Source organism: Cervus elaphus, chromosome 20, assembly GCF_910594005.1.
Source record: "Cervus elaphus chromosome 20, mCerEla1.1, whole genome shotgun sequence".
NCBI lineage: Eukaryota > Metazoa > Chordata > Mammalia > Artiodactyla > Cervidae > Cervus > Cervus elaphus.
In genome coordinates, this window is record NC_057834.1 from 55,668,644 (window position 1) to 55,802,165 (window position 133,522).

The window sequence follows — 133,522 nt, forward strand, 5'->3', positions numbered from 1 at the left end:
CGCAGGCAGCAGTGGAGTGAGTGAGAGCAGGCCCCTGGCAGAAGCCGCCACCTTCTGCCCGCCTGACATCCTGCCTCAGCGCCACCTGTACTAGTCCTGCGGCTCCAGAGCGCCGTCTCTGGTTGCCTCCTAACACTGCACCTTGGGCTTACTTCAGGCTGGTTGCCGGGGTTTCTCAGGCTTTTCTGAGAAGCTGCAGAGGATCCGACGAATCATCTCTGGCCAGGCTCTTAGGATTTTAAGCAGAACTCCAGCATCGTGGCTGACCTAAGTCCAGCTGCATCAGCTCAAGGTGGCGCCGGGGCAGGCTTTGGGAGACACAAGGCCTTTCCCTAGAAGTCTGTTGCTTTTTCCCCCATTCAGGCTCATGGTTCCTCCCAGAGTCTTCCCTCCTCCAGAGTTTTCAGGTTTCTTTCAGTAGAACTGAAATAGACATGGACCTTCTTTTAGATGGGAAAATGACGTGAGCCATGTTTCATTTATAATTTATCTTATTATTAAGTTTTTTGTATATGGCACCTTGGTCCAACAAAAGGTTTTCTGCCCGGCACAGAGCTCCCCTGGGAACCCAGGCTGCTCTAGCAGTCTCTGCTTCCTCCACTTTCTTGCTCAGATTTGGTGCTTGGCCTATGTTATTCTTGCGCTGTGTTTTGGTGGTCTTGGTCGCCGCTTTCTTTTCCAGACATGAGTGTAGAACCTCCAGTTGACAATTTGGCAACAGTAAATCGAGGGACAGCTTATACTTGTGAAAGCTTGTTCACTTGCTTACTGATTTACTGAAGCCAGGAGCCTGGGTTTGAATGCCAGCTCTGCCACTTTCTAGCTCAGCAACCTCTGGGGCAAGTTACTTCACACTTCTGAGCCTCAATGGTAATGATAGCATATATTTCATCAGATAACATTGCAAGAGATTAGGTGTATAAAAACATCAACACAGTAGCTGTAGAACAGAAAGTGCTTCACAGGTCCTAGCTGGCTTCTTGGTATTCTATACCTAGTGCTGAGTTTATTACGCCCCTGGTTCACTGAGGTGCTTTCCTATCCATTTGTTTGTCGGTATCCTGAGCACCTAGTAGTGGCCAGGAGCTATGGTACACTGTTGAAAGAAATGAAAAGGGGAGATGCCTGCCCTCCAAGAGCTCACAGGGATTGTATAACCCCAGCCATGGGAGGAGGGATGGTGTCTGCAAAGTTTTCTTCAAAGTTCTGTTTGAGAAGAGGCTGGAAGGAGAAGGGCTTGTTTTCTGGGTGGATGCAAGGGAGAAGGACCTTCCTAGACAGAAAGGAGCAGTATGCAGAGGGGAGAGGAAGTGAGAAAGCACACCCTGAGCCCCCAAGGCCCTTATGGTTTCCCCGGGAACCAGGCAACAGGAGGCTGAAGGGGCTGGGAGACCCCATAGCAGAGTCTGGATGCCATTACGAGGAGTCTGGACTTGATCCTGCAGGCAACACGGAGGCTGTGGAGGGACTCGAGTCTGGGGCTGGGTTAGGCAGCTCAGCGGTGATGAGGCTGGTTCCGTGACTAAGAGTGGCTGTGGGCAGAGGTGGGGAATGGGGGAAGGGGTCCGTTCCTCCTGGCTTCTCTGTCCTCTCCCTGGCTGCTCTTCGATATTTAATCTAGAATGAAAAGGACACTCAGTGCCCCCCTCCTAGGCCAAAATGCTAAGTCACTGTGAAAACCTTTCCCTACCATCCCTCAGCTCAGGCCCCTGAGCAGAGATGAGCTCTATCTACTCAGAAAAAAACAAAGGAAGGGCTTCTTTTATTCACAGAGAGGGAATTCCCCAGGTCTGTGCAGAGGATTCAGGGGACAATTCCTAAGTGGTGAAGTGGCTGAGTTGGCAGCCCCAAGTTTGTCCCCTGCCTCTCCTTTTTCCTGGGGGTTATTCTCCGACAGGCCACCCTGTCCCCACTGCACTGCCCCTGCAACTGGTCCTTGGGCAAACCCTCCTGTCCTTGGTTTCGCAAATTCAGAAGGACTCATCTGGGTCTTAAAGGAGAGGAAATGGGCTGGAACCAAATCACACCAGTCCAGGTTTGCAGCTGTCACATCCACCCCTAAGGGCTCGACCCACTTCTTGTGTGATGGATCCGTGGTTCAGAGACTTTCCCTGGCCTCTACCACCTTCCCCTACCCCAGCTTCTGGCCCACAACCATACAAGGGCCACAACCGTTTTCTTTCTAAACGCAGGAGCTGGCCGCTCTCTGACCAGTCACGACACGGGGCAGAGGTCTGTGCTCTGCTCTGCTATGAGCCAACTCCCTCTGTCCTTGGCCACTCCAGGTAACCCCAGGAGATACCAAGCCCTCCAGGAAAAGTGCTCCTTAGCTATCCCATCACCACAACCAGTTAGCATCTCATCTCTTCCCCAGAGGGTCTTTCTCTTATATAAGGTTATTTGGTGCTACTGGGTGGCCAAGGGCTGAGGGCTGGGGTATCTTTTATTGCAGTGAGTTACCAAGATGCAGCAGACTTCCCAGGTGGCTCAGTGGTAAAGAATCCACCTGCTAAGGCAGGAGACACAGGAGATGTGGGTTTGATCCCTAGAAAAGGAAAAGGCAACCCACTCCAGTATTCTTGCCTGGTAGGCAAAGAGTCGGACACCAGTGAGTGACTAAACGACAACAAACCAAGATTCAACAACTGCTTTATAGTGGACTTACAGAAAGGCTTGTTTTGGGAGCATGCAGCCTCCTAGAAATCGCTCTCTATGACTTCCTCTGAGCAGAGATAAAGAGAGCAGCCGCAGTAGAGACATTCACCATGTTGGAGGTTAGGGCTTCCCGGATAGCTCAGCTCATAAAGAATCCACCTGCAAGGCAGGAGACCCCAGTTCGATTCCTGGGTGGGGAAGATCCACTGGAGAAGGGATAGGCTACCCACTGCAGTATTCTTGGGCTTCCCTGGTGGCTCAGGTGGTAAAGATTCTGCCTGCAGTGCGGGAGACCTGGGTTCGATCCCCAGGATGGGAAGATCCCCTGGAGAAGGGAAAGGCTACCCACCCCAGTACTGTGGCCTGGAGAATTCCTTGGGCTGTATAGTCCATGGGGTGGCAGAGAGTTGGACACGATCGAGTGACTTTCACTTACTTACTTATATTGGAGGTTGGTGACACCGGTCGCATTCCCAAAGTGCAGGGGTGCAGGCACGGCTAATGCTGGGAAATGCTGGGGTGACAGAAATGTTGTTGAAGAGGGCTGCCCCTTATTACCTGGGGTGTTTGCTCAGGGACATGAGGCAAGTCTAGCAGGAATGAGCAAGGCATGTCAGACAGACTTGGCATGCAGCTGGGGTAGGGTATTGATGGATGATACAGAAGCAGAACAACTAAAGACCCTGGCAGACCCCATGCCGAGGCATCTCGCCTGTGCCCCAGTGAGAGGTAAACACCAGTGTTAGTAAACACCAGAACAGCACTCCTGTGATGGTCAAATTTTATTTGTGGCTCTCCATAGATTGGTGCTTAGAGGTAAATATTATAAATCCTTCAATCCGCAGTGTGGACTTAGGTTCAACTGTTCCTTTTGCTGTCTCTCTAAATAACCCTTTTGGGCAGCATGGAGGAACCTCTGAACCAGTGTTAGTTGCTCAGTCGTGTCTGACTCTTTGTGACCCCATGTACTGTAGCCAGCCAGGCTCCTCTCTGCATGGAATTCTCAAGGCAAGAATACTGGAGTGGGTTGCCATTTCTTTTTCCAGGGGATCTTCCCAACCCAGGGATCAAACCCAGGTCTCCTGCATTGCAGGAGGATTCTTTACAATTTGAGCCATCCGGGTGGACTCCAGATCACAATTGCATTTCAAGTGTCTGATTCCCAGGAGTTGAAACCAGGTGAGCGACTTAAGCTTTAGTATTTGGTCTATCAGCCCAAATGGCTAAGACAGTGCACAACATAAGTACAGACAATCCGTAGCTATTTCTGCAGGGTGGGGGCAGGGCTTGGGGCAGGAGGTCTGCCATGTGATTATGTGCACATGCTGCTCTTTCCCTATTTTCTGCGTTGCTGGTCATCCTGTTGTCCCTCAAATAGATTTGATACAGGCTGATGGCTAGAGTGAGTGAGCCCACAGTGTGGGCTGAGAAGGGGAGCTGAGGGTCAGCAGATATGATGCTCATGGGGCTTATGGGAGGTGCTGAAGTTTTGTTCGTCTGAATAGGGAATCTTAGTTTGTCCTTTGGCAAAAGATCTTCAATACAAAGGCTTGCCATGTATTGCCATGTTCAGCCATGCCCAACAGGGTCAACTCGTGTGGCTGAATTCTCCGTATTAACTGTTATATGCTGTCTTAGTCATTTGGGCTGATATACCAAATACTAAAGTCTAAGGGACTTAGAAACAAGAGAAATTTATTTCTCACAGTTCTGAGGTCTCTTTAAGTCCTAGATCAGCATATCGGTAGAACCTGTGTCTGATGAGAGCCTTCTTCCTGGTACATAGATAGTGGAAGGGACGAGAAAGCTCTGTGAGGTCTCTGTCATAAGGACCCTAATCCTATTAATGAGACCTCCACCGTCATGACCTAATAACCTCGCAAAGCCTCCCCCTCCAAATGCCTTGACTTTGAAGGTCAGAATTCAACCTGTGAGTTTGGGGTGACACAGTCAGTCAGTCTATGGCATGTGCTCAGAAGGAGTAAATTCTAAGTTCAAGAACCTGCCACCAGAGGTCAAATTGCCAACATCTGTTGGATCATAGAAAAAGTAAGAGAACTCCAGGAAAACATCTGCTTCATTGACTATGCTAAAGCCTTTGACTATGTGGATCACAACAAACTGCAGAAAATTCTTAAAGAGATGAGAATACCAGACCACCTTACCTGTCTCCTGAGAAACCTGTGTGCAGGTCAAGAAGCAGCAATTAGAACCAGACATGGAACCACAGACTGGTTCAAAAATTGGAAAAGGAGTACATCTGGCTGTATATTGTAACCCTGCCTATTTAACTTCTATGCAGAGTACATCATGCAAAATGTGGGGCTGGATGAATCACAAGCCGGAATCAAGATTGCCAGGAGAAATATCAATAACCTCAGATATGCAGATGACACCACCTTAATGGCAGAAAGTGAAGAGGAACTAAAAAGCCTCTTGATGAAAGTGAAAGAGGAGAGTGAAAAAGTTGGCTTAAAGCTCAACATTCAGAAAACTAAGACCATGGCATCCGGTCCCATTACTTCATGGCAAATAGATGGGAAAAAATGGCAACAGTGACAGATTTTATTTTCTTGGGCTCCAAAATTATTGTGGATGGTGACTGCAACCACAGAATTAAAAGGCATTTGCTCCTTGGAAGAAAAATTATGACAAACCTAGGTAGTATATTAAAAAGCAGAGAAATCACTTTGCCTACAAAGGTCTGTCTAGTCAAAGCTATGGTTTTTCCAGTAGTCATGTACAGATGTGAGAATTGGACCATGAACAAGGCTGAGCACCAAAGAATGGATGATTTGAACTGTAGTGTTGGAGAAAACTCTTGAGAGTCCCTTGGACAACAAGGAGATCAAACAGATCAATCCTAAAGGAAATCAACCTTGAATATTCACTGGAAGTATTGATGCTGAAGCTGAAGCTCCAGTACTTTGATCACCTGATGTGAAGAGCTGACTCACTGGAAAAGACCCTGATGCTGGGAAAGATTGAGGGCAGGAGGAGGAGCAGGGGACGACCGAGGATGAGATGGTCGGATGGCATCGTTGATTCAGTGGACATGAGTTTGAGCAAACTCTGGGAGATAGTGAAGGACAGGAAAGACAGGTGCGTTGCAGTCCATGGGATTGCAAAGAATCAGACACAACTTAGTGACTGAACAACAACAAAACCAGAGTCTACTTCTTTTTCTTCTGTGTGTTCTGTTTGCCTCTGCTAAGTCAGCAGAAAGCCAGAACATTATTACAGTTAGTGTTCCCAGTTCCTTTCCCACTCAGTGTGACATTCTTATCCAGTCCCTTAGTAAATAAATGCTGAGGCTTCTCCATGCTGCGAACATCCCTCCACCCCTTCTTTCCATCTTCTTGCTGAGTGTTTCCTAGCTCTGTGCTTCCTCTTGGCCCATCTCACTTCCTTAAACACCACTGAAGAGCGTTGCTTATCTCGATGGAACTTGGGTAGCCCTGCAGGGGCAGGGGAACTAAGAGCAGCTGCACTTTCGTATTCTGCCACAGAGAACTGTCCTCCCCAGACTTCTGCAAGCTTGGAGATGTGTGGCCCGTGTCAGCCTGTGGTGGAATCTCTCTAAGGAGACTAGGTGACACCAGAGAAGACAGAGAATGGGTGAGTTGTGAGTTCTGGATGGTGGCTGCTACACCTGGACCTCTGGAAGGATGTGTGGCAAGAGCTAGGGGGACTGGCCCACACGGATCTTGTTGGAACACTACTCACCTGGGAGGCTCCTCTTGGAAAACAAGATGCCTGTCAACAGCACTGCTGTGCTCTTGGCCAACGTTACCTATATCACTGTGGAGATTCTCATCGGGCTCTGTGCCATAGTGGGCAATGTGCTGGTCATCTGGGTGGTCAAACTGAACCCTAGCCTGCAGACCACCACCTTCTATTTCATTGTCTCCCTAGCCCTGGCTGACATTGCTGTTGGAGTGCTGGTTATGCCTTTGGCCATTGTCATCAGCCTGGGCGTCACGATCCACTTTTATAGCTGCCTTCTCATGACCTGCTTGCTGATGATCTTCACCCACGCATCCATCATGTCCTTGCTAGCCATTGCTGTGGACCGATACCTGCGGGTCAAGCTCACAGTCAGGTAACTTGCCTAAAGAGCAGTGGTGTCGGGTGGTGATAGAAGTGCCTGGGAAATGGAGCTACAAGTCCAGACCCAAGACTTTTTAAGTGGAAACAAATCCAAATTGGCCTCTGAGCTTGAAAGTGGTTCTTTTCACCATTTGATGTGTGAAGGGTTTGTCAATGACAAGCAGAGACTTGGAAACAAGGAATGAAGGAATCCTCCAATCCCCCCCACCCCACTGATGGAGTACCTGCTCCATATCCCCTGGGGCAGAGGCTAAAGATGATAAAAACTTGATCCATCTTTAATTAGTGAAAAATTGCTCTTGGTTATTAGAAATGATAGAAACATGCTAGATGATAAGATAAGCTGAGAGGAAAAAAAGTGAGAGATAAACTGATGGTTCTGTCCTTTACAAATGTAGGCTATTTTAAAGTTATTGTAATTTTGCTTCCTCTTCCATGATGCGAAGGGGACCAAAAAGTTCTCCATTGCAGAAAGTAGTAGCAATTTTTCGTGTGACCATGTGAACAGAACAGACTGCCGAGTGAATAATCCCCACGTGTCCTGAATTACACTGGTCTCTTGTTGCTCCTCTCTTCTCTTGGGAAAAGAGCATGGTGAGGCAGCTATAGACAACTTTGCATACAAACAAGCATTAGTTCAAATCTCAGACCTTGAGGTCTGATCTTGGGCAAGTTATTTAACTTTCTGTGTCTTAGTTCTTCAGCATAGTGTTGCAATGCTCTGAATTCAGACTGTCCTTCATTCAATTTTAGTTCCACCACTTTTAGCTTCCACAAGTTGCTTGTCTGTTTCATTTTTTTCGCCCATAGAATGAGGATCATAATTGCACCTTCCTGGTAAGGTCAAGTGAGTCAACACACTTAAAGCTCTTAGAAAAATGTCAACAAAGAGTCTGTGCTCAGGAAATGGTAGCTGTCACTACTCTGATGTTCACCATCACCGACAATGAAATGGAGATTGTCATAAAATAGTCCCGGTTTGTCACGAGATTTCATTGAGAGAAAGTCTACTGAGTACACAGCCAGTACTTAATAAAATCCACTTTCTTCTTGTAGTCTGTGTAGAATGTTGTCAGGAAGAACAGGTTAAAGAGAAATGGTGGCTTCTGATTGGGTGAGTCTTTTAAGGTCCTGGAAGAACTTCAACACAACTTTTGCAGCTCCATAGACTCTAACTCAAACACCAAGTGTTTGTAAAGCATAGAGAAGCAGAGACAGACACAGGTAGAGGGGAAGTGTGGGAGAGGCAGAGTCTAAATGATGGATGTCATCATAATGGCCAAAAAAAAAAAAAAAGTGCAGAACACAGCAGGCAAACATGCTTTGAGCAGATTGTTTCTTCTCAGGTAGGTGATCCTAGGAGACTTCAGTAACTCTTACCTCCCAGGAATTGAAGAATTCTTGGGCTGGAAATGGCGCTGTGAGAGGGGCATGCAATCCCCAATTGCCGTGTTGCTGTTCTTTAGCCACTAAGTCATGTCTGACTCTTTTGCAACCCTATGGATCGTAGCCTGCCAGGCTCCTCTATCCACGGGATTCCCCAGGCAAGAATACTGTAGTGGGTTGCCATTTCCTCCTCCAGGGGATCTTCCCAACCCAGAGATGGAACCTGCATTTCCTACATGGCAGGTGAAGTCTTTACCACTGAGCCAGTAGGGAAGCACTTGGCAACATATTCCTGATGTATTGTAGATTGTACTTCTTTAGAAAAGTGCCCAGAGAACTTTGCTGGGTTTTTCTCTGCTCATCTTGTCTTCATATCCAGTAGAGTTTAGTTGAAATCACCATAGAATTCCAACAGTCCAGCTCCATCTCCCCCCCAACCCGTTAGCAATTTCTGCTGTGAACTCACTGACTCTCTTCCATGCAAACAGATACAGGAGAGTCACCACGCAAAGAAGAATATGGTTGGCTCTGGGCCTTTGCTGGCTGGTGTCATTCCTCGTGGGATTGACCCCCATGTTTGGCTGGAACATGAAACTGACAGCGCACAAAAATCTCACCTTCCTACCCTGCCAATTCCGTTCGGTCATGAGGATGGATTACATGGTCTACTTCAGTTTCTTCATTTGGATCCTCATTCCCCTGGTTGTCATGTGTGCCATCTACTTTGATATCTTCTACATCATCCGGAACCGACTCAGTCAGAACTTTTCTGGCTCCAAAGAGACAGGTGCATTTTATGGGCGGGAGTTCAAGACAGCCAAGTCTCTGTTACTGGTTCTTTTCTTGTTTGCTTTGTCCTGGCTGCCTTTGTCCATCATCAACTGCATCATCTACTTTAATGGTGAAGTGCCACCAACTGTGCTGTATTTGGGCATCCTGCTGTCCCACGCTAACTCCATGATGAACCCTATCATCTATGCTTATAAAATAAAGAAGTTCAAGGAAACCTATCTCTTGATCCTCAAAGCCTGTGTGATCTGCCAGCCCTCTAAGTCCATGGACTCAAGCATTGAGCAGACTTCTGAGTAGTTATCCATGAAAGATGGCTGTCCATCTCATTGACCTTCAGATTCGGCATCAACACTTGAGGGCCTTTCCACGTGGGATGGGGCTCTCATGTCTTTGATTCCGTCTACTGATGTGGGAAGCATTTGGCTGGCTGCCTCTAGTTGTACCTTCCCTATGTCCTCTTTCTCTAATTCATTTTTTTTTCATGTCCTTCTTTTCTGGGTATCTGACTTGAGGACAATGCTCCATTGTTACTGCTACATGTCTTCTCCTCTAACAGAAGTTATGGAATCTGAAGCATGCTTCATTGACTTACTGACAAAAGGGGACTGATGGGGCTTGACATGTACATGATGGTGACTCAGTTCTGCTTTACTGTGGAACTAAGCAGAGAACCCTGCTCTCAGCAGTTGCCTGGAAGATGATGGCATGCAAGAATTGAATTGAGTTTAACTTTCTGGATTCAGTTGTAAATGTATTGAGTGAATAAAAGATGATAACTAACTTTTTTAAAACTCTTTGATGAGGGTCAGGGTCACTTGGGGCTGGAAGATCCACCTGTCTGCTCCTGGCATCCAGCCTGCTTGCTACGTGACGCCATGTGACACCTTCTCCTATAAATTCTGTGTAGATTCTAGGATCCTCACCCCTGGCCCCAGCACACTCTGCTCCTTTTTCCTGGGCTGATCAGAGTATTTGTCAGTTTTCTGAACCATTCATCAAGAGTTAGAGAAGAAACAATTCTCTTTTAGACCTGAGTCTTCAATTATTTCCTCTAGTATTTTATTTTAATAGGGATAGTGAGATAGAGGCAAAAAGAGACCCCAGAGAGCTATTAATATTATTTGTTGAGCATGTTCTACATATTTCCCTAGTGGCTCAGACAATAAAGAGTCTGCTTGCAATTCGGGAGACTCGGGTTCGATTCCTGGGTGAGGAAGATCCCCTGGAGAAGGAAATGGCAACCTGCTCCAGTATTCTTGCCTGGAAAATCCCATGGACAGAAGAACCTGGTGGGTTACAGTCTAAGGGGTCACAAAAAGTCAGACACGACTGAGCGCCTAACACTTTCACTTGCTATGTACTATTTTACATGCATTCTCTCTTTTGGTCCTGCTAGTCTTTGAGGTACCATCCTCACTACCATCTCTATTTTGCAGAAGAAAAAACTGAGGTACAGAGAGTTTAAGTAACTTGTCCACAATCACATAATTAATTGAGCACCAGGATTTCAAGGCAGCCCTGATTTATGGGAGAACCCAACATTCTTGCTACCTATCCTTAGACATGCAGCGGGACTTGAAATTTCTACAAAGCCCAAATTCTTAAGTTAACCTTATGTACAATTATCAGAATCACGAGTACAAGCTATGGTTTGTATACTTGAGGACTGCTTTTTTTTTGTTTGTTTGTTTTTTGTTATTTTTGCCTTAGTTGCTGTTTCTTGTTGGGACACCAGACAGGAATAGCATGCTAGTCATGTCATTTGGGGGCTTCCCTGGTGGCTCAGAGGTTAGAGCATCTGCCTGCAATGTGGGAGACCCAGGTTCGATCCCTGGGTCAGGAAGATCCCCTGGAGAAGGAAATGGCAACCCACTCCAGTATTCTTGCCTGGAGAATCCCATGGACAGAGGAGTTTGTTAGGCTACAGTCCACGGAGTAGCAAAGAGTTGGACACGACTGAATGACTTCACTTTCACACGTCATTTGGGGCATTGTGTGTGGCCCTGGAATTTGGAGGTGGCATCTCTGATTAGGCAGTCCAAATTTGCAGCTGTGGACTCTTAGTCCCAAGTCAATACAGTACATATATTAACATGATGAGAACAGCAAGCTGGGGATTTCAGTTAAACCACATCAGAGAGGATAAGTGTACTGAAAATGTGCTTCTTATTAATTCTCAACTAGTCCTGAGAGATTATCCTGACCCTAATCTTAGGCCAGAGCCTGAGAACCATATTTATCTTGTTAACATTTCACTTCAGGGAAATGTTCTTGCATCTCCTTTTGTCAGTCCAAGCAGAATCAGCACTATCTGGGATGTTTAAAATTTGCATGTTCTTTTCTACTAATGCCAAACCCAGTTGGTCACCCCACCCACTCACTTCCTGGTACCATTCACACTCGTATGTTAGAGGAAGAAGACTGGAATGCCCATCCCCATTCCTGAGGGTCCCTGGATATAGAAGGAGACTTTGTTCCTGACAAGCTCCCCAACAAACATTTTGGGGGATCTTTTTTGTTTCAAAAAACCAAGTCTCTGCCACCTCCAATTTTTTCTTAATGGTATCCCTTTGTTTGATTTCAGCCTTTTCCTCCTGAATTAATTTTTATGGTTTAGTGAAAATGCTCCTCCAGGATGAGGCCCTGGGTTTACTCGGGGGTGATGGGTGTTCCTGGCACACTGGTCTGCCAACAACTCACCTTTGCCCAATTTGAGACTTGAGGGACGTGCTGGTTAGCTCTCAGACTCTAACCCAGTTGCTGTAGCAATATTTGACCTATGCCTTTTTTGGAAGACTTGATTTAAAGGAACTGTTTCTCTCAAAAGAAGGCAGCAGTCTGTCTTGAGTCATTTGGTATCATCAGACAAGCTGCAGTTCCTGAGTTTCAGAAAAACTTTTATTTCCCTTTTTCCTCCTCCCCTCCTTCTCTCTCTTCCTTTATGATATTCACTGCTTAGCAAACCCACTGAAGGCTTGTAGGAAGTCATATCTTGGGTGTCAGTGAGAATCTCTTGAGCTCAGGGGCTCTACCAGCCCAGAAGAGGCCTTTTAGTGACATATCTTTGGGCGTGAACTCAAAAAAGATGAAGCAAGACTCACTGGTGAGGAGTTAGCCTAGAGGTAGTGAGAACTACCCTGGTTTCAGGTTTAAAGATTAACGTCACAGGAGTTTCTCTGTCTCCTGGCTTCTCCCTTCAGCTAAACATTGTCAAAGGTGGCTGTTAGGCTTTCATTTTAAAGGAATAAGGTAAAGAGACCACCCAGACAAAATCAAAGTTTGCCTCCCCCTTCTTCTCCACACAGATTCACTGGACCAAAAGTAGATGCTGAGTAGCTGTCTTATTTACCCGATTTTTTAATTTTTATTAACTGTAGAAATAAGTGAAGGCCAACAAAATGAGAACAAATGAAGTCTATTTATTCTGAGCTTTCTAGAGAGGCGAAGTCAGCCACAAAGATTTAGTCACTAGGCCGTGTCTGACTCTTTGTGACCCCATGAACAAGAATGCTAGAGTGGGTAGCTATTCCCTTTTCCAGGGAATCTTCCCAACCCAGGGATCAAATCCAGGTCCCCTGCATTGCAGGCAGATCCCTTAGCATCTGAGCCACCAGGAAACCACTGCCTGTTGCTCTCTGACAGAGTTTGAAAGGCTGGAGAAGAGCGGGATGGTTTTATAGTGGAAGAAAGAAGGCTTCAGGTGTACCCTGACTGGAGACCGTTGGTCTGGGGAGACTGCAGCAGGCTGACTAAAAGTGGGGCATTCTGCGTGGTGAGTTAGGGGGCATACTTCACTTTCTCTAGTTGGTCTTTAGTTGGAAGCAGGACAAATATTAGGGATGCTGTCAGTTATTCATCTAGCCCTGACCATGTGGGGCCAATTGTTACAAGGATTATTGTTTGGCTTTCTGGATTGTTACTTGAAATAATGGTCTGACTTCCGATCCGTCTGGTTTATATTGGGCTGGCTTCCTGGGCCAGTTACTATAGATAAGGGGCTGGTTTCCTGGGCTGGTTGTGGGCCAGATTCTATTTTTATATATGGTTTGGCCATGGTCCACTTGGGCCTTCTGTTTCTTAGAACTAATGCACATTTTCTACAGAAACTCTGCCCTTAGTTACTATAATGGGTATGATGGGAATGAGAAAAGTCGGTTGCATCTTGCCCCGGCCACTCAGTGGACATGGCATATGTAAAGTCTCTTTGTAGTCTCTGAAGTGCTGTACAGTCTTGCAGTCTTGTTACTACTGGGGAAGCATAATCAAGTGATGGACAGGAGTTTTTTCTTTCAGATTTAGCATTAGCTCATGGTGGCTATAGTAGCTGTATGAATTTAAACTTAGCCTTATTTAAGCCTCAGTTTTTCTTATTTTTAAAGTGAGGCTAGTAATATCTGTGTCAATGCTTTGCTTGTTTTCTTGCTTTTTACTTTTTTTTTTGCTTTTTCCTTTTCATTATGAAAAATTTCAAACACACTAGAATAACAAAGGCTTGTATAACTATTATCTTGCTTTAATAATGATTGGCTCACAGTCAACCTTGTTTCATTAATGGCCCCTCCCCACTTGACCTGATTATTTTGAAATTTTGGACATCAAATTATTTCATCTGTCAGCATCTTGGTTTGTATTTTTAAAAGTTATTTTTAAAATGTAGCTTCTTCTTATTACCCATTTACTATCTTATTGACATATCAAATAGAGTGAAAATCAATTCTCTCCCTAAGAGGGAGCAATAGAACTAATTATACCAAATAATAGTCAGAATGCTAAAAGATGCACCTGTTTATTCTCTGAACTCTGAGCCTGTCATTTGCTTTAGAATGTTACTTTTTCATGTTTTGGGTATTTTCCTGATATCTCTGCACAATCTTCTTTGGTTAGCACTTTCTTTGGTTTCACGGTACAAGCTCTGAGCAATTCTGAGTGTTTTACATGTGGTTTTCTCAGAGATAAGGGCCTACTTTTAAAAAAACCCACAATATCAATATTAATTATTGACTGTGATTTAATGAAACACCCCCAAACTTAGAGGCTTAACATGATAATTCTTTATTATCTCTTGTGGTTTTGATGGGTCAGGAATTCAGGACCATCTTGGTTGGGCAGGTCATGCTTGAGGTCTCTCACAAAGTTGCTGGGTCTGCATTCATCTGGAGGTTTGATGGTACTGGAGGATTTACTTTCAAGGTGGGTCGTCCATGTCTAGCAAGCTGGTTCCTTTCCTCATGGCCTTTCCACAGTTCCACTTGAGAGTCCCCACAACGTGGCAGCTGACTTCTGAAAGAAAGAAAGAAAGTGGTGCAACCTCTGAGGTGGAAGTTGCACATCTTTTATGATCTAGCCTTGGAAGCCATATGCCATCACTTCTGCCATATTTTACTGATCACTTGGGCCAGCCCTGATTCAAGCCTGGAGGGAATTACACAGTGGCACGTGCATCAGGAGCCATCTTAGAGGCTGGCTATGACAATGTCATTATCACATCTGGAAAAAAAAGTGTAACAGTGTTTCCTTTTCTTTTATTCTCACTTCTAAAAAACTTATTTTTTAATTGGAGGAAAATTGCTTTACAATGTTGTGTTGGTTTCTGCCATACAGCAATGAAAATCAGCCATAATTATACATATATCACCTTCTTCCTGAGCTTCCCATCCCTCTCCCCACCCCACCTCTCTAGGTCATCACAGACAGCAGGCTGGGCCCCCTGTGTTATATACCAGCTTCTCACCAGACATCTGTTTCACACATGGCAGTGTGTGTATGTTGATGCTACTTTCACCATTCATCCCACTCTTTCCTTCCCCCACTGTGTCCACAACAATAATTTCTTAATATCACCATCTATCCAGTCACTGTCCAACCTTTCTCAATTGTTGGCTTCTGTCAGGATCCAAAATCCAGAATTTTCTTGTATTACTAAGTTCCATATATTATAATTTATTAGTATGTTTCTCTTGCATACATGCTCAATTGCTTCAGTCATGTCTGACTCTTTGCTATCATATGGACTGTAGCCCACCAGGCTCCTCTGTCCATGGGATTCTCCAGGCAAGAATACTGGAGTGGGCTGCTGCGCCCTCCTCCAGAGAGTATGTCTCTCGAGCCCCTTTGAATTTATAGAGTGCTGCTACATTTTGTCCCACTGGCAGTTTAATTATTGACCTCACAAAGGTTTCTTGAGGAATAAATGAGGCAATATAAGCAAAACCCCTCCCATGATGCAGGCCTGCTGCTGGCCCAATGCTGACTTGGTGTGAATAGAGAAAGGCTCTCCTTGCTCAGGAGAGGACATTATTGAAAACCTGGACAATCACCACATCCAACCCTTGATGAGAAGTGCTAGCTCTGGGTATGATACATAAGCATTCAGCTTAAATTCACCTGAGGGTGGTTCCATAATTCAAACTTTAAAAATCAGTAGCCAGACCATATGGGTCCCACATGCAATCAGGGCAAGAATCTATCGCACGGACAGCCTTGATGTGTCCCAAGAAGGCTTTGAAGATGTCTGCAGGCTACAGCCTGGCTATTGATGCCCCAGAACCCACACTTTCACCTGCTCACATGCTCCGGTTGCCAGCATGTCAGCTTCAGGCTCTACCCTCTAGCCACATTCCCTGGATGAGGCTGCAGTGTTCTCCTGGAAGGCAGGATAGCTATGAGTCTCCTTATTGGTCTTCCTTTCAGCTAAATAGGAATTGGGCTTCCAAGAGTGGTGAACAAGACAAGAGGCCTGACCTTGGATGGTACCTGGACCACTCTGCAGGACCGGGCACAGGTGCATAGACGAAGGTGTATCAGTGATGGTTTGGAGTCATGTGCCCTTCTGAGTGTGCCTTGTCTGCCAGAGTGGATGTATCCAGGAGGGACAGCTCCTCTGTGTTTTGGGCTCTACCAGGAAGCCCAGAATTTTGTCTGTAAGTAAGTTTATGTCTGCAAATGGCTTCCCTCTGCTGAAGTGCCTTTGTGCAGTGCACAACAGGGATACCTGTACATGACAGCACTTCTTGGATTAACTGGTTGGTCCTTCTTTTCCCTGGTCTCTCCAAACAGAATAAAAGCATCTTCAACTCAAAGATATCTGTTTCCTTTAAACAGATCCAGGATTCCTAAGGCCCCTGGGTCCATCTGGTCATCCCAGTTGAAGATTCACTTCTTTCCAGTCATGAGGCTCTTCATTCTGCTCTCTTTGACTGTCTTTTCAGGTAAGAAATGGGGAAGGATCATCTCCAGGCCTCCAAGCTTCCCAGAGGTGGTGCATCCTAACCCTAAACTTAGTGCTTTTCCTTTCCTGCCTGGAGTTCCTGCTTATTAGTGCAAGCCACCGAAGGAGCTGGATGGGAAAACAAAAGGTGGTAAAATAATAAATCTTGTCCAAATTAGTCCTTGTTCTTCAATCTGATAAAAGGGTGGTGGGGAATTTGAAGCCCTCAGCTAAAATGAGGGCCCTGTATTCTCAGTGTAAGTTCCCCTTCCCTTTCCCCTCCTTCCTTTGAAAGCATTTGTGCTGATAAATGAGGACTGGACTTCCCACTTTCTGCACACACCTGACCCCAAAGATGAGAAGGTCAGAGGACCAGGCTGGCCCCAGCTCTGCCCTCCTCCAGGCTTGTGATCTCTGAAGTTACTGCACCTCTCTCTGGGTCAGCATCCAGGCTGGTAAACTGATTATCACATGATCTTTCTCATGGGGTCCATATGAGAACAAAATATCATAGCCTGTCAAGTGACATCAAGACACGAGACTGCTTTGTGGGCTGGTCACACCCACTGCAGGCTACTCTGGAGGCAGCACTGAGGGGCCCCAATGTGCATCTGGAAGGCTAAGGGAGGGCTGGGCTCTCTTAGCCATCTCATTTCCTTGGTCAAACACTTCCCCAGCCACCGTCAAGCTGGATGAGGCCTGCATGACTTCCTTTTTAAGCAACATTTTGAGATGACAGAGGTCCCCTCTCTGGTCAGGCACAGAGGAAACGTGAAGTTCTTAGCCCCTGAGGACAGAACAGAACCAGATGCCTCTGTCTTCAGTACTGTACAGCCAGCAGAAGCCTCAAAACTGCCTTACTTTTTCTTTTTCTACATTAAAAAAAATTTTTATTGAAGCATAGTTGATTTGGGGCTTCCCTGGCGGCTCAGCAGTAAAGAATCTGCCTGCAATGCAGGAGCTGCAGGTTCGATCCCTGGGTCGGGAAGATCCCCTGGAGGAGGGCATGGCAACCCACTCCAGTATTCTTGCCTGGAGAATCTCATGGACAGAGGAGCCTGGCGGGCTACAGTCCATGGGGTCGCAAAGAGCTGGACACAACTGAGAAACTAAGTGAACACACACACACACACACACATATATTCCTTTTCAGATTCTTTTTCATTATAGGTTATTACAAGATACTGAATATATAATTCCTTGTGCTATACAATAGGTCTTTGTTGTTTAGCTGTTTATATACAGTAGTGTGTATCTGTTAGTCCCAAACTCCTGATTTTTTCCCCTTTGGTAACTGTAGTGTTTCCTATGTCTATGAGCTTGTTTCTGTCTCAAACCTCCTTACTTTCCTTTCAAGGGTGCCAAGGTGAAGTGGGGCAGCAAGGGGTGAGCTAGGGGCGGAGAATTTACTAACAGTAAGCCTCAGGCTCTTCAACCCTCCCCCCAAGCAACATGAGCGGCCTCCTAAAGTCTTTCAGAGGGGCTTACATATTTTCCCTGCTCTTAGAGCAGGGAAAAATTCTTCTCCAGGTTTGCTGTGTTGGTTTGCTAGGCCTCCTGTAACAAACCCAGACTGTGTGGCTTCAACAACAGACGCTTGTTTCCTAACAGTGATGGAGGCTAGAAGTCCAAGATCAAGGTGTCAGCAGGTTTGGTTTCTCCTGAGATCTCTCTCCTTGGCTTGCAGAGGACCACCTTCTCACTGTCCTCATGGTCATCCCTCTGTTGTCTGTGTCCTGATCTTCTTTTCTATTAGGACACCAGTCAGATTGGATTGGGGCCTATTCTAATGACCCTACTTTAACTTCATTACCTCTTTAAAGGTTCTAAACCCAAACACAGTCACATTCTAAAGTACCGAGTGGGGCTTCCATGGTGGATCAGTGGTTAAGAATCCACCCACCAATACAGGAGACACGGGTTCAGACCCTTATCTGGGAAGGTCCCAAATGCTGTGAAGCAACGAAGCCCGTGGGCCACAACTATTGACCTGTGCTCTAGAGCCTGGGAGCTGAAACCACTGAAGCCTGCGTGCCCCAGAGCCCGTGCTCCACGACAAGAGATGCCGCCGCAGTGAGAAGCCCGAGTACTGCAACTAGAGAGGAGCCCCCGCTCGCTGCAGCTAGAGAAAGTCCACATGCAACAACAAAGACCCAGCACAGCCAAGAATAAATAAATAAGATTTTTTAAAAAAGCACTGGGTGGTTACCACATCAACATATAAATTTTAGGGGAACACTGTTCAACCTCTATCGGTTAGTTGCCAACCCCAAAACAGGCAAAAATCTGCCTCCAATGCTTTCACTAATTTTCCTCCAGGGTACAGGGGCCAAGATGTGTTTAAAAGAACGATGGTGTTTGTCTGTGTGTGTTTTCACAGATGCCATGGTCATGGATGAGAAGGTCAAGGAAAGCTTTGTGCTGGACACAGCTTCCGCCATCTGCAACTACAGCACCCACTATAAGGACCACCCCAAGTACTGGTGCCGAGGCTATTTCCGGGACTACTGCAACATCATTGCCTTCACACCCAACAGCACTGACCGCGTGGCCCTGAGGGACACAGGAAACCAGCTCATTGTCACTGTGTCTTGCCTGACCAAGGAGGATACTGGCTGGTACTGGTGTGGTGTCCAGCGTGACTTTGCCAGAGATGACATGGACTTTACAGAGCTGGTTGTGACCGATGACAGAAGAGCCATCACCAACAGTTTCTGGTCCGGGCAAGGTAAGGAACCTGTTGTGGGTCTAGCTGGGGGTGACTCACGGCAGTTGGTGGGAGCTGGTGAGGTAAATACTCATTGAGCACCAACTCGGTTCTCTGGGTTAACCTGGTCCCTCCATCCATCCAGAGCTGGTGGCTGCTGATGGTGCTAATGATTAACTGGGAGTTTGGGGGAAGAGGAGGGTGCCTGGGCCCCAGGGTGCTCTTAAGAACCTCTCTCCCCTCACAGCCATCTGATTTGGGCGGCTCACTGGTGTGAGAGCTTTGCCTTATGAACTAGAATCTTGAATATTCACTTCTTGAGAAGTGGCTGAGGCTGTAAATAGTGGTCTAGGCACCTGGATGGGCTTCCTGGGTGGCACTAGTGGTAAAGAGCCCGCCTGCCAATGCAGGAGACGTAACAACTGCAGCTTTGATCCCTGGGTCTGGAAGATCCCCTGGAGAAGGGAATGGCAATCCACTCCAGTATTCTTGCCTGGAGGATCCCATGGACAGAGGAGCCGGGTGGGCTCCTCAAAGAGTTGGACATGACTGAAGCGACTTAGCAAGCACACAGGCACCCAGGCAAGCACCCTCAAAAATTGCCCACTTAAATAATTTTATAACATACAGAGATAAATATGGTCCAAGAGGTCAATGCTTTCTTTTAAGGGGTACAGTTTGCTCCTGGAAGCAGCTGGAAGGGCATGGGTGGAGCAGCCTGGAGGGGCGAGTCTGTCTAAGCCAGTATGTTGCTCCTTTGGGCCAGGCAGAAGGAATAGGGGCTCCATTTGCTCCCCAAAGTCCTTCTGTCCAATGTTGAAGACCTCCCTTTATACCAGAAAACCTCTCTCAGGCACATTGCTCTACCTTTTTTTCCTGCCTTCCTCCACCGCCCCCGCCCCCGGCCCTGTGACTTCTCCTTGTTTCCATTTCTAGAAGGGATGTCTTGGGCTTGCTGGTGGCTCAGTGGATAAGAATCTGCCTGCCAATGCAGGAGACACGGGTTCAATCCCTGGTCTAGGAAGATCCTACAAACTGTGGACCTGGAACTGCAGCTACTTAAGCCCACGAACCCTGACACCAGTGTTCTGCAACAAGAGAAGCCACCGCAATGAGAGGCCTATGCACCTCACATAAGAGTAGCCCCCACTCGCCGCAATTAGAGAAAAGCCCTCACAGCAATGAAGACCCAGCACAGCCAAAAATAAATAAATAGATAAAAATTAGAAGGGAAATCTTTCTCTAGCTTCATCAGAGGACAATGCCAGTAGGAAAACATAGCAAAGGGCATAAGGGAGGCTTGGGGAAGCCTCCTCCTGATACTGGAGAGCCTTGTTCACGTTTGACCAGTCAGTAATTTCTTCAGCACTCATCTTACCGAAAGTGTGACATCCTTCGCAGCAACCATATTTCTACTTTGTGTGGCTCTGCTTTTACTTAAGTGTGTAGTCTGTCCTGAGTTTTAGGCTCAGGATGAGAGAAGTCCCACCTAAATGAGCTCCTCAGTTTAAATGAAACACAGACACACACCCCATCCCCTGATGTTCTCATGGGGGCAAGGCGGGTGACCGTGGCGGCCCCTCTCTTACTGGTTTTGATAGGTGTCAGAAACACAATGTGACAATTATGTTACCTACTGATCAGTTTCTTAAGGACAGGACTGGCCCTCTGGTGCCTCTGACGGTCCCCTCCCATAGCTGTCAGCCTCTCTAACCAAGGGCCATGTTTAGTCAACAGAACATTTGTGCACATCTGGAAAAGGCGCCCTTCCTCCCAGTGCATGGAACTCAGTGGCAGGGTATATGGTTTGGCAAACAGTGTATGGGCTGGATTTCAGCCCTTGCTTGTTCCATCCGCCTTCTGCCTTGTGTGGGCTTTCCTGATAGCTCAGTTGGTAAAGAATCTGCCTGCAATGCAAGAGACCCCGGTTCGATTCCTGGGTTGGAAAGATCCGCTGGAGAAGGGATAGGCTACCCACTCCAGTATTCTTGGGCTTCCCTGGTGGCTCAGCTGTAAAAGAATCCACTTGCAATGTGGGAGACTTGGGTTCGATCCCGGGGTTGGGAAGATCTCCTGGAGAAGTGAACAGCTATCCACTCCAGTATTCTGGCCTGGAGAATTCCATGGATTGTATAGTCCATGGGGTTGCAAAGAGTCAGGTGAACTTAACCCAGTATTCACCCAGGGCACTCACTCTCTGGAGACTGAGAGAAGGATGGGCAGGGGTGCAGGGATGCAGAAGGCAACGGAAGGGCCTGAGGTTGGGCCTTATTTGACTCTCAACAAATCCTTTCTGACACAGACCTTTTGGGCAACAAGAACAGAAGCTGCAGGGCTTCCAAGGTTGTCCACAAGGCAGATCACTCCAGGTGAGCAACTTTAGGGGACAAGTGGGCTTCGGGTGGGCAGTAACAACGCAACACGGCAGTGGGTTTGCACCCTCTGCTTTCCAGCTATGTATTGTTTCTCCTCTTGAACTATCCATCTTCAGTGTGACTGTTTGCTTTCTTTCTTATTTTTATTTTTTTTGTTTGCTTTCTTTCAAAAGAAAACAGTTTAGGACTCTTGATTGCAAGCAGCAAAAATGCCCTCTGGCTATTTTGATTAAAGAGGAGATTTCATCATAAGGAGAAAGCAGTGTCTGATGAAATGCAGGGGCAGAGATGTGGCCGCCCTCAGAAATGGGGAGCATCATCAGGATTTCTCTCTCTGTCTTCAATCTGCTTTACTTTTGTGTTTGCTTCTTCTTTCTCCCCACTGCCCTCTTATATTTCACTTTTTTTTTCTTCCCTGGGAGAAGATAATCCACTTGAAGCTGCTGAGTTTATTTTCCCCCTGTTCCCCCAGTCTAAGACCGCATCCTCCCACTTCCAGTCCCACGTTAGTCTCCGAGGAGGGGGCTGGGCCTGGCTTGGTGTCAGACAGCCACCCCAGGTCCCATCATGCGTGATCATGTGTGATCTGGAGGTGATGGGTGCTCTAAAAGAATCTGGTTTCCAGGGGCTGCTGGAACTGGGTGGGGGCAGGGGCTGGGAGAGGGGATGGGTCCCAGGAAAGGGGATCCTGAGCAGAGAACTTAAATGTGGTTTCTTCCAAGAGATACAGATGCTGTCTGTGATTCCTTCCAGGATGTCCATTCTCATCATTTGCATACTGATCACGGGCTTAGGGCTCATCTCCATATTCAGTCGTTTGTCCACAAGGAGGAGAAACCAAAGAAACAGAAGGGGTAGGTGAAGTTTGGGGCAGGGGTGGTGGAAATTGGGGAAAATGAAAGGGGTCAAGGAACAGTTCTCAAATGGGTGAATGTGACCCTCCTCCTATTGCCTGGACCCCTGGATTCCTGTGCAGCCTGCCCACGGGCTGAGGGCAAATCTGCTTCATGGTCACAAAGGCACCCTGAGAGGTGGCAGGGAGCACTGTGGAGGCATGTGCGGGCCAGGGAGGAGGGGGCTGAGACACTGGGGAGCTTCTGGGCACCTGGGCAAGCAGGCATAGAGAGGTGTCCTTGAGAAGAAGGGCTGGGAGTGGTTGGGAGTGGAAAAGGACAAGCCCAAGGGCCTCAGGCCTGGCCTTGAACCACAGGAGGAGCGGCCCTTAAGCTCTGTGCCTCCTTCTTCCCTTGGACGGTTGCAGGTAAAGGCCTAACGAGAAACCAGAAAACCAGCCAAACTTCTGTGAGCCCCACACCGCTGGTAAGTTCCCTCCTCGACTCTTCTATCTTGGGTTCCGTACCCACTGCTCCCTGATCTGTACGGCTCCCTGTTCCTAAATGTAGGAACTGTGTTCAGAAGAGGGTGTGTAGATACGTCCATCTTTCCCATGGGGCCACTTCAGAGAAGCCAGAATCCCCAAGGCCACCATGTGGGGAATCGGCTAACCTCTCAAGTGGACACAGGGCACAGACAGCATCAGACACAAGCACTGCTAGTTGGCTAATAGGTTTTTGTTTGTTTTTGTGCTCAGAAGCCACAGAAATACCTTGGGCAATGGAGAGACTGTGGGCATAACTATAAAACAGACTCCAACCTCCTCTGGGTATGGAAATGTAGAAAACAACATTTTAGAGAATGAGGGAACACAAACGAACCAGAAACATCTGTTAATGAAACACAAGAGTCTACAGCCAGGCCAGTCTGAAACCCAAGGTTTGGTGATAATTTGGCTCCGGGGCCAGAGCAGAAGCCCTAAGAACTCAAAGCAGTGGCTCCCATGGCATTCCTGGATTTTGCCGTCTAAGAGCTGTGGAGGTGTGGGGTGCAGACAAAGAAACATCTTGCTTGGTTTTCCCAAGACCACACCCTTTGGGGGGGCTTCCCAGGGGTCTCAGACAGTAAAGAATCGACCTGCAAGGCAGAAGACCTGGATTGGGAAGATCCCCTGGAGAAGGAAATGGCTCCCCACTCCAGTATTCTTCCTGGAGAATCCCATGGGCGGAGGAGCCTGGGGCTACAGTACAGTTCAGTTCAGTTGCTCTGCTGAGTCCGACTCTTTGCGACCCCATGGACTACAGCACACCAGGCCTCCCTGTCCATCACCAACTCCCAGAATTTACTCAAACTCAGGTCCATTGAGTCAGTGATGCCATCCAACCATCTCATCCTCTGTTGTCCCCTTCTCCTCCCACCTTCAATCTTTCCCAGCATCAGGATCTTTTCCAATGAGTCAGTTCTTCGCATCAGGTGGCCAAAGTATTGGAGTTGGGCTACAGTCCATGGGGTCGAAAAGAGTTGGATATAACCGAGTGACTAAGCACACAACACTCCCTGTGGGACACAATTGGAGCCTAGGTTTTTGCCAAAACCATCTTCACTTCTTTAAGGCATGACCTAGGGCAACTTATTGCCTGTTTACTCCCGTATAAGTTGAGGACCCCATACTCCCCAGGATTTTTTATTCATTCACTCATTCATTCATTCAACAAACAATGACCATACCAGATTCTGGAATACACAGCTGAGTCAAAGAAATAGCATGTGTCTTCATGGAGCTTATAATGTAGAATGGGAGGTAGGCAAACCATCTCAGACACATGCTCACACACACAGATCTGAAATTGTCAACTATAAGTACTCTAAAGGAGAGATGCATGGTGCTGTGAAAGTTGAGGCAACGGCACCCAACCCTAAATCTTATCCAGCAGGGCACTGTACAGCCTGGTTTAGCCGCAGCCAGCTTCCCACACTCAGGCAATGGGAACATGCAGCCTGAATCAGGGTCCCTTCTGGGCTCTGAAGGAGGTCAGCTGCATTCGTGTCACCAGAGCTTGGTGAGAGGTGAACGCAGGCCCCATGCACCAAGCTTTGCTGCTAACTGGTTGATAACCTTTAAATCATGACATCTGATTTTCTCTCTGAAAACAAACTTTGGTGTTGGGCCCCTGTGAAGCCCTTATGACAGAGTTTGCCATTTTTGCTGCAGAAACACCCAGCAGAGGTAGGCAATAAATCTCAATTCAATTCTCCTTTTCTATTTCTAACAAAGTAGACAACTCTTTGAAGTCCCTTCCACGTGTCCTGACTCCAAAGGCAATGGCTCATACTGAACAGATGGGGCTGAAGATTTCTTTTATTAAGCTCATAAATAAAATGATGCTACAATAGAATCACCATGACAGCTGGCCCACGACTTGGGGATGGATTCTGATCTCAGGTGTTCTGAAGGCCCCTCAACCTCGCCAACGATCATTTGCAGATAGGGAAGAACAGAGGCAGTCAGAGGGTTGCTTGGCCACTCCTGAGCAAGGCCACAGTCAGATAACATCTCAAGATCTTAGTTCTCACGCAATCAGCTAGTCAAAAGTGAAGAAGAGGGCCAAATCTCGATCAGGGGGCCAGGAGATCACTTCTGCTGTATTCCTTAGCCAATAAATTTCTGACCCAGTGTTGAATGAACTTCAAGGTGTGACTAACTTCTCTCAGGATATCACTGGGAAAGTATTTCTAGAAAAGTTTGTTTTAAAGTATAATATTCCAGTTTACTTCTGAATTAGTATTCCATGCTGTTCTACCCAAAGAAGGGGGGAGAGGCTACATCAGAGGTTCTCAGAGTCTCTTGGCTCAAAAACTGGGAAACTGCCACCAGTTTGGGAAACTACGGGAAACTGCCACCAGGCTGAATGGACACTGCCTCTCATCAGTAAGAAACCAAAGTGTGATAAGTTAAGAGAAATATTGATTCACATCAGGAAACAAATCGAGATGAGGGCATCAGTAGTTGTGGGTGCAAGCGAGGTGATACTGTCACGAATGCCAGGATTCCCTACCCTCTTAGCTTCCACACACTCTCCCCCTAAAGTGTGTCTCCTGCATTTCAGACCCTGGAATCTCCCACACTGCTTCTGCTGCCCTCATAAAAGCCCTGCTCTTCCAGTCCCTCCTGAGAGGGTTTTGGCCAGTCTCCATGCTCAGGAGACTCAGTGGCGTGAGTCTGGGCAGGCCTGGGATAGGGGGGGTCTATACACATCTGCACGTTTAGGTCCAGGCTCTCACAGAGTCTTTTAGGAACACAGTTCCTTCAGCCCTAAGCTCTCTCTGCATAGCTAGGGAACCCAAAGCTACTCAACAATCAGGCTGATGGGAAGAGCAGGGAGGGGGACCCCACTCCTACCATCCTCTGTATGCCCACTCAGCCAGACCCCTTGCTTCCCCAGTCCCAGATCAAACATCAAAAGTGCTGTGTTTTCCCTCAGCCACTAAACAATCCTAATCCTTCTCCTGTGGCCATGAGTTGAATTTGTACAAAGAAGCCACTAGCCCACCTGTTTTGCAAACAGCAATCCCTCCTTGGCTGGGTGGTTTAGGACATTCTGCTACACAAGGCAAGAGAGCAGACATCCACGACAGATGAAGACATCCATAGACATCTTGGAAGATGCACACTTACTTATCTGGAAACCTATTTCTTTTGGGAATCCTGTAGGATTTGGTTCTGGTTCCACGGTTGGGTCCACAGCCTGTTTTCTTCCCTTACGTACCAAAGACTTATTGAATCTGCAGCCAATTATTTACTCATTTCATCTTTCAGTAAGGCTAGTTGTGTGCCACTTTTCATGATAGGGACACAAAAAAATCAAGACTTTGTAAATGGAGGGTTGTGCTGTTAAAAATAGGAAGTTTCAATAAAACAGGGAAGAGGAATTAATCTGATGTTTCATGTATTGGGTGGCCATAGGACGATGGTTATACATCTTCTTGCAAGCTGTTCATAAGGTACTGGCCCTGAACTGGAAAGCTGATGTGTTTCTAACTTCAGGGTTGGTAGAATTGTTTGAAGTCTGCTCAGAGTTTCAGCTGAAACGAGTCCTCCCCTACCAACACATCCCACAGCCGGCGCGGGGGACAAGGGCATTCCTGGCGCTCTGCTGCCCTCGTGCGGCCGACTGCGCTGTGGCACTGCTATCTCTTCCCAGGACTATTTCCCTAAACCGGCTCTACACAGAGGGAGCCCTTCCTTTATCAACTCTCTCTTCCTCTGTCTTCCCCTCAAAATCCAGCTGTCAGGAGCAGCTTTCCATCTCGAATAGATCATCTAACTTGACCTTTCCAGTTTCTTTGCCACTGTATGGGTTCTGGGACAGCTTGCGGTGGAGGCCAGATGCAAAGAATTTGAAGTCAGAGGACTTAAATTTTGTTCTGCCGCTTACTAGCAGGGAGACACTGGGTAAATTATCTCATCTCTTTGAACTTTAATTTTCTTTCCTTGCTTCTCAAAAATATTACTTAATATATTTTTAAGAGAGGTTTGTGGGTAAAGCTTTCCTCCCCGTGGACTGAGCTCCGTTGGTGGGCACTCCTTAATGAGGGACGCCCAGGCAGAGGCTGAGTGATCTGTCTAATGAGTGAGTCTGGGGGTAGGAACCAGAAGTGACTGCTCTGCCCTTCCCCTTCCTTTTTTTAATCCCTTGGGTGCAGATTTCAAGAGCACACGCTATCTTTCGCAACTCCTGGGGACAGCTGAGCTGCCGTTTGCTTGTGGGGAGGGGCAGGGACTTGCCTTAGTGCATGGAGTTCCGGGTTCTGCAGCTACGGGTTAATGCTTATATTTTCCTATGTTTGTAATAAAGATGCTGCTTTGATCTCTATCTGCCGAATCCTCTTACTTCTCACTTGGTCTAGAATTCAGGTGGGGAATGGGAACACTAGGTATCAGGCTCCCTGAAAATCCTCAACAAGGTAAATGAAGGGCTTCAAAAGTTACAAAAAAGGGTTTTTAAAGGAAAACATACTTCCTCCCATCTCTGCCCCTCACTCCCTCAGTTATCAGGTTCCCCTCCCCAGAAAATAGCAATTACTAAAACCATTAATGATGTTTCTTCCAGAGAGAGACTAAACATACGTAAATACACGTATGAACTCAGTATTCGTGTGTAACTGTGAGCTCAGGCAAGTTGTTTGACCTCCTTGTGCCTCCATTTCTGTACCAAAAATGAGAATAATAACTGCTGCAACCTCTTGGTGTTTTGTGGGGATTCCATGAACACATGCCAAGCACTCAGAATAGTGTTTGAGTATAACAAGCCTCACTTAGTTTTAGTCTATTTGATGAATGCTGCAATTCAAATGACATAGGTGACTTCCACAGGTTTAAGTAGGACACAGTCTTTGAAATAGAATTTAAAATGTTGTTGGCTGTTGCCAAAATGTCTTTCATAGTAGTTGTATCAACTCACTCTCCCACGAGTAGTATATATGTGTTTTAGTTCCCCACAATCTTGTCCAGTTTGTTAGCAAACTTTTTGAATTTTGTGGATCTTACTGATGGAACTTATTATCTAATTATAGTTCTAATTATGATTGATCTTAAATAAAGAGTAAAGTTCAGTATCTCTTCATGTTTGAAGCCATTTATATTTCCGTTTCTGCTAAGAGCCTAACCTTATCCGTTCTTTTACTTTTCTATTGAGTTGTTCATTTTTTCCTTATTGATTTATAGGAACTCATATATATTAAGAAAATCAGCCCTTTGTCTATGAGATGCTCTGCAAGTATTTTTCCAGCTTGCCATTTATCTTTTGAAGGGTACTTTGTAAGTCAAGTTAATCAGTCCTTTCTGTTTTATTGACCATGCGTCATGTATTCAAAGGCATACTTCACTCTGTTGGTTTCAAAGTTCTCTCATATTTACTTCTAGTACTTTTATGATTTTTTTAGTTAAATTTTTGACATATCTGGAATTTTTAAAAATGGAGTAAGATATAGATCTGATCTTATTTTCATCTTCATGACTACCTAATTTTCTCAACACCATTTATGAATAAACTAATTTTCCCTAAATGATTTGATATACCAACTTCATCATACTCTAAATTTCCTCTTGTATTTTTGGTCTATCTCTGGTCTTTCTATTTTATCCCTTTATTTTTTCATTCATAAACCACTGAAGTGAAGTGAAGTGAGTTCGCTCAGTCGTGTCCGACTCTTCGTGACCCCGTGGACTGTAGCCTACCAGGCTCCTCCATCCATGGAATTTTCCAGGCAAGGGTACTGGAGTGGGTTGCCATTTCCTTCTCCAGGGGATCTTCCTGACCCAGGGATAGAACCTGGGTCTCCTGCATTACAGGCAGACGCTTTAGCGTTTGAGCCACCAGGGAAGTTAGCCATTCTTAATAAAACAGTACTTTCAGTTAGCTGTTCAGGTCAGACTTCCCATCTTACTTTTATTTGCTTATTTTTATGAATGGTCTTTCTTGTTTATGGCTTACAAAGAAAATTTAGAATAATCTTACCTAGTAAAAAGTAATCTTATTGATATTTTTACTAGGACCATCTATGGGGTCATCCATTGGAATTTGGCAGGGGAGGGGGCTAACATTTAGATCCATTTTTAGTTCCCCTATACTGTTGCTATGCATATCTCTTATGCTATAGCAAGGAGATGGACATCCTCATTTGAATAGTGCTTTATCCAACAGGGACCTTGTTTTGTGTAGTGCTCTGGGATGTATAGAGTACTTAATGATATCTCATTTATTTTTATACTAGGAGATATGTTATTAGTTCTGTTTTCAAGATGAGGCAACTGAAGCTTCAAAAGTTTAGTATACTTGCCCCAATGAGTGAAGGACGTTAGTTAGTGGTAGAGTTTGGGACTTGTACCCCAATCGATCCTGAGTTAGTTCCAGAGTACTACCACTTTCATTAGGCTTTTCTGGCTGTGGATGAGCTCTGCACCTCTAGAGGAGATGGGGAAAGACACATCCATGATGGAGAAGGAGTCAGCATTGCAGAGTTTGCTTTTATTTGTAATCCAACCTGGATTGTTCATCTGGTTGATTCCTCCCAAGTAGATCAATGATGCCAAGGGAACACTTGGTGCTGTGAGCTCTGTATCACACTTTTTAGAAGGTGACAGGGGAGGTAGTCTCAGCTCTCAATGGTCTAACAGTCTGTTGGTCCAAGTGGGAGGGCCATAGATCTTTTCTCAGGCCAGGAAAAGGCTGACCCTTGGTCTTCAAACTGGTGACTAGCATTGTCCGAGCACACCCAGACAGCTCCAGCTGTGGTTTCATCCGGTCGTAGTCCAAAATTTGTTAAAATGGAAAGTGATGGATGAAGATGGAGCTAAGATAAAAGGAACTGGACTCAAGCCTCACTGGAGAGGCAAGGCGAGTTTGTCCCTTTAACCTGAGCATAGACAACAGGATCCGAGTGTACAGCATTCTGTACACTCTTGGTCAGGTGATCGCTGTTTTCTTTGGGGGCTTTGAAAATCATGCTGGCATAGGTAAGTACCTCCTCCGAGGATGAAAGCTGCCGAGGAGGAAGGAAGAGGAGGAATGAGTCAGTTCGATTTGGAGGAAGGTGTCTCTCAGAAGCAAGTGACATTTAAAAGCAACTTGAAAGCTTGGGTCAGAGAAGACCCAAAGAGATCAGAAGAACCCTTCAGAGAATCAGTTTCCCAGTGTCCAATGGCATCAGGCCTCCACATCCAGGAAACAGAGTGGCTGGCTTACTTTGGCTGGATGATCTGAAGGAGGATCCAGGGTCTGGGGCCTGGAATGACCTGCTGGAAGTGCCAGGAAGAAGAGGAACAAGTCTCACCCATGGGGCCTGGAGGAATTAGAAGCTTCTTTCTTTAATCTTTGGTGAAGGGGCAGGGTAGGGGGGAGGTGCTGGAGGTGGGAAGGGTGGAGGATGAAGAGGGCCGGGAGAGAAGTGAAGGGGTTCAAGTCCTGGATCTGTGGAGAGTGCGGGCTCTGTTTTACTCCCCTCAAAGCTACCTCTGTCCTCAATGGCAGAGAAAGAAGGGCTGTCACAGCTCTTGGAGACTTACATTTTCTGCAGCTCTTTATGATGAGGAAGACAAAGGCCATCAGCAGCAGTGTCAGTATCACCCCAGCAAAAAAGGCTAAGACCAAATATTCTTTGCTGTTGTGGTGAAGAAAGAGAGCAGATGACCCATGGGACTTTATGAAGGCCTTAAGACAAGAGGGTAACCTTTTCCACCTATGGGTAATCCCCTGAAATAGCTTTTACACTGGTTAGTCAACTTGCAATCTCTCCCCCCAGTTTTCAACTTTTGGCTTTCAGGTTCCAGATCCATTTGAGGTGTCAGTAAAAGCTATGGGCTCTATTCCCCCTTAAAAATGTTCATAAGACTGCACATAGCAAATTTTATGTTTAGGGGCTTCATGAGTCTCTCGAGGCATGGGGGACCCCAGGTTAAGAGCCACACTCTGAAGGTAAAATACTGATTTACTTCTGCTGTTTCTGGTCCCTTCTCCCCAGACCTCCTTCCCCAAGTCCATAAGGCAAAGTGGTCAACACAGAATCAAATGCCATGTGGTATGAGATGAAATGGGAGGCATTTCTTGCTTACTTGGGGTGGCCAGAGAGGCAGGGTGCAGAGGTCACTGCTGAGACTATGGTGCGATGGGTGCCTGGTCCCTCTGTGAAAGAATACAAAGGGGATTAGTGTATCGGCCACATCTTCTCCAGCCCAAGGGTCCCCACATGCTCCCCGTTATCCAAGCAACCAGTGTAGTCTAACCATGGGGCTACAGCTCTGTAAGAGGAGGGAGCATTGTTTCTTAGAGCCTGTATTTTTTTTTTCATTTCAAAAATTATTTTAATTTTAATTTTTTATTTTTTTTCCATTTATTTTTATTAGTTGGAGGCTAATTACTTTACAATATTGTAGTGGTTTTTGCCATACATTGACATGAATCAGCCATAGATTTACATGTGTTCCCCATCCTGAACCCCCCTCCCACCTCTCTCCCCATCCCATCCCTCTGGGTCATCCCAAGCCTGTATTTTTTAACATGAAAACTAGATCAGGAGCTTAAACAATAATCAGCTACACATGTGAAAGAAGAGCCTAGCGTTTCCGCAGTCCCATTTGTCCCTGTAATAACATTTCAGTGCTCTCCCTCAAAGATTTTAATGAGACCCAGAGACACATGCTCCCTGGGACTTAAGCAGAGAATCTCAAGGCCAGGGGTTAAAGACCAAAAGTGATACCTAGAACTAGCATTTCCCGACGTCCCAGGGAGTATTACCTTAGAAATCGCTGCCTTTTTTTGATTCATTTGTTTTTTAGGGCAGCTGTTAACAGTGGCTAGCCAAAGGCAGCCTTGGTGAAGGGACTTCCCTGGTAGCTCAATGCTAAGGAACCTGCCTGCCAAAGCAGGAGACACTGGTTCAATCCCTGGGTCAGGAAGACCCTCCTGGAGGAAGAAATGGCAACCCACTCCAGTATTCTTGCCTGGAGAATCCCATGGAGAGAGGAGCTTGACAGGCTACAGTCCATGGGGTTGCAAAGAGTCAGACATGACTGAATGAGCACGCACACTCAGGGGAAGGGGGCCAGGCTCTCACAAACTACCAAGATGGTCTAATGTTGAGCACAGAGACTCCCTTTATCATATTTGGAGGATCAGATAGTTCTCCCTGGTTCCCATTTTCACTCTTCTTGGCATTAGATCCTGCATCTGATTCTCCCAACTTCAGAAATACTATCCCCTGACAGCACAGGGGATAGTGCTGTCGCTTCACTTCAGCACAGTGTCCAGTGATTCCAGTCCATCTGAACTTGGCATCGAGGCAAGTAATGGGTTGTGTTGCAGACTTACTATCATTTGGTTCAAGTTTGGGCATGTGGTTTCCCATGTTGCCTTCCCCTGAGAATTAAAAAAAAAAAAAAGGTACGTCTTAGAAACCTTGGAAAAGAGAGGCAGCAGAGAGGCCAGTTCTGAGATTGTGATCTTAATATTGGAGCTGTGATGAAGGAGAGAGGCAAATGGTGGGAGGATGTGCTAGTGAGGTCAGTGGTCCCAAACTTTACAGCGTGAGGACGAAAGTTCAGCAGGGAGGCCTCAGCTCTGTAGGTCCATACATTTGATCTCATCAGGGCATCAAGAATTGACTGAATGTTCCAGAACAGACTCATACCAACCAGCTCAGAGGAGACCAATGTATGAACTAGAATAACATAAGAAACATGTTTGTATAGCTAGTGCATTTCATCAAAATGTATGAGAAATCCAATTAAAACCATAATTTTTCTTGATAAACATCAAATTGGAGTATGAAAGAAGCAGAATGGATGGTTTTAATATTGAGTGTCACGTAGGTCTGATGCATTGGCTTCGGTCTTCCCTAGCAGTGCTGGGCAAACTAACTTGCTCTTGGAGGTCCTGCATCAGAAACTTCTATTTTGTTCACATATTATCTTTTCAAGTGTGACAACATCTTTATATAAGCTATGGTTCTTTCATGTTAAACTTTCTGTATTTCCCCTCTTTTATTTATTTATACAAAAAAGTATAGAGTACCTAAAAGCAGAAAAGTAAAATCACTCAAACTTCCACTACTGTTGTTAATATTTTAGTGTATTTCCTTTTTGTTGTACTTCCATGCATCTTTTAAAAGCTAGCTGAGATACTTCTTCATATCTCTTTTTCTTTTCTTACTAAGTGTTTCATCATAAACATTTTTCTATTTCACTGAAAATTTCTATAAGCCTCTGAGTGGTGATAGGTCTTTCTGTTGTAACTATGTACTATAGCTTGCTTTTCTAGTTTCCTGCCTGTTGATAAAAAATTATTTCCACTTTAAACAAAATAAAATAACAAACAATTTTAGGAGGCCACAATTTTACTACATACTTAAATAAACCCATGAGAAGAATTTTTAATTCTGCTATAACTACTGTATTTTAAGGTTATTTATTTAGGCAATAAATGACATTTGTACTTAATTATTCAGCTGTCAAAAGTGAATTAATTTCTGAGTCCTTGGACATAGGGGAAGATTTGGAGAAGGACACCTCATTGCCATGTACCAGTTACAACAGCAAAATTATCAGGTGCCTTACAATCAAACAAACTTTTAAAGATCATGTAATCTAGGATAACAAGAAAGATGCCAACAGGGAAATTTGGTGAGAATTCTGAGCCCTAGGGATAGAAAGTCCATCTCCATAGCAGAATCCAAAGGGGTAACAATTTTTCCAGTACTTTTTGTTCCTTTTCTAATTTAAAAGTCAATAATCAAGAAGGAGGGGATATATGTGTACATATTGATGATTCACCATGTTGCACAGGAGAAACTGTCCCAACATTGTAAAGCAATTATATTCCAATAAAAAAATAAAAGGGAACATAATTAAACATAATGATAATAAACAAAGTCAACAGTGCTCTTTGCAGAGTACTGTAAAATGTAGTGTTTTTTAAATATTGAAATATGTGTTTGCACTAATCATAGTATGAATTTATCCTATGAATTTGTACTAGACCATATCACTGGGGAGGTGGGGGAGGGGAGGATCATAGTTTTCCATAAAATCTTAACCCTCCCATGAGTGGTTCTGAGTTTACAACCACCCCAAAGAAATGTTAGGACAGTCACGTAAAACAAAAGCTGGGTCCCCACCATCCTGAAAGACAAAACCTTCACACGATCCAACAGGGAAGCAGTTAATGAATCCACGCTAGTTACGAATCCGTGCTGAGAAAAACAGGAAGACTACACCCTTTGAAAACAACACTCCAAACATTTGACAGAAACATAAATTAAAATAGAAACAGCACTCCATACACATACTTTTTCACATTTTGTCCAGCATTGGAGAATCTTACTGATTGTCATAAAATCCACCAACTAAATGCAGCCATTCCCATACAACTTTTCCCCGACCAGATAAGGTTAAGAAAAGTAACTGAAACCACTAAAAATTAGATTAACCTTTTGTTTTGGTGATTATTTCATCTATATTAAAAGACGGGGTAAATGAGTTTACCTTTTAAGACAAAGTCCGGTTGTAAGATGTCATTGTCTAAGACGGAGCTTTTCACTTGCTGCTTCTGCTGTCATTCCGATTTCTCAGAATGATGAAACAGTGGTTACTGCCGCTGCGACTGCCACCATCAAGCTGCGTGTCGCAAAAATCTTGTCTAAACTCCGGGGCCCACTTCCTGTTTGTGGCAAACTCTATTTTTTTTTTTTTTCATTCCACAAGCAGAGAACTTTTATATCTTTTGACACACGAATGCCAGAACGTTGGGGGGATAAGACAAGTTTATTTCTAATTAAGTATTGAATATGGAACTACCATGTCAGATGTTGTGGGGACCACACTGGGGGTGTGACATTATCATTGTCACCAAGCATGTCATAATCTCATTTATTCCAGCCAAGGAAGGAAGGTTGATAGAGAAAAATGAAAAGCAAATGGTGTTAAGTGCGGACTAGACAGACTTTAAGTGTTTTAAGACTATGGGAATCGCCAGCTTCCCCAGGGGCTTAGTGACAAAGAATCTGCCAGCCAATACAGGAGACAGGTGTTCCATCCTTGGGTTGGGAAGATCCCGCATGCTGCGTGGCAACTAAGCTTGTGCGTCACAACTTCTGAGCCTGCACTCTAGAGTCTGAGAATTGCAACTACTGAGCCCAAGTGCTACAACTACTGAAGCTCACATGCACCAGAGCCTCATGCTCTGTAACAAGAGAAGCCACGACAACGAGAAGGACACACACCACAAGGAGGAGTAGCCCCTGCTCAACACAACTAGAAATAGCCTGTGTGCAACAGTGAAAATCCAGTACAGGCCAAAATAAATAAATAAGTAAAAATATCATGTATATATATTTCATATATATATATGAAGCATGGAGATTGCTTCAAAGGGAAGGTGGATCATTTACTTGTAAACATTTACCCATACAATAATAAGTATACACATTCAATAGACACAATGGGCCATGTGCTATGGGTATTTTAGAGAGAAGGCAGGAAAGTTCATGAGGCCTACTGTCTACTTGAGAAGAGTAACAATAGAAAAGGAAATAACAGATTGATTATGGATTGTGTTCAGGGACATGAAGGAAAGAAAGAGTGCCATGCTGGACAGTCAGTGACGGGAGGATGTCTTTAGATAAAATGGATGACCCGGGAATTCCTGTCCAAGGAGTGATATTTACCCTGAGAACCAGAGGATGGGAACGAGCTGGTTGGGCAGAGTCTGGGGAAGACAGTTCCAGGAGGACGGCAGAGTAACTCGCAGGTCCGGGAGAAGGGAAGAGCTGGCAGGGCACGCAGGATCAGGCAAGGCTGCGAGCAGGGAGATCTGGAATATGCTTGGGGGAGAAGAAAGGGACTGTGTGAGGAAGTTCCCAACCCCAGGATTGCTTGCTGGGCTTTGAGCGATGGATTTCTGGGACACCAGCATGGCTCAAGAGAGAGGCCTTGGTAAAGGGTGAGATAGAAAACAGTTGTGTAGATAGATTGAGATATACTGTGGAGGTCTTTAAATCCAAGCAAAACGTATATTTTAAGTATTAATAAAGAACCACTAAAGGTTTTGGAATTCTTGTGTGAATTCCAAACATGACCTGTAAGGAAGATTGTATCACATCAAATAAACTCTGGGTAAAGAAAGAGACAAGGAAATAAGCCGTGTCAGACATAAAGGATGGAGTGGGACTCAAGAGAAAAGGCTCAGGTCACACAATGAAGGGAAGTGGGTGTCAAGAAAAACATCATAGAGAAGATGATGTTTGAGTTGCTTCTTGAAAGATGAATCACATTTTCTAGGCAGACAGAGGAAGAAAGCGTATTCCAGGCAGAGGGACCATGTGAGCAAAGACATGCTTTGTCACGTTTGTGATGTTCAGCGAAATGCAAGTATTTCATCACTGCTGATGCTACAGAGATTAAGAGTGGGTGGAATCTTTTTCCATTGGGGGAACGAAACAAGAAAGACTGTAGAGGAAGCTCAAGGTCACATGATAAACGACCTTAAACAGACTTTCCTTGGAGACAATGGAGAGACTGCTGAAGGATGAAACATGATCACATTCTGGTTTGGGCAACAGTGTAGGAGGGACTTGTGTGGGCCAGACAGGGGGCAGGGAGTCCTTTAGAACAGCAGAGTTCCAGGGAGAAACAGGATGATCTAATCAGAGACACTGGCCGTGGGGAAGAGGAGGCAGGGCAGAAAGGTGATGTGGGAGAAAGGTAAGGGGGAGAGAGCTCAAGATAACTCCCAGGTTTCTGCCTTGAATCACCAATTAATGGTGAGAATATAGAAGAAGGTGAGTGTAGGACTGGACATATACAATGAGCTTACTTTTGAACACACTGAGCCTAGGGTGCCTGTGGATTGTGTTACCGAGAGATGTCAAGAGGGTAGTCAGATGCACAGGTCAGGGGCTCATGAAAGACCCAGAGCTGTGTGGTAGAGAGTACTAGTTCTCACCCCGAACCAGATCTCCTCTCCTGGCACAGACCCTCACAGTTTAGTAGTGCCATGTGATAAGCTCTGGCCAATGGACTATGAATGCAAGTGATGACGTTCCCTTTTAGTTGAAGTGTTTAATTACTGAAGGAAGACCTCCTCTGATCCCTTCCCCTTCTGGGTGATCACAGAGGTTTTGTGATGAGAAGATAAGGTTGAAAGCTCTAAAGTGGATCACTGAGTCACTATAAGGAGAATAGTTTCTCCGGTGGGTCACCTGGACCTAGAATGGATTCTGTGTGAGCAAGAAATAAACTTTTCCACGTTACACTACTGAGATTTCAGGGCAGTTTCTTACCTCAGTTAACTTATCCTGCCTCATACAACTTGGGATATAGATTAGGAAACCATCAGCATACACATGACAGTAGAAGCCGCGGGGATGGATCAGATTATCCAGGGACAGTTTGTAGAATGAGAATAAAACATTCCAAAACTCTGAGGAACACCATCACTTAAGAGGGAGTCAGAAAAAGTGGAGGAGCTCTCTTGGTGACTTGCTCGTAAAGAATCTACCTGCCAGTACAGGAGACACGGGTTCAATCCCTGATCAGGGAGGATCCCATGTGCTGTGGAGCTACTAAGCCTGTATGCCACTATTATCAAGCCTGTGCACTAGAGCCCACGTGCTACAACTACTGACGCCCGCACACGCGAGAGCCCCTGCTCCACAACAGGAGAAGCCACTGAAATGAGAAGCCCGAGCACCACAACTAGAGAGTAGCCCCCACTCTCTGAAACTAGAGAAAAGCCAGCACAGCAACAAAGACCCAGCACAGCCAAAAACTAAAAAATAAATTAACAAAAAAAATTTTTAAAGAAAAAAACCCTGGAGTCAGTTACAGAAATTGAGAGGACACAGTGACAGCAGTAATAGCTAATGTAGGGACCAGGGAGGAAAAGAAGGAAAAGCTGTGAGCACTGAAGAATTGATGCTTTTGAACTGTGGTGTTGGAGAAGACTCTTGAGAGTCCCTTGGACTGCAAGGAGATTCAATAGTCCATCCTAAAGGAAATCAGTCCTGAATATTCACTGGAAGGACTGATGCTGAAACTCCAATACTTTGGCCACCTGATACTAAAGTGAACTGACTTATTTAAAAAGACCCTGACGCTGGGAATGATTGAAGGCAGGAGGAGAAGGGGACGACAGAGGATGAGACGGTTGTATGGCGTCATTGATTCTATTGACATGAGTTTCAGTAAGCTCTGGGAGTTGGTGATGGACAGGGAAGCCTGGCGTGCTGCAGTCCGTGGGGTTGCAAAGAGTTGGACACAACTGAGACTGAACTCAACTGAACACTGCCAGATGCTGCAGAGAGAGAGGTTGATTAAGATGAGGACTGGAAAGAGTTGATCGGATTTAGAAATGAAGAGATCCTGATCTTTTTGCTAAAGCAGCTTGGGGTATGATAGTGGTGGGGAATAAGACTTCAGTGAGTTAAAGAGTGAATGGAAATCCCTAGACGTACAGCAGATTAGATCTTTAAAGAGATCCTCTTGTTAAAGAGCACCAACAAAGGCTGGATAAAACATTTTAAACACCATAGTTTAAGGTGGTGCTATGCTAGTGATAAAGAGGGCTCCCCTGGTAGCTCAGCTGGTAAAGAATCTGCCTGCCAATACAGGAGACGTAAGAAACATTGGTTCAATCCCTGGGTCGGGAAGATGCTCTGGAGGAGGGCATGGCAACCCACCCAAGTATTCTTGCCTGGAGAATCTCATAGACATAGGAGCCTGGCAGGCTACCGTCCGGAGGGTTGTACAGGGTTGGACACTATTGAAGCGACTTGAAGCACACAATTTAAAAATGCATGACTGATAAGTAAAACAGATAGTCAGTTGGAATTTACTGTGTGATACAGGGAGCTCAATCCAGTGCTCTGTGGCAATCTAGAGGGGTGGGATGGGGTAGAAGATGGCAGCGAGGTTCAAGAGGGAGGGGACATACATATACATGTGGCTGATTCATGTTGATGTATGGCAGAAACCAGTACAATATTATAAAGCAGTTATCCTCCAGTTAAAAAAATATATATACGTGTATATTTTAAATGCATGAACTAGATGTTGGAAATCCTCAAAAATCAGAAAGACAATTGAGACCTGGAGCTGCTATTTATTCTGGGAAGAGCCACCAGTTTTTGGTGACCTGAAGATTGGGTCTACAGGCCTTGTATGAGGTTAGGAAACCAAGTCTAAAGCCTGCATCAAGGTGGGAAATTGGATCAGATGCCCTGAAAGGGAACCCACAGTGAATCAGAAAAAAGCAAACCAGATGGAAATGGTAGGGATCCTTAATATATGTTTTCTATTGCAGCATAACAAATATCACAAATGTAGAGGCTTCAAACAGTACACATTTCTTCTTTCAGTTTCTGTGGGTTATAGGCTGTTGTGGTTCAGTCGCTCAGTCATGTCTGACTCTTCGTGACCCGATGGACTGCAGCACACCAGGCTTCCGTGTGCTTCACCACCTCCCGGAGTTTGCTCAAACTCACGTCCATTGAGTTGGTGATGCCATCCAACCATCTTATCTTCTGTCGTCCCCTTCTCCTCCTGCCTTCAATCTTTCCCAGCATTAGGGTCTTTTCCAATGAGTTGGATTTTTGCATCAGGTGGCCAAAATATTGGAGCTTCAGTTTCAGCATCAGCCCTTCCAGTGACTATTCAGGATTTTTTTCTTTAGGATTGACTGGTTTGATCTCCTTGCAGTCCAAGGGTCTCTTCTTCATCTTGTTCCTCTACCTCCTGCATTTCCTGGAAACTGGAATTTACATCTTAAGTGTTGATAGACTCAGGTAAAATATTTCTGGATAGATTATACCACAAGTGATATTGTCTACTTCATATTTCAGCAAATCAGGAAACTTACCTGGTTATTCCACCAGAGTGATACTAAGAATAACCAGTGAACTAGGTCACTGGCCACTTGATTGGAAAGATCTTGATTCGTATTGATAAATTATTTTTATGGTCATTACAAAACTTACAACAAAAGAATCTAACATTTCCTTTTCATTGACATGTAATCTTTTGCTAACACAAACATATTTCAAATCAATCTGACCTTTTCATAGCAAATATTTAAAAAATAATTGGTTGTGCAATGTCTAATTTGAGGTTGCACAACCAATTACCACACAACCAATTTGTATGTACTAAACAACAACCATCACAAAGAAAAAAAAAAATTTTTTTAATTGGAGGATAAATGCTTTACAATATTGTGTTGGTTTGTCGTACATCAATCAGCCGTAAGTATACATATAATCCCCCATCTCTGGAACTACCCTCTCAAACCACCCGCCCCCCCGCCATGTTGTCAGAGCACTGGGCTGAGCTGTGTTATACATCAACTTCCCACTCTTGCGACCCCATGGGACTGTAGCCCACCAGGCTCCTCAGTCCATGGGATTCTCCAGGCAAGAATACTGGAGTGGGTTGCCATTTCCTTCTCCAGGGGATCTTCCCGACCCAGGAATCGAACCTGGGTCTCCTGCATTGCAGGCAGATTCTTTACTGACTGAGCTATGCAAGTGTATATATATATAAACTGATATTCTGAAGGTAGAGATTTGGGACTGTACTTTGGAGTTTCGCCTCTAAAATCCCTGCTCAGCTTATTACCTCTGTCTCACTCCTGACTGGCTTCACTTTGGGTTGTGACACCCCAGTCCTTGCACGTAGGTAAACAAACTCCTATAGCACATTCTTGTCCAAAAGGAGCAGCAAGTGCTCTGTAGCTGGCCGCTACAGTAATGTCCAGGTGGCAGAATATCGTGTGGCTGACCCACAGCATGTTGCAGTGCTGTGTGAATATAGGATGTATTCACAGGTTACTGGTTCTGGAAACTATGGGGCCCACTGTCAGTCTCTGCTCGGATCCAGTGGCCTTATGAGGAGTCCCAGGGGAAGCTGTTTTGTCTGAAGTGACTGGCTTGAGGGCTGACAGCCTCACGCCTGGCTGCCTTTGCAGGTGCCAAGTAGGAACTACTTTATGGCTTATCCATGTTGTTGCTGATCTGTTGATTCAGCAGTATTAGCAGGGCTGTAACTTCCCAACTTCTCTCCTTGGGTCATCCTTAAGCTTCTCTAACCTTTGAACCAGGAATATCAGGAAGGGCCTCGGGTTTTGCAGGACAATCATACCATGAAGATCAGAGGTAATAAAAACTGACAAGGGTTTCAATCTGTGCTTGTAATTTCCACTTGTTCCTACCCTCTCCCACTTCACATCTATCTTCCCTTCTTAAATGCCTGCTCCATGCATGTCAAGTTCCTTCATCAGAAACAAAGATTAAGAGCTTACAGAGACTGCTTAACCAGCTCCCACAAGAGCATAAAGTCAAATCTCTTACATATAAACACATATCCTAGTAGCTGTGCTTCTGACTCAAGACTGACTGATATAGTTATACACAAGAGAAACGATGAGGCTATTTAGACCACCTAAAATGGTACTCTCAAAACACCTTGTACTAAAATCTGTATTGTATCATATATGCTCCCTTTCCAGCAGATTAACACCTTGTGGTAGGAACTTTTTATCTCTGTGTGACCATTGTACGATTGTGCCTAGCACCGCAATTCTTCATTTAATGAATAATTTGGAACATCTACTGACCCTAGAAAACTGTCCTTTAAGCAACATCTTAATAATGATGTCAATCTGATTTCTATAGAAGATGAATACATTAGCCATCAATATTGACCTAAATGATTGTTTTATCCATTTGTTCACAAGTAAATCCTTCTAAAAGTATGAGAATTAAATGCAGACAAACCTATGGAAAGGCAGAATTTTCTATCTGATGGATTCTTGAGAGTAATTTTATGACACATTGAGTCCATAGTATTTTCTGCAGATATACTATTGAAGCGAAAATAAAGTCAATGATATATGATTTCCTTTAGCCATTTTAAGAACACTGAAAAGCTTTAAATTCCCCATAACCTAGCAGCAAGAAATAGCTTACCACTAATAAGTTAAGATTATCAGTTCAGTGACATCTTTAATTTTTTACCAATAAATGTTGAAATAATATTTCAGAAAATTATGCATCTCGAAAAACTTTGTTTCAACTGTCATTTTATTGTTAACCTGGCTGAACTAATTACAAATTTTAACTATAACTTTGACAGTTTTTAGCCAGGTACCAAATTTTATTCAAAGAAACTGCTTATTTAAAAGTGATCACAGGACAACTCAAAATGTACAGCAAGATGGATTAGAGAAAGATCTTACTGGCCAACAGATTGTTTTAATTCTCTCATTATATCAGACTCAAAACTTTTCATTTATAGTAAAGGTAAACTGTAACTTCAGTAGATAGCAATATAGAAAGATTTTATCACATTGACTAGTTTCCATTTAGTCAGTTAACTGCTTCTAGCTGTCTTAATGGGGATAGATGTGTTTATAGAACTGGCTGAGCTTGAGCCTTCTTTGCGAGCAGCTTTAGATCTGCAATGCACTTGGCGATTGTTTCCTTCTCCTGTGATAAGGAAAGAGAAAGCTGGTTAGACCTTGTCTAATCACAGAAGGGTATAAACACTGTAATTCTAAAAGATACCTCCTATAAGACACTAAGGTTACTATAGAATCTCAAGATGGATTACTGGCTTAGAGATCATCCTCTGTTGTCCCCTTCACCTCCTGCCTTCTTCAATCTTTCCCAGCATCAGGGTCTCTTCTAATGAGTCAGTTCTTTGCATCAGGTGGCCAAAGTACTGGAGCTTCAGCGTCAGTCCTTACAAGGAATAATCAGGACTGATTTCCTTTAGGATTGACTGGTTTGGTCTCTTTGCAGTTCAAGGGACTCTCAAGAGTTGGATTCTCCAACATCACAGTTCAAAAGCATCAATTCTTCAGCACTCAGCTTTCTTTATAGTCCAACTCTCACATCCATACATGACTACTGGAAAAACAATAGCTTTGACTATATGGACCTTTGTTGGCAAAGTAATGTCTCTGCTTTTTAATAATGTTGTCTAGTTTGGTCATAGCTTTTCTTCCAAGGAGCAAGAGTCTTTTTTCTGAATGTTGAGAGTTTTAAATCAACTTTTTCACTCTCCTTTTTCACTTTCATCAGAGGCTCTTTAGCTCCTCTTTGTTTTCTGCCTTAAGGGTAGTGTCATCTGCATATCTGAAGTTATTGATATTTCTCCCAGCAATCTTGATTCTAGCCTTACATAGGAGATAATCAATTATTTAATAAAGCAAAACCAGGGAATAGTTAAAGTCTCCTGGCTCAAAGCTTTTATGGGTGAAACCTGTCTAGAGGTTGAAGCTAGACAATCCTGTAACCATGTGCCATTGATGTTATACTTTACAGCTAATACTTGCTTGAATAGGACCAACCTAACAAACATTAGTAATAAACAATGATAAGAAACAATAATTTTTGTCTCTTTTGTACTTTCCAAATTTCTTAAATAAGTGTATCACTTTTATATAAGAATATAATTTAAAAACCCAATTCATTAAATATCGATAGACCCTGTTTTTCTCCAGCACTGCATGGTTATGCTGAAAGTGACCAGAAATGCCTAAGTATACTCTTTATTTGGGAAAGAAGAAATCAAGTGATAAACAAGTAAATAAAAATAAATAAACAGATAAAATAGAAAACATTTCTGTTCAAGATCAATGAATTTAGCAGCTGAGGAGAGGAAATGGAATAGATATCACAGAATTAGAAAATGGAAGAGGCTCAGAAATAGACTTGTCCAGTTTTTGTTTTACAGAGAAGTTTATGTTGGTTAATGTTTCCCAGATGATGGGACCTGAACCTAAGTCAGCCACGAGTGTTCTCAGTGATCTTTCCACTGTGAGAGAGAGTCCTTTTGGTAACCAAGCTCTGAGGAAGGAGGAAACCTACCACGGCAGTTGTGCAGCCCTTTCTAGGTTACCACTAACCAGAAAAATGAACCAGGGCTATCCCAATACTGCTAGGCTAAAGACTTCCTGCCAGCTATCCCTATACTATCAGTTATCAATACAACTCCAGAAGCTTTGAAACATCATGTACCTGCTGTGCAGAGATGCTCTGCACCACACGCTTCTCCACCCAGTTTATCATGTGCTCTTGTTCCTTCTGACGCATCATATTCTGCACAGAGATGTGGTAGTCCAGGCGATTCTTTACCTCCCTGTATACTCTATGCAGCCGTTCCCGGTAAGTAACCTCCAACGCCATAGCAATGTTATTCTGAAGCAAAATTAAGAAGTGATGAAAATTGCTTGCACAAAGGATTACTTCCATTCTGAGGATTCTGCCTCTTAAAACAGCTACCACTTAACTGTATTTTATGCAAAATTCATTTGTTTAATATGAACAGGTAATACATGCATCTGGTTAAAAAAAAACTAACAGCATATAGCAAAAATATATTTATAAGTATTTACTGTAAAAAATAAGCCCTCTCCAGCCCCTTCATAGGCTATCATCTTCCTATATTTCTTGTATTTTCTCCCAGAAATACTTAATAAACAAAACATATGTACATGTACACACATAAACATCACTTTTACTGGTTATGACATATAGACTCATCTCAATTTTAAAACTTACATTGGATTCTACTATTTTTGTGTCTCACAACTCATAATTTATTTAACTAAGGTCTATTAACAGATTAGATTGCTTATAATTCTTTCGACTACATATTGCAGTTTACATCTTTGCAGTTATGTCTGAATATCTGCTGGGACAAAAAATAGCTAACATCTGTTGAGTATCTACTATCTTCTAAACACTGTGTGTCAATTCAATCAAATCTTAAAATCACACCACAGGATAGTTACTATATTCATTCTACAGTGAGGAAAACTGAGGCAGAAACCAAGGAATCTGTCCAAGGTTACAGGGCCACTGAATTATGAAGCCAAGGCCTGAATACGAGGGGTCAGGCTACAAAGCCCAGGCTCTTAAAGATCCATTTCAGATTGTGATTAACACTGTCAAATTCTACAGAAAAGTTGTACTGCTCCATTCTTTTACCAGCAACACAAATAGCATGACCAACAGTGTTTATAAAACCTTTTACTTTCTGCTATTCTGATAAGCAGAAAAAAATTATCAATTTTAATTGTCATTCTATAAGGAGAAAACTTATATACTTAGAAGTCATTTACATTTACTTATATCTTTAAAAATTGTTCATGTCCTATGCCTAGTTTTCTACTGGAATGTTGGTCTATCCTAAGGTAACTACCCTTTTGGATCACATGGAATGCAAGTGTCTTTTTATCTCTAACTTTGGTTTATGGTAATTTCTACATGCAAAATTTAAATTTTTTTAAAAATGAGATTAACTTAACAATTTTTCCTCCTATAGTTTTCTGGATTTTTGAAAATTGAGGTATAACTGAAATACAATATTAATTTCAGGTAGACAAACACAATGATTTGTTATTTGTATATATTGTGAAATGATCACCAGAATGAGTCTAGTTAACATCCGTCACTACCCAAGTTTCTGGATTTTGTTGTCTTATTGGAAACATCTTGCCTTTCCAAAGGTATTGTATTATTTTTCATGTCTTTTTCTTCTTTTAAGGTTTCATTTCTAGTTTTTATACTTCTTATTTTTCTTCTCTAATATCACCTATTGCCTCCAGAATAATAATCAATAAAGTGACAGGGGTATTGTCATCTTCTAGTCTGTAATGAGAATCCTTACACATCTCCCTGTTAAGTATAAAGGTTTGAGATATTAAGCTCAAGTAGGCCCTATCTTCTTTCTCCTCAAATCTCAAATACTGCCTTGACTACCTTCCTTTTCAGCAAATGACCTAACTTCCTATTTCACTGAGAAAAAGGAAACAAAGAATTTCACAAACTTGTACCACTATATCAGCCAATCTGCCTGAACCCATACTCACATACTTTGCCTTCCTTTAACTATGGAACTGTTGATGCTCTTGAAGCCAATCCTTCCACCTGTGTACTCCAAGCCCTTTAGCCCTACGGAAGGACACTGCTCTAGCAAATTCCTCCCTAAGCATACCCCTTTCTTTCATCAAATTTTCTCTCTACTAATTTCTATCAGATCCTAACATGTAATTATACTTTCTATCTTTTAAAAAATCTCTTTTGATTACTAAATCCTCTCCTCCGAGCTACTAATTTCTTTGCCTAACAATATTCTAACTCCTTCACAATTTTGACAGTGATTTATACCCAGACTCCAATTCTCCTCTTCCATTTTTTTCCTTTAATTTCCTCCAACCACTTCACTAAAACAGCCCTTACCAAGGTCTCCAACCTTCATATTACTAAATCCGATGCCAAATTCGTAGGCCCTTTATTACTTGACCATTAAGTAGGGCAGCTACAAATTAATCCTTGTTTCCACCAGTTATTTTCCTTCTTGTTCCGGTCTTACAGCTGTTAAGTGCCACTTGTAAGCTCATGATGTCCAAATTCTTCCCAGTGATTCCAGACTCTTGTATCTCTTACTTGGCTAACTCACAGGCATTTCAAACCAACACATGCAAGACTGAAGGCTATTTACAACAAAGCCATCAGAGTGACTCTTCAAAACACCAGTGAGATCATATCACTCCTCTGCCTAAAAGATTCAATGACTTTCTCTCATTCTGAGTACAAGTCAAAGTTCTCATAAAAGCCTATGAGACTTCATATGATCCAGCCCTTGGCCACTCTCTGCCTTGCTTCCTCTTACCTTCCTCCTCACTCATTCTACTTCAGCTATGTTGGCCTTCTTACTGTCCCTTGTCTATACCAAGCAAGCTTCCAGGGTTAGGGCCCTTGTGATTGTTCTTCCCTCTGTCTGCAATATTTCCTCAGATATCAAGTTCAAATATCACATCAGAAGCCTTTCTAAACTGCCGAACAAAACAGTCAACGCCCTCCTTCTAAAATTTCTTTTCCTTTAACATAAGTTCATTATTCTACAGGTATTTCACACAAGCTGACATTCATATCTGCTTAATTTTTTTTTCCTTTCCTTCTCACAACCCTTGGCTAGAAAGTAGGCACCAAGAAAGCAGACTTGGTGTTCTCTGCTGTAATCCTAGCACCTTGCCTTGACCAGTGTCCACACTTAAAATATACCTATTAAATATTTCATAAATAAATAAAAATTTTAATTACTATCATTTGATTCTTATAAAAAGCTATATCTTCAAAAGCCATGTTTTGTGTGACATATTATTTATGAGGCAGGAAGAATTCTCCAGCTCTAACCTACGCATGAAGAGATTTCTGAGGATTTCAAACATAATGTGCTAAGTATCTTTAGGGATCATGTTATGTTTTAAGACTTTCTTATAACATGCATGTTTGAAATGCATGGCATGTATTTCACCTACTGTTATTTTACAGTGAATGTCATTTTTAAATCAGCTTTCTGTGTGGATTTAAAATGTGTTCTACTTTTTATTCTCTCTAGTTTTAGAGTAATATTCTAATTATCCGCTTGAGGGATCTTAGATGTTTAAATAGCTTTAACAGCCTATCCCCACCCAAACATTCTGTTTTCCAAGTAAACTATGCTCAAACTATACAACCTTCATAAGACTGTAAATTTCTGTTTTAAGTATAAACACATCAGTAATTTCACTCGTCTGTGAAAGTTTTGAAACCTACCCTTTGGACATCAAAAAGGTAATGGCGTTTTTGAACCAGTGCCTGCTGTGACTTCTCCATATCAATAGCATCCTGGATTTGTTTGATGGACGCCTGTTTCACCTCTTCCAGTTGGGCAATTTTTTGCTGCAATTATATTTACAACAAAGATCAGTTAAAGTATCAAGGGTAATAAAAAGATTTATTTTCTTCACTTGTGAAGACACCCACACATAAGGAGAATTGCACAAATTCTTAACAAGAGTTGCTCACAGTAGCTATGCAGTATCTTGCTGAATGAACAAAATTACGGAAAAGCTGGAGAAAGTCTGTAGTTTTTAAAAATTTATCTCAAATTAGTAACTACCATTTATAACTGAAATCATTATAAACAGATTCATTTTTATATACTTTGTTCCTGTCACTTGATGGCTTTGATGCTGCTGCTGCTAAGTCACGTCAGTCGTGTCCGACTCTGTGTGACCCCATAGACGGCAGCACACCAGGCTCCCGTCCCTGGGATTCTCCAGGCAAGAATACTGGAGTGGGTTGCCAATTCCTTCTCCAGTGCATGAAAGTGAAGAGTGAAAGTGAAATTGCTCAGTTGCGTCTGACTCATAGCAACCCCATGGACTGTAGCTTACCAGGCTGCTCTGTCCATGGGATTTCCCAGGCAAGAGTACTGGAGTGGGGTGCCATTGCCTTCTCCTTTGATGCTTCTAGTACTGTCTAAAATGGGAAATAAGATTTATGGTTCTTACCTCATTGAGTTTATCAGCAAATTCCCCAACAGAGGCACCATATTTTTTAACCACGTAGACAAGGAACCCTATTGTTGATATGGCAGAAAACGTCTCTGGAGTTATCACATATATTTCTTTGGAGAGTAAATATAAGATAAGCCCGGTTCCAAGCACATAGGGTCCTAAAAGGAAGAAAAAGTTATTTTATGATAGACATGTTATGTCTAAAAGGGTAAGAGAGAGAGATACTTCTGCATTTAATTAGTTGAAGGCAAAGGTTTTTCTTCCTCCCTATTTTACTCTTTTTTAAAACTTTTTATTTTGTATTGGGGTATAGCCAATTAACAACACTGTAATAGTTTCAAGTGAACAGAGAAGGGAATCAGCCATACACATGCATGTATCCAGTTAGGCAAAGTTAATAATGATTTTAAATCATCAGATTCAAAGATCAAAGCCTAGATGAGAACCAGTAAGGTACAATTGAAAGGACAACAATCTGGACTTATGGAAATCTGACTTTGCAGTTTAGCAACACTGGACAATACAGATGATCTCTGAGCTTAGTTTCCTGAACTGTAAAATGGGAATAGTATCTTCTTCATAGGATTGATGTAACTAAAAAACAATGTATACAGTGTCTAGTATAACTGCTTAACAAACAGGAAGTAGTTTATAAAAATGTCAAGTTACTTTGAGAATAATTTGTGTAGCAAAATATACTATCTATTAAGTGGGGGACATTGGTCAGAATAAAATTTATCCACTCTTGCCTATTTACTCAATGTGAACCTGACACTGGAAATAAGCAAACAAAACAAAACAGATACAACTATAAAGCAGCATGTAGGTAAAAGAACTAAGTAACAGGACTTTCACTTCCTGCATCACCTTATTATAATGCTTCTAATATAGCCATCTTTTTCTTTAACCAGGTCATGAATTCTGAAAGGATACAAACCATCATGTACTTTTCTTGAGGATTTTCCTCTGTGCCTCACAAGATGCTAGGTAGGATTTAAGACAGGTCTTTGGGGGAAGCAGTTTACAGTGTTTCTAAGCAATACAAGTACCAAAGGATGTTAGGATATACTATGAGAATAAAAGGGTTACATTCTCAAATGTGTTTTACCCAGTTTCCCATACAAAGTTTAAACAGTTCACTTAAAAAAAAAAAACAAAAAAATTGCCTTCAATGTATATATTTTAAATGTGAATTTATTAAAAAAAAAAAAAGGCCTATCACATGTAGCATTTTTATCATCTATGGAGATCTGATGTTTCTCACAATTTCAGTTATGGAAAAGCTATTTTACGTAATTCCTTGGAGAGATTAAAAAAAAAAATCTTTGATTTCCACTGTTTCACAGTCATAGCTACATTTGGATACAGCAAGAGAAGCAGTGTGTGTAATAAAAAGTACACTAAACTTAACTGGAGGACCCATGTTTAAGTACTACTCAGTCACTAAAGAGAGAATAAACCTCAGCAAGTTGTCTTCTAGTTCTTCTGGTAATAAAAATGTCTTCATAGAACTGTTATACAGATTAAATAAAGTGAAAGCATACCACATTACAAAAATGAAAGAGTTCAGGACATTTTAGGCCTTTTTAAAAGGAAAAAACTGTTAAGTCCAGTCCAGTTCTTTTTTTCATAATCACACACACAATTATACATACGATACATAGCCTCTATTGCCTTACCTGGCTTTATGTTTATCCATAGTTCTTTCCATCACTACCTGAAAGTGCATTTTATGGTTATTCTTTTTTTTGGGGGGGGGGGGCCACTCTACATGGCTTGAGGGATCTTAGTTCCCCAAAGAGGGATGGAACCTGGACCCCTGCTGTGAAAGCACAAGTTCTAACCACCGGAGTGCCAAAAAATTCCCCAGTTACTCATTTCTTTATTGTCTATCCTACAAAAGAAAATATGTTCCATGATGGTAGGCACTTTAGTTCACCACTGTATGCCTAGAACAGTGCCTAGGATAGGGGAGACATTCAATAAATTTGGTGTATCAACAGAGTCAATGCTACAAAATCAAGCTAAAATCCCCAACAAAATTACTCCAAAGACAAGTTAAAGCAATCAAATCAATTGTTACACTGAATCACTTCCACACTTTACTTTTGAAAGCAGCTGACTTTTTTTTTTCTGGAGTATGTGGAAACGATAAGAAGCCACTAAAATTCGAGATTAACATAAACCAGAGCATCCAAACATACCATCAAACACTGGGCAAATGCTCACCTGTTACACCAGTTTTAGGATAAAGGAACTGGAAGAACTCCTCAGGGATCAGCCCAAAACGAACTTTTCCGCCATGTTCAGGAAGAGGTGGTACAGGGGCAAGACTTGGCTGCCCTGTGTGCAAGATCCTCACTGCCTGCAATGCCCTACAGGTAGGAATTATACACATTTAAAGCCCATTCTTTAAAGAGAACACAACATATGAACTATTGTAGAAAGAATGAATAGGGACGAGGATTAAGGTAGTTTCCCACTGTCCTAATGGAGAGAGAACAAACCAAGAACAGAAAGGCCAGGCTCTAATAATTAACTGTGACAAGGGGAAACAACTTACTTAAAGCTTTATGTAATCTTCTACCCAATATTAGAGTTCCTCTGTGAAATCTCATAGATCATCTGTCTAGCACCTTACACATCTATTACCAGCACTAAAATATGTAAGAACAAAGACTCTGCAGTCAGACTATCTGGGTTCAAATTCTAATTTATGCCTTTGTAATCTGTGTCTCTAAGTAAAGTAAAATAAAGAATATGACCTTAGAAGGTTGTTGTGAGGATTAACTGAGTTAAAAAATGTAAAGTATATTGAATGGTGCTTGGCATATGTTAAGTTTTATGTAAGTGGTTAGTTACTACATGGCCACTGTGTTGTGAGCTCCCTGATGGCAAGAACTTTGACCTTTCTGAATACTCTGTGACGGGGTGCTAAACAGCCACTAAGTGAAACATGCTTTTGCAGTGTTGGATATCTCTACATTCATCCTTTGAACTGCTACGTACATCCTTAAAACTTCTATTGATTAGTTCTAATTTTATTCATTTCTTATGTAAAATAACACCCATGTATCTGGGTTAAACAAACATCTCAGTTCCTTCGCAAACCTGATTGTTCATCACAAGCAGCAATCTGGTTTTGTTTAAAAAAAAATGAAGAACACAGAACTGAACATGATACTCTTAAGTACAGCTTGACCAATCCATTCATTCTACAAACACAAACTGAGAACTTGCTATTGCCATTACTGGGCTTTAACTACTGTACTGTTACATGAATTTGCAAACGATTCCTGTCTTAAAGTAACTTAAGATTGCATTTTAACAGTTACAGCATACTGGTGATGTATTAATATTCTGATGAAATAAAATCCTCCAGTCTTTTCATATCTGCTGTCAGGTTTAGTCTCTTTCAAATTATCAGTATGATTTTGTTCCTCACCTCCCCATTCTCTCCCTTGTCTCCTTGCAATGTAAGAGTTTATATTATTTCACTGATTATGGTTCATTGCTTGTCTTCCAAATATTGTTGCTTCTCAATGTATTATGAGCTACCATACTGACTTTTGAAATCCTAGAGTCATGCTCGAGATTCTTAGGTAAATCAGGGTTTCTCAATCTCAGCATTATTGACATTTTGGACAACTGACAATTCTTTGCTGTGGAAAGCTCTCTGTGCACTGTAGTTAGCAGCATCCTTTATACGTCAGGTGCCAGTAGCATCCCTCCTCCTACCCAGTGCTGACAACCAAACACATCTCTAGACATTGTCAGAAGTCTCCCGGAGAGCAAAACTGTCCCAGGTTGAGAACTGATTTAAATCACAGCACTAAAGAATGTGCTTTATTGCGAATTTTACCTTTTATCATTAACATATTCATCTTTTGTTTCATTTAAAAATAAATAATTTTTTTAAAAAAAGAACTAGCTTTAGTTGGACACAAATCCTCTCCCTAACTGGCTGCCTCAGTTCAAGCCCTCAGCTACTCTTGCCTAAGAAAGTTAACAATCAAAACCTGGTCTCTGGGCTTCTCCTCAAATAACCCTTCAACCCAGTCCCTCCCTGTTGCTTTTAAAGTTTTTAAAATACAAACGTGACTTTAAAACTCTCCAACAGGCTCTCTTCTGGCCATAGTAAACAAAGTACTTAACATAGTATACATGATTCAGCACCTGTCAAGTTTTATAGCCTCCTCTTCCTTCATTCTCCTACTCTCGAGCCATATGCAACTACTTACAGCTTTCCCAGATGTTCAGATATTCAACCTTGTTTTAGAAAAGGCAGAGGAACCAGGGATCAAATTGCCAACATCCATTGGATCATCGGAAAAGCAAGAGAGTTTCAGAAAAACATCTATTTCTGCTTTACTGACGATGACAAAGCCTTTGACTATGTGGATCACCACAAACTGTGGAAAATTTTGAAGGAGATGGGAAAACCAGACCATCTGATCTGCCTCTTGAGAAACCTGTATGCAGGTCAGGAAGCAACAGTTAGATCTGGACATGGAACAACAGACTGGTTCCAAATCAGGAAAGAAGTACGTCAAGGCTGTATATTGTCATCCTGTTTATTTAACTTCTATGCAGAGTACATCATGAGAAATGCTGGGCTGGATGAAGCACAAGCTGGAATCAAGATTGCCAGGAGAAATATCAATAAGCTCAGATATGCAGATGACACCACCCTTATGGCAGAAAGTGAAGAAAAACTAAAGAGCCTCTTGATGAAAGTCAAAGAGGAGAGTGAAAAAGTTGGCTTAAAGCTCAACATTCAGAAAACTAAGATCATGGCATCTGGTCCCATCACTTCATGGAAAACAGCTGGGGAAACAGTGGCTGACTTTACTTTTGGGGGCTCCAAAATCACTGCAGATGGTGACTGCAGCCATGAAATTAAGACACTTCTTGGAAGGAAAGTTATGACCAACCCAGACAGCATATTAAAAAGCAGAGACATTACTTTGTCAACAAAGGTCTGTCTAGTCAAGGCTATGGTTTTTCCAGTGGTCACGTATGGATGTGAGAGTGGGACTATAAAGAAAGCTGAGCACCGAAGAATTGATGCTTTTGAACTGTGGTGTTGGAGAAGACTCTGAGAGTCCCTTGGACTGCAAGGAGATCCAAGCAGTCCATCCTAAAGGAGATCAGTCCTGGGTGTTCATTGGAAGGACTGATGTTGAAGCTGAAACTCCAATAATTTGACCACCTGATGCGAAGAGTGGACTCATTTGAAAAGATCCTGATGCTGGGAAAAATTGAGGGTGGGAGGACAAGGGGACGAAAGAGGATGAGATGGTTGGATAGCATCACCGACTCAAGGGACATGAGTTTGAGTAAACTCCGGGAGTTGGTGATGGACAGGGAGGCCTGGCGTGATGCAGTCCATGGCAAAGAGTCGGACACAACTGAGCGACTGAACTGAACTGACAGCTTTCCCTGGTGGCTCAGATTGTAAAGAATCTGCCTGCAATGCAGACCTAGGTTTGATCCCTGGGTCAGGAAGATCCCCTGAAGGAGGGCACAGCAACCAACTCCAGTATTCTTGCCTGGAGAATCCCATGGACAGAGCCTGGCAGGCTACAGTACGTGGGGTCGCAGAGTCAGACACGACCGAAGAGACTTAATGTGCAGTTTTCAAAATAAAAAAGACTGCCTCATGCTGTTTCTACTTGGTATGCTTTTCATTTAAGGACTGCCAAGACCAACCAGCCTTTAGAATATCTCAAGTATATCATTTACAAATGCTTCTCCAATTGTGGACCAACACTGATTCACTAAACAAAACACTTACAGACTCTCTACTTATGTTAGGCACCAACAGTATAACAATAAGCAAAGTCTCAGCTTTAGACGTTCTAATGGGGGTTTGGAGTGTGTGAACGTATAGGCGCACACACAATTTCAGACAGCTGTAAATTCCACGTAAATTAGGGAGGGAAAGGGCTAAGGAGCAATGGGTGGCGGGGGGAGAGAGGCTTTTTTGGGAGAGATTAGGTGACATCTGAGCTAATGACCGGGAAAAGAGAGAAGAGCAAGTATAAAGATCCTGAGGCAACAATAAGCTTGGCAGTTTTTGAAAGAATGGCAAGAACATCAGTATGGCTGAAAAATGAGCTAAAAACAGAAGGTAAGATGATAAATCAGGAGGTAGGATGGGGTCAACTCATGTTGAACCTTCTTGGTTATTTTAAGTTTGGTTTATTTCAAGTGCCTCCAGGCAGCTCTGGAGGGTTTTTCAAAGGAAGGGTGGGGAAATGACATAATCCCTGTGACTCCTGTGAGAATGGCCTGTAATGGAGAAGAATATAGATTTAAGGAGACTAGTTAGGAGACAACTGAAATAGCCTAGATGGAACATGATGGTGGTTCACACTCCAGTAGTAGTGGTAGTGAGAGAAGTGGTCAGAGTTTGGATATAAGAAGAAAGAAAAGCCTTATGAATGCATTAGATATGAAATGTGAAAGAGAAATCAAGGATGTTCCTCACATCTTATATATGTATTTATTACCTATACTACAAAGAGTTGTTTATGTGTCTATATGGAATCTATCTACTTTGTGAAGTTGGAAGCAACCAATTAGTCTCACTTTATTTAACTACAGATGAACCACAACCACCTTTTCAAGACACAGGACCGTTACCAAATTTTGCAAGATTTAGGATGAAGTCTGGAAGTAAAAAGAAATTCCAAAGAAAACTGACATGCTTTATGAAATAATATTAATAACAGGTTCTAATATTTACTAAGCACGTACTATGTACCAAGTACTGTTTTTAGAGTTCCCAGGAATTATATCCCTTAATTCTCATAATCCATAACGTACTATTATCTCTATTTTGCAGGTGGAGAAGTTAAGGTCCCACAGCTTGTTAAGCAGAGGAGCCAGGTTTACTCTCAGCTTCGGAGTCCTCATTGTAAACTACTCTATAGCTACCTCCTCTGCTGTGTGAAGGTAGGTACTTAACCATACTCATTTCTGTATCTTTGGTTATGGAGGGGCAAGATAAATATTTGCTGAAACACTGAAAAATTTCTCTGATCTGACAGTAAAGTTGGAATCTGGGAGACAGATTAAAAACTACATGTGTAACTTTTTTATTTAACAAAACTTGTCCTTGGGTGTGCAATCTAGTAACCCCGATTCAGGTTGCGGCAGCTCCGTCTAGCTGAAGGTCACAAGGGAGAGGGGCGGGGCTTAGGAGACAGCAAAACCAGTTTCTAAACAGTTTAGTTAGAACACATTACTTTTTCTCTTAACCTCTATTAGATGATACAATAGTGTTCCAGGCAGTTATAGGACCACGCGTGAATTAGATGTTAAGTGTTCCAATACAACCAAAATAAAGGTAATTACTGGCCTAAAGCTAAGAGCAGATTAACCTAGAAGTGAAATGAGGTGATAGAGCAAGTATGAAAGGAAATATTGCATCCCTCATACTTACCCTGGACCGAGGAGGGCTGCGTTCTTCAGAGAGGGGGCTACAAAAATACAAGGCGCAGGTTAGCAAGGTCACAGTGAAATCTGATTTGCCCCTTCCTCGGCCCCAAGAGCTCAATCACTAAGGCCAAGCGTTCCTCATTCCTACGCCCCAAGACCCCACACTCACCTTCTGAGCCGCGCTACTCACTCTCCACTCAGACCCAAGTCTCACTGCGCTTTTCTTCACGCCCTTTCCTCCCACCCGCTACAAGCAACCTCAGACGCCTTGTTTTACAATCACTCTGCTATTCCGGACCAGGGTGTGTACCTCTCACCTGCTGCGGCGGCGGCAGAAAGTACCACCCGGGACAGCATTCTCAGGTAGCGTCCACACAGCAACCTACCCGCCACAGTGACCCCGACAGGAGAATCTGTCAGGGACAGAAGCAAGATGGACGCTCACAAATCTCGCGAGAAGAGAACTTCGTGCCCTCTCTTTCAACTTCCGGTCTTTTTCCCCCCCTCGCGATAAGAAGCAGAGCGCCAGTTGCTGGAGGGTGCTGGCGGGAAAGCCGACTGGAGTCTTAGAATCAGATCTCGCGAGATGTAGGGAGGCTGCAGCTTGTCTAGAGGGGCGGAGGCCCAGTGAGGAACCACGTGGGGACTCCTGGAGCTGAATCTCAGGCGGGCATCCAATTTGGGTCTAGATTGAAGTTGGAACCGTGGAGATGCGGAAGGAAACACCTACCCCCCTAGTGCCCCCGGCAGCCCGGGAGTGGAACCTTCCCCCTAACGCTCCCGCCTGTATGGAGCGGCAACTGGAGGCTGCGCGGTACCGGTCTGGTGAGCCTGGGTCCTAGGCCTGGGAGTTTCCTTACCCCACCCCGGAGTGCCTCTTCCCGGGAATAAACCTTCCAGCCCGCACCTCGATTCCCCGCTTGCCAGCCTGACCCCTGCTTCGCTTCGCTGAGTTCACCCAGCCGTGCCCTGCGTTCCCGGGCTCTGGTCCAGATCCAGCTAGCTGGCTGCTGGGCGGTTACCAGGGAAACGAGCCCTTCCACTCCTCATGCTGACATCTTGTATCTCCTTTAGATGGGGCGCTCCTGCTTGGGGCTTCTAGCCTGAGTGGCCGCTGCTGGGCTGGCTCTCTCTGGCTTTTCAAGGACCCTTGTGCCGCCCCCAACGAAGGTTTCTGCTCTGCTGGAGTCCAGACGGAAGCTGGAGTGGCTGACCTCACTTGGGTAGGGGACCGAGGTATCCTAGTGGCTTCTGATTCAGGTGAGTCACTTGCTAGCTGTACAGGTGGAATGGAGGCTTGGGGTATAGGTCGGGCTGGGCTCAATTTTTAATGTCCCATGCTCGGTGGAGGGATTCCAGGTGAGCTGTTTCAAATCCTAAAAGATGATGCATTTAAAGTGCTGCACTCAGTATGCTGTCAAATTTGGAAAACTCAGCAGTGGCCACAAGACTGGAAAAAATCAGTTTTCATTCCAGTCCCAAGAAGGGCAATGCCAAAGAATGTTCAGATTCACACGATTGCACTCATTTCACATGCTGGGAAGGTAATGCTCAAAATCCTCCAAGCTAGGCTTCAATATATGTGAACCGAGAACTTCAGACGTTCAAGCTGGATTTAGAAAAGACAGAGGAACCAGAGATCAAATTGTCAACATCCACTGGATCATAGAAAAAGCTTGAGAATTCCAGAAAAACATCTACTTCTGCTTCATTGACTATGCTAATGCCTTTGACTATATGGATCACAGTAAACTGTGGAAAATTCTTAAAGAGATGGGAATACCAGACCACTTTAGCTGAAAAACCTGTATACAGATCAAGAAGCAACAGTTAGAACTGGATGTGGAAAATTAGAACTGGACAGGTTCCAAATTGGGAAAGGAGTATGTCAAGGCTGTATATTGTTACCCTGCTTATTTAACTTATATGCAGAGTACATCATGGGAAATACCAGGCTGGATGAAGCACAAGCTGGAATCAAAATTGTTAGGAGAGATAGCAATAACTTCAGATATGCAGATGACACCACCCTTATGGCAGAAAGTGAAGAGTAATAAAGAGCCTCTTGATGAAGGTGAAAGAGGAGAGTGAAAAAGCTGGCTTAAAACTCAACATTCAGAAAACTAAGATCATGGCGTCCAGTCCCATCACTTCATGGCAAATAGATGGGGAAACAAAACAGTGGCAGACTTTATTTTCTTGGGCTTCCATTATACAGAGTGAAGTAAGCCAGAAAGATAAAGACCAATACAGTATACTAACACATATATATGGAATTTAAAAAGATGGTAATGATGACCCTATATGCAAAACAGAAAAAGAGACACAGATGTACAGAACAGACTTTGGGACTCTGTGGGAGAAGGTGAGGGTGGGATGTTCTGAGAGAATAGCATTGAAACAAGTATACTATCAAGGGTGAAACAGATCACCAGCCCAGGTTGGATGCATGAGGCAAGTGCTCAGGGCTGGTGCACTGGGAAGACATAGAGGGATGGAATGGGGAGGGAGGTAGGAGGGGGGATTGGGATGGGGAACACATGTAAATCATGGCTGATTCATGTCAATGTATGGCAAAAATCACTACAATATTGTAATTAGCCTCCAACTAATAAAAATAAGTGAAAAAAAAATATATATATATTTTCTTGGGCTCCAAAATCACTGTGGATGGTGCCTGCAGCCATGAAATTAAAAGACGCTTGCTCCTTGGAAGAAAAGCTGTGACAAACCTAGACAGTGTATTAAAAAGCAGAAACATCCTTTTGCCCACAAAGGTCCATATAGTCAAAACTATGTTTTTTTCGTTATGTATGGATGTGAGAGTTGGACCATAAAGCAGGCTGAGCACCAAAGAATTAATGCTTTGGAACTGCAGTGCTGGAGAAGATTCTTGAGAGATCAAGCCAGTCAATCCAAAAGGAAATCAACCCTGAATATTCTTTGGAAGGGCTAATGCTGAAGCTCCAGTACATTGGCCATCTGATGCAAAGAGCCAAATCATTGGAAAAGACCCTGATGCTGGGAAAAACTGAAGGCAGGAGGAGAAGGGGACAACAGAGGATGAGATGGTTGGATGGCATCACTGACTCATCACGGGACATGAGTTTGAGCAAACTCAAGGAGTTAGTGAAGGACAGGGAAGCCTGGCGTGCTGTAGCCCATGGGGTCACAGAGAGTTCGATGTGACTTAGAGACTGAACAACAGCAACAACATACTCTGTGCTTGGGGGAGCTTGAAGGTTTTGGTCCCAAAGGAGAATAACTGTGTAGGTAGGATATACCTGTCCCAAGATTCTAAATTGGTGGAAATTTCTAGCAAAATTCATAACAAAATTAGGACACGAATGAAACTGTTTTTCTCTGTATCCACCCAAGATCAAGGATGATGTTGATCTTAAAGATGATGCTGAAACCAATCTGTGCTCTTTCTGTCTCTTCCCAGTTTCTTATGTATCTTCATTCTGCTTTCTTTGTTTTGTATGTCAGACTTAGCAGTGGAGGCTTTCATGTTAAAAAAAAAAAAGAATGGAGGTGTTGGCAGGCATTGCATGGAAGGATAAAGGTGGGACAATTAATGTCCAAATAACTGGGAATATTTAACCATACTAAACTCTGTGCTTTTCATATCATTGTGGAGATGTCATCCTTACTTCTGGAGAACTTCGCATCCTAGAAGTGAAGTGCTGTCTTGGTGTAACCCCAGCTTGTTTCCTTCACTGTCTTCCCCACCCCCAACAGGTGCTGTTGAATTGTGGGAGCTGGATGAGAATGAGACGCTCATTGTCAGCAAATTCTGCAAGTATGAGCACGACGACATCGTGTCTACAGTTAGTGTCCTGAGCTCTGGCGCACATGCTGTCAGTGGTAGCAAAGACTTCTGGTGGGTCCCCGCTCTCATTCTTCCTGTTTCTGGGCCTTCTTTGGGTGTCTTTAGTGTCACATTCGCCTCATTAAGTAATGTTTTGGGCTCATTATAAGAACCCAGTGACTAATTATGGCATACCTGTAAGGTTTCTTATAAGGTTTTCTTAGAGATTTTGCAGTCCATTGTAAAAGTAGACTGTACCAGAAGTTCAGTAGATGACAAAGATGTAAGAATACATGTTTGAATACATGTTTTTATATATATAGTGTAGGTCAAATTAAGTCTGTTTCTTTTTGCTTCTTAGCATCAAGGTTTGGGACCTTGCTCAGCAGATGGTTCTGAATTCATACCGAGGTGAGTGCATCTTCTTTCCTTTTTAGCTATTTTGCTTTTATTCTCTCCTTTGTGCTCTTTTAACTTTCCTTGGATGTCAGTGACACCAATTCTTTGCTCTCCTGCCTGGTAGTTTTCTTCCAAAACTATGGTCAAGTCCCAATGTTGACTCTAGCTCTTAATCTCCCTATATTTTTATAATTGACAGGCTCATCACCTTCTTGATCACCTGAGGCTCAAACTCCCTGTCCTGTTCCACTCCTCCTTTTTCCTTCTGTCAGTTGGTCTCCAAGTTCTTTGGAATTTTTTTCCATTTGTTCAGTGACCTTCCTTTTCATTTCTTATGCTCCCATTTACATTCAGTCTTTATCTCACCTACACCGTGGCACTCATTTCATCTCATGACCTGTCATCTTTGGTCTTTCATTGCTTTCTTGTAGCTTGCAGGTTAATATCTCAGGTTCATGTCATGGCATTCAAGCCTTTTTACTGTCATTCCTCCTTCAAGCATATCGTGCTATCTAAACCCAGTCATAGTACATCTTAGGCATTCTCCAAGTATAAACTCTTGATACTCATGAATCTTGAACTTTCTGAGTATTCCCCTCCATAAAATCTTGTTTTTGCAGGGTGAGAGCCATCATTTTCTATTAACATTCCCCTTTTTGCTCACTTTCATTAACAGCACTAGCAGTTAACTTTGTTTGGGGAGCCATTCTTCATGAAGATACCAGATGTTAATGCAGATAATGTATAGACCATTAATGTATATGTGACTGAAAGACGTAGATATAGGTGATAACTGGTTCCCTCACTGCATATCTCTGCCAATTCTGACTTCAAAGTGTATGATTCAGATACGTGCAAAGCAAAACCACAAACTCACACATCTCCTGGAGTTTCAGATAGTTAGACAATAATGTTAAAATGCCAGTGTTCAAAGTCTACTGTACTAGTCTTTTGTTTCCTAGACATATGATATGTTTTCTGGCTAATGCTAAATAAGCACTTGCCCCTTTCGGCCGTTTTCGTTCTTTTTTTTTTTTTTTTTTTTTTAATTTAAATTTAAATTTTAAAAAATTGAAATATAGTTGATTTACAATGTTGTGACGGTTTTTTGTGTTTATTCTTATTCCCCCCACTGATTTCAAATTCCCTAAAGGCAGAGGCAGCACGTAGGCTTTCATCTTTCGTCCTCCCCCATGGTGCTTGCCCCAAAGCTTTTTTTCAAGTGAGCAGTAGGTTCCTGTTCATAATGTTGGCTTTCCGTGGATTCTATTGAAGGTGGCTTGAACCTACCCTTCTATCTCAAGGCAGAGCCACATCTATCTTAGAATATGGTTAAATCACTTTGGAGGAGGTGGTTTCCACAGCTTGTAATTAACATTTAGAGTTAATTTAACGTTAAGTTAGTTTAACATTCTTAGCCTGCAGCCCTAAAAGAATTTTGAAAAGCTGTACCCTTTCACATGTTTTAAAATTAGTACCTAAATACTTGTGTTTGTGGTGTGGCCAAGAAAGTTCAGCCTCCTTCACAGAATTTTACCCAGATGCTCTTTCTTTTGTTCTTTGGCTCTTACAAAAACCCCCTTTTGTTTTATTATTTAGGTTTTTACTCCGAACATCACACCACGATAAAGTTTGGGGTGGAGGAGAGGTGTGTATTTCTTCTATACATAGGAGAAGAATGACTATGAGAGTCGAGGTCTGCAGTGCTGGCAGACCACAGGCAGCTTCTTAGTTTGGTATGGAGAGGAAACATTGGAGAAATTCCCTTAAACCTTCGAGTGTCCAGGACTTCCTTGAAAGTCTTTGTATGCTACTTGGAGGCATGTGTGCTTGTGCTGTTCTAGGCTGTCTTTGCTGTAAATTCCTCCACCAATCAGACTCAGCCTTTATCATTCATGTCTTTCAGTTCCATTCAGTTCAGTCGCTCAGTCGTGTCCGACTCTGTGACCCCATGGACTTCAGTATGCTAGGCTTCCCTGTCTATCACGAACTCCCAGAGCTTACTCAAACTCATGTCTTTAGCCATTCATTTTCTTGCAAGTCTACTGAGGTTTTATAATGCTATCAACATTTCCTCTTAGGTTTTGTCTTTGTTCATTTGCGTCATAAGACTAGCTAGGGCTGGTTCTCAGACCCTCCCTCCTACCCCTTGATAGTATCTGGGCTTCTTGATAAGATCACTTTCGTCTCAGTATGAAGTACTGTCATACTTCTTGTTCTCTCTCCTCTACAGCTCACTCTGGGCAGGTCACCTGTGTTGCTGCCTCTCCCCACAAGGATTCTGTGTTTCTTTCATGCGGTGAGGTAAGATATAGCCACTTTCCCCCTTCCCACCCTCTGACCACACCCAAACCCTTTAGACCTAAGTCTAGCATGGACGGCTTCTGGTCAGCAGCTGTTTTTGGATTGTGAAGCCCTTTTTCTATTCCTTCTTCTAGGACAGTAGAATTTTACTGTGGGATACCCGCTGTCCAAAGCCAGCATCACAGATGGGTGAGTCTGAGAGCTGGTGGTGGGATGATGGTGCTAGGAACCCACCTGGAAGAGTCTTTCCTTGGCCAGAGTCAAAGGCAAAGCTACCAGATGCCCAGTCACTGACATGAATGATCCAATTGCTTTCTTTCCCGCTGAGGTTCATGTTGTGCAGTGGGTCCCAAGAGGAAGGCCTAGTTCCTGAGGGTGGGGGTAATTTATATTTCTTGGATGGGCGAATAAAGGGGCCAGAGTTGTCAACTTCATGCTTTATGTTGAAACTCGCCTGTGACTCAGGTCTGGAAAGAGCAGGAGGCTGATAGGTAGATGTAGGTTGTGAGGGTCAAGAGTGAGGATGGGACTGTCTTAGCAGGTCTTGGGAAACTGAATAAAAGTGCTCCTGAGATTTAGAGTGACTTCACCACCTGAGCTTCTTCTCAGAGCTGAGGTCAGAGTCTTGTTCCATACTCCTCTTCTCTCCTTCACAGGCTGCGGTGCCTCTGGCTACCTTCCTACCTCCCTGACTTGGCATCCTCAGCAGAGTGAAGTCTTTGTCTTTGGTAAGGCAGCATGTCCAAGTGTGTGTTGACTCTGGGAAGCGGAGAATAAGCAAGAGAGCTCACTCCATAGTAAATGAGGCTGTGGCTGCTCAGTCTATCCGCACACTTGAGCACTCAGTGAATTATGCTAATGGGGGTGTGCAGAGGTAGGATGATCCAAAAGTAGTTTTAGTTTAGCTTTGAAGAACATGATAATTTTTGTCCTAGTAGATTTGATTCCTCACTGTTTGCTGTGGCTCTTACATTCATGGCTAGAAGTCAGTGGGCCACAAAGCAAGAGGATTGCTACATAGGGAATCCTATTGTATAGTAGGGAATAGTTGTGCTAACATGGTGATCTGGTTGTGTATACTGTGACGTAGTTTGTAGTTAACACAACAGTTATCTCATCCAACAGTTTTAATTTCACAACCCTCAAATGACTGACTATTCCTACTTTACCGAAGAGGAAATGGATGCTCAGAATTGTTACTTTTTCAAGACTGAAGAACCTGCATTCAGATACAGATCTGGCTGAGTCCAAAGCCCATTCTCTTAACCCCCTTGACATACTCCCTCTTCCTTCAGGTGATGAGAACGGGACTGTCTCGCTTGTGGACACCAAGAGTGCACGCTGTGCCCTCAGCTCCGTCGTGCACTCCCAGTGTGTCACTGGGCTGGCGTTCTCCCCACACAGGTACTGCTCTTTGTCATCAAGGGCCTGGTAAATGTGAAAGGGAAGAGTGAGGGAGAATACTTGTGTTGGCTTAGCATTAGCTGATTGGGTGGCTCCTTAAAGCAGGCACTGTTTTAGTTGAAGACCTTAATAAGTGAAAGATCTCTTAAGACTGTAGTCTATTTTTTGGGTTGTATGGTCTCTGACTGTAAATGGCTAAAACATGGTCTTGTTCCTGCTCAACACCCCAAATGACTGATACTATGGGCTTCCAGGGCTGTGTGGTTGGAAATCCTGTGTTTCTGGGTTATTGCTGAAGCTACAGGGAGGGACCAGGTGGGATGGTTAGTTGCAAGGATGGCTGTCAGCCCTAGCTTTGCTCTGTTTTCCTCATCTTCCCTTGGAACTTGTACTGTAGACTTGAGTGGTAGTCAGGCTTTAAACCAAAGTGGGGATCAAGCTACCTTCTCTGGTCACTTTAGAGTGGAGTTTGGGGACTGCCCAGTCAGATTGTGTCCTGATACCTATGGACTTACCTTTCGCAACCTTCTCCTTCTCTCCTAGTGCTCCCTTCCTGGCCTCTGTCGGTGAGGACTGCTCACTTGCTGTGCTGGACTCAGGCCTTTCCGAGGTGTAAGTGTGACATGGACCCTGTGATCAGAAGTCATGGAGGGAACAGCAGATGGCTGGGTCTTTTTACCCTTTGGAAAAGCATGTTGTCTCTTTCGGGGAGACTTGGTGATGGAAGCAGGCTAGCTGTTGACTGTCTTCCTGTTCCAGGGACTGACTCCCAAGCTCTGTGCCTGGTAGAGGAATGTGGTGTTGGGTGGGATTCCGGAGCCTGGCATTCCAGTGATCTTTCAGAAAGGGGCACTGTGTGCTTTTTGCACAAAGTACCACGTGTAGGAATGCAGCCTGCTATAGGATAAAAGGCCCCAGACACAAGATCTGAGGGTACTGCCTTCTTTGCCACGAGATGCCGTCTGACCCTGACTCATATCATACCCTTGCTCTAGCTGTCATTTCTTCTATGAAAATAGGGCACTGGATTGGATGGTGGAGTCTTCTTTGCGTGGCTACACTGCTGGCCTGATGACTAGGTCATATATATGGTGAAGTGGGATGTCTTTCCATTTCTTCTTTTTCCTTCTGCCTCTTACCAAGCCCACACTTTTCTTTGTTCTCTTGTAGGTTTAGAAGCCGAGCCCACAGAGACTTTGTGAGAGATGCTACTTGGTCCCCACTCAATCACTCCCTTCTTACCACAGTGGGCTGGGACCATCAGGTCATCCACCATATCCTGCCCACAGAACCTCTCCCAGAGCCTGAACCTAAGAGTGCTGCCGAGTAGATTGGATTTCAGACAAGAAGTGAATCCCCCCCTGAGTATCCACGCCCTTTGCCCCTGCCCTCTCTCAATTTCTGAGAGCACACAGGAGCCTTCTGCAGTATGTTGGTATACCACATGTGTGCAGTTAAAAGGCGCTTTGTCTCAGCCTGGGGAGGCTGGATCCTGGAGTCCTGTAGTCAGGGGAGAAAAACTCCCTTGAACGTGGATGTGTGTGTGTCTGAGTGTGTGTGTAGATACGTAGTCTTTGTAAGTGGGGGGAGGGAGAAAAATATCCATCCCGTGTCTTTCCCAGAGCCCAATCCTCCCCACGCCCTAAAAATTAGCAAGGGATTTTTATGCTTCCCACTGTAGTTGTGCATTAGGAATTGGCCATGTCTGAATGAGGTATGGGATGTGGGCATTCCTGGATTCTCGGAAGCTGCTCATAGAGATAGGAGCAACTTTTATTTTTTTATAGAGCTTAATTCAACTTTATCATGAGCAGTACTTCCATTTACATCCAGTCCAGCCCACCCTGAGGAAGAGCCAGGACACTCACCACAGTTTTGTGCATCTCCTTGTTATTATACTGAGCCAGAAGTCCAGTTTCTGGCCGAATGAGAAGTTTGGCTGGTACCTGTGTAATGTCCCCTCACTACCGCCACCCCCGTGGAGTTGTGTGGATGAGGACGGATGTATTTCTGTCATAGATGCCATAGAAGAGGTTCAGGATGGAGAGCTTAAAAGCATTTCAGTTAAAAACTGACATAGGCCTACATAGGAATGTTTGCCACCTTCCCACCTGAAAACAGCTGGGGGCCTGATCTTTTTTGCCTCTGGGTCCCTGTCTCTGGACATAGGAAACCTGAATACTATTTTGGGCACTCTGAAGAGTTTAAATATAGCATCAGAGAGAGAAGTACTGGTCAGTGAAATAAAATTTGATTCATCGTTGGCTTGTCTTTTGAAGCATGTGTGTTATGTGCAGTTAGACATGTCACTTACGTGAGTCATCAAGGTGTCTATCTTAGAGCCTGTTACTTTTTTGTGTGCTTCCCCAGCCCCCCAGAGTAGCTAGTTGAAACTTAAGGTAAATATTTGTTTACTGTATTGGTGGCTGCTGCCACTTAGAAGTTATGGATCAGTTACTGATTGTATTGAAACTAAATTAAATCAATTATGTACTTTTGTGCTCTGCAAGTTTTGTTTAGCTAAAATCTCATGAAACGGGGATAGTTTTATGGGCGAAGTATTTGTAAGTAAAGCTGCTATGTTTCACCCTTGCTGAGCATGAGCTCTGTTCTCACAATTACCCTCAAGTAAAAACATGGGACTTTGTTATTAGATGGTCTACCTATTGGGTTTGGGGAGAGGTGAGAATGAAGCCTTCACTGTTCTTCCATGTGACTTTAGAGAGGTAATAGGGTGTGTTGATAGAAACTCTTTAAGTTCTTCCTGGAGATAAAAGCTTAAAATTTGTAATCTCTCTTAGAGTGAGGTAGGTAGGAGTTAAATTTGCATAGACCTGTTCCTCATGGACTTCGAATAGTGGAGAGAAAACTCAGTGAAAGAGATAATCCACAGAAATGAATGTATTGTGTCAAGGTGGTTAAAATGATGCCAAAGGAGAAAACCTAGAGTTTGAAGAACCACATTACTTAATGTAAAATTTCCTAGGATTCAGATAAACCTGTGCTGATGAGAGTAATTCCATCCATGATCATCACCAAGACATTTGCAAATGTAATCAAAGTCATGTTAGAAATGATCGTCACAGTTTTGGTTGACTGTGTCTACTATGGTGAGAAAAAAGATTGTTCAAGATAGAAGGTGACCTGAGAATAATCAGAAATGTACTATCACGTCCGTGGGGTTATTCACTAGTCTTTTACTTGAGAATAGTTTCAGTAGCAGGAGCACAGATTTGCTGATAACAGGTGGAAATGGGCTCATTTTGTTTTGTTTAAAACCATACAAGCATCTATTTTGTGTTTAATTTCACTGCTTCACATGTCTGAACACCTGCAGTAAGTCTGTCTCCCTGTTTTCATTGTCCTCTGAAGTCCACTAACCTGGCTGACCTTACACCACTGCTGATTTCTAGTGCTCAGAACAACAGACACAGGTTGGCTCAAGTACTGTTTCAGGTAGCTCCAGACATCAGGTTCATTCTCCAGGATCGGTCCTGCCCCACAAGACAGTAGGAGGCTGGTCTTTAATTATTAGCTCTGTAGGCATTACCTGCTGATTCACAGTCTCACTGAGGCAGCAGAATCACCCAAGCCCTGACTGGGCTTCCAGCCACATGTCCTCTGGGCAGTGTGGTAGGGCACAAGATTGGGAGAGTGAGAGTGGGAAGATGTATATAGTTACTTTTCACTCACTCAGTTATAGAGGGCTTTAAAACTTCCTTGCCACATCTAGACCTAAAAATGGGCTCTGAGTTTTTAAAAGGCAGATTTGTGGCATTTGGACAGCATAAGCAATATTAGTATTTCCATGGTTGCTTGACTTGTATCTACAAACTTAAAGAATAGGGAAAGAAAAAGAAAAGCTCATTCCAAACTCTTATGTAGGCATTTCAGTAAGATACACACCAAATATTAGTATGCAGTCTAGGGAAGTTTTAGGAGAGCCAACATAGGTGAAAAGCTGAAAGAATTCACATCAAATTGCTGTTTATAGCAAGTTTCTTACTGCCAACATCTGGGTCACACTGAACTTTAGAATCACTTGTGCAGGGAACTGATTTTGTTCCCCAAAAGGGTAAGGAAGCTCTAATCTGATTTTTGAGGTGAGTAAAGTTTCTGACAAGCATCAGCAGTCTGTATAGCTTGATTTTGGAAGAGTAAGCGGACCAGTTTTGAACCTCAACGTTTCCTTACTGAGTTCTCTATCACAAATTGATAGCTGCAGAGTTTTTCATCTTCATTATGTGGTTATAGGACTCATACTATTCCAGAGAGTAAAGGAGGTGCAGAGATAAGGGCAGGAAATGTTAACTCATTTTAAGTTACAGAGGCGTTTAAGGTACAATTGCTGATCCTAAAATCTGTATCATCTGGAGTAAGGTTTACTGTAGTCCTCAATGTATTCTGAAAACTCTGCTTGTCTTGTAAATGATGTTCTGCTGCTTCAGTATATAATAGATCATCAAAATTTGAAAGGTCAGTAATAAAGGGCTTCACCTCCAAACATCATCCTTTTAACTCTGGTGCAACTTAGCTGGCACTGCTGGGTGAGAGTTCCTTCAGTGAATGTAGAAGTTTCATTATCACTGTGATGTTGGGTGTCAGATGCTGGTATACTTCACTTTGGGAGGAACCACGTTATATGCCTTAAAAGCTTCAGTTTCAAGCTAAAATGTCCCATTCCGATAGTAACCCTTATCTGGGATCTTAGGTGAAAGGAATGAAGCTTGTTTGAATCAGAAAATGTACTTTACATGTACAAGCTAAATCCGCTTCAAGCTCTGCAGATTTTTAACAAGCAACTTGTGTCTCACAGAAGCCCTCTGATTAGGTCAGAAACTGCCTGATGTTCAGGCCCCTGACTACTATCCAATGTCAGCTTGCCTGGCAGGGTTTGCATTAATGCCACCCTTGACTTTGGCACCAGGAAGCGCAGCCTCTTGTGCCCAATGCCAACCCTGGGCCCCTGTTGCAGACTCCACTTGGCAAGGTCAAGGTGTGCCTTTTTGTTTTCTCTCAGTTGTTTTTTAAACAACATTATGGTAAAATACAAAATTTTAAGTATGTAATTCACTGGCATTAAGTACATTTATGTTGTGCAACCACCATCCCTCATCCCAAATTGAAACTTTGTATCCATTAAACAACTCTTCTCCCAGACCTTGGCAACCACCCTTCTACTTTCCTGTCCCTGAATTTGACTGTTCTATGTACTTCATGTGAGTGAAATTATACAGTGTTTTTCCTATGTGTCTTATCATTTGATTTGCTAAGGTGTTGCCTTACTCCTCAAAATGTCTGTGGACCAAGCAGTGTTGGCATCGTCTGAAACTTGTTAGAAGGACCAAACATTCAGACCACTAAAATCAGAGTTTATATTTTCACAACTTCCCCAGTGACTCCTGCATGTTAAAGTTGGAGAAGGACCAACTTCAATTATGATCCACTGAGAATTTTAGATGGTCAGGAACCAGGCAGAGAAGTCACCAGCGATATAAGAGAGAACAGTTTCGTGTGTCAAGCTTTTGGGCATTGTGATGTGTGGAAGTGAACAAGATAGACATGGTCAGCCCAGCCTCCAGCAGCTAAGTCTAGAGAGAAAGAGACAGGGTGGAATTAGTGTTTTAGTGTTAGCCAAAAACAAAAAAAGAAGACTGCTGGAAAACAGAGATTGTAGCCAGTCGTGAAGAAGTGGTAAATCTTCCCTGATGAAGTGACATTTGGATTGAGTCCTAAAAGTTGAATGTGGAGTCGCTGTTGCTTGGGGCTGGGGAAGAATTCCAGATGTGTGAGTCTTGCTGTGGAAGGAGCTTGGAGTTTCCTAGAGAAAGAGGTATTGCAACTAGGGTTAAATGGAGGTGGAGGGTACAGGATAAAATATGAGGCCAGTTGCCACTGGATGGTGGGTGCTGTGAGCCATGCTGAGGATCTCAAAGCAGTAACATGTTGGAAGTGCTTTTGAAATGGATTCCATTGCTGTGCTTTGTGGAGGGGAGACTATGGAAGCTTAAAGGTGAAGAGGTTTTTATGTTTTGTTTTGTTTTGTTTTCTTTGATCTCAGCCACTAGGGTGTAGGCAGCTGAACTAGACTTGGCCATTTGGCTATTCCCATCTGGGACTTAAATCTGGAGGCAGAACTGCAAAGATTTAAAGAATGGTTATCTGACAATGACGAGGACAACTCAGTGGCAGCAGCGCCAAAGCCAGCAGTGGAACTTCCTAACCAGACTTCCCATGGCAGGACTCTGGCAACGTTTGTGGTTTTTGTTTTTTTTTCAAGTTGAAGGATAATTGCTTTACAGAATTTTGTTGTTTTCTGCCAAATTGTTGTTGTTGTTTTTAATAAATATTCTTTCTTGGATCCTGACTGTGTTTTAAGATTGATTCTTGATGTTGAGCTCCATATTCATTTGCAAATATTTTCTCCCCCTCAGTAGGTTTTTGTTTCATTTTGTTGATTTCCTTTGCTGTGCAAAAGCTTTTGATTAGGTCCTATTTATTTTTGCTTTTATTTCTTTTGCCTTAAGAGACAGATCTAAAAAAACACTGTCATTTATGTCAGAGTATTCTGTCTATTTCTCTTCTAGGAGTTCTGTGGTCTCAGGTCTCACATTTAGGTCTCACATTTAATCCATTTTGAAGTTTTGTTTGTATATTGTGTTTGAGAAAGTTCTAATTTCACTCTTTTATGTGTAGCTGTCCAGTTTTCTCAGCACCATTTATTAAAGTGACTATCTTTTCTCCATTGTATATTCTTGACTCCTTTGTTGTAGATTGACAAAGTGTGTGGATTTATTTCTGGGCTATCTATCCTATTCCATTGATCTATGTGTCTGTTTCTGTGCCAAAATTATACTACTTTGATTAATGTAGCTTTGTAGTATGGTCTGACGTCATGGAGTATGATACCTCCAGCCTAGTTATTTTTTCTCAAGATTGCTTTGGCAACTTGGGTCATTTGTGGTTACTTGTTCTTAGTTCTGTGAAAAATGTCATTGGTATTTTGATAGGTATTGCATTACTTCTTTAGATTCCCTTCGGTAATATGGACGTCTTAACGTGTTAATTCTTCTAGTCCAAGAACATGGGATATCTTTCCATTTCCTTGTGTTGTTTTCAGATTCCTTCATCAGTGTTTTATAGTTTTCAGAATGAATGTCTTTCACGTCCCTGGTTACGTTTATTCCTAGTTATTAATACTTAATTATTTTTGATGTGATCATAAATGGAATTGTTTCTCCTTAATTTTTCTTTGTTTCCATAATTTTCATTATTACAAACAAAGAACCCAATTAAAAGTGGGCAGAACACCTGAAAAGACATTTTTCTATAAAGATATTTAGATGGCCTACAGGCACATGAAAAACAGCTAACATTACTAATTATCAGAGAAATGCAAATCAAAACCACAATGAGATGCCACCTCACTCCTGTCAGAATGGTTATCACCAAAAAGTCTACAAATAATAAATGTCGGTGAGTATATGGAAGAAAGGAAATCTTGATACAGTGTTGGTGGGATTGTGAATTGATGTAGCCATTATGGAAGATAGTATGCAAGCTTCTCAAAAAACTAAAAATAGAACTACAATAGGATCCAGGAATTCCACTCCTGGGTATGTATCCAAAGGAGAAGAATCTTGCACCTTAATGATCATAGTAGCATTATTTACAATAGCCAAGGTATGGAAGCAACCTAAATGTCCATCAACAAGTGGATCCGTCCATGGAATTTCCCAGGCAAGAATACTGGAGTGAGTTGCTGTTTCCTTCTCCACAGGATCTTCCTGATCCAGGGATCAAATCCGCGTCTCCTGCAATGCATGCAGATTCTTTATAGTCTGAGCCATCAGAAAAGCCTGAATGGATAAAGAAGCTGTGATATATTTATATACAATGGAATTTTACTCAGCCATAAAGTGAAATTCTGCCATTTACAACAATGTGATGGACCTAGAGAGAATAATGCTTGGTGAAATGTTAGGTGGATAAAAACAAATACTCTTTTGTTATCACTTACAGGTGTAATCTAAAATATAAATGGATATATAAAACAAAACAGACAGACTTGCTGATATAAAGAACAAACTAATGGTTACATGGAGAGGAGGAAGAGAGTGAGGGGCGAGATAGGGGTATGGGATTAACAGACACAAAATACTATGTATAAAATAAATAATCAACAGGGACATATTAGCACAGGGACATAGAGCCATTCTTTTGTAATAACTTTAAATGGACTTTAACCTGTAAAAATATTGAACCACTGAAACTAATATTATAAGTCAGCTATATCTTAAAAAAAAAGACTGGTTGTACAACATGCCCATTGATTCAAAGAGGCTTCCCTCTGAATTCCTGTTTGCAATTATTTAGCGAGAGTTGCTGTCCGTTGTTTGCAACTCCACCACCCTGACAACTACTGTCTTGGTCAGTGGGGAACAACTGACCCACATGAAGAACAGCTAGTGCATGTTCTGTGAGGTTGGAAGTGAAGTAGAAGCTGTTGTCAAGAGTTATGGAATTGTTCTGCAAGCTCATCACTGTCATCAGGAATAACAGCCTCTCTTTGTTGGTTTCTGTGAAGGGTATTTTTTTTTTCTTGTTCTGATTGTGCTCTGCTGATCCCATCTCACCTTCCTCAAGAGTCGTTCTGGTCCCCTTCCATTCTTGTGTGCTGTCAGAGAGGTTGAGTAGCTGCTTATTACCATGGACTTTACTAATAGCGTAGCAGGTGCATTTGGCTGTCTAACATCTATTTTCCCTCCTTCTTCCATCTTTACTAACAGAACTTTGATCTTGTCCAGACACAGGTGGCCCCGTCCTGTAGAGAAGAAAAACATTAGAGAAGAATTTGGGTCTTGGATGCTGCTGCTGAACAACTGAATTAAGCAGTGCTGATTAATCCACCTCTTCTGGGTTTCTGTTAATGTGAGTTAATAAGTTTTCATTTTGTTTGAATGTATCTAGTAAAGTTTTTTTTGCACCTAACAAATGCAAATAGTTAATGATGCATTATCTTTTTGAGTGTGTGTGTGCATGCTCAGTCACTTCACTTGTGTCTGACTCTTTATGACCCTGTGGACTGTAGCCCACCAGGCCTCTCTGTCCATGGGATTTTCCAGGCAAGAATATGGGAGTGGGTTGCCATTTCCTTCTTGAGGGGACTTCCTGACCTAAGGATCGAACCCATGTCTCCTGTGTCTCTTGCATTGCGGCAAACTCTTTACTACTGAGCTCTGGGGAAGCTCCATATTTTGGTGTATGTGTCCTTTAAACACTCTATTTAAAGTAAGACTTTTAATAATCTGAATACTCTGAAAGATAGTTATTATTTTAACATTATAGAAAAAACAGGTTCATAAATAATAAGCAACATGATCAAAGTTTATATGGTATATCAGGTGGTGTCCTATCCTGAAAGATGATGCTGTGAAAGTGCTACATTCAATATGCCAGCAAATTTGGAAAACTCAGCAGTGGCCACAGGACTGGAAAAGGTCAGTTTTCATTCTAATCCCTAAGAAAGGCAATGCCAAAGAATGCTCAAACTACCACACAGTTGCACTCATCTCACACGCTAGTAAAGTAATGCTCAAAATTCTCCAAGCCAGGCTTCAGCAATACGTGAACCGAGAACTTCCAGATGTTCAAGCTGGTTTTAGAAAAGGCAGAGGAACCAGGGATCAAATTGCAAACATGCACTGGATCATCGAAAAAGCAAGAGAGTACCAGAAAAACATCTATTTCTGCTTTATTGACTATGCCAAAGCCTTTGACTGTGTGGATCACAATATAAACTGTGGAAAATTCTGAAAGAGATGGGAATACCAGACCACCTGACCTGCCTCTTGAGAAACCTATATGCAGGTCAGGAAGCAACAGTTAGAACTGGACATGGAACAACAGACTGGTTCCAAATAGGAAAAGGAGTATGTCAAGGCTGTCTATTGTCACCCTTCTTATTTAAGTTATATGCAGAGTACATCATGAGAAATGCTGGGCTGGAAGAAGCACAAGCTGGAATCAAGATTGCCGGGAGAAATATCAATAACCTCAGATATGCAGATGACACCACCCTTATGGCAGAAAGTAAAGAGGAACTAAAAAGCCTCTTGATGAAAGTGAAAGAGGAGAGTGAAAAAGTTGGCTTAAAGCTCAACATTCAGAAAACTAAGATCATGGCATCTGGTCCCATCACTTCATGGCAAATAGATGGGGAAACAGTGGAAACAGTGTCAGGCTTTATTTTTCTGGGCTCCAAAATCACTGCAGATGGTGATTGCAGCCATGAAATTAAAAGACACTTACTCCTTGGAAGGAAAGCTATGACCAACCTAGATAGCATATTAAAAAGCAGAGACATTACTTTGCCAACAAAGGTCCGCCTGGTCAAGGCTATGGTTTTTCCAGTGGTCATGTATGGATGTGAGAGTTGGACTGTGAAGAAAGCTGAGTGCTGAAGAATTGATGCTTTTGAACTGTGGTGTTGGAGAAGACTCTTGAGAGTCCCTTGAACTGCAAGGAGATCCAACCAGTCCATCCTAAAGGAGATCAGTCCTTGGTGTTCATTGGAAGGACTGATGCTGAAGCGGAAACTCCAATACTTTGGCCACCTGATGTGAAGAGTTGACTCATTGGAAAAGACCCTGATGCTGGGAGGGATTGAGGGCAGGAGGAGAAGGGGACGACAGAGGATGAGATGGCTGGATGGCATCACCAACTCGATGGATATGAGTTTGAGTAAACTCCGGGAGTTGGTGATGGACTGGGAGGCCTGGTGTGCTGTGATTCATGGAGTCACAAAGAGTCGGACACGACTGAGCGACTGAACTGAACTGAAGGAAAACAGATGTACATTCAAATTAAGGTAATTTGAGGAGGGTTTATTTACAAAGGGATTAATTACAGAGTTTTGGGAATGGTGTAGGGGAGCCACGGCCTTCCCAAGTGGCACAGTGGTAAAGAACCTGCCTGCCAATGTAGGAGACGCAGGAGACATGGGTTTGGTCCCTGAGTTGAAAAGATCCCCTGGAGCAGGGCGTGGCAACCCACTCCAATATTTTTGCCTGGGAAATTACATGGACAGAGGAGCCTGGCTGGCTACAGTCCATGGGGTCGCAAAGAGTCGGTCACGACTGAGACTGAACTTGCACGCACACACATAGGGGAACCACAGAGCTAGTGTAGGAAGCCAGGGCTAGAACAGTGGAGCTGTTCCAGGAAGAGGTTATCTGACGCTGGAAGAAGAGAGAGTCAGATAGAGCAGTCTTCCTTGAGAGGAGCAGTGACTCTCGATGGAGGGATATAATCACCTTGATGTGACTTCACTGGGAAAGATCAGGGGAGTAAACACCCTGACCTCACTCTCCTCCTCACTCTACCCTTCAGTAAAGCAGAGCCTACTGAGCTAATTGGATATAGTCCAAACAGACTGACTTCCAGGGTTGGAGAGCAAGGTGGAGAAGGATGGGGAGGAAGAGGGATGATTGGGAAATATCTGTTATGTTCCACCCTGTTTGCCCCTAGTGTCCTTTCTTGTCTGAGATGCAGGTAAAATTTCATGTCCTCAACATAAAAGATGCCCAAAGTTCCCTCAACTATTTATCATCATGGAACAGTGTTCATTTGTCCATACTTTCACCTTAAAGCTAAACAGCCATCATTACTGTCCTCAGATAAAGTAGCAGGAGGGAAATGGGGAGATGAAAACAAGTAATGTAAAATATACCTGTTATAAGCCCTGCTTCTGTAACAATGTCAGCTGCCTCTTTCTAGGCCAGAGTGTGCTCCTTGGCTCCTTGGCTGTGCCTTTTCTTAGTCCATTCATTCCGAAGGCAGACCACTTCATTGTTGGTTCTGGGGCTACAAAGTTAAATTGACCATGTCTCCTCACTAAAAGAGCTCACTTTGCAACAGATGAAACTGTTGTTTAAATTTAAGGTAATAAGGGATGAGTAGATACCTAATCTCTGGTTTGTGATGGAATTAAAAGAATGAGAACAGGAGCAACAATGAAAGCAATTGTGCTTTAACCAGGATGTTTCATCCTTGGGATTTTAATTATCAATACTGGATAATTCTTGGCTGTGGGGGTCTGTCTTGTGCATTGTACGATGACTAGTTGCATCCCTGGCTTTACCCACTTGGTCCTAGTAGCACTCCTGCCTCCACTGTGACAACCAAAACTTGTCTCCAGACAATGCCATATGTCCTATGGGGGGCAAATTATTGCCCAGTTGAGAACACTGGCTTAAAAGGCAAAGAGAGAGGCCATTGCGTGGATGTGCAGTAACATGGATGTGCTCCAAATAATGATCATTTTGTTTTGCTTTTTCTTTGTTGTTATTAATAAAACTGCAGTGAACATACTTTCTTTGTCTACTTGGGGACAGATATATTTATATGGCAAATTTCTAGAAATGAAGTTGCTGGGCTATAGGATGTGTTTAGAATTATAGTGTTCTCAAAATGACTTCTAAGGAGACTGAATAGGTTTTACCTTTACTACTTTATTAAAATATTCCTTTTTGAATTTCCTCAATTTTTATACTCAAGTAATATCTATGAAATCATGGGACTTTGGGATAGTAAACATTTTCTAGTAGACACTAAAATAAATACATAAATATTAAACTAAAAAATCCTAATGAACCAGAAATCTTTTATATTAAATATTGGGAAACAATGCTGTAGTTCATCTCCTTCATTTTAGAGATGTGGTAAAGCTCTTTCAAGTTCACACTGACCTGCAGTCAACACTCTTTGTGTTCTTATATTATTCAACCAGTTGCTTTTGTTTAAGTCATATTTCTCTAATTCTTCCACATGAAAATCATGAAAAATGTTGCCAAACGCTTTGTTAAACCCAAAGCCCTTCCCATCTGTGATCTTGCCCTCATTTAGTGGAGTGCTGTAGAATATGGGAAGGATTGTTTGCTGTGGAATTTCTTTAGCAGGTCAACTAAAAGACATTTGTAAGTGTCTTTTCTTATTTCATGAGAACAGGCTAAGCACTGGGAAGGAGTGTTTTCCAAGTATCTGGGTGGGTGTGTAAAGATACAAAGCAGTGGTTGTATTTTGCCAGCAGGAACTCAAGGAGGAGGATCGGGAGTGACTGGAGCGACATGGCACGCTGGTTTTCAGCATAGCCCAGCGTTTCACTGTTCATCATCTCCTACACACAGAGCTTTAGTTGCCCACTCTTTGGCACAGTCACCCCTGAATGAAGAAAAGGTCACTTCTGGGCATCCATTGTTATATCTTGCCATTCTTCTCAGCATCATCAGTCACTTTTGAGGATATGGGACAGGTAGGTCTGGGATCGAGTCTTGCCCACTACAGCAGAACAGGAGCCCAGAATACCGGCCCAGGTACAGATGAAGGAGCTTCAGCTGGCAGGCAGATTTGGCTCCATGGTGGGCAGGATTAACAGCCAGCCCCCTGCCAGAAGTCTGGGTGTAAGAGCACAAACCTCGTGGGAAATCTCAGTGATGTAGAATCTGGGTGGCAGGAGATAGGTTGAGAGGCGGCTCAGAAGCAGAAAGAGGCAAGCATTCACATCAGGGAGGTCTTAAAAGGCCGGCAATAAGGCCCCAGGAGCCTGGCAAGAGTGAGTCAGGACCCAGGCACTAGAAACTAACTGTGGTGCCTACAGTTTATAATTCAGAAAGAAAAATCCAAGGAGAGACCTAGAAACAAGATTTAGGGCACAGGGCTAGGAATTAGGAAACAGTAGCTTGGTCACTAGAGTTAGGAACTACATCAGGGTAATCCAGCCAATCGTGAAGGCTGCTGTACCTGATCCAGGATTGCATTCAGGAGGCTTAATTATCTCCTGATTCAGGTTAATATGAGACCAAGGTATGGAGTTCAGCACTGAACATGCAGGCAGGACCTAACAATACTGCAGAGCAGGAACCTGATCGCAAGGCTGTTTTGAAGCAAAACTTTTATGTCTCCCATTGCACTTATCCAAGAGATACAAGAGAGAAGACACACACTCTGGGAGATGTGATCCATGTATTCACTAGACTGGAAGCTCCTTGATCAGAAACTGTGTCTTGATCAGCATGTACCTAGGATGTCTATCAGGACCTGGCCTGTTCTCAACAAATATTGATTGAATACATAAAGGCAGGCAAAGAGGGATGAAAAAATGGAGACACAGCTTCTGTTGGGTGGAGTATTCCCTCGGGCTTTCCCAAGTTTCAGTGAAATATCCTCACCCTAAACATTCTATACCACTTACTGTTTTTATTCCATGATACGAAGCAACTTTTACACATGGACATCACCAAACGATCAATACCGAAATCAAGTTGATTACATTTTTTTTTAACCGAAGATGGATAAGCTGTTTATAGTCAGCAAGTCAGCAAAAGCAAGACCTGGAGCTGACTGTAGCTCAGATCATCAGCTTCTCATTGCAATATTCAGGCTTAAACTAAAGAAAGCAGGGAAAACCGCTAGGCCAGCCAGGTACAACTTAAATCAAATCCCCTATTAATATGCAGTGGAGGTAATAAATAGATTCAGTGGATTATATCTGGTAGACAGAGTCACTGAACTATGGGTGGAGGTCCATAATATTGTACAGGAGGTGGCAAACAAAACCATCACAAAGAAAAAGAAAAGCAAGAAGGAAAAGTGGTTATCTGAGGAGGCCTTACAAATAGCTAAAAAAAGAAGAGAAGCAAAAAGTGAGGGAGAAAGGGAAAAGTATATTCAGCTAAACACAAATTTCCAAAGAACAGCACAGAGAGACAAGAAGGCCTTCTTCAGTGAACAGTGTATAAAACTAGAAGAAAACTACAGAAGGGGAAAGACTAGCGATCTCTTCAAGAAAATTGGAGATATCCAGGGAACAGTTTGCCCAAAGATGAGCACAATAAAGGACACAAACAGTAGAGACCTAGGTCGCTGAAGAGATCAAGAAGAGATGGGACAAATACAGAAAAGAACTGTACAAAAAAGATCCAAATGAACCAGATTGCTACAGTGGTGTGGTCAGCCACCCAGAATCAGACATTTGGGAGAACGAAGTCAAGTGGGCCTTAGGAAGCGCTGCTGTTAATAAAGCTAGTGGATGTGACGGAGTTCCAGTAGAACCATTCACAACCCTAAAGGATGGTGCCATCAAGGTGTTGCATTCAATATGTCAGCAAATCTGGAAGACCCAGCTGTGGCCACAGGATTGAAAAAGGTCAATCCTCATCCCAGGTCCCAGGAAAGGTAGTACTAAAGAATGTGCTAACCATCGGACAGTTGTACTCATCTCCCATGCTAATAAGGTCATGATTAAAATCCTTCATGCTAGGCTTTAGCTTTATGTGAACCAAGAACTTCTAGATGTCCAAACTGAGTTTAGAAAAGGAAAGAGGAACCAGAGATCAAATTGCCAGCATCTGTTGGATCACAGAGAAAGCTAGGAAATTCCAGAAAAACATCTATCTCTGTTTCAAAGCCAAAGTCTTTGTGTGGATCATAATAAACTGCAGAAAACTCTTAAAGAGATGGGAATACCAGACCATCTTACCTGTCTCCTGAGAAACCTGTATGCAGGTCAAGAAGCAACAGTCAGAACCCTGTATGGAAAAACTGATTGGTTCAGGATTGAGAAAGGAGTACAACAGGGCTGTCTGCTGTCACCATGTTTGTTTAATCTATACAGTGAGCAAATCATGAGAAATGCCAAGCTATATGAGTTACAAGCTGGAATCAAGATAGGTGGGAGAAACAACAACAACCTCACATGTGCGGAAAATGCCACTCTAATGGCAGAAAGCAAAGAGGAACTAAAGAGCCTCTTGATGAGAGTGAAGAAGGAGAGTGAAAGAGCCGGCTTAAAACTAAATATTAACAAAAACTAAGATCATAATGTCTGGCCCCATTCAGTTCAGTTCAGTTGCTCAGTCGTGTCTGACTCTTTGTGACCTCAAGGACCACAGCATGCCAGGCCTCCCTGTCCATCACCAACTCCCGGAGTTTACCCAAACTCATGTCCATTGAGTCGGTGATCCCATCTAACCATCTCATCCTCTGTCTTCCCCTTCTCTTCCTGCCTTCAATCTTTCCCAGCATCAGGGTCTTTTCAAATGAGTCAGCTCTTCGCATCAGGTGGCCAAAATATTGGAGTTTCAGATTCAACATCAGTCCTTCCAATGAACACCCAGAACTGATCTCCTTTAGGATGAACTGGTTGGATTTCCTTGCAGTCCAAGGAACTCCCAAGAGTCTTCTCCAACACCACACTTCAAAAGCATCAATTCTTTGGCGCTCAGCTTTCTTTATAATCCAACTCTCACAGCCATACATGACTACTGGAAAAACCATAGCATTGGCTAGATGGACCTTTGTTAGAAAAGTAATGTCTCTGCTTTTTAACATGCTGTCTAGGTTGGTCATAACTTTTGTTCCAAGGAGTAAGCGTCTTTTAATTTCATGGCTGCAGTCACCATCTGCAGTGATTTTGGAGCCCAGAAAAATAAAGTCTGACACTGTTTCCACTGTTTCCCCATTTGCCATGAAGTGATGGGACCGGATGCCATGATCTTAGTTTTCTGAATGTTGAATTTTAAGCCAACTTTTTCACTCTCCTGTTTCACTTTCATCAAGAGGCTCTTTAGTTCTTCTTCACTTTCTGCCATAAGGGTGGTGTCATCTGCATACCTGAGGTTATTGATATTTCTCCCAGCAATCTTGATTCCAGCTTGTGCTTCCTCCAGCCCAGCATTTCTCATGATGTACTCTGCATATAAGTTAAATAAGCAGGGCGACAGTATACAGCCTTGACATACTCGTTTTCCTATTTGGAACCAGTCTGTTGTTCCATGTCCAGATCTAACTGTTGCTTCCTGACCTGCATACAGGTTTCTGAAGAGGCAGGTCAGGTGATCTGGTATTCCCATCTCTTTCAGAATTTCCCACAGTTTATTGTGATCCATACAGTCAAAGGCTTTGCCATAGTCAATAAAGCAGAAATAGATGTATTTCTCGCCCCATTACCTCATGGCAAATGGGGTGGGGGAGAGCTGGAAGCAGTGACAGATCAAACCAGTCAATCCTAAAGGAAATCAGTCCTGAATACTCATTGGAAGGCCTGATGCTGAAGCCTCAGCTTCAATACTTTGGCCACCTGATGAGAAGAACTGACTCATTAGAAAAGACCCTGACGCTGGAAGAGATTGAAGGCAGGAGAAGGGGATGACAGAGGCTGAGATGGTTGGATGGCATCACCAACTTGATGGACATGAGTTTGAGCAAGCTCCATGAATTGGTGAAGGACAGGGAAGCCTGGTGTGCTGCAGTCCATTGAGTTGCAAGGAGTTGGACATGGTTGAGCAACTAAAGTGACCTGAGTGACAGATTACTTCTTCTTGGGCTCCAAAATCCCTGCAGAAGGTGACTGCAGCTATGAAATCAGAAGATGTTTGCTTCTTGGCAGGAAAGGAAAGCTATGACAAATCTAGACAGTGTTTTGAAAAGCAGAGACATTACTCTGCCAACAAAGGTCCATATAGTCAAGGCAGTGATCTTCCCAGTGGTCACGTACCGTTTTGAGAGCTGGACCATGAAGAGCTGGAGCACCAAAAAACTGCGGCCTTTGCACGGTGGTGCTGGAGAAGACTCCTGAGAGTCCCTTGGATGTGAACATGAACTTGGGCAAGCTTCAGGAGATGGTGAGGGACAGGGAGGACTGGCATGCTGCAGTCCATGGGATTGCAAAGAGTCAGACATGGCTGGGCAGTTGAACAACAACCAAGCAACCTGCTGATACAAATTAAACTTTCCTGGTCTTCGTACTGGAAAGGAAGTGAATTCAACCACTAACCAGTGTTACTTTGCAGTGTCATTTATTATATTGACATCTAGTTAATCTATCAGTGGCATGTGGATTAGGTGAGCAGTAGTCTGAGTCTCTGGGAGGATAAGCATAGTGGATACACAGAGAGCATTCAATTTTTGGTCCTTGTGATTGAGTTCAGACACTGAAATATGGGACCTACTCATGGTTAGAACCTTTTTAGCAGAAAAGTAAACTGGTAGATCATGAAATCATTGGCTTATATATCTATTTTATTTATCCTTAATATTTTTGCTATATTTAAAAAAAATTGGCTCTTAGGTGTCCAGAATTGCATTCAGTTTACTTCTTAGGTTCGTGACCCCTCTCATGACAGTGTCATTATCGGCTCGTATACTGGCTCAGACATTGTTGACTCATAGAAGAGTTCAGATTTTTGTCTTCTCTTGAGAAATTGAAGAATCCTCCAAAACATTGGTTCTGTTTCACTGCAAGGCAAAAGTTTGTGGCTGTTCATGCTAATCTCTGATGTCTCCCAATGGAGAGGCTTCGTGTTAGCCGAAGTGTATTACTAGACTTGTACTATTTTTCTTCAGATCCACTGGAGAGTGAACTATTGTATCCTCTTCACTGATTTACATTACCTGCCTGTCAGCATTTGAGTTTGAGAACCCTGCTCTGGGGGCAAACTCTTATGCCATCTCTAATAACTGCTACCATTCACTGAGTCCTCATATATGCAAAGCACTGGACTCACAGTTTTTCATACAGTTTTTATCTCTTTAAATCATATAAAACCCTAGGAGGTGAGTTCAAGTGTTACCTCCATTTTATAAGTGTGGAAGCTAAAGCTCAAAGAGCTGACTAATTGCCCCAGATGCTAAAACTTATGCTTTTTGACAGTGGGATTCAAACTTTGGCCTGGCAGAGTGCATAGCTGAGACTTTTTAACATTATACTACGCAACCCTCCAAATCACTAATCTCATAACAGTAGGATTCCTGCAGCCCTTCAGTGTTTCTTCCTCGTACTCAGTCCATGTGGGGCTCAATTACTGGAAGAGGGGCCGAGCACTGCCCTGCCCTCACCAGGGCTGGTGGTGGACACCCGTCTATGCCAGTGTCAGAGGGAGTTGTTCCTTTGTTGGATCTGAAAGCTATGGCTCTGCTGGGCGGGACAAGAGGAGATGCTGGGGTCACTGTGACTCTGGGCAGCTGCCTATTAATCACTGGTTTTGTGTGTGTGTGGCGGGGCTGTCTCAGTGCTGTCCCAAAGTTGTACCTGGGGAATCTCATATAAAGGAGCTCCAGCCCTAGGCCTGCAGCTGTCTGACCACAGAGATGGGGAAGCTGCTGCTGTGGGTTGGTGAGTGTGGTGGGTCCCAGCCCCTCAATGTCTCTTAGTTCAAGAGGTACCAGGCTTTATAAGCTTGTTGTCTCACTGTTACCCAAGGAGCATCCTGGGACTTGGGGGCACGGATAAGGTAGAGGGGGACAGGACACAGTAAAAGGAGAAGTGATCAGAGAAGTGATTCTCAACCTTTCTCGCCTTTCACCAATTAATCAGAATCTCTGAGGGAGGAACCAGGATATCACTACTTTTAAATTAGCATCCGGGGTTGAAACTTCCCTGATGGCCCAGACAGTGAAAAATCTGCCTGTAATGCAGGAGACTCAGAGTCAATCCCTGAATGAGAAAGATCCCCTGGAGAAGGGAATGGCTACCCACTCCAGTATTCTTACCTGAAGAATTCCATGGGCAGAGGAGCCTGGTGGGCTACAGTCCATGGGGTCACAAAGATTTGGACACAACTGAGTGACTAACAATTTCAGGGTTGAGAACCACCGGCCTGAACCTTGCTGGGACTTTCAGTGCCATGGTTGTCCCTATGCAAAGCCTGTGTGTCTACACGTAGAGTATATTGGAGTGGAAAGAAGCTTAGATAGATCTGGCCTCACCTGCTCAGTGTAGAGAAGAGGAAGGAGGGAAGGGTGTGTGTGTCTGCATTTGTGGGAGCTGGAGGGTGAGCTGGGGTGTGTCACTCTGGGTGTACCCGTGAATCTGCGTGTGTTTCTTCTTTTGTCTCCTGCAGGGCTGCTCCTCGTGCTGAAACACCACGATGGTGAGGAAACTGTGGTCCTCTCCAGAGCCGGGGAGAGTGTCCACTGAGAACTGCTCCAAGTCCAGTGTCCCCCGTGCCCGCCCTGGCTCTGAGTCGGGGATCATTGACCCAGTGCAGCTCAGCAGCAAATTCTCGGTCACTGCTGGGTCTTCTCTGTGCCGGGATCCAGACTCTTGGATCCATTCTGACCAGGCTTTCATGAGGCGTTCTTTCCCCGGGGGACCCTGACAGTGGGGGGGGGGGACCTCCCCTCAGTGTAGCTTTGGGGGGGATGTATTTGGTGGGGGTTACAGTGGACTGGCCTCTAGAGAAGTGTCCACGCTGCTGTGGATGCTGAGCTCCATCTCCACTTGGTTTCTACCAATAATGCCTGCTGTCCCCTGCCAGGTGCTGCCCACAAGCTGGTGTGTTATTTCACCAACTGGGCATTCAGTCGGCCCGGCCCTGCCTCGATCCTGCCCCGGGATCTGGACCCCTTTCTCTGCACCCACCTGGTATTTGCCTTTGCCTCGATGAACAACAATCAGATTGTTCCTAAGGATCCCCAGGATGAGAAAATCCTCTACCCAGAGTTCAACAAGCTCAAGGAGAGGTGTGTTCACTGTGTCTGTTGGGGGTTGTATTTTACAGGTAAAGAGGAGTAAAGTCTTTTCTTCTGTTAGTCGTCACCTTTCCTCTGATCCTTGTGTCCCTCCTCCTGTCAAGGGCTCTCTGTAGTGTCCCTGCTCTGGGAGCTCCCTGTTGATCAACACTCTGAGCTCATCCTTGCCTCCCTGTCCTTGGGGCTGCTGTGTTCCTGCCTAGAACATGCTCCTCTCTCTTCTCTGCCTTGCACCCCCAACTCCCCCTTCAAGCCCAGTGCTCAGGATTCTAGTTTCAAGTGCTTCGGAGAGAGCTGCGTGTCACAAAAGCTTCACAAATGCTAGTGTTTCATTACCATTTGTCACCTGCAAATGAGCCCCAAGGGAAGGGCTGGTGTCTATGATCTTTGTACACCAGTGGCTGGGTCAGTGCCCAGCAGAGAGCTGGTGTTCAGTGTTCTCTCCCCAGGCCTCCTGGGACGTCCTCCCCGGGGGAGTCTGTCGCTGCACGCTTGGGTGTAGAAGGGCAAAGAAAATCCATGTCACTAGAGCACAGCCTCCAGAGAGGAGAGCAGGGAGCTTGTCCATCTGTTCACTGCTGTGTTTCAAGCACCTTAGAGCAGTCAGAAAGTGAAAAGTGAAAGTGAAGCCGCTCAGTTGTGTCTGACTCTTTGTGACCCCATGGACTGAGGCCTGTCAGGTTCCTCTGTCCATGGGATTTTCCCAGCAAGAATACTGGAGTGGGTTGCCATTTCCTTCATCAGGGGATCTTCCCAACCCAGGGATCGAACTGAGTCTCCCCCACTGCAGGCAGACTCTTTACCATTTGAGCTACCAGAGAAGTCCAAAGCAGTCAGAGGCACATATTAATTGTTCAATAAACGTTTGTTGACCAAGAAAGTGAGTGAAGAGAAAATTTAGGCTGCTTTTTCTTTTCCTTTTTGTGGGAATGTCGTGAGATTTTGGAGTTTGGGGGGCTTGGACAACCTGGAGTCCTGGGTGTGATGACCTTTATGGGGGTTGGTTGTTGTCTCTTTTCCTTCTTCCCCGTCTTGGGCTCTGCTCCTTTCTCCCTTAGGTTACTCCACCTGCTGCCCCCTTTCCCTCCCCCTCCTCCCATCCCCACTACTTCTCACTGTTCCCCAAATGACTGATGAGAACCCAGCTCACCGACTCTGTCCCTCATCACAGGAACAGGGGGCTGAAAACACTGCTGTCCATTGGGGGGTGGAACTTCGGCACCTCGAGGTGAGTCTCTGCCGTCAGGTCTTCTCTCTGGGGTGGGGGTATGGTGATGCGGTGGGGAGCAGGCCAGCTTTACACTCATTATCTCATGATTGATAGGGGAAAGGATTGAAGAGGCTGTTTGCATTCCAAATTTGTAGGCAAAAAAGCACGAGTGAGAGCTTAGGGAACTTACCATATTTCACCCAGGTATCCCTGTGAGATGACCAGCTCGGGTGATGATCAGGTAATGGAACCAGGCCTGCCTAAGTCTGAATCTGGTTAATCACTGCATGCAGGACTAACTCCAAATTACTTCAAGTTCTGCTTTACTATACTAAAGATTTTCCAATAGTGTCTTCATTATGGAAGAGAAAATACTGCAAAAAGTAGAAAACAATCAAACAGCCAATAAACAGAAGAGCAGAGACTCTTGAACCCCTGGTCAGAGCCTGGCCCTCTTTGCCACCTTATGGGCCCATTAGCTCAGAGATCTTTCTGGAACTTCTTGCCCTTGGCTTATTTTCCCTCCCCTTATCTGTTTAGGCAGAGGGTCAGTGCTTGGCCAGGAGTAACCAGGTTTTCAAAGGCAGGGCTGTTCTGAACCACTGTCTCCACCCCGGGCTGAGTGTTGTTTCCATCTGGCAGGGGCAGGTGTGGTTTGCAAATCCTCCCTGGAGCCTGAAGTCCAGGACTTGGTGGAGCTTTAAGAGGGTTTGAGAGTTTCAAAGCTCTGCCTTCCTTTCCTCAGTCACATGAACCAAAGAGCCTTGCAGGAGAGTGGTTGGGGGGAGCACAGTTATGCAGAAAGCACTCCTGGCCTCACCCCTGGCCCTCCTGCAGGTTCACCACGATGCTGTCCACATTCACGAACCGGGAAAGGTTTGTCAATTCAGTGATCGCCCTCCTGAGGACACATGGCTTCGATGGTCTGGACCTCTTCTTCTTGTACCCTGGACTCAGAGGCAGCCCCTCACGTGACCGCTGGACCTTTGTCTTCTTACTTGAGGTAAGGTTGGCTTGGCAGATCCCGAATCCAGAAATAATTCTATTTTGATCATGTCTGGGCCCTGGGCACAGGAGGAGTCTAAGACCAGGGTTGGACAGAAGAGTGGTGTGGACAGAGGGCTGCTGAGCAGGAGCCCTGTGGAGGCCTTTCCCTCTGTCACCACTGGCCTGGCCCCAGCCCTCCAGCCTGAGTGACACTTTCTCCATGCATCTCCTGGCCTCTCTCAGGCGTGCTGTCTGAACTCTGCTCCTGGGCCTGCAGCCAGCCCTCTGCTCAATGCCTTAGCACACTGGTTCATGTTCCCTTTCTCGGGAACCTGTGGGCAGGGCCTGTGTCTGACTCTCCTGGCTCCAGGGGCTCTGTTATTACAGAAGATTGTTTCCCGGATGACTCCTGCTTTCCCCGACTCGACTCTGCTTTGTCCATTTCTCTCATCTGCCTCTCTCTTCCCAGGAGCTCCTGCAGGCCTTCAAGAATGAGGCCCGGCTCACCATGCGCCCAAGGCTGCTGCTGTCTGCTGCCGTCTCTGGGGACCCGCATGTCATCCGGAAAGCGTATGATGCACGCCTTCTGGGCAGGTGAGTGGGTGCTCCTTTGGTGTTGGGGGGGATGCATTGGCGGGAAGAAGGCATCTTGGGCTCAGAACCCAGAGGTGCCCAGCACTGTCCTGGAGCTTTGACTTCCTGCCCTGCTGTGAGAACACCTGTGGGAAGTGGGCCTAGCAGGAGCGTAGGTGGGAACGATGATTATTCCTTATAGCCCAGGCTTTCCTGAGGAGATCAGAGGGAAGTGGTGGAACACCAGGCGACACACAGCATCCTCTTGGGTAGAGATCTGCATTACCCATAGTTGGGCCTCAAGGAGTGAATCCAGGGGCCTGGCCTCTGTTTTCCTGGAGTCCCCTGTGCATGTACACCAAGTGCCAGAGGGCTGGTATCAGAGACATTTGTGAATTACCAACTACTGCCTCTGAAACAAAAACAGGAATGCCAAGTCAGGGCCTGTTTTCAGAGCAGAGATCTTCACGCCAAAGTCACAAAATCAGTCAAAGAAAGCTCATGCGTGCTAAGTTGCTTCAGTCATATCCATCTCTTTGCAACCCTATGGACTATAAAGCCTGCCAGGCTCCTCTGTCCATAGGATTCTCCAGACAATAATACTGGAGTGAGTTGCCATACCCTCCTCCAGGGGATCTTCCTGACCCAGGGATCGAACCCATGTCTTTTATGTCTCCTGCATTGGCAGGCAGTTTCTTTACCACTGATGCCACCTGGGAAGCCCCAAGAAAGCATGTAACTTTCTGGAAATGCCAGTTCTATACTAATTTTCTCAAAGCTCAAGAATCAGGTATTTACAGATGTGAAAGCTGAGTTAGACGCAGAACACAAGAGATGAATGGGGGTGTTTCTGAGTGTGATTATCCTTAGGGAGAGTGGTTTCCATGGAGAGTGGTTAGGCAGGAGAGGTGGACCCCAGTGGAGTGAGTTGCCTAGTGTTGGCCTTAGAGCCAGGCAGGATGGAGGGAGTTCATCTTCACCAAGCTGGGTCACCTTAGACAAATTAGGTAACTGTCTGACTTTTAACTTCTTTATTTTACGTGTTTGTTTATGGTTGCGCTGGGGCTTTGTTGCTGTGCACAGGGTTTTCTCTAGTTGTGGTGATTGGGGCTACACTTTAGTTTCAGCGCACAGGCTTCTTATTGTAGTGGGTATCTCTTGTTGCAAAACACGGGCTCCAGGTGCTTGGGCTTCAGTAGTTGTGGTGCATGGGTTTGTGGCATGTGAAATCTTCCCAGACCAGGGACTAAATCTATGTCTCCTGCATTGGTAGGCAGATTCTTAACCACTTGACCACCAGGGAAGTTCCTCAATTTCTTCATTTTAAAATAGAGGCAATTGTGGTACTTAGGGCATTGGCTAGATTAAAATTAAATTAGATGATCCATGTTAACCTCTACACTGTGACCTGATAAGGCTCAATTGCACTTCACCATCTGGAAAGCTGTTTGGAAGAGGTGGGTTTCAGTGGCTCCTGGAATGGTAGAAAGATGGATGCACTTTTATGCTGTCTAATTATACATGTTATTTACGCAGACCTCTGCTGCACTTGTATCAGCCAGAATGCCTTTGTTTCCCGGTCTGATCCCGTCCACTTTGTTTCCTGGTCTGACCCCTTGGATACTCTCAGGAGGGCATAGGTCCTGGCACACCGCTGTCCCTCACTGGCTGTGTATTCTAGGGCAGCCTCTCACATGCAGAGCACAGCTTGGGCAGTCCCCATGGGTAGAGACTGCAGGGGGTTGGGTGGCCGATGTTCAGCTAGTTAGCTAGTTGGTGCTGTGAAAGTTTAGCTAGCATGATCTTCATACTTCCTCTTCCTGCCCCTTACAGACTCTTGGATTTCATCAGCGTCTTGTCTTACGACTTACATGGAAGCTGGGAAAAGGTCACAGGACACAATAGCCCTCTGTTCTCTCTGCCTGGAGACCCCAAATCTTCGGTAAGAAAAGGAAAGCTGTCAGGCGGCCCAGACATGCGCCCCTGAGCCAGGCCAGTGGCTCTTGGTAACAAGGAGGGGTTGTGTTCTTCCTCCCTGCAGGCATATGCCATGAATTACTGGCGACAGCTTGGGGCCCCCCCTGAGAAGCTCCTCATGGGGCTCCCCACCTATGGACGTACTTTTCACCTCCTCAGAGCCTCTCAGAATGAGCTGAGGGCAGAAGCTGTGGGACCAGCATCTCCAGGGAAGTACACCAAGCAAGCTGGCTTCTTGGCTTATTATGAGGTGACAGGAATGGGAAACCTCTGTCTGTGAGTTAGGGCTCCCCAACCTGAGCCCAGGGCCAAAGCAGGGACAAGGGACCAAGGCAAGACTGAGGGCTAGAGATAGGACAAGGAGATGGTTTGCTGCGGTAAGGGACATCCACTCTCTGGGATACTCTCATTTCTTTGGGGAAAGTTATTTGAGTCCTTTGTAAGAAGTGAGGGACTGGGTGGAGTCTGAATGGAGGGGGACAGATATTTCACTCCTTAGGAGATTCTAAAATAATATTTAAGTCAATCCTGAATTACTATATGACCTAAATAAACCTAATTAATATTTGCAAGATATATATATATATATATTTTTTTTTTTTTTTTTTCAAAAGTAAGAGAATAATATAACACCCTCTCATTCCCTGATTCCCAAATGCCCTTCACCCAGCTTCAGTTATTAACCACTCTTGGCCAATCTTGTTTTTTCTCAATATTGTTTCTTCTCCCTGACTCCTTCCTTCTCACTAGTAGATTATTCTGAAACGATTCAAAGACATCCCCCATGACAGATTCCTTCTCCTCTACCTCAATTCCACCCCCTAATCCCCATCTCAACAAAGCTTGCTCCAGTGGAGGAAAGAGCCATGGCCCCAGGGCAATGTGAAACACAGTAGAAGATAGTAAGAGGCATGGACTGCTTGGCTGTAGGATCTAGATTAGGTGAATTTTGTGCAGAGCTGTGAAGCACAGTCAGAATCCTGATGGATGGGAAGGACCTTCTAGGCAGAGGACAGCAGACCCCAGAGGGCGAGCTGTATATTTCCCTGTGGTGGTAGTGGAGGTGCTGGTCTCTCCAATCTCTGCTCTGTCCTGGCTCCTGAAGATGTTTTCCTGCTAATCCAATGAAGCATGGTTATGAGTGATGACATAGTTGAGGGTAGTGTCCTTGGAGGACATTACATGAAAGAGATTTTGATAAACTTTTAATGACAACCCCCACCCCCAAAGGAAAAGCTTTTACACCTTAACTTCTACAGCCCAAGTTGAATATGTCCACATCTTTGTAGCACATGGTCTCCAGCTCAGGGCTGGGTACCCAATCCACACTCAGTGCTTTCTTGATTATAATAACCTAGTTCTCCCTGCCTACCAGGCCTTTACAGTTATTATAGATTCAAAAGTTAGTTTGATAACTGCCTAGATGGGGCGGTTTATGTTGGTTTCAGTGAACAGAGGAGATACTTATTCATAAAAAGTCTTTGAGAAAGGAACAGGTTTAGTCAAAGGTCAGGTTTGTTCCTGTAGTAGTTTGGTATTGATTTTACCAAACCCTGGTTTGTTTTCTTAAGGCTATCCCCCACTGCTTAGTGTTCTTTTTGTTTATCCATCACAGATGTCATGGAAGGAATGTACAGTAGTAGGGACTTTTTGGAATAGAGAGGAGGTCCTTTGTGAGTGGCTTCCACACCCCCTCTTTGGTCCGCCTTCCTCTCACCCCCTGGTGAGGGATTCTTGGGTTCTTTTTCCTTGCTGGTGCTTCCCTCCATGGCACTTCACAGAACTACTCTGGTGATCTTCCTGGCAGATTTGCTCCTTTGTCCGGAGAGCGAAGAAGCGCTGGATTGATGATCAGTATGTCCCATATGCCTTCAAGGGGAAGGAGTGGGTTGGCTATGATGATGCCATGAGCTTCAGTTACAAGGTAAGACCTTGGTCCTTTCTTGCTCCAGCATAGTTTTCCTCTGGCTTCCGTGAGGCCCTTGTCTGTACAGTGTGTGTGTGTGTATAGGTGTGTGTGTACTGCATGGAGAATGAAGGTGAGAATGACTATATTAGATAAGTTTTAGGCATACCTGATCTAACTGGAGCTTCCTAATCAAACCTACCCCAATCGCCTTATTTTAAAAAGGAGGATTTATGTAGACACTTGAATGCTGATGAAGGTGTTTGGCCTTCATCCTGTGTGCATTTTCAGGCAAAATAAGGTTTCTGAGCCAGGTATATGATTTGTGAGTTTGAAATCTTTAGACTTTAGTAATCGTGACCACCACTGCACCCCATATCAACAGTGGTCTATGATGTTGAACCTGGCAAGTTTCTTTTTTTTTTTTTTTATATAGTGAATTAAAACAGAAAAGACGTGTTCCAGTGTTTCCCTAACCTGCCTCTGCTTGGAGTCATCTAGATTAGATGTAGAGTTAATAGATGTAGAAATTCTTAGTTCCAACCCTGAATATTCATCAGGTCTTAGAAAGAATCTGGAAACTGCTTGCAGTATATCCCTTTGTGATCCTACTGTAATCTGTGTGGCACTTCAGGTGTGCACATCTGAGATGATAAGGGTCTGGACTAGGAAGTTTGGGAGGAGAGGCCACTGATGATGAGCAGTTGTCAGAAGCCTGTCACTGCCTGGATGTCGGGGGCTTATAAGTGGAGGGATTTCACAGTGTCTCCTCTCATAAGTGATGCAGAAGTGGCTGGTGTTGGTTGTTCTTTGGGGAACATTTGTGATATAAAGCAGAGGTAATATGGCAGTTATCATGAAGAGTCACTGTGACTTCCTCTAATCCTGGGTGAGACCCGCTGTGAGGAAAGGTAGAGAGCATGACTTTCAGCTTCCAGGATCTTACTCTGTGGTTTGGAAACAGAAGACACAAAAAAGGTCAGTGACCTGGAATTATCCAGTTGGGTATAATTAAATATATGATCCATAGGACACAGAAGAGGGGGTTGGATCCCACTGCTGGGGAAAGCCAGAAGCCAGCAGTGCAGGGTGGCCTTGCTTTGAGGGGCAATTATAGAGCCTTACCAAGCTAGAGGTGGACGTGAGCCCAGCGTGAGCATAATTAAGAGCTCTCATCACAGAATCTCAGAGCTGAAAGAAACCTTGCAGGTAATCACTGGGAAGCAGTAATCCCTGGATCTCTCAGCGTTCCAGCACTGTCCAGGCATTCCAAGTAAAGCAAACAGACCAGCTATAATTAAACAGAAAGTTTCCTCTCCCCTCTCCCCCAGAGTCATCTCCTTACCTGCGTGGATTGTAAAATCTCCTTCCCCGAGAGGCCTTGTTTACTTTCCAGAGCCAAACTCTTGGTCTCTCTAGAGGGGAGGAGGGCAAGATGTGCCTGCTTCCTATGTCAGCTTGAGACTCGTAACTGTGGGGTTCTTCTCCTGTGGTGCAGACTCTGCTGCACATGCAGGTGAATATCTGGTTGCCTTCACAACCAGTGGATAATTGGAGAGTGGAGAGCAAACTCCAGGTGCTAATCTGACTTTTTACCATGAGTAGAAATGGTCACTTTTTTGATCTGGAGATCTGCTGTGTGCGTGTATGTACATATAAAACAAACAGGTTAATTTAGCCTATGCGTGCATGCTAAGTTGCTTCAGTCATGTCCGATTCTTTGTGGCCTTATGAACTGTAGCCCGCCAGGCTCCTCTATCCATGGGATTCTCCAGGCAAGAATACTGGAGTGGGTTGCCATTTCTTCCTCCAGGGGGATCTTCCTGACCCAGGGATCAAACCCAAGTCTCTTACGTCTCCTGCATTGGCAGGCAGGTTCTTTACCACTAGTGGCATGTGAGAAGCCCAGTTTAGCTTAGAAGTAGGACAAAATCTCAGAATCTTCACAGTTTCAAACTTATTAATTAGGCTTTGCTGTCTTATTTTACATTTGGGGAAATTAAATCTCAGAAAGAAGCCAACTGATTTGACCAAGTCATTACCAAGTCATGCAGCTGTTTGCATATGAGTCTGCCTTTTCCTCCAGCACAGAGAGTGCTGGCAAAGTAATGATAAAACCTGGTTTGGGGTCTAAACTCTGCCTTTTACTTATATCTGTGATTTAAAAAATCATGGACAAAAGACTATGTTATTTATCTGTGAAAAGGATATGATATTATCTGTTCCATTCCTCCTTTATAGCATCATTTTGGCATGAGGTATGCTGAGGTGATTTTAAAAAAATATAAAGCAATGTCTACTGTTTAGTATGATGATAATGGTAATTAGCAGTTTGGGAAGTCAGACAGTACTTAACATTTATGAACATTTACTATGTGCAAAGTATTGCTCCAAATATTTTACATGTGGGATTAAAAAAATTCTTTTTCAAGTTGTGGCAAAATATACATAACATAAAAGTCACCATTTTACTTATTTTTTGTTGCAGTTCAATAGCATTAAGTACATTGACATTGTTGTATAACTATCACACTTATCCCTCTCCAGAACTTTCTTGTCTTCCCAAACTGAAACTCCACACACATTAAATAGCTCCTCATTCTTGCCTCACACACCTCCTCTTAATCACCACTCTACCTTCCATCTTTATGAATTTGACTACTCTAAGAGCCTCTATGAGTGGAATCTTAGTATTTGTTCTTTTGTAACTGGCTTATTTCACTTAGCATGATGTCTTTCACTTCCATCCATGTTGTAACATGTGCATGTAGGAATTCGTTGGATCCTAAAAATGTTGGAAACGTTATTATCCATTTTTTTTTTTTACACAGGAAGCAACAAAGACACATAAAGTTTATGTAACTTTTTTTCAAGATGCCATAGCTAATAAACAATAGAGCTAGATTCAAAGACAGGCTATGTGGCTAACCATCCTGCTGTATTGCCTTCTGAGAGTCCATCTGATTTTGCCATTGTACTGTCTGGAGGATGGTTAGAACAGCGGGTTCACTGACCACTCCTTTTTTTTCAGGCAGTTTTCATAAAGAGAGAGCATTTTGGGGGGGCCATGGTGTGGACATTGGACCTGGATGATGTCAGGGGCAATTTCTGCGGCACTGGCCCTTTCCCCCTTGTCCACACGTTGAATAATCTCCTGGTGAATGATGGTGAGTAGCTATGACTTGGAAGCTGGGGTTGGCAATTGCACAAGCAGCCACTGGGTGGGTCCCTTCTGTAAGATCTAAAGGTTTTGTTGTGGCAAAATGACAGTGAAGGAAGAGAATAAGCTTTGATGGCCAGGCCAGTCTGCTTTCTAATCTTGGTTTGGATGCATGCTCCATTTGATCTCTCTGATCTTTTTTTTCCCATCTACAAAATGGAAATAATCCTTATACTTATGACAGTATTATACAAACTAAATGAGATGTGAAATGAAAGCATGCTGGCTCATGGTGAACACTCAATACATATCAGTTTATCTCTGTATTTCTTTTCCTTGCTTTCATGCAACAAACACCAGAAAAAGAAATTAAGTTTCTTCTTGATATTTCTTTGACAGTAGAGACTTCCCTGGCAGTTCAGAGATGGAACCTGGCATGCTAGAGCTGCCTTGGAGCTGCCGCCTCCTTGGAGACAGTCTATAACCCTCATTTTGTGAGGAAACCAGGGCTCAGAAAGATAAAACAGCTAGACAGGAGTGGAAATGAAACTCCAACTTAATTCTTCACAACATGCTTTCTAGGGCAACCTCCTTGCACTCAGCCTGGACTTTGTGCTTCCCGAAAGGGGGACACAAAAGGATTCTTCCTGTGGATTCCACAGATTAGGAATAGGCTTCGGGGTAAGGTCTTGCTCAAGGTGCAAAGATCAAAGCAAAGGCTTAAGCTTAGAGAACTGGCAGACTTCTGTTTGGGGTCCCTCAACCAGAAATGCGGCAAACCCCATTGAGTGTCCACGGCTGCCTGGGATCATGTTGATATGTTGAAGTAGGGGAGCCAGGCTTCTGTATGCGGAGACTTTATCTGTGTCAACAAGTGGATGCACTTGGAAATCCTCTGGTTCTGGTTTGGGAGTTGGTACTTCAGCCCTGAAGCAGCTCTAGTTCTGCCAGTAACAGGATGGGAAGGAAGATGTAGGAGTCTCACCCTTTTCTGTTGATTTCTTCTAGAGTTCAGCTCAACTCCTTCACCAAAATTTTGGTTCTCAACTGCTGTGAATTCTTCAAGAATTGGCCCTGAAATGCCAACTATGACCAGGGATTTGATCACTGGTTTGGGCATTTTGCCCCCGGGAGGAGAGGCTGTGGCCACTGAGACTCATAGAAAGTCTGCAACTATGACCATAACCCCCAGAGGTTGGCTTGCGACCCCTACAAGGACCCCTCTGTCCTTTGGAAGGCTCACTGCTGCTCCAGAAGGGAAGACTGAGAGCCTTGGAGAGAAGCCCCTGACCACTGTGGGCCATCTGGCGGTGAGACCTGGAGGGATAGCTGTGGGTCCCATGCACCGTCAGACTGGACAGATGGTCACGCCCCCAGGAAGGAAGGCTGGAGTCCCTGAGAAGGTGACCACCCTCTCTGGAAAGATGACAGTCACCCCAGATGGGCAGGCTGAGACTCTGGAGAGGTCACTTTGACCTCTGAGGTGGACCCTGACTCCCTGGTGGGTTACTTTGGTCTTCAGACAAGCTGTAAAGTGGATGCTGCCCTCTGGCCCCAGGATATACTCCTCTTGCTTTTGACAACCCCTTTGTTCCCACTGATGGACTCATTCTTTGGACGACTTGATAACACTTCCAATGAGTCCTCTCTGTAAAGAAACTTGGGAAACTCTGGTGTGAATAAAGGATCCCAAAGTCTGTTGCTGGCAGAAGCTTGGGGAAGCCCTTATCTTTTCTTCTTGGTCCCCTGACAGAAGCTGCCTATGCCCAGCCATTCATGCATCATGCTTGGGGCAAACAGGCCCCATGTCATAGTGAGTTAATCTCTTCTCTCTTGAATAAACTGAAAACATAAGAAGCTGTCTGAGTTCTCTGAAGTTCTTTTCTTGAAATGACCCATGGTCGTGAATTGTCAGTTTCTTTCTTTCAAGGTCATTTTCCGCTCCTGTAATTTTTGGAAGGAGGGAATTTGGGTCTGTCCCACCCTGATATTTTCCAGTGTTGATTATGTGCTTCTGTCTCTGCAGTGAACACTGCTGACTTCACTGATGGTCAGAGCCAAAATGTCCTCTAGAGAACTTTTCCCTATTGCTGAAGGGTGCTGAGAAAAGGAGGAGGGAGTGGTCTCTTCCAGTTATATTCCCTACTTTGGAAGTCTTAGTTATCTCTGATAAAACACCTTCACCTATTCTCTCCACAAGAAGTAGTGGAGGGGGGACTTCCCTTGTGGTCCACTGGTTAAGAATCTGCCTTCCAGTGCAGGTGACATGGGTTTGATCCCTGGTTGGGAAACTAAGAAAGAAAAGAAAAGAGGAGATGGAGGGAAGACGCAGATATATTTTAAGTTACCTGCATACTCCTCCTGGGTCTCCTCCACAAACCCCAGTTCCTGTTCTCCACACTGTTGTCCACCTATGAAGTGTTTTTCTGGGCATGATTGACCCTGCTAAGTCAGTATAGACACAGGATCAATTTCCTGCCCTCCCCTTCTGGGAAACAATGATGCTAGTGAGTGTCAGATCTGCCACCAGTGTTACCTTTTATTTTGGAAGTACACCTCCTAAACTTTAAAGGTCTCGTTAAAATATGTCCACACATGTGTGGACACATGGCCCTAGGACCATATCACCACAGCATATATCACAAATCGTTTATACTGCAAAACAAACCAACTGCAAAACTTAGTATCTTACAAAGCAGCTATTATATTTATTTAGCTCATAATTCTAGAGGTTAGTAATTTAGACTGTGTTTAGGTGTTTTTGTTTTTTTTGAAGAATTCATTTTTTAAAAAATTGAAGAACTAGGTGGTTTGTATGTTCTGTACTGGTCTTAGCTGGTCCTGGTGGGAATGACTCAGGCATCTACAGTTAGCTAGTGGGTTGGGGTGGGCTGGCTGGTTTGTCGTGGCCTCAGCTGGGCTGACTGAGGTCTCTTTTTACAAGACCTCCCATTCTTCAACCAGCTAGTTTATAAGATTGTGGTCTCATTGTTACTAGAGAGCAAGAGAGAAAGCTCCAACAGGCAATTAATTTTTAACTCTCTTCTTGAAGCATATTTACTATTGTTCCATTGGCCAAAGCAAGTCAAATGCCCAAGCCCAGAGGTAGAATGGTAGGGAATTATCCAAGTGGACACATGGAGGCATAAATAAATTGGAGGATATTGCTGCAATAACAAATTCCATATTACTTTGTTTAAGAAAAGCTAAAACGTCTAAAATTGGATGTTTGTGTTTGTGTGTATGTGTGTGTGCGCATGCATGCATGTGCTTTGATAGGGCAGTTGGATGAAAGGGTTCCATGTTTGCAGTAAGGTCTGATGGAATAGAGATGGGTTACATTCCATTCTGGACACTGAATCATCAGATTTCTCCTACTTGTTGTATAAACCCTACACTCATCTCCTTAAAGGTTAGGCATTGTATATTTAATTGGACATTCTTAGAGTAGAAAAGAGAGGTGAAGATTTTCCCACTAGCTCCTATATGGACAATAAATATTTCTGATGAATCTTCGTGATTTTTTTCTGTCCCCTTTTCTGCATGTGCCTTGTTCAAAGAAAATGTGCCTGGAAGTTTATACTTATCTATGTGTTTAAAAGAATTCTAACTTATAAGCTTCCTGGTACTTATCTTTTAGCTATAAATTGGTTGGGACTTCCAGCTTCATCATCTATTTCACAACATAGATCAGTGGATAGTCAAGGTTTACCTGTACTGGTTACAGGTAAAAGGGAAGAGGAGACTTCAATGTTGACGTTACGTGTTTTATTGTGAATTTATTCTGAAAGTGAACTCACTCTGACATGAAACCTGAGAAATATTGGTTTTAGCTGAGGTAACTATTAGGATTTTTATACTTATGAAATATATAGCAGTAAGGACAGATATTGGGGGTAAATAGCTGTCTTTGCCATACATTTGCCCTTTTGGCCATTCACATATCCGTGCAAACCCTTCTTTTTTGTTTAGAAACCACATATTATCTTCCTGGAAAATGTCTCCAAAGTCCTTTCCATTACTACATCCACCTCAAAGGGTTTTGGGGTGGTACACAGTCCTTGGGAAATTGCATAGCAGGGATAGAAATTTATGAAAGAATCAAAATTTAAAGTGAGATGCTAATAATTGTCAGACTGAGAAGTCAGAGCCTGAGGAAACAATGTTCATTTTCTGTTTTACCCCAGTGTACCTGCCTGGGGGTGGTCAGCAGAGTTGGATCTCTCTCTCTCTTTTACACACACACACAAACACTCAATCTCTGCTTCCTTTTATTTGCTTTAATTTTGCAAATAGTCTTCTTCATCTGATCAATTGCTGATGCAATTCTCAAAACAATATCTTCCCAGTGTAAAGAATACTTGATAGCTCCACGTCAATCTCAAGAAACACTCCGGTGGCCTCCTGAGGGTCAGGGGCTAATCCTGGTATCAGACATTGTTTCTGATGAGGGGAATGAGGCTCCAAAACTGGGTCTAAAACCTGAAACCACACTGAAACCAGAAGTGGGGGAGGGAACACACAGTTTGCCTCTCTAGAAGGAAATGGAAGTAAAAGAAGTATGAATTCCTAAGAAAGGCTGCTGGAGCTGACAAGATCCAATATAACTCTTGGTATTATTGTGTAGGCTTGTTGAACTACAGTGTGCAAATCACCTGGTATTTTGCCCTCTCTGACTTAACAGCTGGAGGTATGGATTTATTTTTTGACATTTCTTGAGGGTAGAGGCTAAGTTAACAGTGAGAAGGAATACTTAGAATGTTAGAGCTGAACTTAGACCCCCATCTCTAAAGTCTTTTATTTAAAAAAATATTTATTTATTTGGCTGTGTCGGGTCTCGGTTATGGCAGGCGGAATCTTGAGTTGTGGCATGTGAACTTAGTTGTGGTGTGTGGGATCCAGTTCTCTGACCAAGGACTGAACCTGGGCCCCCTGCATCAGGAGCAGGGAATCTTAGCCACTGGACTACCAGGGAAGTAGCCCTGTCTCTTGAATCTTGATGGAGCATGCTGTCCTCCAGAGTACAGTTCTGCCCCATGCCTTCCCTGGATCTGGCTCAGTGCCTAGCACAACATGGACCCTGAGAAAAGCTTTCTTTGGGATGCAGCAAGCAGCAATTCAAATTCAGTAAGTTTGGCTCCTGAATTTAGAGCAGGTCTTCAAGTTGTAAAAATTTTACTCCAAAAATTAGCTGGGAGTTTATTGGAAATGTCTGCAGGTGACATACTCATGTCCCTAGTCTTAACTACCCTCAATTGGGGACCTCCTTTGTGGGAATAAGGGACTATTTTCTGCTGATTTTCTTTGATGCTCACCCTTAATTTTTCACTGCAGTATAGCTTCCTAATTTTTTCATTAATGTCTTTAGAAAGAAAACTATAATCTCTGGAGAGTGGAGATTGTGACTTTGGAGAGGGATTGTATTGATCTCTGCATGTAGGATGATACAACACATCAAAAGAGGGCAGAATAACAGTGAGTTCTAAAGTTATAGCCTTTTCAGACCTTACTTCCCCCTGCCCAGTATCCGTGGTTTGTAAGTACTTCATTAACTTAAATACTTATAATTGTACCCTAGTAATTGTACATGATTATGAATTAACAACTGAAGAGTTACATTGTACGTGAAGTCCTAGAGTCAGTTTGGAAATGTCCACTCTGAATGGGCTAAATTCCATGATTTCACTATCATACAGTCAGTTCGTTGCTGGCAAAATAAAAGCCTCACCCTTGCATCTTCCTCACACATCTCAGTTTTCAAGCCCTCAAAAATGGCACCATATAATAACCAAAGGACTCAGTGGTAACAAATACTTAGATAAGCAATATACCAAAGCTTCCAATGCCATGGAGAGAAGGTGATGTGCAACCTTTGCCTAACAGGGGACAGAAGCCTGTGTAATGTTCCCCTCTTTGATGGAAAATTCTGGGTGATTTTTTTGAGTGGAAGCCACTGTGCTGTGGGCAGTAGGTGGTATGTCAGGAATCAGGTTCCTTCAAGACTTTAACATCAGTGAGAGAGACAAGACAATCATTCAAATGATTATCTGAGAGAACTCATCTGAGAGATCACACTGTGCTTTGCAGACATTGTTTTACTTGTGTGAGAAAGCAGACAGCTTAGGTGCTAATATCATTCTGCAAAGATTTTTGAAGTACGGTAATAGAGTGCACCTGGAGTGTGTGGGTTGACAAGAAGCCAGAGACACAGGTGTTGGGAGAAGTCTTAGGAACTGCTGGCAAGCAGATAGTTTGGCTGTCTAACATGGGTAGGAAGGCAGCAAGGTGCAGGCTGACAGGGGCATGACAGGGGCTGACAGGAGCAGGTACCAGTTGTGTCTTCCTAGGAAAGTGACCTGCGGATGCTATGTACTTTGCTCACTTTCTAATTTGAATTTTGAAGTCACATAAAATCTTCCTTTCAAGATTTCTAAAACCTGTTTTTCTAAGTTAGAAATATTGCCGCTAGGTGGCAGCAGCATGCATGATTGCATTTTTTTTTTCTTTTTAAATGGAGGCAGGAAGAAAAATTAAGAGTATGAGAGAATTAGACTACCTTTCAATAAAAATTAAATCAAATATAAATATCTCTGTTATTATCATTCAAGTTGATGCTTACATGCACATTAAAGCAAAGAGACTGCACACAGAGGCCCTAGGAAAGGAAGTCATGGTTAGACAGAAGCTGAGTTCAGACAAACCAGACTTGAAATCCTCAGTTCAGTTCAGCCGCTTAGTCGTGTCTGACTCTTTGCGACCCCATGGACTGCAGCACGCCAGGCTTCCCTGTCCATCACCAACTCCTGGAGCCTTCCCAAACTCATGTCCATCACGTCGGTGATGCCATCCAACCATCCCATCCTTTGTTGTCCCCATCTCCTCTCGCCTTCAATCTTTCCCAGCATCAGGGTCTTTTCCAATGAGTTGGTTCTTTGCATCAGGTGGCCAAAGTATTGGAGTTTCAGTTTCAGCATCAGTCCTGCCAATGAATATTCAGGACTGATTTCCTTTAGTACGGACTGGTTGGATCTCCCTGCAGTCCAAGGGACTCTCAAGAGTTCTCCAACCCCACAATTCAAAAGCATCAATTCTTTGGTGCTCAGCTTTCTTTATAGTCCAACTCTCACATCCATACATGACTACTGGAAAAACCGTAGCTTTGACTAGACGGACCTTTGTTGGTTGAAATCCTAGCTTTGCCTTTTATTGACTATGTGATCATGGGGAAGCTAAATTAACCTCATAAAATTGTTACAATGATTAGAGGAAATAAGTGCTTGGTATAAAGTTAATGTTCAGTGAGAGTTATTACTATAAGCATAGCTTCTGCAGCTCTTGAGTTTTCCTTTAAGAGTTTATTTCTATAAAGAAATATTAAATCATACAAGTGAAATTGGAAACTTCTTTGGATTTGTGCATGTGTGAAAAGCTTTAGGGTAGAAGCATGACAAAGTTCCAGCAACTTCCCTCTGCCAACTGCAACTTTCCTAGAGAATCATTTTGCTAACTGGCCTCTTTCACTAAATGCTTCCAAAAGGCTACAATCTAAAAATCTATAGGGACTTTATAGGTATTTCCCTGGTGGCCTGGTGTTTAAGAATCTGCCTCGTAATGCAGGGGATATGGGTTTCATCCTTGTTTGGGGAACTAAGATCTCACATGCTTCAGAGCAACTAAACCCATGTGCTACAACTACTGAACCTGCATGCCACAACTAGAGAGAAGCCTGCTCACCGCAACAAAAATCCTGCATGTTACAACTAAGACCTGACACAGCCAAATACGTAAATTAAGAAGAAAATAAATAAAAATACATTAAAAAAATAAAAACAAAAAACTATGCATAAGTGACATATAGAAGGTATTATGTGTATTATACTCTAGATTAATAAAACTTTAATGTCCTCTTTATTGACTATGCCAAAGCCTTTGACTGTATGGATCACAATATAAACTGTGGAAAATTCTGAAAGAGATGGGAATACCAGACCACTTGACCTGCCTCTTCAGAAACCTGTATGCAGGTCAGGAAGCAACAGTTAGAACTGGACATGGAACAACAGACTGGTTCCAAATAGGAAAAGGAGTACATCAAGGCTGTATATTGTCACCCTGCTTATTTAACTTATATGCAGAGTACATCATGCAAAATGCCAGGCTGGATGAAGCACAGCTGGAATCAAGATTGCTGGGAGAAATATCAATAACCTCAGATATGCAGATGACACCACCCTTGTGGCAGAAAGTGAAGAGGAACTAAAGAGCCTCTTGATGAAAGTGAAAGAGGAGAGTGAAAAAGCTGCCTTAAAGCTCAGCATTCAGAAAACTAAGATCATGGCATCTGGTCCAATCACTTCATGGGAAATAGATGGGGAAACAGTGGAAACAGTGAGAGACTTTATTTTTGGAGGCTCCAAAATCACTGCAGATGGTGATTGCAGCCATGAAATTAAAAGACGCTTCCTCCTTGGAAGAAAAGCTGTGACCAATCTAGACAGCATATTAAAAAGCAGAGACATTACTTTGCCAACAAAGGTCCATCTAGTCAAAGCTATTGTTTTTCCAGTAGTCATGTGTGGGTGTGAGAGTTGGACTATAAAGAAAGCTGAGCACCAAAGAATTGATGCTTTTGAACTGTGATGCTGGAGAAGACTCTTGAGAGTCCCTTGGACTGCAAGGAGATCCAACCAGTCCATCCTAAAGGAGATCAGTCCTGAATATTCATTGGAAGGACTGATGCTGAAGCTGAAACTCCAATACTTTGGCCACCTGATGCAAAGAACCAACTCATTGGAAAAGACCCTGATGCTGGGAAAGACTGAAGGTGGGAGAAGAAGGGGACGACAAAAGATGAGATGGTTGGATGGCATCACTGACGTGATGGACATGAGTTTGAGTAAGTTCCAGGAGTTGGTGATGAACAGGGAAGCCTGATGTGCTGCAGTCCATGGGGTCACAATGAGTTGGACGCGACTGAGAGACTGAACTGAACTGAGTCAATTCATTAAATTTTCACATACTTTTTAAAAAGTAAATAATTTTGGACTAGAAATCAACTACAATTTAAAATAACAATAGAAAAGATAAATGAAACTAAAAACTGATTCTTTGAAAAGATGAGGAAAATGGATACACCTTTAGCCTGACTCATCAAGAAAAGAATGGAGAGGCCCCAAACCAATAAAATCAGAAATGAAAAAGGAGATGTTTCAGCCAACACCACAGAAGTACAAAGGATCATAAAAGACAACCATGAACAATTATATGCCAATACAATGGACAACCTGGAAGAAAGGGACAAATTTTTAGAAAGGTGCAATCTCCCAAGACTGAACCAGAAATAAACAGAAACTGTGGATAGATCAATTAACGGTAATGAAATTGAATCCATAAGAAAAAACGCCCAGCAAAAAAAGCCCAGGACCAATTGGCTTCATAGGTGACTCTACCAAATATTTAGAGAAGAGTTAATGCCTATCCTGTTCAAACTATTTCAAAAAATTGAGAGCGAAGAATGCTTCCCAACTCATTCTATGAGGCTAGTGTTACACTGATACCAAAGCCAGACAAGATACAATAAAAAAAGAAAATTACAGGTCAATATCGCTGTAATTGTGATGAACGCAAACACAAAAATTCTCAACAAAGTACTAGCAAACCAAATCCAGTAATACTTTAAAAGGATCAGACACCATGATCAAGAAGGATTTATCCCAGGGATATAAGGATTTTTCATCATCTGCAAACCAATCAATGTGACACATCATATTAACAAATTGAAGAATAAAAAACCATATGATCATCTCAAAAGATATAGAAAAAGCTTTTGAAAAAATTCAACATACATTTTTGATAAAGACTTTCCAGAGAGTAGGCATAGAGGGATGATACCTCAATGTAATAAAGGCCATCTATGAAAAACCCATAGCTAATATCATACTCAATGGTGAAAACTGAAAGCATTTCCTCTAAGATCAGGAAGAAGATAAGAATGCCCACTCTCGCCAGTTTTATTCAACATATTTTTGGAAGCCTTCTAGGCATAGCAGTCAGAGAAGAAAAAGAAAAGTAATCCAAATTGGAAAAGCAGAAATAAAACTGTCACTGCAGATGACCTGATACTGCACATAGAAAATCCTAAAGATGCTACCAGAAAACTACTAGAACTCATCAATGAACTTGATAAAGTTGCAGATACAAAATTAATACACAGAAATCTGTTGCATTTCTATACATTAGCAATGAAAGATCAGAAAGAAAAATTAAGCAAGAAATCTTATTTACCATTTCAATAAAAAGAATAAAACACCTAGGAATAAATCTACTTAAGGAGACTGAGGATATGTACTTTGAAAAATAGAAGATGCTGATGAAGCAATCGAAGATTACACAGATGGAAAGATATACCATTTTCTTGGCTTGGAAGAATCAGTATTGTTAAAATGACCATAACACCCAAGGCCATCTAAGGATTCAATGCAATCACCATCAAAATACCAATGGTGTTTTTCTCAGAACTAGAACAAATAATTTAAAAATTTGTATGGAAAGACAGAAGACCCCAAATAGCCAACGCGATCCTGAGAGAAAAGGACAGAGCTGGAGGAATGAGACTCCCTGACTTCAGACTATCTGCAAAGCAACAGTAATCAAAGCAGGATGGTTCTGGCATAGAAATAGACACATGGATCCATGGAACAGGAAAGAGCCCAGAAATAAACCCATGCACCTATGGTCAGTCAACCTGTGACAAAGGAGGCAAGACTATGTAGTGGAGAGAAGACAATTTCTTTAATAGGTGGTGCTGGGGAGAACTGGATAGCTTCACGTAAAAGAATGAAATTAGAACTTTTTCTAATACCATATATAAAAATAACCTAAAAATGGATTGAAGACCTAAATGTAAGACTGGATACTATACTATACTGAATACTAGAAGAAAACATAGAACACTCTTTGACACAAATCATAGAAATAGTTTCTGGACCTGTCTCCTAAATAAAGGAAATAAAAAACAAAGATAAGCAAGTGGGAACTAGTTATACTTAAAAGCTTTTGCATAGCAAAGTAAACCATTGACAAAATGGAAAGACAACCTACTGAATGGGAGAAAATATTTGCAAATGATGTGACAGATAAGAGATTAATATCCAAACTATTTAAACAGCTCATACAACTCAACATTAAAAAAAAAGATTTAAAAAATGGACAGAAAAACTAAATAGACATTTTTTCAAAGAGTAAATGCAGATAGCCAACAGGCACAGGAAAAGATGCTCGACATTGCTAATCATCACGGAAATGCAAATCAAGACCTCAATGAGATATTACCTCACATGTTTCAGAATGACTACCATCAAAAAGAACCAAATAGCAAATGTAGGCAAGAAGATGTAGAGAAAAGGGACCCTTTATACACTGTTGAGGAGAATGTAATTTTGTGTAGCCACTCTGGAAAACAGAATGGAGATTTCTCAAAAAACTAAAATAGAACTACCGTATGACCCATCAGTTCTACTCCTGTGTATTTATCTGGAAAAAAGCCCACTAGTTTGAAAAGAATTATGAACATGTATCTCAATGTTCATAGCAGCATTTACAATTGCCTAGATATGAAAACAATCTAAGTGCCCATCAATAGATTAATGGATAAAGAAGATGTGCTATATATGTGTATGTATACATGCACACAGAAACACAGACAAACCCACACAGTGAAATCCCACTCAGCCATAAAAAGAATAAAATGTTGCCATCTACAGCAATATAGATGGATGTGGAGGTAAGTAAGATATCACTCATATGTGGAATCTAAAAGAATATAATAATATAACAAAAAAGAAGCAGACTCACAGTTTTAGAGAACAAACCAGTGGTTACCAGTTGGGGGTGAGGGGCAATTTAGGAGTGGGAGAGTGGAGGTACAAACTATTGGCTTGAGGATGTATTTATATAACATGGGAAATGCAGCCAGTGTTTTGCAATAACTGTAAGTGGAAAGTAACCTTTAAAAATTGTATAAACAATTTGAAAATGTTTTAAAAATTTAAAAAGTAAAGAATTACGGAGAGCAATCAATTAAATACTTTTTAACTACACTTAATATATGAAAAAGATATGAATTATAAAAATACAAAGGCTTTAGGTTATACAATCATGCTGGTCTATAAAGAAAATTAACATAGTCTATCCAATTATACATAAAAATATGTAGAATATGTAGAAAAAAATACCTTTAGAATTCTGAAAATAAGTATTTTAGCTGTCCTCCAGATAGTCATTTATTAACAGCTGAGGCAATAACAGAATGCTTTAAATAAATATGCATCAACATGCCATACAATCATGCTTATATTGGTACCAAGTACTGTAGTCTAGTAGTTCCATTCATGGTACTCTGGTGTGGTTTTATCAGTTATGAGGCATATCATAAATAATTTGATAGAAAAATAGTTAAAATACTGAAGGTACTACTTTAATATAATTATAAACTAGAGACTTCCTATTTCACCTTTATAGTCCTTTTCGTTTCAAAAATGGTTTCTTGAGTAGAAAATAATTTTCTGAGCTACAATTAGCATGATAAGAATTGTGCAGATCCAGTGCAGTTCCTTTAGATGTGTCTTGGCTGGTGAGGAACCATATTAGGAATTGCCCTTCTTGGCTACATTCATTCATCCTAATGTTCTTTGAACTCCTCACACAATTTCACCCTTCTTTGTTATTGCTCAAGCTTTTCTTCTGCCTCCAATGGCTTTTCCACTTCCCTTACTTCTTCATCTAGCTTCCTGTAAGATTGTTACTCAAATGTTACCTCTTCTGTGAAGCCTTTTAATCCTACCAGGATCTATCACTTCCTCTCTGCTTGTTTTATGAATACTGTTATTTTCATTCTCATTCATTCAACATCCATTTGAATGCCTGGAATGATAACATTCAAGCCACATAGCCTCATGATTTGAGTATGTATCAGTCATTCCAGCAGGAATGTGGATGTTTACATACAAGGACCATTTCTTAATTATCTTTGTACTCCCAGAGCTCAGTGAGAAGTGACAAGAGTAGGCATTCAGTAAATTCATGAACTAAAAAAATAAAGAGCATATTGTGTCATGGACTATTAGAATCTTATATGGAAGGCTATAGGTGAGACTGATCAAGGGAAGAGGAAGGAAAAGGAGCAGAATAAGTAGAGAGTAAAGGCTGTAAATCTCAAAAAAGCACGTCACTTGAAGCCAAAGAGCAAACTGTTCCATTGTTCCAACTGAAGTTGCCAGCAGCCATTTCCCAGTGGACAAGAGTACCAGGATCCTTTGTTCACCATGCATTTTATGTTAGTTATCACATCCCAATCTTTAGATCCCCTCAGCAAACCCACTAATTGCTTTTTAAGTTGGCTACAAAGCGGATATTAAAGTCCTTGATACTTGCCAGAGAGAAAAACAAACAGGATCCATGAATGTGCAGGGGCACAAGCTGGTACAAAGATAGGAAAGCCCATGTGCCTAGAAATGAAAAGTACAAGGTAAATCAGGGTATAAGAGAGAGACCCAACCTCTTTCTGTGTGTCCCAACCCTTGGGCCTGCCACTGTGTTCTGTGTGCTGTTAGACAGTGGAAAATCAGCACCATGAAGATCCTGGTCTTGGTCTTGATTTGTTCTCAGAGGGCATGGTAAGGTGTGTATTGGGATTTAGTTTCATCATGAATTTGTGTGAATGAGCACGACAACCTAGAGAAGAGCAAAGGACTTCTTCCACAAGCCTCTTGGAAAGGCAGTCAGATTGTTCCTTGATATCATGAACTGGTGTTGGGCCACTGCTGTGGGTCAAGACTTAAATGAATGGTATGAGAGAGAGAGAGAGAGAGAGAAAGAGAGAGAGAGAGAGATTGTGTGTTGGGTGTTTCGTTGCTTAAGAAGAAAGGATGCATGATCCCTGCCTCAGCTTACAGGAGGGACTGGGGAGAAACAGGCATTTCTTCTCTGGAAACAGTTTATAAGTATAAAACCAAATATATGGTGTAGTGTATTTCCATGCTGGAAATACTTGAATGACTGTGGTGGTCAGAAATTGCTAAAATCTGGGAGCATTTCCTAAAAGAAGCTCTTTTGGGTAGAGTGCTGAAGAAGTTTGGAAGCCCTAGGTTAGGTCCTTGAAGGGACTGCTGTGATGGGATGTGTGAAGCTCATTCGTTTGGTTTACCCTACCTTCTGCAGAATCATCCTGAGAAAAGGCAAGTCTATCTGAGAGGCAAAGGAGGAGTAGGATATACTGGAGAAATTCCTAAAGAACCACCCAAATGTTGATCCAGTTGCCAAGTATCATTTTGGTATTAATGCTCTTGCTTATGAGCCCTCCACCAACTACCTGGATGTAAGTGAAGTGGGATGTGGTGTTCATGACCCTCAGTCAATAACCATTGTTAAATACCTATTTGTGCCTCTCATTAGCTTTGATTTTGTACTAGTTATTGAACCTAAGTTTCACATTCCTGTAGAAAGTATCTGAAAGTTACAAGTTGGTGCTAATAGTATGGGCTTCTCAGTGGTAAAGAATCTGCCTGCCAGTGTGGGAACTGCAGGAGACAGGTTTGATCCCTGGGTTAGGAAGATCCCTTAGAAAAGGCAATAATCCACTCCAATATTCTTGCCTGGAAAATCCCATGGACAGAGGAGCTGATGGGCTGTAGTCCATGGGGTTACAAAGAGTCAGATGCAACTGAGCTCACATGCAGACCTGCTAATAGTATAGTAGCTCCCTTTCTTTCTTTCTTTCCTCTCTTCTTTCTTCCTCCTTTCCTCCCTCCTTTCCTCTTATTACTGGCTCATCTCTCTACAGCCTTGTCTATGTAGTAAAGTGATTCATAGTGGGAATGTTCAAGTCAATTGAGAGACTGAAAGAACATCCTAACAATGAGCTGCAGGGGAAAGAAGGAAAATATATGCAAGTCCACCAGGCAAAATATACACTGGCTCCACACACTGTATATAATCTCCCTTTTCTGAAAAGATTCACAGGAACCTAGAGCAATTGTTTGAATGTTCTTGAGGCTACAATATCTGCATAGGCACCTTAACATACATAGAGTCTCAGAGCTGGAAGTTACTTTAATGGATCTCCTATTTCAAATGCCACATTTTACAGATAGAGGAACTAGAGGCAGGCAAATGACCCAACCGACCCCAATTCACCTAGAACTAAAACTATCTCTTAATAAAACTTCTCTTCTTTCCATGCTACCTTTCACTCTAGACTCTCTAGCTCCCTTTGCAAGTATGTGACCAGGAAGGAGGAGAATGGTGGTGAAAGTATCTAATATTAGAAGAGAAGGGGAGACTAGTGTGTACGTGTGTATGTGTGAATGCAGGCATGTGTCCGTAAAGCTGGACAGTGGATAGACGCTGGGAAAAGAGAAAGAAGAGATTCTTCTCCTTCTTTGGGTAGTCTGATATTACAAAGCAGAGAACACTTTTGGAAGAGGATATTGTCTTTCCAGACCAGGTCTTAGATGGTCAAAGGTTTGCAATTAGGGATAAAAAAGTGGAATACTGAGAACATTTGACTCCAAGTGGAAAGGAGAATTGGTGGGAGAAGCCTCTTATTCCCCAAGGAAATCATTTGAGCAAAATGTGACTTCAAGTGGGCCAACTTCTTCCCCATCCTTTGGATAAGGCTTGGCTGCTTAATGAGGGTGACAAACCTTTCTTTGCAGCCTTTCTACTTTGGGGAGATCAGCATTGGAACACCACCCCAAAATTTCCTGGTCCCCTTTGACACGGGCTCCTCCAACCTGTGGGTGCTGTCCACCTACTGCCAGACTGAGGCCTGTTGTGAGTACACCACCATCACTACCACCCCTGAATGGGAGGGGCAGCATCCAAATTGAGCACAGGCTTATACTGCTAAGTCCAGAGTTCTTGCTGCATAAACATTAGCTCTTCCTGCTAAAGTTGGGAATATCTGGATGTCTTGCTTTTGGTCTACATTTCAGAAGTGCTGACAGTTCTGGGGAGAGACAGCAGACATAGACTGAGGCTTCCATTCCTTTCTACTTTGTTCTTTTGCTCAGCTCTCTCCCATGGGCTGGAATTCTTGGCATTTTGAAGAGATCCATCCCTCAGGGACAGTGGGTTGGAGAGAATTTTGGCAATGTATGTTATCCAAGGGGACAGGCTTAGCTGTGGCCAACATAGTGTGTTTACCGCACAAAGTTGCTGAGGCTGAGGCCCTATCACATCCATGGTCTGATGACCCCAGGTTATCAAGGGTAAGTTGTCTTCAAGTATTTTGGAAATTAATGACTGACACTAATATTTCATCTTCCTATAGCCACTCACACTACTGTGAGTTCAACCCCAGCAAGTCCTTCACCTTCAGTGTCAATGGACAAACCTATACGCTGTCCTGTGGGAGCAGAAGCCTGAGTATGGTCCTGGAATATGACACTGTGACTGTGAGTGATGTTCTCACAGCTGTGGAGGCTCTGTGGTTTCCCCCCTAGTTTCTAGAGCCTTAAGCTTCCAGAAAAATCCATAATTACTAATTTAGTACAACCTCCCTGGGAGCTAAGAGGTGGAAAGGATGTCAAAGGCCATGTAATTCAATCTTCCTCCCAAGACAGGCTTCCACAGCAGTCCTGACTGCCGAAAGCTCTTTATGTGATGTTAAGGTTGCTGTGCCTTTCGACTTTGCTTCCTAGTCTTAACTCTGCCCCCTGGAACCACCTAGAATAAACCCCCTCTCTCCTCCACACAGTTTCACTTTGGATATTTGATGACTTGTCCTTTCACTATTCTCTTATTTCCTCATGTCTAATTCTCAGAGTTCTTTGTTGTTTTTGCACATGGATTGTTGAGGATAAAAGCAGTTTTATAAATAGAAAAAGAAATAGGAGAATAGAAAAACCTATTCTTTCACTGTAAATGGATGTGGAAACTATAACTCCAGGAAGTGATTGCCTCTGCTTCCCCAATACCTACCTATTTTTTTCTGGGATACACATGGTTGAGTGATGCTGTTGCCCGTTCCCTTTCCACCCTTGCCCTCATGTTTGAGCTCAGCATGAAAAAAGCCAACTTCCTCTCCTGAGAGGGGTTCTAGATCCCAGACCCCGGGCACCTAAGTCTGAAAGAATTTACCCACCTGAATTGTGAAGCTCTCTGTCTGCTCACTCCAGGCTCAGAATATTGTCATTTATAACCATGAGTTTGGCCTGAGTGAGAATGAGCCCAGCAACCCTTTCTACTATTCAAACTTTGATGGGATTATGGAAATGGCCTACCCCAGCTTGGCGGTGGGGGGGCAACCCAACAGTCATGCAGAACATGCTGTAGTAGGACAAGCTGACCCAACCCTTCTTCAGCTTCTACTCCTCTTGGTAAGAATCCTTGTCCAGGGAAGGGCCCATCAAATGAGGCTCTGTGGGGGCTTTGGACAACTCAACATCAGACAGAGCCCAGGTAAAAAAAAGTTTCCTGATAAAATGAGTATAATGTGCTATATACAATCCCACATATATTTCTGAAAATTTGTAATTACATTTTGGGGGGAATTTTATTTTAAATGCACTGGAAGAATTTTTCATAATGACCATACTAGCCATATGATGACTCTCTTCTTAAAAATGAACAATGCTCCTTCAACATTTGTTCAGTAAATCCAGAGATTGCTGTGTTGGATTTGCACAGCTGTAGAATGATTGAACAAGCTCCATGAGCATTTACTATAAAGAGAAGAGAAGTGAAGTGATAACTATAATAACACCTCTGGCTTTATAAAATATTCTTGTAGCAATAACTTCAAATGACATCTGAAAAATCCTATTGGCCTCATTTTGCCAGTGAGGAAATGGAGGCTTAAACATGTTGTGAATGTTAAACAAGTTCAGTATCTGGTAGGCATGAAGCCAAGACTCCATCTCAAAAGTCTTAATCAGAAATCCAGTACTTTTCATCTGGACTCAAACTTCATGGCAAACTTTACTCCCTGATCCTTTATTCCTAAACACATGGTCCTCAGGGTACCTGATCCAAATAGCTTACTCTGAGGACTGGCAGGCCCAGGTAGTAAACACACAGGAGGCCTAGTTATCAAATTGACCCTGATAGGAGCATCCCCATCATGGCACACTTGGGGTCTTCGTCAGGCCCCATCCCAGGTACTCTCAGTGGGGTTTCTTCTTATCCTCTCCCTGTCCAGGGAAGGCCTCTCTGGGATACTCTTATAGTCTATTTTCAGGTGCCTGTCCTCTCCTTTATGACGGAGTCTGTGTTTCCAAGTCTCTGACGTTTTGGATGTTTCTCTGAGACTTCTCCTCTCTATAGTACCTTGAGCTAGGTAGAGTGTGCGGAGCAGCTGAGAGGCCAGCACACCCTTGTTCTGCAGTTCCTCTGTGTCTGAGGGAGAGAGGAAAGGGAGGAGGAGAGAGAGGAACTACCCAACCCATCTGTGCTGCAGGACTCATGCACTTGGCCTTTCTCCCCAGACAGCCAGCTTATCAGTATGGTGGAGAGCTTATCCTGGGAGGCGTGGACGCTCAGCTCTGTTCTGGTGAGATTGTCAGGACCCCTGTCACCTGGGAGCTGTACTGGCAGATTGCCATCCAGGAGTACGTAGAGTGGACAGTTCCTAGGGATTATGGGCATTCCCGTAATCTCCCAGCATGACAGTATTGCCCGTCCCTCTCATGACATGGATTTCTTAATCACCAAACCTCCAGGCTGAGGTGGTCCTGGAGCCCAGTAGATGCTGGCGTCTAGCTCTTGACTGAACCTTTAGAACTGGCCACTGGACTTTGCCACGCCGGCAGGTTGGTCATTCTTAGGCCCTCTGAATTCACATCTTTGTTCTTAAAACCTCATTATCCCATCAGCATAATCTCTACCCACTTCCATCATGAGCAAGAGTAATGCTGTCACTTTTTCTTAGGGATGGTCTTGATCGCTGCCTCCTGTACAATGTCATGAACCTCCATCCATAGTTCTTCAGGCACTCTGTCTGTCAGATCTAACCCCTTGAATCTGTTTGTCACTTCTACTGTATAATCGTAAGGGATTTGATTTAGATCATACCTGAATGGTCTAGTGGTTTTCCCTACTTTCTTCAATTTAACTCTGAATTTTGTAATCAGGAGTTCATGATCTGAGCCACAGTCAGCTCCCAGTCTTGTTTTGCTGACTGTATAGAGCTTCTCCATCTTTGGCTGCAAAGAATATAATCAATCTGACTTTGGTATTGACCATCTGGTTTTGAACCATGGTGTTGGAGAAGACTCTTGAGAGTTTCTTGGACTGCAAGGAGATCAAACCAGTCCATCCTAAAGGAAATCAGTACTGAATATCATTGGACTGATGCTGAAGCTGAAACTCCAATACTTTGGCCACCTCATGCAAATAACTGACTCTTTCAAAAAGACCCTGATGCTGGGAAAGATTGAAGGTGGGAAGAGAAGGGGACGACACAGGATGAGATGGTTGGATGACATCACCGACTCAATGGACATGAATTTGAGTAAGCTCTGGCAGTTGGTGATGGACAGGGAAGCCTGGCATGTTGTGGTCCATGGGGTCTCAAAGAGGTGGACACGACTAAGTGACTGAACTGAACTGAATTGAATGCTGTCACTGGTGTTTTCCATATTCCAGATATTATGCTAAATATTTCACTATACTATTGCATATAAAAATATATAATTCTATAAGGATGTCAGCATTATATTGCATTCTATAGATAGAAAGAAATCAAGGCTCAGAGGTTAGTAAGTTATCCAAAGTCACACATTTCATGAATTTTGAAATTTGAGCACAAGCTTATCAGATCTCCAAATTCATGATCGTGAGTCTGTTACTTCTACACTTAAAGCTGCCAAGTATTTTCCATTGCATGCAAGTTTAAAGACAAAATGCCTTGGCCCTGTATTAAAGACCATATAAAACCTAGGCCTTACCTATCAATATGGCCTTCCCACTACTTCCTGATCTGAAGCATAGATGTCATCAAGTCCTTGCACCTTGTCATAACTTCCTTGCTTCTTTTGTTTGTATCACCTGGTGTACCCCTCTTCTCCTCTGTGCTTATTTGAACTTTAGGCAAACTTCAGAGCCTGGATTAATTCCTATCTCCTCAAAAACCTCTCCTGGAGGCCCAGTCTATGGTGATCTCTCTTTGAATCCAATAGTATTTACCTGTGCTCGTTTCACAGGTTGTATGTCCTAATTGCTGGGACACTGGAAAAACCTGGCACAAGTAGATTAAAGAAGACATGCACAGTTTTTCTTTCTAAGGACTGGAGAGGTCACCAGTCCAAGACTGAGGCTATTATTCCAGTAATCACAAAGGCCCAGTAGCATCATGTGGGCAGATGTGTCATAGAGTGGCCCTGCTTCTTGGAAGATGCAGAGTGTTAGAGCTCCTGAACTGGTGGGTGATAAGAGGAGGACAAGAATAATGTTTGCAGAAGAGGCACCTGACTTTTTCTTTGTGCTGGCGTCTCTGTCAGGTTTGCCATTATGACCAGGCCACTGGTTGGTGTTCTGAAGGCTGCCAGGCCATTGTGGATACCGGGACTTTCCTGCTGGCTGTTCCCCAGCAGTTCATGACCTCCTTCCTGCAGGCAATGGGAGCCCAGGAGAATGAGAATGGTGATGTGAGAAACCAGAAGCCAAGGGTTTCTCTGCACATCCAGGTGGCCTCAGGACAGGAGCCCGACAGCATGAGTTCATGAGAGGGAGGAGGAAGCGTGGGGGATGCAAACCCCCGGCAGGACAGAACTGGTGAAGACAAAGCTTGAACCTCCAAAGCAAAGAAGGGAAAGGAGAGGGAGTAATACTAACTCCATCCAGACTGTGAGGTTGCTCTGAGTGGTTGTCAGGAGGTGCTGCTTGTCCATCGTAGGTTCTAGGAGCACATTTCAGCTCAGTCTGGCTGCTGTCATTTGCATGAAATAGAGTCAGGGCACAGTGCACTTCTCCATTCCACTTGGTTGTCTTCCTTCGCTAGGAATGCACCTTTGGGCTTTACTCTGAATAGCCTTCTGTCCCCATGTCTGCTCCCCTTGGTACCCATATCTGGTTTGCTTTTCCTTGCATGCAAATATCTGTGTGTGTGTGTGTGTGTGAGAGAGAGAGAGAGAGAGAGATGAATACATGGACTGATGCATACACATGTGGACATGAGAGGGTATGACTATACTTGTACAAATGTGTGCCCATGCTTTTTCTCTATGATTTGAGGTTAGAATTTGGTCCTAGAAAAGCCGAACTCCTTATGACCATATCTGTACTCCCAAAATCTAAGGGCTGAGGTGTGTTTAAGGGAGGAATCAAGAAGCCAAAGGGTTGGTCAGTGTTGCACTTGGGAGTCAGGCCTGGCCTTCCAGTCTCTGCAACAGTCTCTACTGGATGGTGGAGAAGAGAGTCCCACAGGAAAAGAGGGCCTTGGGCCCTTTTCTGGGCCCACAGTCCCAGGCGTTCTGCAGCATTGCCTTTTCTCTCTCAGTTTGTGGTAAGCTGCGACTATGTGGAGAGCCTGCCTACCATCACCTTCACCATCGGCAGGTCCCAGCTCCCACTGCTGCCCTCCGCCTATGTCTTCAATGTACGTATTCGCCCCAGGATCCCTGCATATGTGCTTATATGGGCCCAGAGGCTGTTCTGTGTCCCAGCTCGCATCTGGGCACCTATGGGTATTTCCAAGGGGCAGGACTGAGGGTGAACAAGAAGTTAGGGGCCCCCAGGTGTCATGGGACATAGGGTGGGGGACATTTTCATGGGGCAAGGCCTCTGCAGTGCCACTGGTGATGGTCTGTCCGCTGTTTCTTCAGAACAATGACTACTGCATGCTGGGAACTGTTCTCCTCCAGCAGGAAGTCCCTGTGGATTCTGGGTGATGTCTTCCTCAAGGAGTTTTACTGTCTTCAACACGGCCAACAACTAGGTGGGCTTTGCCCTCTCCACCTAAAGAAATGCGAGGCAGCCATTTCCACTCTCCCTGAGGACTCTGTAGTTGCCCTGATGCCTCTGGGGTGAGGGCAACATTTCAAACAACCCTGATTTCTTCAGCTCACAACAGCTTCACTCACAGCTTCATGAAACTAATAAACTCAGAAATCTTCAAACATCTTCGAGGTTCCTTGCAATAAACAACTTAGTATTTGATTCCAGTTTGAAAGTTAGCAACAGCTGTTGGGGGATCTGTTAATTGATGGATGAGAACAGGAGGCATGGTATCTGGCTGAACATAGCATGGGTGTCAAGGAGATGGTGGTTTCTGCATGAGGGTCCCTGGTTGGAGGTTTTCACCACTCCTAGCACTCTTTTCTCCATCACAATTTTCTCTCCATTCTTAAAAAAGAAAGTGAGCCAGAGCAACTGATGACTCAAGAATTTTTAAGTAAACAGAAACCTACTAGAGCTTTTTAAACAGGTGCTCTGATGGCCAAATCTGATGAGAAAACAGTTGTTGTGTGTGTTTGTTTTTGAGGAGAACAGTACAGTTTTCATGAATCTGAATACTCACTGCCTTTTTTGCCATTATACCCTACATGTACTCTCAGGCTGCCTAACAGATTCAATTTACCTGCCTGGGCCTGAAAGCGTTTGAGTTTAACGCCCCAATCTTATTTTACAGTGGAAAGAACTGAGGCATCAAATGACAATTACGTAGTTATTGTTAAAATCAGATCCAGAGGAGGAGCTAAGGTGGTGGAGGAATAGGATGGGGAGACCACTTTCTCCCCCACAAATTCATCAAAAGAACATTTGAATGCTGAACAAACTCCACAAACAACTTCTGATCACTAGCAGAGGACATCACATGCCCAGAAAAGCAGCTCATTGTCTTCGAAAGGAGGTAGGACAAAATATAAAAGATAAAAAGAGACAAAAGAGTCAGGGATGGAGATCCATCCCGGGAAGGGAGTCTTAATAGAGGAAGTTTCCAAACACCAGGAAACCCTCTCACAGGCGGGTCTGGGGGCAACCTAACTGGGAGGAAAAATAAATAAAACCCACAGATTACATGCCTAAAAGTAACTCCCAGCAGAAAAGTACCCTAGACGCCCGCAGCCACCACCAGCAAGGGGGGTCTGAACGGAGAGGAGAGGAGCTGGCAGCATTACTTAGGAACAAAGGACTGAGCAAATACCAGAGAAGAGCTAGCCGGCTGCGGACCAGCCCATCCCCCGCAGGAGGCAGGAGGCAGCGGGGAGGGGAAAGGGGCAAACTCGGCCCCAGAGAGGGCATCCCCTACCAAACTGCAAATGGGCTTCCCATTTCTAACCAAAGACTTCCTGAGATTCTGGATGGTTGGCATCCGCCGGGAGGGTCACAGCTAGAGACAGCTCCCCAGAAGAGACACAAGGTGCACTGGACCAGATGCGCCTGGAAACTGAGGCTGGGACTGGGGAGGGGAGAAGTCGTGCTGCACCTGGGGAGAGTGTGCTCGTCAAGCTCCTGGCTGCCTGAGCTGCTCTGAGGGGAAGGCACAAAATGCAGGCCCAACCGAGTCTGCATCTTTGTGGAGTACCCGAGAACTTGAACTTGAGTGACTTAGGCCTGGGAAGTGCACGCAACTCAAGGCCCGCTCCCTGCAGAGCAGCCTGGAGCCTGAGGAGTGTAGACGGGGAAAACTACATAACGCAGGAACATAACCCTGAGCGTCAATATACAGGCTGCCCAAGTCACACCAAACCCATAGACCCATCTCAAAACTCACTACTGGACACTCTATTGCACTCCAGAGAGAAGAGATCCAGCTCCACCCACCAGAACATGGACGCAAGCTTCCCTAATCAGGAAACCTCGACAAGACAATCATCCAACCACACCCACTGGGAGAAACCTCCACAATAAAAAGGAATCACAGACTACCAGAATACAGAAAGACCACCCCAAACACAGCAATCTAAGTAAGACGAAAAGGCAGAGAAATACCCAGCAGGTAAAGGAACATGAAAAATGCCCACCAAGCCAAACAAAAGAGGAGGAGATAGGGAGTCTACCTGAAAAAGAATTTAGAATAATGATAATAAAAATGATCCAAAATATTGAAAACAAAATGGAGTTACAGATAAATAGCCTGGAGACAAGGATTGAGAAGATGCAAGGAATGTTTAATAAGGAACTAGAAGAAATAAAAAAGAGTCAATTAAAAATGAATAATGCAATAAATGAGATCAAAAACACTCTGGAGGGAACCAACAGTAGAATAATGGAGGCAGAAGATAGGATAAGTGAGATAGAAGATAAGATGGTGGAAATAAATGAAGCAGAGAAGAAAAAAGAATCAAAAGAAATGAGGACAACCTCAGGGACTTCTGGGACAACGTGAAACGCCCCAACATTCGAATCATAGGAGTCCCAGAAGAAGAAGACAAAAAGAAAGGCCATGAGAAAACACTTGGGGAGATAATAGTTGAAAACTTCCCTAAAATGGCTAAGGAAATAGCCACCCAAGTCCAAGAAACCCAGAGAATCCCAAACAGGATAAACCCAAGGCGAAACACCCCAAGACACATATTAATCAAATTAACAAAGATCAAACACAAAGAACAAATATTAAAAGCAGCAAGGGAGAAACAACATATAACACACAAGGGGATTCCCATAAGAATAATAGCTGACCTTTCAATAGAAACTCTTCAGGCCAGAAAGGAATGGCAGGACATACTTAAAGTGATGAACGAAAATAACCTACAACCCAGATTACTGTACCCAGCAAGGATCTCATTTAGATGTGAAGGAGAATTCAAAAGCTTTACAGACAAGTAAAAGCTGAGAGAATTCAGCACCACCAAACCAGCTCTTCAACAAATGCTAAAGGATCTTCTCTAGACAGGAAACACAGAAAGGGCGTATGAATGTGAACCCAAAACAACAAAGCAAATGGCAACGGGACCATTCTTATCAACAATTACCTTAAATGTAAATGGGTTGAATGCCCCAACCAGAACACCAAGACTGGCTGAACGGATATGAAAGCAAGACCCCTATATATGCTGTCCACAAGAGACCCACCTCAAAACAAGGGACACATACAGACTGAAAGTGAAGGGCTGGAAAAAGATATCCCACGCAAATGGAGACCAAAAGAGTTGTAATATTCATATCAAATAAAATAGACTTTAAAATAAAGGCTGTGAAAAGAGACAAAGAAGGACACTACATAATGATCAAAGGATCAAGCCAAGAAGAAGATATAACAATTATAAATATATATGTACCCAAAATAGGAGCACCCCATTATGTAAGGCAAATGCTAACAAGAATGAAAGGGGAAATTAACAATAGCACAATAATAGTGGGAGACTTTAATACCCCACTCACACCTACGGATAGATCAACTAAACAGAAAATCAACAAGGAAACACAAACTTTAAATGACACAATGGTCCAGCTAGACCTAATTGATGTCTATAGGACATTTCACTCCAAAACAATCCATTTCACCTTTTTCTCAAGTGCACACAGAAACTTCTCCAGAATAGATCACATCCTGGGCAATAAATCTAGCCTTGGTAAATTCAAAAAAATTGAAATCATTCCAAGCATCTTTTCTGACCACAATGCAGTAAGATTAGATCTCAATTACAGGAAAAAAAAAAAAAAAACTATGAAAAATTTTAACATATGGAGGCTAAATAATATGCTTCTGAATAACCAACAAATCATAGAAGAAATAAAAAAAAGAAATAAAAATATGCATAGAAGCGAATGAAAACACAACAACCCCAAACCTATGGGACACTGTAAAAGCAGTGCTAAGGGGAAAGTTCATAGCAATACAGGCTTACCTCAAGAAATAAGAAAAAAGTCAAATAAATAGCCTAAGTCTACACCTAAAGCAACTAGAGAAGGAAGAAATAAAGAACCCCAGGGTTAGTAGAAGGAGAGAAATCTTAAAAATTAGGGCAGAAATAAATGCAAAAGAAACAAAAGAGACCATAGTAAAAATCAACAAAGCTAAAAGCTGGTTTTTTGAACAGATAAATAAAATTGATAAACCGTTAGCCAGACTCATCAAGAAACAAAGGGAGAAGAACCAAATCAACAAAATTAGAAATGAAAATGGATAAATCACAACAGACAACACTGAAATACAAAGGATCATAAGAGTCTACTACCAGCAGCTCTATGACAGTAAAATGGACAACTTGGAAGAAATGGACAAATTCTTAGAAAAGTATAACTTTCCAAAACTGAACCAGGAAGAAATAGATCTTAACAGACCCATCACAAGCAAGGAAATCGAAACTGTAATCAGAAATCTTCCAGCAAACAAAAGCCCAGGACCAGATGGCTTCACAGCTGAATTCTACCAAAAATTTAGAGAAAGAGCTAACACCTTTCTTACTCAAACTTTTCCAGAAAATTCCAGAAGAAAGCAAACTTCCAAATTCATTCTATGAGGCCACCATCACACTAATACCAAAACCAGACAAAGATGCCACAAAAAAAAGAAAACCACAGGCCAATATCACTGATGAACACAGATGCAAAAATCCTCAACAAAATTCTAGCAAACAGAAACCAACAACATATTAAAAAGATCATCCATCATGACGAAGTGGGTTTTATCCCAGGAATGCAAGGAATCTTTAATGTCTGCAAATCAATCAATGTTATACACCACATTAACAAATTGAAAGATAAAAACCATATGATTATCTCAATAAATGCAGGGAAAGCCTTTGACAACACTCAACATCCATTTATGATAAAAATAAAAACGCTCCATAAAGCAGGAATAGAAGGAACATACCTCAACATAATAAAAGCTATATATGACAAACCCACAGCAAACATTATCCTCAATGGTGAAACGTTGAAAGCATTTTCCTTAAAGTCAGGAACAAGACAAGGGTGCCCACTCTCACCACTCCTATTCAACATAGTTTTGGAAGTGTTGGCCACAGCAATCAGAGCAGAAAAAGAAATAGAAGGAATCCAGATAGGAAAAGAAGTAAAACTTTCACTGTTTGCAGATCACATGATCCTCTACGTAGAAAACCCTAAAGACTCTACCAGAAAATTACTGGAGCTAATCAATGAATATAGTAAAGTTGCAGGATATAAAATAAACACACAGAAATCCCTTGCATTCTTATACACTAACAATGAGAAAACAGAAAGATAAATTAAAGAAACAATACCATTCACCAATGCAACAAAAAGAATAAAATATTTAGGAGTATATCTACCTAAAGAAATGAAAGACTTATACATAGAAAACTATAAAACACCAATGAAAGAAATCAAAGAGGACACAAATAGATGGAGAAATATACCGTGTTCATGGATTGGAAGAATCAATATTGTCAAAATGGCTATTCTACCCAAAGCAATCTATAGATTCAATGCAATCCCTATCAAGCTACCAACGGTATTTTTCACAGAAGTAGAACAAATAATTTCACAATTTGTATGGAAACACAAAAAACCTCTAATAGCCAAAGCAATCTTGAGAAGAAGAATGGAACTGGAGGAATCAACCTGCCTGACTTCACACCCTACTACAAAGCCACAGTCATCAAGACAGTATGGTACTGGCACAAAGACAGAAATATAGATTAATGGAACAAAATAGAAAGCCCAGAGATAAATCCATGTACCTATGGACACCTTATCTTTGACAAAGGAGGGAAGGATATACAATGGAAAAAAGACAACCTCTTTAACAAGTGGTGCTGGGAAAACTGGTCAACCACTTGTAAAAGAATGAAACTAGAACACTTTCTAACACCATACACAAAAATAAACTCAAAATGGATTAAAGATCTAAATGTAAGAACAGAAACTAAAAACTCCTAGAGGAGAACATAGGCAAAACACTCTCCAACATAAATCACAGCAGGATCCTCTATGACCCACCTCCCAGAATATTGGAAATAAAAGCAAAAATAAACAAATGGGATCTAATTAAACTTAAAAGCTTTTGCAAAACAAAGGAAACTATAAGCAAGGTGAAAAGACAGCCTTCAGAATGGGAAAAAGTAATGGCAACTGAAACAACTGACAAAGAATTAATCTCCAAAATATACAAGGAGCTCACACAGTTCAATTCCAGAAAAATAAATGACCCAGTCAAAAATGGGCCAAAGAACTAAACAGACATTTCTCCAAAGAAGACATACAGATGACTAACAAACATATGAAAAAATGCTCAAATCACTCATTATCAGAGAAATGCAAATCAAAATTACAATGAGGTACCATTACACACCAGTCAGGATGGCTGCTATCCAAAAGTCAATAAGCAATAAATGCTGGAGAGGGTGTGGAGAAAAGGGAACCCTCTTACACTGTTGGTGGGAATGCAAACTAGTACAGCCACTATGGAGAACAGTGTGGAGATAGCTTAAAAAACAGGAAATAGAACTGCCATATGACCCAGCAATCCCACTCCTGGGCATACACACTGAGGAAACCAGATCTGAAAAAGACACGTGCACCCCAATGTTCATTGCAGCACTGTTTATAATAGCCAGGACATGGAAGCAACCTAGATGCCCATCAGCAGACGAATGGATAAGGAAGCTGTGGTACATATACACCATGGAATATTACTCAGCCATTAAAAAGAATTCATTTGAATCAGTTCTAATGAGATGGATGAAACTGAGCCCATTATACAGAGTGAAGTAAGCCAGAAAGATAAAGACCAATACAGTATACTAACACATATATATGGAATTTTAAAAGATGGTAACTATAACTCTATATGCAAGACAGAATAAGAGACACAGAAGCAGAGAACAGACTTTTGGACTCTGTGGGAGAAGGCGAGGGTGGGATGTTCTGAGAGAATAGCATTGAAACAAGTATACTATCAAGTGTGAAACAGATCACCAGCCCAGGTTGGATGCATGAGACAAGTGCTCAGGGCTGGTGCACTGGGAAGACCCAGAGGGATGGGATGGGGAGGGAGGTGGGAGGGGGGATTGGGATGGGGAACACATGTAAATCCATGGCTGATTCATGTCAATGTATGGCAAAACCCATTTCAATATTGTAAAGTAATTAGCCTCCAACTAATAAAAATAAATGAAAAAAAAATCAGATCCAGACATATTTACCATATTGCTATGTAATGAAGCTCATTGTATGCAAGTTACCGGGGCATGTAAATATAGGTGAGGCTTGGCTCTGGCCCTCTAGGAATTTTCAGTCAAGTGAAGCATATTGCTTGTTTTATTTTTTAAAAAAAATTTAATTTTTGTATTTAAAATTTTTAAGTTGTTTATTTATTTTTATTATTTTCTTCCAGTTTTATTGAGATATAATTGACATACAGCATCATCTAAGATTAAGGGTTTCCCTGGTGGCTCAGATGGTAAAGAATCTACCTACAATGCAGGAGACCCAGGATCAATCCCTGGGTCAGGAAGATCCCATGGAGAATGGAATAGCACCCCACTCCAGTATTCTTGCTTGGAGAATTTCATTGACAGAAGGAGTCTGGTGAGCTGCAGTCCATAGGGTCACAAAGAGGCAGACACAACCTAGCAACTAACACTTTCATAATGATTTGACTTATATACATCATGAAATGATTACCACAATAAGTTTAGTGAACATCCAGTCATCTCATACAGATATAAAAGAAAAAGAAAAAATATTTTTCCTTGTGATGAGAACCCTTAGGATTTATTTCCTTAACAACTTTCATATATAGTTGTTGTCAGTTGCTCAGTCATGTACAACTCTTCACAACACAACTATATAACATAAAGCAGTGTTAATCATATTTACCACTTTGTACATTACATCCCTAGTACTTACTTATCTTATAATTAAAAGTATATCTTCTGACCACCTTAATCCAATTCCCCTATCCCTCCACACTTTGTCTCTGGTAACCACAAATCTGACCTATTTTCCTCATGAGTCTTTTTATCTGTTCATTTGTTTTTGAAGTATAAGGGACCTACACACTGTTAATTCCTGGTGCACAACATAGTGATTTGATGTTTGGTATTGACTGGCTGATGGGCAGGTAGGCTGCCAACACTAGTAGACTTGAGTAAGGATTCCAAAGTGTCACTTTCCAGTACTAGAGTTCTCATGCTGGAAGGAGCTCTCCTGATGGCTATTGCCAATGTCTGTTTCCACAGGGAATGTCCCAGTTCCCTCTTGCCTCTACAAGAGGTCCACAAGATCAGCAAGTGGGTCAGACCGGAATCCCTTCTAATTATTGCCTCTGCACTGGGTCTCAGAGTGAGTGAGATTTTGCATGTGTCTTTTAGGAGTGGAGTCTCTGCTTCCTACAGCCCTCTTGTTCTCCTGTAGGCAAGCCCCACTTACCTTCAAAGTCAGACATTCTTGTTGTCCTAGTTACAGGATCCCCAGTCTGGGAAGCTCAATGTGAAGCTTGAATCCCTCACTTTTGGGGGAGAATTTCTACATTTGTGATTATCTTCCTGTTTGTGGGTCACCTACCTGGGTGTGTGAGTCTAGACTATACCACAGCTCTGTTCTTCCTACCTACTGTGATTCCTTCTTTATATTGTTAAATGTGGGTAATTTTTTCAGCTAGTTTTCAGGTCATTCTCATCATTAGTTACTCTGTAAATAATTGTAATTTTGGTGTGTCCATAGGATGAGGTGAGCTGAGTGTCTTCCTACTCTGCCATCTTGGCCACTTCCCTTGATATGGCATTTTACTTTTTGGGCACTTTTTCTGTTTGAAGTAAGCCCACTTGCTGAATTTGCACTACCTCATTATCAGTGATCATCTGGAGCAGGTTCTTCTCATGCAGAAATGCTGCCTCCAGGAAACTAAAAACTGTTATTGCTCTGGGACCTCAAACTACTTCAACCAATGTAATTAGGACATATCTGGAAAGAAAGATGTAAAGTCTTATCAATCCAGATGTGTGTAGGTTGTTGGTGGTGGATGTAGGTATGTATTTTTCTAGGGGCTTCCCTGGTAGCTCAGCTGGTAAAGAATCTGCGTGCAATACAGGAGACCCTGGTTCAGTTCCTGGGTTGGGAAGATCCCCTGGAGAAGGGATAGGCTACCCACTCCAGTATTCTGGCCTGGAGAGTTTTATGGATAGAGGAGTCTGCCAGGCCATGTAACACATAATGCATTGATTTTATTGAACTGAGGTGTGTCTGTGCTTGAGCCATTCCTTCTTTCTCTTCTGTTGCATTTCTCTGATGAAAGAAATAGTCTTTGTGTCAAAGGGAAAGGAGTTGCAGGTTAGCCCCAGTTCACCTCCATCCTCATCCCCTGGCCTGTCAGCCACTGTCCCTGCCTCAGTTTCTTCTTTATTCATGCTCTGGCCTCTGGGCTCAACTACATAGAACAAAAATTTTGAGTTAGAGATGTAATTTCTGGGAATTTCTCAATACCTGCTGCTGCTACTGCTGCTGCTAAGTCGCTTCAGTCGTGTCCGACTCTGTGCGACCCCATAGATGGCAGCCCACCAGGCTCTGCCATCCCTGGGATTCTCCAGGCAAGAACACTGGAGTGGGTTGCCATTTCCTTCTCCAATGCATGAAAGTGAACAGTGAAAGTGAAGTCGCTCAGTTGTGTCTGACTCGTAGTGACCCCATGGACTGCAGCCTACCAGGCTCCTCCATCCATGGGATTTTCCAGGTAAGAGTATTGGAGTGGGGTGCCATTGCCTTCTCCCTCTCAATACCTAGATACAACCAAATGCAAGCTATCATGAGTCACCTGAAATTCATCAGCAAGCACAAACCTGTTGGAACAACATAGGATAGTACTGGTAAAGCCAGAGCTAGAGATTTCTATTTGCTCCTGGATTCTAGAAAATAACACCCAACAGAAACTTCTCCACAGGTTAAGATCTGTTCTGCCTTGAGTATCATGGTGGGACATGGACTCAATTTACTAATATGTGACTATTCCTTCATATTTCACTAGCACCCCTTTGTCTCCACCATGCTAAATAAGATCTTGCCTGACCAATTATCTTATTTTCTGCTATAGAGAGTTAGAGGAGTGAAAGGAGAGAGAGAGAACTTGTGTAGAGAGGTAGGAAAATAGAGGAAAGTATTTAGTTGAAAGAGCTGACAGAGAATGTGGAAGTGAAAATGGTGGTAATTGTGGAAGGTGGAGGAGAAGATAGTGATCTGGAATCTGTTGGGGAAAATGTTTCAGAGCAACATCTCTGAAGGGGGATGTATGATGGAGATTTTGAGAAATGTTGCTTATGCTTACAAATTCTAATTTTTATTGATCTTCAAGTCATATAAGATTGGAATCCTCTTTAATTATCATTGGCAGCTGTAATGTGCTTTTAAAATTGAATTCATGCAGACAGTGGGCATGTGGGACCTTAGCCGATAGTTTGAATATATTTGTTAGAAGGAATTCATCAGGTAGGAAAAGTTAAAGGCACCTCATGCAGGGAAAAAAAAAGCAAAGAACAGCACAGAGGCTCAGAAGAGTTTGTGTCATTGTAGACCAGCAAGGAATCTGAACTGACTGCAACACCCAGTACCTGGAAATGATGGCAGGGAATGAACCTGCCAGGTGGGTTGGATCAGATGAGCCTTGATCAAGTTTGGAGTTTATTATCTAATCAATGGGAACCACCGTGGGTTTGGAGGAAGAGAGAGACATGATCAGATCTTTGTTTTAGGAAGAGAGGCCTGCTGGCAGAGCCCTATCTGCTCCACAGCCTCAGTTGGGGTTCCTTGGGTTCCTACTCCTGTGGGAGACACAGCTCCAGATAGCTACATATGCTTCATTCCTGGTAGAGCTTCTGCGCTAGGACCCTGGCCACTTTCCAAGCCAGAAGAGACCATGACTGAGAACCCTAAACAGAAGTGAAGGGCCCCAAACCTAGAATTTACAGCCAACCTGAAACAGGGAGCACTCACTTCCCTCTCTCTTAGTTCCACTCTGACTCTCCTCTCTACTACCCCAAAGTCACAGGAACCACAAAAAGAACTCCCCACAGTCCTGGTGGAACATTTTGACAAGACCTCCTTCCCTTTCACTATCATGGTCAAAAACATGGCAAAGGGATTTTTATCTTGAGAAGATTTGATGTGTAATGAGTTCTCTGATCTTGGCCACAGCAAGTGAGAGATCTGACAACACCTGCCTAAGTGGGCTGCCCAAGGCCCTGGGAATGTGACAAATGTGGAGCTGGATGCAGGCCCTGCAGCTGGATTCCAATACCATGCCCTGTGCAGCTCTTCTCTTGTCATGGAAATGAGGTCCTTCTCAGCTCAGCATTTCAAGGGCTTAGCAAATGTGTCCTAGCAAGTCAGGCATTCTCTGAATTCATCTAACCCCAAATGCTGCTTCTATAGTTTCCAATCCAAATCTCACTACCTCTTTCTGCAATATCCCACTTAATAGAATGACTTTTACAATGATTCTACTCCTTCATCCATTACCTTTCTTGCCACTCATAACTTTCCCAGTGCCACATTTTGTAATGAAGAACTAACACTGTCCTTAGTGCTCAGATCTGAAACCTGGCACCACCCCACTCCTAAAGAGCCTTGGGAGTCTGTGGTCCATGAGCACCTGAGGATGCTGAACACCACCCATGGGGGCAGTTCATACAAGAGGCTCTGGGGCATCCTGGGCCTCAGCAAGAATACAGAGCTGTTCAGATGTTGCACTCACTGAACATATAACCAAGTTAAGGCAAGACCGGATAAACTGAACCCTGGTTTGAGATAATTGTTGAAAGGTGAGAATCCAGTCCATTGGAGTCTTGATGACTGCAACAGGTAGATGGGCCAATGGTTTAATTAACATGCATTTATTTGATTCTGACTGTACATTAATTAGATGGGGTTTCCTAAGTGGTGCAATGGTAAAGAATCTGCCTGTCAATGTGGAGATGCAAAATATGCATGTTTGATCCCTGAGTTGGGAAGATTCCCTGGAGAAGGAAATGGGAATCCACTACAGTACTCTTCCCTGGAGAATTCCATGGAAAGAGAAGTCTGTTGGGCTACTGTCCATGGGGTCACAAAGAGTCGGACATAACTGAGCAACTGAGCACGCATGCACACACATATATTACGTAATGTCACTTCAGTTATCCCATCTAATCCTTACAACAAAAATTTAAAGTCGGTTTTACTCTTCCCACTTGTCAGGAAGCAAATTGAGGTTAGGAGTCATGTGACAAGGTATTCAGCATCCTGCAGCTGGGAGGAGAAGAGCCTATCTTCAAGCACAACAGTGTCTGCTCAGAGACCATGCTCCTTCTACTCACCACTCACTAGGTGGTGGGGACCGAGCTCCAGGCCCCTCTCCTCTCCAGGGTGGCTGTGGCACAGCAGTGAAGAGGAAGACCTGTGCAGGACTCACCGCAGGACTTACTAGGAGCTGACTGTTCATTGTTAGGTACCCAGCAGTGCAACAGGTCTGTAGCTTCCCAGGGAAGCCCTGAGCTGAGTCATGGGTTTGTTTTCTTGCCTTGTTACAGGTCTGGTTGTGTTACAGCAGTTGCAGCTTGCTAAGTATCATGAGGAATCCTTTGAAAACCTAAGAGAGCCAGAGTCTCCACCTCCTATAGCACAGTTAAAATTGTTACAAAAAAGAGGGAAAGAGAGAAAGAAAGGTATGAGGGAAGGAAGGCAGAAAGGAGAGAAGAAAGGAAATGTGAAAGAGAGCTTCTTTAACCTCACCTCCTGCACCACTGTATCCACATTCCTTTGAAGTAGAAATGAGAATGAGCTTGCTAAGGATAATGATGACCCTTATCAGAGTAAAGAAGACAGCACTTGAATGTATTAATTTAGAGAGGATCAGTCATTAACTCCATAGAAATTAGAAATCTTCAGTGGGAAATGGTCCACTTTTATCCTGTACCTGCTCTGACTCCACTCCGAGATTGCTGAGAGGGGAGTTTAGTTTTTAGCCTTACCTGAGCAATCTAAGCCTTTCTGATGCCCTCTTCACATCCCTAGTGTACACAACTCATCTATGTCTTCACCACTATGGTGTTTGGATCCAGGGCAGGCCACCCTGAAATATACCTCCAAGGGATAATGGACTATTTTTAAATAAAATGACTTAAGAAATGTCTCATGTGAGAAGAACACTTGGATTCTCCTTCCTGTCTCCCGGGAGGCAGGAAATAAATCTTACAGGTAAAAGGCGTGCCCCACTCCCCGTATCTGGAGGTAGAAGGTCACCCTTGTCCCCAGAGACAGGGAACTCAGGGCCAAGAAGTTTGTAGAAATAAACCATGTTACCTCTTCATTACTCTGCTACCCCAAGTGCCAGCCCCTTTGTTCTGTTAAATCTTCACAAATAATTGTTTCTTTATCTAAAAATGATATATAAATTTTCTGCTATGCTCACTTCTGAGGTCCAATCTTTATGAAACTTCCATGTTTATGAATTAATTTTTTTCCTTCTGTTAATCTGCATTGTGTCAATTTAATTATTAGGCCAGCCAAAAGAGTTCATGAGAAATGCTGGACTGGAGGAAGCACAAGCTGGAATCAAGATTTCCGGGAGAAATATCAATAACCTCAGGTACGCAGATGACACCACACTTATGGCAGAAAGTGGAGAAGAACTAAAGAGCCTCTTGATGAAAGTGAAAGAGGAGAGTGAAAAAGTTGGCTTAAAGCTCATCATTCAGAAAACTAAGATCATGACATCTGACCCCACCAACTCATGGCAAATAATTGGGGAAACAATGGAAACAGTGACAGACTTTATTTTGGGGGGCTCCAAAGTCACTGCAGATGGTGACTGCAGCCAAAATTAAAAGATGCTTGCTCCTTGAAAGAAAAGTTATGACCAACCTAGACAGCTTATTAAAAAGCAGAGACATTACTTTGCCAACAAAGGTCAATCTAGTCAAAGCTATGGTTTTTCCAGTAGTCACGAATGGATGTGAGAGTTGGACTATAAAGAAAACTGAGCACTGAAGAATTGATGCTTTTGAGCTGTGGTGTTGGAGAAGACTCTTGAGAGTCTCTTGGACAGCAAGGAGATCCAACCAGACCATCCTAAAGGAAATCAGTCTGAATATTCATTGGAAGGACTGTTCTTGAAGCTGAAACTCCAGTACTTTGGCCACCTGATGCAAAGAACTGACTCATTTGAAAAGACCCTGATGCTGGGAAAGATTGAAGGCGGGAGGAGAAGGGGACGACAGAAGATGAGATGGTTGGATGACATCACTGACTCAGTGGACATGAGTTTGAGTAAGTTCCAGGAGTTAGTGATGGACAGGGAAGCCTGGTGTGCTGCAGTCCATGGGTTGCAAAGAGTCAGACACGACTGAGTGACTGAACTGAACTGAACTGAATAGGGAAAATCCCCCCTCACCAAGAATAGTCAAGATCAAGATGATGCCCTACAAGCATCTACTCTGGGTTTCAGGCCCTCAAGCAGCAGTCAGCATGTTGTCCTGGTATATCTGAGGAAGTCATGGACAGGTGCTCTGGATGGACTTGAAGCTCAAAGCTAGTTTGGGGAGCCATCTCCCCACTCAGAGCTAAAGTACATGGTATAGACTGGGTGACTCTGGAAGAGAGAGGAATGAAAGTGAAAAGCCACCCTGACACAAATCAAAATGACTTCCCTTTCCTCAGCAGTGATTTTACTTGTCACAGTGACTATCTTCACTGCTCTAATCTTTTCTTTCCCTTTCCTTACCCTTATTTCTGTGAAAATTAATACAGGGAAGTCTCATTTAAAATGGAATTGAGATGCTAGAAGGGGAAGGTCTCATTTAGCATCATCAAGGTCAGTAACAGGAAGGACAGTCCATTACAGACCCCAACAGGAAGGATCATCGTCAGGAAATACAGGGTTCAACATGAAAGATATACTTGCATCTCCTACAGGAAACCAACTCCCTCAGCTACTAGGCCTATGACAAACCATCATCACCCCAAATTCTCGCTTTCCTCCTTTCATTTAAAAACAACCCCTCCCAACTTCCTCCTTCCCACTCTATAAAATAATGTTCCTCTCCTTTTCTTTGGTTTTTGCTATAGCCGGTTATGGTAAAGAATCTGCCTACCAATGCAGGAGACCCAGGTTTAATCCCTGGGTCAGGAAGATCCCCTGGAGAAGGGAATGGCAACCCACTCTGGTCATATGTAGCATATGACCTACATATAGTATATGCTAAAGTTTATTCGTTGTGCTTCCGTTTATTTCCTTGATTTCCCTGGTGGCTCAGATGGTAAAAAATCTGCCTGCAATGCAGGAGACCTGGTTTCAAGCCCTGGGTCAGAAAGATCCTCTGGAGAAGGGAATGGCAACTCACTCCAGTATTCTTAACTGGAGAATTTCATGGACAGAGAAGCCTGGTGGGCTACAGTCCATGGGGTCGCAAAGAGTCAGACACAACTGAGTGACTAACACTTTCTTTCACCTTCTATTTATTTCAAGAAGTATTTATTGAGTCTATATTATGTGCTAAATATCATGGTAGTTACTAAGGATAAGATGCCAGATAGTCAAGGAAGAAGGAACTGTTGTTAATACAAGTTTGTGTGCCTCATGCACAGTGAGGCCAAACAACTGAAACTTCAGAGTTTGGAGCAGAGAAACATTTATTGCAGGAGACATGCAATAAACATGCAAGAAGAGGGTGGCTCAAACCCCAAAAAGTCCCTAGCTCCCTGAGGGTTTAGGCAAAGCCAGGTGAGGGAGGTGGAGTCCCAGTGTATGTGATCAGCTTGTACACAATTTTCTGATTGGCTGAGGGTGAGGTAGCAGGGTGGTGTCACAAAGGTTAACAGCATCAGTCCTTAGGCTCCAGGAGGCCTGGGGCTACAGGCTTATGGTCATCAAGTAGTTAACATCTTCCTTTTGTTGGAGAGTTGTTTTTCTTCTTTTTTTTTTTAAACAGGCTTCCCTTGTGGCTTAGCTGGTAAAGAATCGCCTGCAGTGCAGGACACCTGGGTTCAATCCTGGATTGGGAAGATCCCCTGGAGAAGGGAAAGGCTACCCACTCCAGTATTCTGGCCTGGAGAATTCCATGGACTATACAGTCCATGGGGCCATAAAGAGTTAGACACGACTGAGCCACTACCACTGGGGTTTTTTATATCTGCAAAACAACTCAGGAAATGTGCATCAGATACTATCATCTAGGTACTTCAGAGAGGAACTAAAGCAGAGGATAGGGAGGAAGGCCTGTCCCAGGAAGGCCCCACAGTGTTCTGATCAGTTACAATTCCCCGTTTTCTTTGATAATCCTCAATCTTGAGGAGAACAAGTTTTGAACAAGAAAAGGAATAAAGGTTCAGATGAGGTTAATCATAAACTTGACAGGAGAATCCGCAGGGTCCTGATTGGTTACATTGTAAGACAAGAGATCTTACCACAGTGTCTCCTACCATCTCAACTAGAGAAAAGAAAATAAATATTGCCAGTTTGGGGAATTCATATAGGATATTCAACATTGTTGGGTTACCCCAGACAGACAGACAGAGATTTGCTCTGTCGTGTCTGACTCTTTGAGACCCCACAGACTGTAGCCCACCAGGCTCCTCTGTCCATGGAATTCCCCAGGCAAGAATACTGGAGTGGGTTGCTATTCCCTTCTCCAGGGGATCTTCCCGACCCAGGGATTGAACCTGGGTTGCAGGCAGATTCTTTATCATCTGAGCCACCAGGGAAGCCCCAAGGATATTAGATATTTGTTAATTAGCATAGAGCAGGAGCCTTTCAAGGCACTGTAGGAGAGAAAAGATGAATGAAAGAGTCCTAAGAAGCTTTTTGTCTAATGGAGAAACAAACATGTATGCATCTATCTGAAAACTGTGATGAAATATGAAAACTGTGCCATGATGGAATATGCACAATATCATCAAAAAATGATGATAAAGCAATGGTAAATTTTGCTTGGGTGAAGGACTTAAAGGTAGGTAACATTTGAAAAGGGCAGTGAATGATAAGTAGAAGTTTGTCAGAGGAGAATGGGCAGGGCCCTGTATTATAGGAGAAGGAAACTCCATGAGCAAAGGCATGAAAGTATGAGAGTATAATGGAGTGTTTGAGTGAACTCTGAGTAGTCAAGTAGCTGTAAAACCACATCCTAAGAGAGGAAAAGAGAAAGAGGGGTGTGGTGGTGAGTGAAGATAAATGTTTGTGAAGACTTATGTCATTTTATTTCCCTGTTTCTGTATTATAATGCCTTTCCTGAAGGGATCTGGGAGTTAATGAGAGGACATGGAGTGTGACTGGTAAGTGGCTTCAAGAAGACCCTGAAATAACTAAGGGCTTGTTCATCTGCCAACACCAAAAGGCTGGCCTAGCTATATTGACTGCCTTAAAGTCTCTATGGGAGGATTTTTATGATATCAGACCACCAGAAGCCAATGCTGGAGATGGAGGTGGATTGCTAACGACAGGGTTCTATGGGCTTGTTCTGCTTCCTCTGATATTTCTTGGAGCTTGGGCCAGACCAAGTCCATGTAAGAGAAAGAAGAAAGGGAAACATATGATAGCATCTGAGTGTCACTCAGGATCATGCCTTCTCCAAGCTTACCTCCATGGTAACCAAGGCTGGCAATTATATGGTATTCATTGACCCATGGATCACATATGTCTGGCTGTAAGTTTGATGGCATTGACCTTGACTTTGAGTACCTGGGGCCCTAGGGCAGGGGAAAATATTCCAGACACTTTGGTGTTAAGCCTTAGCTCACTTACATCCACACATACATATACACACATACACATCTGGTAAACACAAACATTTCAGTCTACATAGGCTATTTTCTTCCCACAAAATATTGCTATATTTTTATATAAACATGATTTTATTTAACATACATATTCATATATTTATATTTTATGTATACTTATTTTATTTATATAAATGCATATATAATTAAATATAAATTTTCATATACTTAAAATCTGGATCA

General features: G+C 43.2%; 5 protein-coding genes, 2 long non-coding RNA genes and 1 pseudogene across 10 annotated transcripts; 4 read left to right on the forward strand and 4 right to left on the reverse strand.

Annotated features, from left to right (window-relative positions):
- The first annotated feature begins 6,005 nt into the window (after positions 1-6,005).
- On the forward strand, positions 6,006-24,468 carry ADORA3 (adenosine A3 receptor). Of its 4 annotated transcripts, XM_043877874.1 has the most exons (7): positions 6,006-6,757; positions 16,045-16,151; positions 18,531-18,878; positions 21,160-21,226; positions 21,986-22,086; positions 22,494-22,552; positions 24,345-24,468. In XM_043877874.1, exons 1-7 carry the CDS (start codon positions 6,408-6,410, stop codon positions 24,354-24,356), a joined length of 1,044 nt encoding a protein of 347 aa, XP_043733809.1. In that variant the 5' UTR covers positions 6,006-6,407; the 3' UTR covers positions 24,357-24,468. The 4 variants fall into 4 exon arrangements, with proteins under 4 accessions (XP_043733809.1, XP_043733810.1, XP_043733808.1 ...); XM_043877875.1 differs by lacking the exon at positions 22,494-22,552 and having other exon boundaries at positions 24,342-24,468; XM_043877873.1 differs by lacking the exons at positions 16,045-16,151; positions 18,531-18,878; positions 21,160-21,226; ... (1 more) ...; positions 22,494-22,552; positions 24,345-24,468 and adding an exon at positions 8,640-9,724 and having other exon boundaries at positions 6,042-6,273; positions 6,571-6,757.
- On the reverse strand, positions 13,986-25,902 carry LOC122677674. Its single transcript, XR_006335887.1, has 3 exons — positions 25,743-25,902; positions 25,618-25,668; positions 13,986-14,223 (listed from the first exon to the last, which is right to left on the reverse strand). It is a non-coding gene; the product is annotated as an uncharacterized LOC122677674 (long non-coding RNA).
- Positions 25,903-29,073: 3,171 nt separating this feature from the next.
- C20H1orf162 (chromosome 20 C1orf162 homolog) lies at positions 29,074-37,285 on the reverse strand. Its single transcript, XM_043877876.1, has 6 exons — positions 34,104-37,285; positions 31,933-31,980; positions 30,678-30,747; positions 30,132-30,226; positions 29,812-29,864; positions 29,074-29,608 (listed from the first exon to the last, which is right to left on the reverse strand). The coding sequence occupies exons 2-6, from the start codon at positions 31,967-31,969 to the stop codon at positions 29,441-29,443; spliced, it is 423 nt and encodes a 140-aa protein (XP_043733811.1). The 5' UTR covers positions 31,970-31,980; positions 34,104-37,285; the 3' UTR covers positions 29,074-29,440.
- Positions 37,286-41,674: 4,389 nt separating this feature from the next.
- On the reverse strand, positions 41,675-55,872 carry ATP5PB (ATP synthase peripheral stalk-membrane subunit b). Its single transcript, XM_043876421.1, has 7 exons — positions 55,728-55,872; positions 55,415-55,451; positions 50,194-50,339; positions 47,959-48,122; positions 47,219-47,344; positions 43,634-43,813; positions 41,675-42,097 (listed from the first exon to the last, which is right to left on the reverse strand). Exons 1-7 carry the CDS (start codon positions 55,765-55,767, stop codon positions 42,020-42,022), a joined length of 771 nt encoding a protein of 256 aa, XP_043732356.1. The 5' UTR covers positions 55,768-55,872; the 3' UTR covers positions 41,675-42,019.
- WDR77 (WD repeat domain 77) lies at positions 55,771-65,830 on the forward strand. The gene is made up of 10 exons (XM_043876420.1): positions 55,771-56,235; positions 56,485-56,670; positions 59,152-59,293; positions 59,583-59,632; positions 61,854-61,924; positions 62,059-62,113; positions 62,581-62,652; positions 63,220-63,328; positions 63,872-63,940; positions 64,499-65,830. Exons 1-10 carry the CDS (start codon positions 56,121-56,123, stop codon positions 64,656-64,658), a joined length of 1,029 nt encoding a protein of 342 aa, XP_043732355.1. The 5' UTR covers positions 55,771-56,120; the 3' UTR covers positions 64,659-65,830.
- Positions 65,831-74,109: 8,279 nt separating this feature from the next.
- On the forward strand, positions 74,110-95,523 carry LOC122678083 (oviduct-specific glycoprotein). Its single transcript, XM_043878559.1, has 11 exons — positions 74,110-74,198; positions 83,227-83,256; positions 83,644-83,848; positions 85,029-85,085; positions 85,905-86,070; positions 86,524-86,648; positions 88,461-88,569; positions 88,669-88,854; positions 90,412-90,528; positions 93,542-93,677; positions 94,679-95,523. The coding sequence occupies exons 3-11, from the start codon at positions 83,769-83,771 to the stop codon at positions 95,143-95,145; spliced, it is 1,443 nt and encodes a 480-aa protein (XP_043734494.1). The 5' UTR covers positions 74,110-74,198; positions 83,227-83,256; positions 83,644-83,768; the 3' UTR covers positions 95,146-95,523.
- On the reverse strand, positions 89,840-103,695 carry LOC122678084. The gene is made up of 3 exons (XR_006335995.1): positions 103,562-103,695; positions 94,591-94,597; positions 89,840-89,849 (listed from the first exon to the last, which is right to left on the reverse strand). It is a non-coding gene; the product is annotated as an uncharacterized LOC122678084 (long non-coding RNA).
- A 1,745-nt stretch (positions 103,696-105,440) lies between these two features.
- On the forward strand, positions 105,441-115,628 carry LOC122676738 (annotated as a pseudogene).
- The last annotated feature ends 17,894 nt before the right edge of the window (positions 115,629-133,522 follow it).

Bases quoted from the DNA above. Each gene is read 5' to 3' on its own strand.
- ADORA3 (XM_043877875.1), top strand. From the start codon at position 6,408: ATGCCTGTCAACAGCACTGCTGTGCTCTTGGCCAACGTTACCTATATC. The intron at 16,152-18,530 runs GTAAGAAATGGG...GTGTTTTCACAG, and splicing joins CTCTTTGACTGTCTTTTCAG to ATGCCATGGTCATGGATGAG. The intron at 18,879-21,159 runs GTAAGGAACCTG...TTTCTGACACAG, and splicing joins CAGTTTCTGGTCCGGGCAAG to ACCTTTTGGGCAACAAGAAC.
- WDR77 (XM_043876420.1), top strand. From the start codon at position 56,121: ATGCGGAAGGAAACACCTACCCCCCTAGTGCCCCCGGCAGCCCGGGAG. The intron at 62,653-63,219 runs GTAAGGCAGCAT...CTCTTCCTTCAG, and splicing joins GAGTGAAGTCTTTGTCTTTG to GTGATGAGAACGGGACTGTC. The intron at 63,329-63,871 runs GTACTGCTCTTT...CTTCTCTCCTAG, and splicing joins CTGGCGTTCTCCCCACACAG to TGCTCCCTTCCTGGCCTCTG.
- LOC122678083 (XM_043878559.1), top strand. From the start codon at position 83,769: ATGAACAACAATCAGATTGTTCCTAAGGATCCCCAGGATGAGAAAATC. The intron at 88,855-90,411 runs GTGACAGGAATG...TCTTCCTGGCAG, and splicing joins GCTTCTTGGCTTATTATGAG to ATTTGCTCCTTTGTCCGGAG. The intron at 90,529-93,541 runs GTAAGACCTTGG...CTTTTTTTTCAG, and splicing joins CCATGAGCTTCAGTTACAAG to GCAGTTTTCATAAAGAGAGA.
- C20H1orf162 (XM_043877876.1), bottom strand. From the start codon at position 31,969: ATGGGAAACCACATGCCCAAACTTGAACCAAATGATA. The intron at 30,748-31,932 runs GTAAGTCTGCAA...ATTCTTTCACAG, and splicing joins CAAACTTGAACCAAATGATA to AGGGACCAGGCACCCATCGC. The intron at 30,227-30,677 runs GTAAGCAAGAAA...TCACCACAACAG, and splicing joins TGCCTCTCTGGCCACCCCAA to CAAAGAATATTTGGTCTTAG.
- ATP5PB (XM_043876421.1), bottom strand. From the start codon at position 55,767: ATGCTGTCCCGGGTGGTACTTTCTGCCGCCGCCGCAGCAG. The intron at 48,123-50,193 runs GTGAGCATTTGC...TCTTCCTTTTAG, and splicing joins TCCTAAAACTGGTGTAACAG to GACCCTATGTGCTTGGAACC. The intron at 43,814-47,218 runs GTAGGTTTCAAA...ATTTTGCTTCAG, and splicing joins ACCTTTTTGATGTCCAAAGG to AATAACATTGCTATGGCGTT.